The 112,543-nt window shown below is 37.7% G+C and overlaps 6 protein-coding genes across 7 annotated transcripts; all 6 read left to right on the plus strand.

Moving 5' to 3' along the window:
- The first annotated feature begins 25,338 nt into the window (after positions 1 to 25,338).
- Positions 25,339 to 31,881, plus strand: LOC133526249 (eukaryotic translation initiation factor 4E-binding protein). Its single transcript, XM_061862789.1, has 2 exons — positions 25,339 to 25,600; positions 30,456 to 31,881. The coding sequence occupies exons 1-2, from the start codon at positions 25,459 to 25,461 to the stop codon at positions 30,659 to 30,661; spliced, it is 348 nt and encodes a 115-aa protein (XP_061718773.1). The 5' UTR covers positions 25,339 to 25,458; the 3' UTR covers positions 30,662 to 31,881.
- A 3,254-nt stretch (positions 31,882 to 35,135) lies between these two features.
- Positions 35,136 to 37,820, plus strand: LOC133526595 (transcription factor Adf-1-like). The gene is made up of 2 exons (XM_061863285.1): positions 35,136 to 35,371; positions 36,017 to 37,820. Exons 1-2 carry the CDS (start codon positions 35,215 to 35,217, stop codon positions 36,598 to 36,600), a joined length of 741 nt encoding a protein of 246 aa, XP_061719269.1. The 5' UTR covers positions 35,136 to 35,214; the 3' UTR covers positions 36,601 to 37,820.
- A 12,633-nt stretch (positions 37,821 to 50,453) lies between these two features.
- LOC133526323 (cyclin-dependent kinase 5 activator 1-like) lies at positions 50,454 to 69,276 on the plus strand. Its single transcript, XM_061862881.1, has 2 exons — positions 50,454 to 51,211; positions 65,561 to 69,276. Exons 1-2 carry the CDS (start codon positions 50,513 to 50,515, stop codon positions 65,939 to 65,941), a joined length of 1,080 nt encoding a protein of 359 aa, XP_061718865.1. The 5' UTR covers positions 50,454 to 50,512; the 3' UTR covers positions 65,942 to 69,276.
- Positions 69,277 to 69,392: 116 nt separating this feature from the next.
- On the plus strand, positions 69,393 to 106,449 carry LOC133526322 (chromosome transmission fidelity protein 18 homolog). Of its 2 annotated transcripts, XM_061862880.1 has the most exons (16): positions 69,393 to 71,069; positions 71,570 to 71,975; positions 72,578 to 72,731; positions 76,665 to 76,841; positions 77,609 to 77,758; positions 78,241 to 78,310; positions 79,420 to 79,548; positions 80,602 to 80,764; positions 82,849 to 83,032; positions 83,633 to 83,778; positions 96,927 to 97,094; positions 98,221 to 98,284; positions 99,609 to 99,764; positions 101,144 to 101,288; positions 101,838 to 101,860; positions 101,933 to 106,449. In XM_061862880.1, exons 1-16 carry the CDS (start codon positions 70,982 to 70,984, stop codon positions 101,996 to 101,998), a joined length of 2,289 nt encoding a protein of 762 aa, XP_061718864.1. In that variant the 5' UTR covers positions 69,393 to 70,981; the 3' UTR covers positions 101,999 to 106,449. The 2 variants fall into 2 exon arrangements, with proteins under 2 accessions (XP_061718864.1, XP_061718863.1); XM_061862879.1 differs by lacking the exon at positions 101,838 to 101,860.
- LOC133526636 (cyclin-dependent kinase 5 activator 2-like) lies at positions 102,604 to 103,115 on the plus strand. The gene is made up of 2 exons (XM_061863327.1): positions 102,604 to 102,609; positions 102,735 to 103,115. The coding sequence occupies exons 1-2, from the start codon at positions 102,604 to 102,606 to the stop codon at positions 103,113 to 103,115; spliced, it is 387 nt and encodes a 128-aa protein (XP_061719311.1).
- Positions 106,450 to 107,667: 1,218 nt separating the features above from the next.
- LOC133526324 (uncharacterized) lies at positions 107,668 to 109,624 on the plus strand. Its single transcript, XM_061862882.1, has 3 exons — positions 107,668 to 107,950; positions 108,247 to 108,652; positions 109,255 to 109,624. The coding sequence occupies exons 1-3, from the start codon at positions 107,863 to 107,865 to the stop codon at positions 109,448 to 109,450; spliced, it is 690 nt and encodes a 229-aa protein (XP_061718866.1). The 5' UTR covers positions 107,668 to 107,862; the 3' UTR covers positions 109,451 to 109,624.
- The last annotated feature ends 2,919 nt before the right edge of the window (positions 109,625 to 112,543 follow it).

A 112,543-nucleotide genomic window follows, 5' to 3' on the forward strand; every position in this document is an offset into this window, starting at 1 on the left:
GTGTTACCATTACCTAACCACGGTATCGAGACCTTGGCAGTGACCGTTCCGCATTGCAGATGTGGCATGCTGAAATCGGTAACAATATTACTAATTGCGTGTAGCAATAGCTGAAACACACATTACTCAGGAACACACAATCGTACTATCGTATAACCAACCAACTATGACCGAAAAGTTTCCAAGTATGGTCCGAATAAAACTCGGATATCTTCATTCAGGTGTGACTATTAAGAGGAAACGTTCGTGGTAATTTTTACATACAAACGTTCTCGACATTCTCCTCTCTGGGTTTTGGTCCTAGATTTTTTATATGAGTTCAATATTACCAGTGGGTACTTGTGTCTGTTTACCTAGGTACGTTTTGCTTTTTTTGATATTATTGTTTTTATAAGAACTAGGTTACTTGGAAAGCGCTAAAGACGGCCATATAAATGCGCCGTAAACAGACGCTTCGCATACAAAATCGGCAACAATAAAGGCAAAATGAAAACAGTCAAACACGGATAGTTTATTTCTCATTACGTTCCCAAAATTTCGTTACGATTGGTTCAGTTTTGGATGAGGAAAATGTAGAGAACGAAAGTAACGAAAGGTTGATTTTTGAGATTTTTACGCAGGATTTTTCGCCTAAGCTGCAGTTGACTTTATCGCACTAATTTTAGAGGAGCCGCCCCTTCAGCGCGATGGCGATATATAAAAAAAATTAGCCTTTAAATCTACCTAATATTAACAGTGCTTCAAAAACAATTATAAATTACAAACTTAACTATTAATTATATAACTTAATTGCTATCTGCTTTGATGGTCGGTGGACCTCTTTGCGAGTAAAGGGCTCCCCCAGCCTCCGCCATTCTGAGCGGCATCTCGCCATTTATGTCGAATCGTGTTGGTGACGTCATCGACCCATCTTGTTGTTGGCCTGCCAGATTTTCTTTTTCTTTGTGGCCCTTTCCAAAGTGTGACACGTTTGGTCCGATGGAGATAATTGCCTAAAATTCTCAAATCTAAGAAGAGGCTCAGTTGGTATTTCCTCTTAATTGAATGTCGTATTTCTATATGGAACAAAATTGGAAAAAGATGAGCAAATTCGAAAAATACACTGAAATTAATGCTTTTTCCTACTCCTCTATATATTATTGTATATATTATTGTCTATTCCTCATAAAAGCTCTTGTGCTTTTATAAGCTATAACGTTACTGCGATTAATGGCTACCAACCTAACAAAACCAAAACGAATACAGTTTTAAACTAAGTGCATTGCTGCCAACTTACAAAATATTCATTTGGTTGCATAGTAAAAATAATTACTTCATAAGTCAGAAACACGCATGTGACACCCGTAATATAGCAACACCCATAGACTACGAAGACCGCTTAGCGTTGCTTGTTAGTCTCCGTAGGCTACGGTGGCCAAAATTGAGAAAAAACTGTCCATAAAATTAATTTAGCAAGTAGCAAGTACCAGGGCCTCATGAGTTACGAGGAGGTGTCGCCGACCGGCCGGCCGCGGCCCGGGGCGGGCCGGGCGCGTAACAAGGTATGCTCGCGCGTCTTGGCTATATACTTTTGCTGTAATTTGTTTACCTAAATTAAGATTTATTTTTGTTGACTCGTAGGAAAAATATTGTATGCAACGTTGTATAAGTAGGTCAAAAAATTCTCGTGGCGTATTCCTTTACAATGTTCGCCTACGCCTTCGGCTCCGGCTCACATTGTAACTCACGCCACTCGCCTTTTTTGACCCTTCTTATACAACTGTTGCATAAAATACTATAATAGGTGCGGCATTGAACTCGTGGACTATAAATAGTTGTGGTACTGGATTCTGCCCTATAAAGCAGATATGCTTTCCACATTCATTTTCGTACATTGACCCGCCTGTTGCTGCCTCTATTGCACTCGCATAATTATATTGCTGTCTCGCCCACGATGCCGGTTGTCAATGTCACTGTGCGAGTTTGACATATAATTATGCGCGTACAATAGAGATACCAACAGGCGGGTCAATGTTTGAAAATCTATGTGGAAAGCGTGTTTTCTTTATTTATGTAGTTTTGCGATATATATTTGGGGTCCATTTTAAGAAAACTTGCAAATTGTACCGTAAAAATACCCAATTATATCTTAAGAAATGAAATGATGAAACAAAGTCTAAAACTTACAAAGACTGTTCGTTTTAGTAGCCAATTTAACGCATTACAATTATATTTATTGATGCGTTAAACGTTATGTTTAACTACCTATTAAATAACTGCGTAAAACTCCTGTATGACTGCATGATTTAAACAGACACGTATACTTTTGGTACTTAAAACTAATATTGCAATGTAATTGGGTTGCATCAGAGGAAATAAATAGTCAAATTGAAAGACAATGATAACAATTTAGTAACGGACCGTGACCAAATTGTTAAAATTGTTGAGCAGTTTTATGGCACACTATATTCATCGCAATCAGACGCACCACAATTATCGACAATTGATCCGAAAACAGCCCCAATTCCTTGCAAAGATAACGAGAGCATACCACCAATAATAGCAAGTGAAGTCAAAAAGGCATTGCACCAAATGAAAGCCGATAAATCTCCTGGCGAAGATGGCACTACATCTGATCTCCTTCGCGCTGGAGGTGACCCAGTCATCAATGTCCTCGTAAAACTTTTTAATCAGGTTTTGCGAGGTACTCGCACACCAGAATCCTGGAAAACTGCCACAGTCACCATCTTACATAAAAAAGGAGATATATCGAAGCTGAGTAATTATCGCCCCATAAGCCTCCTTTCCCATACGTACAAACTCTTCGCAAAAGTTTTATGTAACCGCTTAACTTGTATACTCGATGAATGCCAACCTCCCGAGCAGGCTGGTTTCCGGAGCGGATTTTCTACGATCGACCACATCCATGCGGTAAAGCAGTTAATGGAGAAAAGTCACGAGTACAACCGGACCCTGTGCATGGCTTTCGTAGATTACGAAAAAGCCTTCGACAGTGTCGCATTGGGCCGTGTTTGACTCTCTCCATCGCTGCTCAATCGACAATCGCTACGTGGATGTGCTCCGGGAGCTATATAGCTCGGCAACAATGCAAGTCCGGCTTCACAAACTCAGCAACCCAATATCCATCAAAAGGGGAGTGCGTCAAGGGGATACCATTTCACCCAAGCTTTTTACGGCGGTACTAGAAGACGTGATAAAAACGCTTGCATGGGACAGAACTGGTATCAATATCCATGGTGTCTTCTTGTCGCATCTCAGATTTGCCGATGACATTGTATTGTTTGCCGAGACCCTGGAAGAGCTTCAAGTCATGGTTGAAAGCCTTTACCATGCTTCTTTGAAGATTGGTCTTAAGATGAATATGTCCAAGACTAAAGTTATGACGAATATCTCTAGTGAATCGATTCCAACTATTATGGTTGGGAACGAAGTACTGGAGGTGGTCGAGCAATACGTGCATCTTGGACATATTCTATCTTTTGACAAAACACACCAACGGAAGGAGATCTCCAGGAGAATCCAGCTGGGTTGGGCGGCATTCAATAAACTGGCGGACATCCTCAAACCCGTTCACATTCCACAATGCCTGAAAACTTGCCTCTTTAACCAATGTGTCCTGCCCACCATGACCTACGGTGCCGAGACATGGACGCTCACTAAGGAGACTGCATAAAATTCAAGTGGCACAGAGAGCCATGGAGCGCGCCATGCTCTGCATCAAACTTCAAGACCGAGTGAGGAATATCGAGATCCGACGTCGCACCAAGGTGCAAGACGTCGGACACGTCATTACCAAATTAAAATGGAGCTGGGCGGGACATGTTGCCAGGCAGAGTGATGGCAGGTGGGCCAAAATGCTAACGGAATGGTGGCCGCTTTCAGACGAAAGGAGTGCCTGGCGTCCGTTGGCTCGTTGGGTGGACGACATTCGGAAGACTGCGGGTCACTTCTGGATGAGACTGGCTCGGGACTGGGATAAGTGGCGTACTAGAAGAGAGGCCTATGCTCAGCAGTGGGCGATAAAAGGCTGATATGATGATGATCAGAAGAAATTATAAATTAAATAATCAAGGGTTAATAAAATCAATAAGAACTGATGAGGCACATTCTAGTGCCTTAGGATTATCTACTGTGATGTTTTGTAGACATCCGAATATGTAATACCTACTTATAGTAGGCATTTGCTTAGGTATGTATACGATAAATATGTTGGTGCGAGCGGTCAAAAATGTAACGTAGTGTTTTCTGTTATTTTATTGTCCTGAAGAGTCTTTAAAGAATCGAGATCCTTAAAACACCTAATCATATCATATATAAATATTATATACATGTATATATTAGTTGCTGTTCAAATAGCACCGCCCTGCTTTGCCTTAAGGTTCACTGGTAGAGAATGCCTTATGGCATTAATAAGTCCACCTTATTAGTTTTTCTTATCATTGCAATAAAGGTTAAATAAATTTATAAAACTGACCGTATTTTATTTAAACGTATTGTTTTATTATCGTAAGTTACTACCGTACAGGAAACATCCGAGACCACTGACCTACGGGAATTAATAGAACGAGCTTAAGCCCAGTAGGTAGATTTATATAAATACGAGTTTAATTTTAGCCCGTATTTTTATATCATGACGTCCGCTCCCTAACAGCAATATAATCTTTGGTGAACCTTATGTCTTTGCAGTAAAGTTTACGAATTGACAGTTCATAGTATGGTCGGCTACGCAGCGACAAGGAACTAAACTAATGTTACAATCTTGGCAAAACATGCGATTAGTCCATTCAGTCTAATTCCGAGCAGATTCGTCTCTTGACATTCCTGTTAGCATAGGTCCACTCAGTTTTGTTAATGACTTCCTGTTATAAAATGGGAAAACGTATGCTATTTTTCACATCAGCGGGATATCTCTGGTTCTAAGTTTTATTTATTGTTTTTACTTCTGTTTTTTTAGCCAGCCTAGCCTAGCCTAGCCTCTAGGTATTTGAGTTTGACTTTGATGTTTAGAATTATCTAGGGATACCGACAAAACACTTGCTTTTTGCAAGCATTATTTAACTTGAAATCTATGTATGTAAATTGTACCTATGTTACTATGTTTGTACGGGTTGACTCTTGCAAGTTAAATTTGACTCACTTGCCAGTTTTCAAAGAAGCTGAAAATTTGCACACGTATGTAAGTTGGGTGGCAATGCAATGTTATAGTACCATCGACCTGATCTGATAATGGAGACGGTAGGTAGTAGAATTGGAACTCTGTGATAAATCAACGCAACCTAATTGTGTTCGGGCTTGTTAGAATTGTTTCGATGCATGGGCGCCGCCAGGATTACTTTCAGGGAGGTGCATAATAAATGGAATAGAAGAATCGATGTAGTCATTTATTTTTCTTGTGTTATATAGTTCCGAGTTATGCTATCTAAGTCGTTGCAGACTTATATTGGTCCAACTCTAATGCTGGTGAAGATGCGTAAAAACATAATCATTTTATATAATTTCTTTCCTGTCAGGGGGGTGCAAGTGCACCCCCTTGCACCCCGCTGCCGGCACCCAATAAGATAAGTAATACCTATAAGTTATCTGTGGAAAGAAAAGTATCAAAAATTAAATTTCTGGAAGAAACTAATCCGTCTTTCACTAAGTACCCACTATATATCGTCACCCACGACTATTATAGATTATTTAGATACCATTGAGCGCTATAAAATACCCTTGAATGAATTTAAATAACAAATCCAATGCGTAGTCATCAACAGATCAATGCCGTAAATCACTAATGAAGTGGTAGTTGACCCTCAACGAGCCTAACGATGTCTAAGCTCTTATCTTACTCAATACCACAGAAGAAAACTCAACCTTATTATTATAAAATAATACAAGATTTTGTAAAAGCGTCTTACGAGCTTGCCAAAACTAAGAGTTGTTTTCATCTTCATTCCCAAGAACTTCACTTCCGCATGTTTTGATATTTATACGTTGAGGCGAGTTGAAGTGTTTTCTCGCACTACGTAAATATTTATATTATTTTAAATAGATTTCAGGATTTGCTCTGAGTTGCAGTTTTTTTCATATTAAGTGACGCAAAAGGTCAAACACATACCTTAACGGTAATATGATAATATGGGCTGTTTAATTTATATATAATTCTTCAAGGCAGCAAGTTGAATTTCAGTTGAGCTGAACATGACTATAATATAATAACAATGCGAATTAAGCATTATTTATTTGCCGGTTGACAATCAGCATTACTACTCCTACCATAAAGATGCAATTAGAAACCGTCCCTGTTGTAGGTGATGATCGATTAAAGGGTGTGATCAAAAACGTCACATATATTAACTAACTATTAGCCACATCATGAAAATAACTACTTATCATTCGTATCCAACGTAGTCGTTTAGTCGTGTTATTTGGCAATTAGTGGTAATTTAAGTGTGTTTTTATTCGTACAATGACCCTCAATAATTTGAGAGGACATTGACTCTAGGTTTGATTCCGTATTTCCACCTAAGTATACGTGGTACGAACACGACTTAAGTCATCTTCCTCTTGACCTGTGGGTACTCGAATTCACGTGTAATTACCTCAACGAGGGAGGGAGGGGTTTAGCGCCGGCAACGCGCACGTAACTTTTGAAAAATATATGCCCGTGCGAATTTTTTATATTAAATAATCATGTAAGATTGAAAAAATTACCGCTCATTTGAAGATCGGAAGTCTGCCAACTTGGAAGGTAAAATGCACACTTAGCGCCAGCACCACCCGGGGCCCATTTATCGAACGTATTAGACTAATATTATTAGTCTACAAACTGTCAAATCGTATGGGCTACCATGGCGAAACGCTAATAATATTAGACTAATACTCAGAAGAAGGACAAGCAAGACTAATACCGTTTGAGTAATGGGCCTCTGTTCTGCCATAACTCTTCAAGTGCCATAAATAATTTTTGAGTTGTTGGAATTTTGATTTTATTTCAATTAATCAAATTTCAAAGTTAAATGATGTAATCGGCCGGGAGCCGACGGCCTACTACTCCAAGGGTTCTGTATTTAGCATACACGGGACATTAAGCCACGATTTACAGTCTGCATTATGTACTATAACGGCTGCACTCCTAAATGACACCATTAGCGAACCTTATGTCTTGGTTATAAGGTTTAGGAATTGTCAGTGAACTATATGGACGATGGTACAGTCGTGAGTAATATAATAGCTATATATTTATAATATAGTAAATTGAATGAATAGTTTCATAAAAATTGGTTATTACTACTAGATTGTTAAGGTTCTCACTCTAGACCGGGCCGGGCCGGAGCTTCTGGCGCTTCGTTTTCTAATAGGGAAAGCACGACTTGTTCACCGATCAGACGTTATAGAAAATGACGTGTCGGGCGCCTCGGCCCGAGCCCGGGCCGGACTAGCGTGAGTTTATGGTTTGATGTGGGTGGCACTATCACCAGAGCATCAAGCAAGCATATATAAACCAAGTAATTGGTCAAAAATCTACAACAAATTCCGAATGATGGACTATTAGTACACTCTGTGAGAACATATTTCTTATGGAAATATTTCATATTTTTCTGGAAGCTTCGACCACCGTACGCCTATGTGACGGAAGCGAAACGGTCAAGCCACGTATTTTGAATAAGGTGTAAAGTTTGAGAAGGTAAGGCTTGTAAAGTTACGGCGTGTAAAGTTAGAAGCTTCATGAGATCTGATAACTTTTTAACAGTGAGAGCCATATGGTCTCGTCTTGGCAAAATTTAACTTGGCAACGAAAATGTTTTTGGTGGTCACTTTTTCTCTTCTTCGTTGTATCCTACGACCAGCCGATCTTATTTTTTCTCATGTAGGCAAGTAGTTGCACACTGCTCTACATCCCATCCTTTTTTTGTGAAATAATGAAAATGTAGCTCGTCGTTCGCAGAAAAAATATCGGCACAAAATCGTATTTGAAAAATAGCTAATGCTGCACAATAGAATATTCGTCTCGAACATTGTTAAACTACTAGTATTTTAAGCAGACGAAAGCAAACCGGTGTGTCTACATTCAAAGTCCGCATTCATATTAAAATTACCAGTTTTGCAACACCATTATTCTGCAAATTCTGTATTTTGCTTCGTTAACAATGTTCGCATTATAAACAGATTTGTTATACTTTCCAGTGGCCAGAATTAGTTAGGTTTGTTCATAATCTCAAACAGGAAAATTGGTCTCACCGCGATTACCGACTGATTTTATTGATATTAATATTAGGAATATTATTGAACCCGTGGAAGTATTTTGGAATTACTCATACTAATTTACTAATCTTTTAGCGTTGTTGTATTGGTTTAGTCTGTTAGAGCCTACCTAGCATCGGCTTCTAATCAACTGTATGGCTACTGCTCGACGCAACGTTGGCGCAACTGCGCAGTGACGCCATTTTATATAGCGCTGACTAGACGCCCACGCTCAAAAGACGCAAGTGCGGCTCAGAAAGAACACCAAAAGGGAACAGTTACAGAAAATAAGTGAGCTGGATGTAGCTATAAGGGCGTAAATGCAGTAATACGATATTCATTGGGCGATGTTATGTCCAAAAGTGGTTACTTTACTACATATGTAACCTCCAGCGGCCTACCATCCAAGGATAAGCGGGCAATATTTGAATCAATATTATAAAAAGAACTAAACTAGTTTTACAATCGAACGAAACAAAACAAAAGCAACTCTGGACCATTTAGTAATTAATTAAATTTCGGTGGAGGTAATTAGGACTCGTATTAGGACCGTGGGACACCAGACGTAATATTTATAGTAATTAATTGGTGACTGTGAAAACTATTTCTCCCAAGAATTACCTAAACTTAGCTCAATTTGGCTGTATACATTTTATAGAAAAATAACCATTTTCTAGAACAGATTTAAAAACAAAAGCTATTTAAAAAATTTTATGCTTAATATGCGAGTAAGTATTAACATACAATTATATGCTGCAGTGTCATGATTCAATAACAAATCACTCACTTATGGTTATTTTAAAGATGTTATTGTAAAGTTTGTAAACAAGGGGGGCGTGTCACACTTAGTCACGGTTATGTAAGTGCAGCGTAGTTCAACCACGATCAACGGTAAACATGCTCAAGGCCACGGTATAAAAACACGGGTGCCTCTCGGGTTCCGTCAGTTCCGTGCCTAAACGGATAGGGTAACTCACGGTTTTATGTTAGTGCAGCGTAGTTTAAACACGATCAACGTAAACATGCTCAAGGCCACGGTATAAAAACACGGGTGCCTCTCGGGTTTCGTCAGTTTCGTGCCTAAACGGATAGGGTAACTCACGGTTTTATGTTAGTGCAGCGTAGTTTAAACACGATCAACGTAAACATTCTCAAGGCCACGGTATAAAAACACGGGTGCCTCTCGGGTTCCGTCAGTTCCGTGCCTAAACGGAAAGGGTAACTCACGGTTTTATACTGTGCAAGATAACAGGAGCCCGATTCTGATTATCCATCTTGTTATGGTTTTGGGCTGGTTTCTTTACGACCTTGACGCTTGTCTTGGTGATTGATGGAGCGCATCTACCGCACGACTGTCTCTTTATTTAGCATGCGATGTGAGTGATCTTCGAGGTCGTATCAAAATAAGACCAAAACCGTTACAAGTCATTAAATCTCGCACACATTTTCATCCTCACCACTTAGATGGTTGGCAGTCCTTAACTGTGCGTTTCTCCAGAAACTTCCTGCCTCACACAGCTAAACTGTGGAATGAACTATTGCCTGCGGTATTTCCGGACCGATACCTCCAAACCCTCAAGAAAAGAGCGTACTCCCATCTTAAAGGCCGGCAATGCACTTACGGTTGTAAGTGCCCCTCTGGTGTTTCGTTGCTCGTTTACCTCCTGTATCATAAAAAAAATAGCAAAAAATTTAATTGGCCTCCGTATCATTTGGTTTAGGTTCAGTACCTAATTTATGAAAACTTAATTGCCCTGAGATCTTGTTTTTAGGGTTCCGTACCAAAAAAGGAACCTTTGTAGGATCACTGGTTTGCCTGTCTGTTCGACTCTCACTGTTTTTTTAAATTTGGTAAATATATATACATGTAACTCGGTGACCAAACGACGGACAAGTAACGTTATTAAATGATGTTTAAACTTGGCGGCCATTTTAGGGAAATTTAATTCCCTACTTTGTTTCTTAAAGTTTTGCAGACTACGAGTATATCATGTGATATACCTAGTCGCAAAATGGTAAATAGGAAGCTACAAGAGTTTCTGCTGCAGTCGCCATCCAAATTTCAAATTTAAGGATGATTCATGTTAGACCGGCACGGGGCCGGGCCGGGGCGTCCGTCGCGCGTGAAGTAGTCTGAATCGAATCGCGTGATTACTGACCGAAGTGTCGGCCCCGGCCGGTCCAACGTCATTTATTCTTTACTTTTCGACTGTCATTTATCGATATACGATTTTCAATACAAGGACAAATTTTTCGGCCATATTATGGATATGCACTTATAAATCTACAACGTTCCGTAAAACTATTGTTTTTGCATTTTTAGCGAGGAGCTAAGATTATGGCCATTGCACGATGCAATTGGTCATGTTTGTGATTGCGACTAACGTAGTTTAAACCGTAAACGGAACCGAGGTCACCCTTCAACAATACCTAATCGTGTTGTTATTAAGAGTCGCAGTAACTGCTAGAAGAGAACACGAGAAACATAAATCAATAAGTGTAATCTGGTACTGATGAATAATTCAATGGAGGTAATTATAATGGTAGGTACGTGAAAGCATTAAGCTTAGGTAGGTACCTATATTACTTAAGGAGATTACCAGTTCGCCGGACGATCGCAAAAGCTGATAATCGCAAATAACTGACAGGCCGTCGTCCGGCGAACTGGTAATCAGTGGGCATCTTTATAGAAATACGAGTATGTAATACCCGTGATTCGTATCTTAGATTCCTATCTGATTTAACCTCCTTACATAAACAATTCATTGCCAATTTACAAGTAAACAGAAAAGTAGGTAAAATTAAAAGGGATGAGGACCTATTTTTGCCTCCCCGAAGAAGTGAATCCGCTTCCAACGTAGACACCTATCAATGAAGAAATACTAATAGGGTATACGAGAAAGTATTTAATAATCATAATAAACAATTGACTACAAAGTACTAAATAGAAACGAATAGCTGGATGCTCTAATAAACTTACAAATAGTTGAATATAAGAACTTCGCTTATTCGACAAGTACGTAGGTACATTTAGAGACGTACCAAAAAAGACGTGCATAAAGACTGAAAGTAATTCCAATGAAGTAAAATTACTAGATTCCGAGAAATAAGTTACTAAAAAATATAGTTCTTAATTTTTTTTTTAATTTAATTATAAGTATACTAAACTAAACTACAAAACTTAAAAACCTAGATCTAAAAATAAATAAAACTAGACTTAAAATAAAATAAAACTATCCCCCTGCGGCATGGTGCCGTAGATGCTAGCAGCATTTCCTCGCTGTATCGCAAGACTAATTCTTTGAGCGAGGAAGCTGCCAGCTCTGCGGTCACCAGTGACCTCTCTAATCCTTTTAGAAACTTCCTTAAAAAGATTAAAGGCGCTCGGACCCCACGGACCAAGGGTCTCGACGCCAAATGGTACGAAATTATATTCGGTGCCGAGACCCCTATATTTAGTCTTTTTTAATTTTTCGGCCGCCTCTGCCGCCGCGCCAGCCTTAGCAGAAGTGCCGTGGAGATGAGACGGGGCTAGGGTGTCTACACAGGTGGCGTCCCACACCAGCACCCGTCCCAACTTCCACGGAATTAGTGTCATTCCATCCGGTCTCTTACCATCATCTCTTATAATGCCGGGGGGCTCGAGTAGAGCTGGCACATTGACGCTGGCAAGAGACCGGCGGAGAATGTCGTTGAGCGCGGCGTGTCTAGAGAAGCGGCCGGCGCTCCTTTGGCAGGAGAGTCCGTGGTGTCCGAGGACGTCGACGTCAGTGCCGCAGGGGCACCTATGTGGAGCGCAAACCCGGACGCCGAGACGCAGACAGGCAGCAACGCGCAGAGTGTGCGGTTCCAGGAAGGTTCCGGTAAGATACAAATTAGACTTTTCTTTTGGTAAAAGATGAAAGGAAGCACAAGTACGTTAAATGAAGGCGGCAATGGAGAGAGTATTTTGGAAAAATATGGCGCAGGTCCAGCAGTGTACATTTTGAGGATGGAATGATGATAATGACAGCGATATTGAAATGCACTTAGTCTACCATGAATTGTATTGGCTATAGATAAAAATCAATTTACATGCCTTCGCTCAATTGAACCATATATAGAAATAATGCTAGGTTATAAAACCGATAAAGTAAATTATTAATGCGCTTAAGCGTTCTCTGGGAATGGGAAAACAATATAATTCCTCGGCGGAGCCAATTGTATGCTTGGTTGTTTTCGCGGGCACGGTCAAGGTTAAGCTTCGATGAATAATAGAATAACGCGGCGCCGAAGATTGGTAGGTACTCTCTAGCATAGAAATGTAGACATGTTAGGAATTGGCTATGCACCTAGGCTCCGATATTGATGCTGCTTGGTGACTATGTCAGCGTAAGTACATACAGTTACCTGTATCTACAATATTTAATGTTTAACGTTACAGCTATCGGATCTCTAAATATATGTATGTATAAAATAAAATAAAAATACAATGGTTACATTTGTTTTGTCACATACTAAGAAAAATTTGGGCTCTAGAAAGCCTAAATTTTAGCGATGGCCTGTCTTTGAAAATCAGGTGTGGTATGATGGCTGGCGGTGGCGTTTGGCGGGTTGGTTTTGGTGTCGATATTGTTGTTCTTGTTTGTAGTCATTCCAGCGCGGACCCTGCACATCAATAGCTTAATAATTAACTAACTTACGTAAATTATATGTTATTACCCTTGATTTTCGATGTCGCTTTTCATAACACCGCACTCCTAGCATAACTTACCGCGACAGGCGCGAGAAGAGACAGATCGGCGCATCTTGACGGCTTGTCGCGTGTTGGCAGCACAACTCACGCTCACGCGTGAGAGCCGCGACAATTTGGCGCAAAACTAAACTCAGTAGCATAACTGCTAATTTCGAGACAAATCAGACAAAATATTGTCTCTTGTTCATGTCAAACCGCGAGTCGAAGTCTACGCGACTCTCTCTCGCGCGTGGTTTGCTTGTACTTTTTTTGCGAAATTCATGAAATACGTAATTCAAAAACAAGTTCACACATAATGATATAGTTTGTATAATAACTAGAGGTGGGCCGAATATGGACCTTGCCAAATACGAGTATTCGGCCGAGTGTTCGGTTCTGATCTTACCGAATCAAAATATTCGGCCGAATTATTGGTTCATTTATATCACTCTGATAATAATAAACCCATTAAAAAGGCATCTGTTGCTAAAATGCATTGCTTCAGGTAGATAATACCCTAGAAACAAACTGATCAAATGGTAAGGGACTTGCAAAAAAAAAAAAAAAATTGACAACGCTCTCCAAATAATAAAACATACTATGTTCATGTTCAACATAACATGTTCCGACATATTTTGTTTTAATGACGATGGGAAAAAGTAACTTTATTGAAGAGAGTAGGTACATGAAAATGTCTGGAGAAGCTTATTTATATATTTTAATCTATTATTTTAAGACAAACATAATAAAAAAAATTGCCCAATATACCCAATATATCTCTAATTTACTTATTTCTACTAAGGTATATAAAAGTATGTAACAATCGATCTTCTATTACGAGTATGACATTCATAGTGTGATAGGAAGGCCCACGGTTCTTGAATACTCGAGAATGTCATTTTTATATATTTAGTTACTAGCTTATTGTTATTAGATTTCCCTGAAATGGAATTTGTAAATGTTTAATCAATTAGCCCCGTGAACTGTTGAGTTACTCTGTTTACAGTACCATTATAAAATACTACCAGAACTAAAACAAAAACCGGCCAAGAGCATGTCGGGCCACGCTCAGTGTAGGGTTCCGTAGTTACTCTTCCGTCACAATAAGCTAAACTGGAGCTTAAAGTACCTATAGTAAATTATTAACCAAGGGATGAAACGTGTAGGGGAGGTACCCTAAAAAAAATTAATTTTTTAGATTTTATTGTACGACTTTGTCGGCTTTATTGATATATATATTCATGCCAAATTTCAGCTTTCTAGCACTAACGACCACGGAGCAAAGCCTCGGACAGACAGACAGACAGACAGACAGACGGACATGGCGAAACTATAAGGGTTCCTAGTTGACTACGGAACCCTAAAAAGATTACTTTGCATATTCGCGAAAAGATAACGTGCTAGTTAAATAGTGCTAACCCGTTATACTTACTTGCGTATTTTTACATGCAATTAATGTTCTAATTAATGTAAATATACGCACGTAAGTATTACGGGTTATCATTATCACTGATTGACTAACACGTTTTTCCTTTTCGCGGATTAGCAAAGTAATATTTCTTGTTTTAATTATAATGGATTTCCGGAAAGTAACGTCTGGACTATAACCGCGAAAATCGAAGTTCGTCAATTGCGGGCATTTTTCTCTGTCACTCTAATTACGTCTTAGTGAGAGTAAAAGAGAAAAATCCCCGCAATTTGCAAATTTCGGTTTTCGTGGAAGGGATTCTATTCAAAGGAGAAAGTTGACAGTCGGATATCGTGAGGCGCCCAAATTTCTACACCCATGATGACGTACATATGGCCGGAGACAGGAGCCAAACGGAGGAATATGACTTGTATTATACAAGAATATGACTTGTACTGATCCCCAGTATCAGCGAACGACTGATGACGAAAAGAGGAAGTGATTTTGTACTGCGCATGCTGCAAAAAGTATATATAATTTATTTAATAGGATTGGGTGGGATACTATCTGTCGTATGCTTTGGATAGATCTAACAGGAGGTTTATAGAAATATAAAGTATAAACTATAATTACAAACTGAACTAAGATTCAAATAAGACTAAATAGATCTAAAATAAAACTATAATCGATTCTTAAAAAGGCCCCTGCGGCATAGTACCAAAAACGCTGGCAGCATTTCCTCGCTGGATTGTTAAACTAATACGCTGAGCGAAGAAGCTGCCAGCTGCAAAATACATGCAAACATGGCATTAAAAAATATTACCTGGAGCACTATCGACTCGACATTGATGTTTTTCCGAAGCGAATTGAAGTTTTTCCAATAATTGATTGCTTAAGAAACTACGTTTCTACTTTTTAGAAACGCAGTTTCTTAACAAATCTGTTTATTTTAACCTGTGATTTGAATAATATAAGAGCTTATCTACAATGCAGGCACTTCTTACAAGAACAACGTAAAAAACACGCCATAAAATGTTATGAACCTAAGAGCGTGTTCATATTGTCCAATCCAATATTTCGGATAGAAGTAAAATGTGTGACATGGGTTTTTTGTTGTTTATTTATTTATTAATTTAATAAATCTGTGTGTCATAAAAAATAATGTCAGGTAACCCAAAAAAAGGCAGACTTTATGCACACGGCACATGCTACTCTCTATTAAATAATGCAGTGGTTCCCGTTTCAGTCCTGTCACCCCTCAGACTAAATAGGGATCCTGATTTTACCCCTCCTGCCAATAATCATCAACAGTCTTGCTTATCGGTCTAATCTTTGTTATCTTTAATTAAACTTATTACCCCCGTGAAATACCAGTTTTACCCCTACGGGGGTAATTACCCCCAGGTTAGGAACCACTGAACTAATGTCTATATGGTTATAATTATCTTAAGATATTTATACTTAAAAATAATAATGTAGTAGATACCAAAATGTTATTGTATTTACCTCAAGTTACCAAAGGAAGAGCGGTGTCTCCCAACACAAGCATTTATTTTGATTACAAGGAGGCTCCATCCCTTTGATCATACTTTACGTGTTTTTGTAGAATAAAGAAATATTGATTTTTTTTAATTTTGTTTTTTGAATAACTGTCTTAACCATCCGACATCCGATATCGGCCGATAAGTTGGATCCCCCGTCAGCTATCGGACCGATATTTTTTCGTTTGTGTGCGTAAGTATATGTATTTATGTGGGGGCGGCATGCGGACGGCGCACCCCGATCCATCTCGTGGCCCAATATTACGGATGTAGGATCCTACATCCGATATCGGATCGGACATGTGAAAACGCTCTAAGGTTCTTGTTGTTAATGTTACATTACATGAAACCCAACTCAAAGATGAAAATGTTAAAAGATGTAATCAAAGTGCGAAACTAAGGCTCCCATCCCCTTGTGCTTCGGAATCTATTAACAAAGAGTCTATTAACTAAGTACTCTCCACTCCACTTGAAAAGGATACGACAAAAGTTTTAGCATTTAAAATCCTTGGCTCTCATACTTAGTTACTCAGAAGTGTAGGATTAAAGCTTTAGTTTTCCGTTTTTTTATGCATTTAGTACCTACTTTAGTTTAGTTTTATTTATTTAATTATAGCATTACATTATAAACTGCTAGAGTTAAACCAAGCTAAGTTGGCAGCGATTTTGATAGCCCAGACAAAGCAAGTGTTATTTAAACGTCATTATTTCATAGAATATTGATGTTTGAAATAACACTTGCACAGTCTGGACTATCAAAATCGCGGCCCATTCAGCTTGGTCAAACTATAAGCTATGGCAATTTACATGAATATATATTATGATCGTCGAAGAGAAATAAACAATAGAACATAAAATAAAAAGATGAATCAATACAAATCAAATAAGAATGAGATGAAAGAACATAAGGTAAACGTTAACAACGGTATACAAGAAAGTAACCAATAATGTGGGGGATATTCTTCAACTTCTATAGTTTTTAAATTATATCTGGTATTTAAGGTATATATTATAATACCTACTTTCTAGCTCGGATGGGCTGGAAGTATACTTACACGTGGGCCACCGGCGCCGCGGCGTCGCATGGCGCGTGACATCATCCAAGGACACCGAATCAAGGTCTGTTTGGATACCACTGACCGAACTATTGTTTTATTTTCGACTTGCTCCGGTAGCTTCGTGCCTTTTGAAGTTTTTAAGAGGTTGCGAGGTTGTTTGAGAGTTTTTGAGGTTGGTATTAAACAATAAACAGGCACACGCCTGCGATAATTATCCGATTTGGTGGTATACTGATTCGGGGATCAATAAGGTGCTATCAAATTAGCTACCGATATTTTAAGAGATGGCACTTTACATTAAATCAATTAATTTTAAATAGATATTAAGAAAACTATTAATATATTTTTTTTGTTTTCAGTTATAAAAATATATTAATTTATGTAAAAATAATCATCATGTGCATTTATATAACAAGTTAAACACTTTTTGTCATGTCAACAATTGTTCGTCTTAAATGTCATACCTACTCAACTTTTCATTTGATTTATCAACGCGAAGTAGCCAGTTAAGAGTTAGGTAAAAGAGGATCTAGAATCTGTTACGTAGCAAAGTTTCCCAATTTTCTCCAATAAAACACCATGAAACCCATAATGTTTCATACTTAAATATAATCCAGGAGCCGATTACTATTAGTTTGTAAAAATATTGGTTATTAATTTGTTAATATAAGGTATATATTATATGCCTAAGTATAAGCAAGTGATGTCAAAATAACATAAAGTAAAGATCGAATATACTTCTTGTTCTTCATATCTACCCAATGTCCAGAGCCCTATAACAGCCCGAGCTTGTGTGGAAGTCGAATAAGTACCAAACTTTACTTTGCAACCCAATCGGAAAGATGTATTCGACATGGTGTACTTATTTACAAATTATATTGACCTTGACCACTAGATTTATATTGATTTGTAACACCATTTATGTATTCTTAATGTACTGTACTTCAATATTACAATAACATGCCTATTAATCACCACGCTTATATTTTAATGTTATCTGTCTTCGTAAACTACTTTTATCTTTCCAGCATTTATGTAACTATTATAGAAATAAATGTCGTCTGCCAAAGATAAGAATTAAATCATAATTAATACGCGTCTTTTTACTATGTGTATAATAAAATTCTTGTTCGTATTGGTTTTCCGTAAATGATATTATTTGCACTATAACTACACGTCCCACTGCTTTACCCTTTTGTACGCCAAGAACACCTAAAGTTGTCGTTACTAGTCGTGCCCACAGCGCCAGGGACAACTATAGTGCTATGGCGGAAGCTGTCAAAGTAACCTTCATACTTTCGAGTAAGGTTTACATTAGCTCCCTTGCGCCCGGCAGCTTGGCGTTTGAGTGGTGTTTGTTTATTACATAAAGTGTTCCAAGGGTTCAATGTGCTATACTCGTAGAGGCTATATATACCTTGAAACACAGGATTCCCATCATTCCCATAAAATATTTTCGCAATGATTATTTAAAAAAAAAGTTTTAAAAAAGTCTTAGGTCTGACAACCCAATACATACATTACAATAAATTACAAAGAAACCAACTATACACGATGTAATATTAAATGATAGTGTTGTCGAAATGACCCAGGTCTTAAGTAAAGCTTACACAAAGACAGCCGCAGTGGTCGGCCTTAAAAATTAAAACACACGCATTGCAATTTATTGTGTAAAAAAAAATACTCAAATAACAACGAAATACAATATCGTTTTTATACCTCCAAGCAGCTAGAAGATTAGTGTTCTGTATAATAACTGCAAGTTAAATAAAGAGTTCAAAAGTGTAGAGTAAAAACAACACGGGCAAAGTTGAGGGTTTTCACTAATTTCATACAAACATGAAACTATCTAGACTCAACGCAACTTATACTGGGTAACAAGATTAGTGATAATGATAAGATTCCCCTGGAGGGTTTTTTTTTGTTACTTTAAGCTTGAATGTATAAATAATACGTTGATAACAATCAATGTCAACATTTATTAACAATGAACTGTTATCTTCGCGACCTGATTTAGTTTTTTATATGGTTTTTATGATAGCTAACTATTTAGTTCGTAATATATCTACCATCTTGTGATTTGAATCGAAAGCGAAAACACTTCACATCACGCTAGCTCAAATCTAAATATGGAAACTTAACAAATTGATCGTGTTAATGAATAGGGGGCTTTTATTCTGGCCTCTACAGTTCATGTACCTACGCTCCCTATGCAGTATTACATGTGACACGTAATAGTTTCAACTTATTCTCAAGTTCATAACCCTGTTATTTGAATAGATCATCTAGATTATAGATAAGGATTCGCTAAGTACAGCTCGCGACATGTTTGGTCCGCAAGTTCATACAGCCCGCGCGGAAGAAGCGAGCTGCAAGATGGCATAAAACACAACTTTTTAAATCCATCTAAGTAAGCGAACTTTGAGAACCGGCTTGAATAGAACAAAGTGTGGGATAGTGTTATTATGTTTTATAAAGTTTCATAGAAATTTGATATTGCCACACTATGTCATTGGCAATGACCATAATGACTCATTGCGAATGGTCCGACTCTAGTTAGGTCAGAAATAACAGAACCTATAAAATAAAAGTCCAATAAGGTGACTTTTTTGGTATTTATTAATTAAGATTTATTAATTTCCTTTTGATAACAATTTTTTTTGAACTTTTATTTGAAATTTGTATTTCTTGAAATGTTTTAATTGTTATTAGAATCCAAATATGTTAAATGGAATGCATGAAAAAATTAATTACATAATATTAAATTATTTATAACGAATAGAAAAAGAGATTATTTAAAATAATGACCTTGAAATTTATTAATGGAACTTAAATGGAAAATATTGTAAAACCAAAATTATGGTAGAATAAAAGGCTTTTTTATTTTATTTATTTCCATTCGCGTCTTCTTATGTTTTCAACGTTTATTCGTTAAACATTACGCATTAAATTGCCGCCTAACTTAAGTACCTAGTATGAGTTTATTCTCTCTCACTAACTAGCACTAACATGAGTTTATTCTTTTCATACTCGTATCAAGATTAGCAGAAGTTTGTGCTACTTTCTATAATATTTTTCAAACTCAATGGGTAGGTGACAGGTGTCATCTCCATATAATTTATAACCTAAAAATGCCAAATCTCGCAAAGTTGTACTGCCTGCGTAACCAACGTGCCAATCGTTAACACTCCGTAGCGAACTAAACGCAACTAATATGAAAGTGTGATAAAGAGAGATGACTACGTTACGTTATGGAGCGATAACGATTGGCACATTGGCTACGAGAGCTGAAATGTCAGCGTACCCATCGAGTTTGAAAAGTACTACAAATGAATTTATTTCAAATCGTACAAAAAATTGTTACAAAAAAAGGTGATCGAAAGTAAGAGGTTGGCTCTAAAATGCATTTAGGTTACGACTAAAACAGTCACAAAAGATACTAATACTAAATATATAGATAAATCCTTAGGTATTAACACAGAGCTATTAAAATTTATGGCGTCGTTATGGTGTCCACTATGTTGTGTAATATTGTGAATGTCACTGCGCAGTTTCCTGACGAAGCGAAAATAAAGCAAACTCGCAAAGCGCGGCGCTAAATTAATTAACGGACGATTAGCGGGGCCCGAACAGCGAAATATTCAACTTCAGAAATAATTACTAAAATCGGACCACGTATATCGGAGTAATCGGTGAACGTACATAAAAAATAGCCACAACCGAATGCAGAACCTTCTCCTTCTATGAAATTGAAGTCGGTTAAAAACAATATCAGCTTTTAAATATAAATAGATAATCATGTTTGATTAAGCTGTCGGTAAACGTGGAAATCAGACAACAAGAATTGCTGCATGTGAGTTAAGGGTACATTCGGATGGATACTGCAGCAGCATTGACGCGGGTTATATGACTGTCAATCGCCTGATAAAATAGTGATTACCTAATGGAGTCTTAAGCCTAACGTCCGGCCACGATAATAGTCTTAGCGGTGGTGGGACGGGCGACGTGACGAAGTAGAGCGAAGCTAGAGTCAGACCAAGCTAAGTTGGCAGCGATTTTGATTGCACAGACTGTGAAGGTGTTAAGTAAACGTCATAAAATCATAGAAGTTTGACGGTTAAAATAACACAGCTTGGTCTGACTCTAAAGCCTGACCAGTAATATATGATCACGCGCCATATTGCGGAATTTCATTGGAACTAAATTTTTCGTACTAAACAGAACTGTCACCCTATACATGAGAATAACAGCGCCCTCTTGACAATGATCATTTATTTCTGGTCAGGCTTTAATTACCATTAGGTACTTCATAACAAAAACCAGCTATGTTAGGGTTTAAAGACTATACCTATGCATATCATTCCAAGCCGACGACGAGGTGTTGTCTTCGATAATGTACGCGATAAATTAGGCGCTTACTCGTACTCGTGCTTCCTTTAATGCAGCGATAATTTTTTTCAAATAGTTTCCTCGTACGCGGATCCGCGTTCCGCATTATATAATATGGACATTATGATCAGACTAGACTTGGCATTTTCATTTCAAATAGAAAAATATTCGACAAACCTACTCATATATATTCACTAGATATATATTCTATTGCAGTGGTATTGGTATCGAATAAGCCTAGCGGTGAGAGCGTGCGACTTGCAATCCGGAGGTCGCGGGTTCAAATCCCGGCTCGAACCAATGAGTTTTTCGGAACTTATGTACGAAATATCATTTGATATTTACCAGTCGCTTTTCGTTGAAGGAAAACATCGTGAGGAAACTGGACTAATCTCAATAAGGCCTATTAGTTTACCCTCTGGGTTGGAAGGTCAGATGGCAGTTGATTTCGTAAAAACTAGTGCCTACGCCAATTCTCGGGATTAGTTGCCAAGTGGACTCCAGGCTCCCATGAGCCGTGGCAAAATGCTGGGACAACGCGAGGAAGAAGAAGAAAAAGTGGTATTGGTATCGATGTTGGCCATCTGGCAAAGGAAAATTGCTAATACGTACTTATCGTATTATCTACTTACAGGCCTACTCGCACTCAGGAAAATGTCCAGTCGCCCCATTTCGCATTACGTCAGGTACCTATTACGAGTAGGCACATGTACAAAAACATGCGTTAATAATTACTGCTACGCCTCCAGTATTGTTTTTCACAAATCCTTCGCAATTCGCATGTGTATATAGATTATCCTGTTTACATTTAGGGCCATGTGCTTATTAATGATAATGGTTTCCGGTTAGCCCATTGACTTATTGTTTTTTTTCCTGTGTTTTAGGTATGTTTATAAACAGAAATTAGTTTAAAATAACTTCTCAGTTGGAACTTATATAAGTACATGAATAAACATATTTCAAGAGGCCGCTCAGAAAAGGGGGGATTGGAAAAGCTTTTGTCCAGCAGGTAGGTGTCCCCCCAGTAGTACCTACGTCGCATGTCCGATCACTGAGCAAAAGAGCTTAAGCAGAGATATCGAGATAGAGAGCGTGTCTATTATCTTATTCTATAAAAGAAAAAAAAAATTAATTAATTAATTTTATTTTTGAATGTCTTTAATTTCTATCTGACTTTGACATCTAATTCTAATTTGTAATAATATTAAATTTCACATGTATCCGACGATCACTATACGATAAGTAATTGCTTATGTATCCTTTTACATTAACTTTGAACATTGTATTGAGAGATAAATAAACTAAACTAATGACACCTACAGATGACCTACAGCCTACAGTTTGTTAATGTTGATATGCCGCATATCATATGCGGATTACAAAGTAGGTAGATTATCTACTGTTTTTTTTTGTTTGTGAATAAAACGAGTGTTTCTCGAATAACAAAGGTTGCGTCAGAATAGTTTGTCTTTCGAATTATGTAGTTATTGATACTAGAATAAATTATACATTGCAAAAAATACTTCCACGTGATGTGACACTAACACAAACAGAGGCACTGACGCATATCCGATCATGTCCAATATGTCCATATCTGCTTTACAATATTACGTAGATATATATGTAGATAAATGGTCGTTATTTTCAAGATTTAACTTCTCTTTCTTCTTCTTATCGTCCAGTTAAACTTTGTGATGAATATAAACGCATACTTTAGTATACCAGTAGGGGTAAGATGGTCGGCTCTTTACTATTTGTCACCATGCACACTATTTGACACATTGGATACCCATACCAAAAGGGCTGTGTGCTGTGTAAGACCGAAATCTATAGCTGGTAGGTTATGTGAGTGACAAGTGAGTAATAAGAATAAGTACCTATTCATATGTAATGCTACGTAAGCACCACGTGTCCATGTTATTGTTTACGAGGTTTCGTAACTAACTCATCTCTCGGCACCTAGAATACTTCAGCAGATGTACACAATCGATTTGGGTCAACATTCTATTTCTAAGATCATACTACAAGAGTAATCTGAACAACCTTGCAGTTGTAGTCTTTAAATACTGAGATATACCCCCACTAGCTTCTGCCCGCAATTTTGTCTGAGTGGTATGATGATTGATACAAACTAGGTCTTAAACTTTATCTAAATCGGTTCAGTGGTTTAAGCGTAAGAGATAGACAGACAGTGTTACTCTCGCATTTAATTATTGTATTTATGTTTTAACTCTTTATTGTAAAAACACAAATATGGCACAGGATAGGCGAGTACGAAGGCGAACTTATCCCTTTAAGAGATTTCTTGCAGTTAACCTTTGAGTAGATGAGAATTGATGAACGGTAGACAAGTTAATACAGCACTGACTAGAGGAGAGTTAATAAAATTGTAAAAGAGGGCGAAAAAAAAAATTAGAAGTAACAGTCTAACAAATATATTTACCTACGTAATAATATATAGTAATAGTAATATTAGTTAGTGATTGGTGTCTCGCAGTTTCGTTATTAATTTTTTTAAGTTTTTATGGTATAAGAGTATAGGGTTCAAGTATTGTTGGATGAAATGAAACGGAAATGTTCAATCTAGAGCCAGTTTCGGAAAGTGTCACACATAACTCCTTACTACACTTCAAAGCAGTGAAAACGGGTGAAATTGTATGGAAATTTCTTCACAGTGATCCCTAAAGCAAATCGCGCTACCTATCAGCGCTACGTCAGTTTTATGAGAAAGTAGCTGTATCTACAGGTAGAAAACCGGTTTTGCACGTTTTAATATAAGAAGCTGGTCTATTTAGTCCATCCTTGAAGACCCGCGATAACAATTCACGAATATAAATTAATCAACACATGACTTACACTGTTTTAAACTTTGCAAAAACTACGCATATAGCAGATTCAGCGTGGGTGTGTGCGTAATCGTAAGATTGGGGGCGCGAGTGTGCGTGAACACAGATTGTGTATGCCACGTGTTCGTAGACGCGAGAGTCGACTGACCGATGTAAACAAATATATCTCATATATCTGTTAGAATACTACATTTATTTATTTAGTCATATGGCACAAGTAGATTAAAAAAAGTAAATAAATTAGAATACCAAAGATACCAAAGTAAAGTTCCATCGAACATCAAAGGGATGACTCTATAACTACGCACATATATGAAAACGTAATTATAATGTTATTACTTGTAACTACTCGGCCAGGACTCCAATTTCTTTTACTATCCGCCGTTTTTCTCTCTAAGATAGTCCTGTCTGTCAATTGAAGGAATGGGGTTGGTCGGTCGAAATATTTTAAAGATGGCGCCAGCATAGGTTTTACCTGTCAATTCTACGAATTGTGTCAAATTCTTGTTTTTTGTTTGTAATTTATAGCCTGGATGGTAGGATCGAACGAACGCTTTAACATGTTCACTTTCCCTATACACAATGATATGACAAATTCACACGTCCAAGTGTGCTTCCATTTTGAAGTTGTGAACCTATAGTTAGTTAGATAGGATATCTAACTAACTATAGGTTCACAAGTTCAAAAAAAAAAAAAAAAAAAATAAAAAAAAAATCATCATCATCTCATATAAAAAATATAAAATTCCTCATATAAGTTAGCTACATAATTTTGTCGCTTATCTGCGCGATTTACCTCGCGCTGAATATTTTTATATCTATGTGATAAGTTAGATAGGAATCAAGGAATCCTGAAAGAAAAGCTTCATGGCACATTGGGGGCACCTCCACAGGGAACGTGTTAAGCCAAATCTCAAAGAACAAAACTAGCGATAGGCAAAACCTATGTTGGAGCCTTCTATGAAAACCTTTGATAGTTGTCAACCCCATTATCTCGCAAGATGAATAGGTCACACTTTGAAGTGAATCATATATAAGTTATATTCGCCTCACAGAGGTTTACTTCGCGCAATCACTGTAACATCTATCGAATAATCTCAAAGTGTTTTGATGCGAGTCGCGAGTGTGCGACACGTTGCCTATACGTGCGCGTTGTTCGCCGACAAACGTATTTATTTTAGGCCCCGCCAGCGCCCGGCTCAGTCGCTCATTCCTCCTCCGACAGTGTGCCAGTGTTTGTGAATTTTGAACTTTACCAGAAAATAAATAAGACACAATGTCCGCGTCCCCTATTGCGAGGCAAGCGACGCATAGCCAGTCGATCCCGACGAGGCGGGTGCTGATCTCGGACCCGGCGCAGATGCCTGATGTTTATTCCAGCACGCCTGGAGGCACCATATATTCCACTACCCCTGGAGGTAATTTGTAATTGCGACCTTATTTCATATTATTAAAACACAAAATGCCGTAAAAAATATAAAATTCCTCATATAAGTTAGCTACATAATTTTGTCGCTTATCTGCGCGATTTACCTCGCGCTGAATATTTTTATCTCTATGTGATAAACTTGTCTAGATTGCTGACACGGTTATACCTATATGTTGCTAGGTGTATGTAGTTCATGTTGCTAAATTGATTAGGTCAGTGACCTCAGGATGCAGTTGACCATTAGCCGTATTAACCTCGAGAGGGCTGAATTGCAACGAGCGTAAATTTAGATGCGAGATCGAACTTTTGTCGCCTGAACTTGCTCAATGTGCCGAACGAATTTCCTCAATACACTTTATAGTTATGAACTTATGACTTACTAAGAATTTTTAAGTAGCTACTTAACTTTAAATCCTGCTTGGAATCTTCAATTAGGTACACGACGTGAAACGAATTGTAAAACGATTTATTCCGATTTGAAGTGAATTCAAGTTTAACGTCCGAGAATAATAAATTATGTCCAAATTTGAAACACAAATTCGTTTGGGGCCGCAAAAACGCGTATTTTTGTCAAGGTCACGTAGTTTTATCTTTAACTGTCTGTTTAGTTGTTTACACATGTGGTTATGTAATGCCACATGGCTTGATTAGTCACCTCCAGTTTGATGGTAGGTTAAATTGGTTTATTTATGGTGGTCACGTGGACTTTGACATGAGGTGTTAACGAGGTAGGAAATGTCACGGTTGTATGTCACGAATTAAGAAACGGTGTGACCTACTTTTGAGTTGTGAGCTACATTGTACGTATATGGGTCAAAACAGTTATTTATTTAGGTGTAGTTCCTTATGACTTTGGGAGTGAGAAATTTCTGGCTACTTTAAAACTCCAATTGTGTGACCTTAATTTTTGGGCATCGGTGACATTGATTCTTCCGTGTCAGTACATATGATCCTCATACGCAGATAAATGTCGCATAAAAGTAACCTATCCCAAATTGACCACAATGTGTGAAATACATAGTCAGTTTCACACCACAGAAGTTAATGTTAAGGCATAATTCGGTACACGGCGGGAAGAGGTTGATAACTCGAGATATAAATATGAAGAAATTTTAACTTAAAATGGAATTACATAAAGTTATCAACTTCTTCCCGCCGTATAGGGAATTTATATTTTCCATAAACCAAAATATGCTCTAACAGAACGTTTTCGTCAATAAAATAGCTAAGTAAACTTCGTTTTCTATTGTAAACATTATAAGTAAAGGGATGAATGGTATAAAAAGCCAGGTAGTAAGCCAGCGTTGCGTTTTATAATTAAAAGGCATGTAACCTTTACTATTCTCTGTGTAACATATCACTTTCTGTGGGGTTGTTATGGATAGACAGACATTAGAGATTACTGGTTACTTGCCTTTATAAATGTGATCCAAGTAAGCATGGGCTAAAATCACTCAAATAATGTGCTCCGTGAACAAAGTTTTGTATGGAGTACTAAGAAGAAAGAGAGAGAGAGAGAGAGATAGAGAGAGAGAGACAGAGAAAAAGAGAGAGTTTCATTGTATTGTAACTGTGTGTGTGATATTTGGCGATATTGAGGCTTTGTTTTTATTAGGTACCTAATTTATGTACCTACAGTCAAAATCATTAATGACATCGAACCGGGTACAACGAGGAAATATTGAGGTCCTGTCTTGGTGATACCTATAATATGCGTATATAATCTTGGTTATAGTTACTACCGTTTATAACGACCAAAATCCATATGTCCCTTTGAAGTCATTAATTAATAAGCGGTTTCTACTCTATATCCACAAAAAGTACAGATGTCTCAATAAGCTTAGCGTCTTCGTATTGTACCGATAGGCTAGCAACAGTGGGCGATATGCTGATGAGGTCACGAGTTTAATCGGGCCCCAAGGCTGCCCAAACTGCTCGCTTGATTACAAAGTAAATACCTTAAATGCATTATTTATGTTTAATAATAACTACTAACACTTACAAGAGTTACTTACATTATGCGTGTAAATTATTAAGTAGGCTTTGGTGTCCGTATATTTCCGTTATAGGCACTTAGGTTATTATAGATATAAGGTTTGGTGTAGATAATGGTTTTAGAACAATAGTTCATATGTTTTCGGTGTAAATAATACAATATTATAAAACAAAAGTAAGTACCTACACCCTTTCGAGCTTTACAAATTAGCATAATCATCTGAAAATTTTGTAATTGAATGTAAATTTTCAACTCGGAATGTATATGTGACGGGAACAGAAATAAATTAATTGAAACTCTAAAACATACCTAAACATAATTACCTAGTGTTGTTTATTTCAATTGTAACTTTAACTTAATTAACAGACTCAATGTAAAAATGTTGGCAAAGTAGCAGGATGGTTTCTTAAATTCTCGTCTGTTTCTTTAGGACCATGACCGCATTTTTCAATGATCTTTTTATATTTATTTAGGAACGGTTTTTTGCTTTATACGGCACGACCGACGTTTGAAGTTTGAACTCATAATTCCGTTCACGACGGGAAGAAGTTGATAACTCGTGAGATGAAAATGAAGAAATTTGAACTTAAAATAAAATTACATAAGTTTCAATTTCTTCAATTTTATATCTCGAGTTATCAACTTCTTCCCGCCGTGTACGGAATTATCGTAACCCACACACATACGAAAGGCTAAATCTAGTTCAAAAGCCTAGTCATCTTTAGTTTAAACAATTGTACTTAGGAGTTTGAAGAACATTGATTGTGATATGTGAAAGTACGGTAGGTAGGTACTAGAGACAAATGTATAAATTCATTTGAGTAAGACTCACAACAAAAACCAATATAGTTGTTATTAAACTTAACTACGAGTGTAGGTATTTTAAATTTACTTACATAACAATTATAGTTATTATTTTTCATCTAATCTTTGTTATAGGTACACACGTTTTGTGGTCAACAAACTCTTATTGAATCAAATGTTTATCCCGCTAAGCCATGCGGTTAAAATTGTATTATTTTCCTACTCATTGTTAACTGCGCAATATAAACGTATTATCGTAAAAAAAGCGCTCTAGGGTAATACAGCGTCAAATAAAACCACAATAACAATACTTACTACACAGTTCTTACTCCATTCGACATAAGAATTATTATGATTACATTCGCTTGTTTTTTTTCATGGTATTTGTACATACAACACGCATTCTGTAACCTTGACCGCGAGAATTTGAGTAAACAGAGATATTATACTTGAGGATTTATGGTTTAAAAACGTTAACAGAGTTATACACGTGTAACTTTACGTGTATTACATAGTTACTTAAAACAAACACGTAGAAATAATATGAGACTTGTTTTAAGAGCCATCCATACTTACGGGCTCGAAATCAGTCCCGATTTTGGGCCTGATAATCCTTTTCCGTTTCACGGAATATCAGCACATCGTTAACAATATTGGATATGTAAAAAATGCTTTGTCTCTAATTGCCAAAAATGTTCATTGTTTGATATTTTTCCATATGAACCATTTTTTTGTCCATGTGCTGACATTTGGTGAGACGGAAAAATATTCTTTCACGGGTCCGAAATCGGTTCTTATATCAGGTCTGATAAAGTGTGGATGTAATTGGCAGTTTATAGTCAAATAGCAAAACCCTGGAGGTCGATTCTACTTTAACAATTTATAATAGTTTTGAACTGGTTTTGATACGACCTTGGCGATTGTGTTGTTTCGAGTATCTAATATACGACTTTCACTTCATTTCGCATGTAACTATCAGCGTGAGCGATCTTCAAGGTCATGTCACAATAAGATTAAGGCCTTAACAAGTTGTTATATCCGAAGGGCTCCTGAAGGGTTTTTGTTACCCAGACTGTCATGAATATTTTATCTTGATTTCATGCCTAATCTAACCAATAGTGTACTTAGCAGTAAAAATATCTCTTTCTCGCTCTTTCTTTTAGCTGCGTCCTTAAGCACGTATGGCGACCACCTTACACACTATCGATACGTGCGCCACACCGCACCAAGGTCCCGGTCCGGTGCGGTAATCTGTATAGACACTTTAATGAAAACAATTCTAGGTGCTGTAGATAGTTAGATACTGAACGTCTCTGTATTGGCAGATAAACTTATTCGCTTACTGATAATGGCCTAAGTTTGTAGAGGTTGCTTGTAAATAGAGTAGCTTTATCAAGGGCGGACATTTAATGTCAGGTTCGCAACTGATAAAGATAACAAGAACGTATTAGATATGACTACATAGGGAAAGTTATGGTCAAACTATCTTACGAAGGTAGACAATATAAACTTTCAGTCCATACTAATACGGTTTACCTCACATTGCAAGCTGACGGAATGGCTAGGTATAATAAAATAAAGCACGTTGTGCCATCTACGTCAAGCGGTTTATATCTGCTTTGTTTATAGTAGTTAAAGATTGTTTAAATAGACATGAAATAGTTTGTTTTAATATGTGCAAGCGCATGCAAACATTGCGTCGGAAGGCTTGACCATCGTGTTCAATAACTACCTACATAAAATAGCGAAATTTTGCAATGTTACCAAAACTTACTTACGTATTTGTTCTTGGTGTTTCATGTCATCATGTTACTATGGAGGCCCGTCCAGACGGGATTAGCAAATAGACAATTTTAGCACCTAAACGTACATATACTATTTTACAGTAGACTTAACGGACAAATTTCTGGCGTCTACACAACCAAAGTGTATTGAACTGACAATTCAATCGAATGGTCCCGTCTGGTTTGGCCATTATGAAAACTAAACAATCAAGGACTGATACTGAACACTTATAATAACTGTGATATTCTGTTCTTTCCAGGCACCAAGATAGTCTACGAAAGGTCTTTCATGTTGTCTCTGCGGCAGTCTCCCATCTCACAGACGCCGCCGAAATGCTCGCTACCGGCTGCGATGTTGAAAAACCCCGGCGCGGGCAACGTCTCAGTGTTGCCAACACAAAAAAATGCCCGCTCCAATTCCATCTCGTTCGACGAGTCACAGGAAACGTTTAGCATGGATCTCTAGAAGCTTATATTAAGTTTCTAAACCTTTAAAAGCTATGGCTTTTAAACTCGATGTAATTTTATATGAGGCGGATGATGCAAACGTCGAGAAGTTTTTTTTTCGATCTTTGTATAATGTCGAAATTTCTATAAGATTGTGTCGTGTAGAACAGCGACAAGAGACCTCATATTCTAAGCAAGTAAAAACACAATCACTAAATTCTTAGGCACAGCTGAGGATATTATTTTTGCGCACAAATGGATAACACAACACGAATATATGTAACCAGAATTACATATTCAGTGAGTCTCGTTTTGCTAAGAATATGGAGTTAGGTATAGATAAGTAATTATTAGCAGTTTATGCCTTTGCAGCAGGCTTTCATTATTATCTTTGGCGATTGCAAATATTGAACGAGCCTTTGTGATTCCTGCAAATATTGCTTGCTGACAAATTTTAAAGGTTTCAATATTAATACATTAGTTTTAAGATTTTAAACATACCTAGTTTTTTAAGCGTGACTGAACTGTTGGTAGTGCGTTCAAAACGCAATCCAATGCCATTTTGATTACATTTTTTTAATGGCAAAGGAGTTTTGTAAATAGTATCAGATGGCGTAAGACGCATACATTATTAGTAATCGATTAGTTTATAGTAAAACAGCAAGTGCCATTGAATAGAAGTTAATTAGTTTATAATTTACTTCTGAAGTGGTGTTGCGAACATTTAGACTGCGTTCTCAATATACTTATAATGCGATTTGTATTTATTAATTCAACAATGATTTATTTAAAAATCTATGTCTTGTGACTTTACTACTCGTATTTTAGTAAATTGATAGGATAGGATTAATATTATTAGTCGATGATTTTGATACTTCATCAGAGGTTATCAAAACACGCGACCCCAAATTATTGCTCCCAGTTCACTATATGATGTGACGACAGCAAAGTATTGTTGATTTTGCTATCACTTGAAGAGCAATGAAAAGGGTTACTTTGTTTGAAAATACCATACAAAGTGACCTTTTAATTTGCTCGTGAGTTTAGATTAGTTAAAGCTTGAATATGACAAATCTTGTTAATTGTTGTTCCAAAGCATTTAATAACATATATTATAAATATAATATTCTGTTGATGAATTCGGCTGAAATTGATTACTCGGCTTCTACTGAGATAATTTGATATTACAATTTTCATTGACTGCCAATGTTTTATAATAAAGTTTATACTTATTATGAGTATACGTTTTGTTTCATTTAGTATACTCTAAGAATATATATTTGTTTTACAAGGGGGCAAAGTTGTTTTTTAACCTCTCGTGCTAATATTGATATCCGAGCAAGCGAAAGATACCAAAATTGAACCACGAGCGTTGCGAGTGGTTCGAAAATTGGAATCTTGACCGTTGCGAGGGTTTTAAGGCACGAGAGTTAAAGAAATTTTGCCACCGAGTGAAACACAACATTGTTCACCACACCAACGCAAGGAAAATTCTAACTGTAAAATATCAAACATAATCAAAGAAAATCAATTCAAAATGAATGTTAATAAATATTCATTTAAAAGTCAATTTTACCAGCCAACATAAGGGAAAACTCCAAATTTGCAAATTTAAAATGCACTTTCTCATCAGTTTTTTAATAATCAAGAGAGCCTTTACCTTGGCGTGGTGAACCTGCCAGATAAAACTACCTAAATAAGTATTTATCTACCAGTTAAGATTATTTGTAGATTGTGAAACGCCAACGATGACTTTATTCGTCAGATAAGTGGTAAATAGCATATTCAGGACTTTACTCGGACATTGTGAAACAGGCCCTTACTTAAACAAATCTTGTTTAACAATTGGCTACCTACTTGACTGTTTTTTGTAAATAAATGTCAAACGATCTTGATTTTCCTGAGGATCAAATGTCTATACAGGACTCATGGCATTTAAGCAACACAAAGGTCAGAAATGAGAGTTAAAGTCGGACGCTCGCACTCGACGATTGAAACGCCTCTAACAAAATGATAAGGTGATGTGACGTCACATCATATAAGTCTGTCCTAAAAGTATGGAAGATCAAGGAAATTGCCATTTTGACCCTGAAATATTGCGTTTATGTGTATAGTTGTCATACAATTTATTTTTCAATAAAATGTAAGGAAACGAATGGTACCATTTTCTTTTCTATTTTTGAAAGACAATTTTTTTTTTTGAGATTTTGGAGCCTTGTATTTTTTTATAATCTCAATATAATTTTTTAAATTCCACTTTTTTATAATGGATGGCTCATTTTCTATCCATTTAAATAAATTTTGTTATAATATTCAACATGTGTCAAGTACCCAATTAACACCTAAATTAGGTAGTGTCGACCTAAACTGACAAAGTAATTAACTAATTTGAGATAAAATCGCAACTTATCTTGGACCAAACTGGGAATACACTATACAGGGATTACAGGGTGACCTTAGCCATTGGACAAACCTTGAAATCCCACGTAGGATGACTTCTCAGGAATGCTTTGAAGTTAATATTTTTTTTAATAAAACAAAAGTTTAAAAATATATTTCTTGAAAAAAAGTTACTTGCAATAATCGACAACAAAAAGAAAATATACTGTATATATTTAATATACTGTGTTAACCTTTGGCAGTGTTTTTGACAATTTGTTCGAAATATTTGATAATGATGACATTTTTCAAAAGTCAGAAGCTTATTAGTGTCTTAAACAAAAAAGATAATCAAAAAGGTCGAAGAAGGTTCCATACTATTCTTTGAGGATATTACCTTAGGAGCTACTAACACATACAGGCTGCTCCAAAGTAAAAAATGGAAATTTGTTAATTTCTTCGAAACTGCTACACCGGTTGTTATGATACTTTGTACATTGGTTCTAAATACCCTAATGCATATGTACATTTCGGTTTTGTCCAATGGCTAGGGACACACTGTATTAAATAAGGTTTTTGTCGAACTGCCACCTGTGGTATTCTGTAAAATAAGTATTTAAGTAGGCGCTAACGCAGTTTCTAGGGTTCCGAACACAAAGGGTAAAACGGGATCCTATTACTAACTCTCCGCTGTCTATCCGTCCGTCCGTCAGTCCGTCTGACACTAGGCTGTATCTCATGAACCGTGATAGTAAGACAGTTGAAATTTTCACAGATGATGTATATCTATTGCCGTTATAACAAGAAATACTAAAAAGCACGGAGCCCTCCGTGGGAGAGTCCGACTCGCACTTGTCCTTTTACATTTAATTTTTAGACGTTGAATTCAAGGGTAAATTTTGAATTTGTAGCCTATAAAAAAGGGCTATGAAAAAATTCACGCTGAAACTAGAATATATTTGCGAGGGCAGACTAAGCAAAACCATAAAAAGTTAAAAGTTGGCTCTATAGAAAAAATCACATTACAATTTTGTTCCCATGCGTACTATGCGGCCTATGCGTACTATAGCTATTTAGTCTCGGATCGTTGCGACTAACCGCAATCAATCGGTATGCATGACCCGCGTCTACTGTGAGGTGAGACGCTAGACAGTGCATCGCGCTCGGTGCGGCAACTTCGGATGCGGCTGGGGTTGCCAATGTTGCCAGACAACAGAGATTTTGTGTCTTGTCATAAAATTTGGTATTTGGTTAGGAATGTAAACAAATTATTTTTGTTAAGTAAATGATAAGTAAACTCTGAACTTGCTAGACAAGCATAGAGTTATGTACGGAAAATAATTACTTTTTGTTTTTCACATGCTTCGTCTTGTACTCGTATTTAAAACCATAACAACCAGCATAGAAATTATTGCCTACCAACTCGTTTTTAGAATTTGTCGCTTATCTTGGTGCCAAAATTCTTTGCTTACAATTAAAAAATATACCTCTTAAAATGTAGGAGCAGAAGTTTGATAATTTACATAAATTTATGATTTCGCGCCCTTTTCAGTCAGTGACGAGAATCTTTGACCAGACTTTAAAATAATTTTAGAAATTTTGTATTTGGCTACAATACGCGGATGGTGTCCGTTCGTTACACTAATCTTAACACTTTCAAAAGTCATCGACCAGACATACATTCAACCTACCTAATAAAAATTATGGCCTCTCCAAACGTCACCGATAATTGCAAGAAATTCGGTTAAATTCGTAGCTCCTACTTAAGAAATCACAAAACAGCAGCCAAATAACACTAGACCCTACTCATAGCGTTGTGTTCCTGCCGGTGAGTAAGGTTGCCAGAGCTCAACGAGGGGGGGCGGGTAAAAAAAAGAGCTAGTTAAACCTTCCTTAAAAATAATTTGTAACTGACGGACTCTGCAATACTGGAGAAACGATATATATCTCTTATCGTATCACAAGTATTACGGCGTCTTGTCAGTTACTAAATTCAAAAAGTTCTAACAAGCTATTTAGCCAGCAATTTTCTATTATCGCATGCAAGGTATGAAGAAGCCTGTAAGGGGATATTACTGGAATTTTTAAACTTTAGTCCTGGCAACGGTCGGTATGTGCTCGGTATGCACTCGGCAGTCGTCGGCCTGTCGGCCACAAACCGCAACGGTTTTCACGTTTGTTGCCGTTTTAAAAATGGAACGAGAAGTACAAAACACTTATTCTTACATCAAACTTATTAAAGAAATAGAAAGGTTCCCTGTGCTGTATAATTATAGTTTACAAGATTATTCTAATAAAACAGTAACTGATAAATCATGGGCTGAAATCGCAAAGAAAACGAATAGCACAGGTGAGTATAGCAAATTGTTTATGCATTTCCAAAGTAATGCATACTTAGGTACTACTTATTACTGTAATGGTACTTGCCTCTGCAATAATGTCATGCTTAACCCTTTGAACGCCTTGCCTATCGTGCGCGACGTGTCACTGGCGTGAACTTTGTCGGAATGCACGAAGGCTGATATTTGATGTCTTTGGCAGTCAAAGAGTTAAGGCGGGGCGTATGCTTCGTTTAGGGTGCTGATAAGTGTGCTTTGTAATATTGGTCGTACGCAATGTGTATGACAGAGGCACCTAGCGGATACGAGATATACACATTACTTATTTGATATGGTGTCAAATAGTACCAAATTGGTGTCTGTTGTGTAATGATTTAGTAGTAGTAGTAGTAAAACACTTTATTGTACAAAAAGAAACATAAAACAGGAAAGAACACACATCATTTGTACTAAGGCGAACTTATCCCTTTCGGGGATCTCTTCCAGTTAACCTTTGAGCAATTGAGGAAGAATTGGAGAACGGTAGACATAAAAACTGTACTAAGCCGCATAAAAGAAAATATTTAGGGATTTAGGTCGAAAATAAAGATTGGATTTTGAATTTTATCAGGCCGATGTGTGTGACATATTTACAGTTATTTTTTTTTTTTTTTCAGTTGGTGAATGCAAAGAAAAATGGAGGAATATACGATCATCTTTTCTTAGAAGTAGGAAAGCCCCACAAAATGGTTCCCGACCAAAAAAGGTGTATTACCTGGCCGAGCACTTAGCATTCATATTGCCTTTCCTAAAATGTCGTGACACATCGCATAGAGAAGATGAAGAACAAGAAAGTATAGGAGAAAGTGATACCCAATCGCAAGATTGCAATTTTGAAGTCGAAAAATGTGAAGTAGACGATTTTGAGGGTATGAAAAAAGAGGTAGATGAGAGGACTTTCTTTACTGAACCTTCTATCATTAATGTTGTTAGTAGAAAACGACATATATCTGAAGATGAAACAATTGATTATGTAAAAAGAAAGTATAATCCAGAAGCAGCTAAATCTACACACCCGATGCATTATTTCTTTCTTAGTTTGTTCGATGAATTTGACACGATGGATGAGCGTCAAATAAGACAGTTTAAAATAAGAGTGTTACAAGTTATAGATGATATTAAAACAAGCAAGGTAACACAGCCTTTCGGGGTATCTGTATCTCCAGAACCGTCTCACGTTGCGTTCCAAATTCCAATCTAGGTCCGATTATGCTACTTCACAAATTCGACTTGTGCATGCTACAAAAAAATCGGAAGAAAAAGAAAATACGCAGACCGTTGGTTCTTTGTCATCATTAAAGCCCGCTGGATAAAAGATAAATGTGCCATATAAATAATGTTCAAAACGCGGAATTTGAAGGAGATGCAGTTATAAAGTTAGAGAATGATATGACTTTTGATTAAAAGCAATCATACAATAGTTAAGTCATTGTCACTAACAATAATACGTAAATCTCCGATGAATACATACATGTTATGAATCAGGGGGATAAGTTATATCCACTAGGAACCAGGCCGCGTAGCCAACGTGCTAATCGCTTACGCTCCGTAGCGATCGAATCGCAACTGTCACTGTCGCACTAATATGGAAGAGTGATAGAGAGACACCAAGCGATTCGTTGTCGAAGCGATAGCGATTGTCACCTTGGCTAGGCCGGCAGGAGAGAAAATATTTTGTCGCTATGAAGGCAAAGACTTTGCACCTAATGGAATGCGATATCAGACAATTGCTGCCTAAGTAGATCGATCGATACATCGAATTCAATCGCTCTATCAAATGGAGCAAAGTGTTGCAAATCGCATGCAATCGACGATTAGATAGATATATTAGAGATATATGCGACGGTTAGAGACACCAAATAGTACATTACGATACAAGTGCGAAAAATAGGAAATTCGAAACGAGTGGCGATAAATTAAAACTCGACCGAAGGGAGTGTTTTAAATCGACACGAGTTGCGAATTGCCTATTCGCACATGTATCGTACAACGTTTTACAGTACATATGGCCCTTTAAATGTTCGACACGGTAACGTAATATGCTAATTTTCGCACTAGTGCTATAAAGTAGCACCATATGTACTGTAAAGGATTTTTTTTCTCCGCGTAATGGTATAAAAATTGTGGTAAATATCGACAAGCTTGTTTCTAATGAATAGCAGTAGGGGTTAGTTGGTGCAGGAGTGAGGTAGATACTAATAAGCAGCGAGGGGTGCAAATAAAATGCCGTTGAGGGTGCTAAATGTTATATCTATTAAAAAGCCCGCAAAATAAAGATATGGAAATTCATCACTCTGGAACTCTTGGCGCAAAAAGTTAGGAAACCTTGGGCTAATTAATGGGAAAATGTGCTAATGACCTCGGAAGTTGACGGTTTTATAAATTATTCTAAAATATATATTTTTTTTAGGACTCTTTTAAAATAAACATCTATATGACAACATTCATGATATTTATTCATTTTCATGATATTTTGTTTTATTTAATATGCTTAAATATGCAAACTACGAGTAAGCGCTGGTGGCCTAGCGGGAAAAGCGTGCCGTGCGACTAAACGTACCAATGAATTTTTCGGAACTTATTTACGAAATATCATTTGATATTTACAAGTCACTTTTCAGTGAAGGAAAACATCATGAGGCAACGGGATTAATCGCAATAAGGTCCAGATTACCCTCAGGGTTCGAAGGTCAGATAGCACTCGCTTTTGTAAAAATGTAATGCAGACGCCAATTCTTGGGATTAGTTGCCAGGCGGACCCCAGGCTCTCATGAGCCGTGGCAAAATGCCAGGACAACGCGAGGAAGATGATGATGATGCAAACTACGACTAAGTATATTGATGGGTTTGACCACATTCGTCCCAGTGCCCGAAAATGCTTAATACTATTTGTTTTACAAGGGGGCAAAGTTGTTTAACCTATCGTGCTTATATTGATACCCGAGCAAACGGAAGATTCCAAAATTACCAAAAAGTGGAGTCTTGAGCGTTGCGAGGGTTTCAAGGAACTCGTGCAACAAATGCCACCGAGTGAAACAAACATTTTCACCACACCGACGCAAGGAAAAGTACTAACTGTAAAATATCAAACAAAATCAAGGTAACAACAGGCGGTCTTATCGATATAAAGGTATCTCTTGCAGACAACCTTAATAGTTGATTTTTAATGTTTATTTATTTAAAAATACCTTTTTTATTAATTAAAATGTTATAAAAAAAAACTTACACGTACAAAAAGGACCGGTCTGGCCTAGTAGGTAGTGACCCTACCTATGAAGCCGATGGTCCTGGGTTCGAATTCCGGTAAGGGTATTTATTTGTGTGAAGAACATAGATATTTGTTCCTGAGTCATGGGTGCTTTCTATGTATCTACGTAAGTATTTATATATACAAGTATATGTATATCATCGCATAGTACCCATAGTACAAGCTTTGCTTAGTTTGGATCTAGGTTGATGACCTTTCATTTGTTTATTTATTTCGGTCGTGCTCTCCTCAAATATCAGCATTAATTAATAGGGAAGTCATTTTACATTTATTCAGATTCGCAAAGGTCAACGAACTTGCATTTCGATACCCCATGACATGAGAAATAACCCCGTGTTAACATGAACTTTACTTTCAAAGACTTAAGGTCGAATTTTGCTTGTTGCTTGATACGCAGACCGTTTCACCCTCTCCCCATGATGTTGGGTATAATCTGTCTGGAACTAATACTTTATGACTGCTGTGATGTGTATCGTTATTGAGATGAGAAAGTATGTTGACTTTTTGATCTAAGGATGGAATTAAATGCTGTTTTACCCGACTTTAAAAAAGGGGAGGTTTTCAACTCAGCTAAATATTACAAAAATTACTTTTGGATATATTGATTAAAAACATCTTGATAGGTATTGTTTTCACAAGGTTTTATGATGGAGACAAGAGGTGGACATAGGACTCTGTGATAAAACAACGCAACTTAATTGTGTTTGGGGTTTTTAGAATTGGCTCGATGAGTATTAGTTGCCTGTGGAAAGAAAAGTACAGTCAGCGATAAAAGCTTGTACCAAAAATGAAATTTTTGCCAAAAACTTATTTAGTTATTCTTCACTAGGGATGTCACGAATGTAGCATTCTTCACATTCGCGAATGCAAATGTAAATCCGAATGTCCAGGTGCAATGTCCGAACGCGAATACTAATGTTAGGAAATATTTAGTAGTTACTCTCATTCCTAATTAGGAAAAATCTGTTAGTACATAAAACATATATGTAGATAACCGTAGAACGAAATGTTATAAAGTGTTGAGAAATGCTGTCTACTGGTCAAAATGCATTAGGTACTTGAAAATGTTTGCGCGCACTGCCCATAGGTACGCGAGTCGACGAGACAGGACTGATCTGCGCACATTCGCATTCGCAAAATGCGAAAGTCAATGTGTCAAGTCAAAGTTTGTGTAATAATGTCTTATAATATTTATTTATTTTAAAGTGCAATGCAATGTATAATTTTAGAGTTAGAAGCTTGGGTCTACAAGAGATATAATAAATAACTTTTTGATTGGCGAGCATCATGGATTCGTCTTGGCAACATTTTACATGAAAATGTTTTTCATGGAAATTCACTTCTTTTTTGTAAGTTGCTTATGACAATCTTCCATCCCCTAATTTAAAGAGTTGGGGGTGATCTATCTTTTACACAATCTGCTTTTTTACTGATTTCCCATACAAACTTCCACCTCATTTTCCCCCTAACGCCCTTTTCCATATAATCCAAACCCATGTTATGAGGGTTTAAAAAAACGACGAAGCGCTTCGAGAAAAGGTAGGTAGTGCCCTTGCGCTTCGCTTTGCTCGTCTTGGCGGGAGCACTGCCGTGCCCCCAGATACATAATTATGCGTGTGCAATAGAGAGGCAATGTATAAAAATCGATCTGGAAAGCGTTTCTGCTTTAAATTAAATCATGAATTTCACTGATTTCCAAGAAACGGGAAAGCCGACAAATTATAGGTAATTAAGTATTATAAATAAAAATAAATCTGACGCCCTCTACGCACACCAAAATAGCATTAATTCATAATCCTTATTATTGGTGATTCATGAAGAGAATGCCTCACGTTTTCTATTACACGGCACTTGGCCGGCCTCATCAGTAGGTATTCAATTAACCACGTGGTTCCAAAATATATCTACACTTTAGACCTGGGTGCGTTAGAATCGTTAACGCTCCGTAGCGCATCGTAGTCATCTCTCTCTATCACTCTTCTTCATTAGTGCGACTGTGACAGTTGCGTTTCGTTCGCCACGGAGCATGAACGATAGGCACGTTGGCTACGCGGGCTGGTCGGCCCAGAATCGTTCTGTGGAATCTAAAAACGGGATGCATATTCTCTGCTCAGCAACTTAGAAAAAACCGGTCAAGTGCGAGTTCGTTTTACTCGTGCGCCGAGGGTTCCGTATAAACTTCGAATTATCTCGTTTAACTATAAAGGCAAAAGACTTTTGATCAGAAGTACCTATACTAAGTTTATTGAGTACAGCGCCATCTATCGGCAAATCGTTTAACTAATTTGCGCGATGTAATGCACGTATGTTGGTTTTTGGAGGATAATTCTCTAGCATGTTAAAAATCGATTTCAAAAATTGATCTTTTATTTGTAAAAAAAGGTGTCTTTAATGTAATCTCATAGCAATTTCCAGTGTTATAAACATACTTATAGTTGGTTAAATTGCAAACTGAATTTGGAAATGTTTTTTGTTAATTAAAAAAAGTTACCAAGATAAAGGTCTGATTATATTTTTCCTGTAAAATTTATAGTAATGTTAATATTATGTAAAAAATATTCTAAATTTTGCTTCGGTAAAATTCGGAGATAAGGGGGGGGGGGGGGGGATGTTAAATTTTTACATTTTCCTCCCTAAATATTTTTTTTTCCACCACTAAAAAATAACAAAAAAATGTTTTGGAATGGTCAATTTAAGCTCTTTCAAATGATATCCCACTTGAACTAGTCTCTAGAATTTGAAATTTGGCCTCCTCTTCATATTGGGCATTTCCCTTTAGTTATTAAAAAAAATAATAAAAAAAAATACTTTCAACTTGTCTGGGTTAGCGTTGTTCATACTTACTTACTCCTCTGGCGCAGCGACCCAAAGTGTGTCTAATTGGCCTCCAACACGACTGCTCACCACTGATCCCGGTCCTGTGCAGTTTCTCGCACATCAACAGCAACTTGGAGCACGCGCAAATCCGTGTCCACCACATCCGCCCAACGATACCTAGGTCGACCGGCCGGGCAGCAGGCTGTCGGTTTTCCCTCAAACGCTCTTTTCACCGTCCGATCGGCTCCCATTCGCTCTAGATGACCGAGCCACCGCAACCTTTGCGCCTTTGTGACACCCATGATATTTGGCTCAGCTACTATTTGTTCGACTTCGACATTTTTGCGGATTCTCCAGCTGCCATCTGGTCGCTGCGTTGGGCCGAGAATTTTGCGAAGAATCTTCCTTTCAGCCACCAGAAGCTTGCTTTCCTCCTTCAAAGTTAGTGTCCAGGCGTCACATCCGTATGTTAAGATGGGTCGTATTACGGTCTTGTAAATTCGGATCTTAGTTTTTCTGCTGAGAAGCCTGGACACCAAGACTTTGTGCAGAGCTGCACCGCACGTATTGTTGTCGTTGATCGTACAGCCTATTTAAATTTGGTCACCTCTTTAAACATAGTATTTCCGACATATAGATCTGCAGGTTTGTCTCGACCGGTTTTGTAACGTCGCATGTATGTATATATGTATTTATGTGTTTGTAGCGTTGTTCATAACTGTTCCAAATTTCAAATCGATATCTTAAGTGGTTCTCGTGGTGACAGACGGACGGACAGAGTCGCACCATAAGTGTTCCTTTTGTACCTTTTTGGTACGGAACCCTAAAGACCAGAGCAATCGGTTGGTAGAAATTTTCAAGGACTAAAGCACTCGAAAGCTCTAATCAAAGGATTCAACAGCAACATTGCTACGGAGTTTTTAGGGCTGAAAAGAGACAAAACCTGCGCGGTGACTAGAATACTGACAGGACTCTGTAAGTTGAACAACGCATAGGTATTTTTAATTGGAAAGAAACAAGACGGGACACGATGCTTCTTCCAGGAGTCAGAGGAGACTGCAATGCATATTCTCGGACCACTAATGTCAAAAAGAAGTACCTACTTAGTTTGGCACGTATTGCAACCATATTTGATCACTGCTTGGTCGACGTGGTACTAAAAAAGGCCCGCAACACCACAATAATAAAATAAAAGCTAGTCTTGGCTGGTATAGGCGAAACGACAATGTGTCGTAATTTTGCGCTGAGTGTGAGGCCTACATATGTAACTTGCTGTCGTTTACTTCTGGAAGTTCTGGATATGATCTGTGAGATGTCACCAGCAACATTTCTTCCACAAGTGATTACTATCTGAATATGTATAAGGTCTACATGTTTACTTAGACAGGTAGTAACATTTCTTTTTATCAATTTGGAAGGGATATGGTCTTGAAAGATCATATCAATTAAAAACATTATCATAGGCATTAAAACGTTAAAAGTAGTAACAAGAAATGAATAAATGGACTACTATAGGCCTCTGAAATCTCATCTCCGAGTGCTACGGCGTAGACATTGCCACTACGGCGAGTGGAGCGTAGCAGACACTACAGATTCAAAATCAGTACCTGACGACCCGATTCGAATTTTAAGTCTTAGTGGACACTCTAAGCGAAGCGTTCTGCGCGGCGTGCAGCGTGGCGCAGGGCTCACAAGTGATTAGAGCAGCGTGCACTAAGGCCGCTCATATACGTTTGCCTTTTTAGGGTCCGTGAATGGTACGGAACCCTTCATGGGCGAGTCCGACTCGCACTTGGCCGCTTTTTTTTTAAATATGCACGCCGCACGCCCCGCCCCGCTGCACGCCCAACTCGGCCTTACACTAAGATACGTCATAGTTTTTGTTTGGAGAAATGCCACTTTTGACGTATACATATCCAATTTAATCCATATTTGACGTATCTTAAAATTCAAATCGGGCCATGATAGAAAGAAAATGAGCCCGATTCAAATTAAACAATTCGTTACAGTTTTGATCTCATTTTGATAAGACCTTGAAGATCGCTCACGCCGATTACACGTAAAATAAAATTAAAGTCCTGCGTGACATGAGCGCCACCGCCAATCATCAAGAGGATCATCATGTTCGTGTCAAAACCAGTTCAAACCCATAACATTAATAAAAGTATTTATTATTCGAATAAGATACATATAGGTATACTAAAATATATCTAAACATAAAACTAATTAAAAACTAAACCTAAATAAATCAGAACTTAAATATAAATATAAACTAAATATGTATAAAAAAAACTACCAACCTAATGTATACTAATGTATTCTGATATAAAGTATCTTTTTCATATTCAAATTTAATGTATCTATGGTATATTGTAGTAATTATTTATTTTGAGATTATTATAATGTAATGTTTACCTAGGCGTAAGTCATGCTATGTACGTATTTTTCATGTGACTGTAAATGTTGTAATTGACTTGTAAGAGAGCCCTTAGAAAAAATCGCGTCAAGTGTAAATGTTTTTGATGTCTGCATAATTTATTATATGTACTATTTTCTAACTGTACATATATAATAATGTTTCATTGTAATATTAAGAGCCGGTTGCGCCTTCTGTTTGGTTACAGTCTGGCTGCAGTCTACGCTTTACGTTCATCTCATTATTCTGAGTCGTCTTAAATGTGTTTCACTGCATATGATTTCATGGTCACCGACCGTCGCACGCACTGACTAGACAAAATTATTTTTGTGCAAAGTCTTAGTCTAGCTTTAACTTTCTAGAATTCTAATTTAAGTCTAAGTGACGGATCAATTTGAAGAGCCTTTGAAGTTGATTGTTAACAAGTGTCTAATTTTAAAGTTTAAAATAAAGATATTTACAAGTCATTACGTAGTAAGTAATTTAAGGATCTGAGGGTATTCCATCATTGGTAGGCAAAATTCGTAAAACAGTCAGCATCAATAGTAGTGGATAAAACAGTGCGTCAACACTTTTACAAATAGAGATAAATCTTTGCAGTTCACATTCAAACGTAATATACTATAGTTTAATTGTTCTACCTACACATTAGAGACTTATATATTATGGAACTTCAATTGCTTTATTTTCACAATAGATATATACAGAGGTATTACTATTAATACTAAGTACTAGTAATACTAGTTTAAATCTAAAATAGGCCCGTTGTACTCAATCGCTGGTTGTACTGCAATGTTGATACGTTCTGCGAGGAAGCCGCCAGCTCTTCGATCACCAGTTATGTCAACCAGGCGCTTCGCGATTTCTGCAAAAATCTTGTGCGCTCTGGGACCCCATAATCTATTTATGTTCAAGTGTTAGAGGATGGTGAATACTTTTGGCGCGTAGCCTAATCAGCTACTTTTGATGCTGACTGTACGCGTCAAAAACATAACCAGGTATTTGCTATCGTTCGTTCTATTGAAATAAATGAGGTTTCTGCCGAATTCGAAGACGAAGGCAAGTGTTACGCCAGTTGTACTTATGTGCGCGAACTTTCGTTAATAAAGTGGTCTAAATGCGTCATCAGCGATCAATAGCCTCTACGCCTAAGCATGTTCTTGTGATTCCGGATTAAGGGCATTTACTAATAAATATGGGTTAGTTATCCCGGTCTAATCTGACTAAACTTCTTGGCCGACTTAGTTTTGCCATGAATTAATGGATAAGGAGAATAAAATAGTATTATATATAATCATGATATAATAGAGAGCGTTTTAGTGGAGTACTGTGTTTAGGCAACGAAGCTTGCTGAGTTGCCTAAGTAAGGTACGAGATTGAAAAGCTTAATTAAGTCACTATTGTATACAATACTTTCTCTATGGCATCCAAAATAATCCTTTTTATACTATAAACCCTAAACGACTAATAAAAATTGGTAAGTATCTCAGTAGACAAATATGTATTACAAAATACATAAACGCGCGACTTCCGCCCCGCGCCCGTTTAGTCTTTCCTATAGGAGCGCAGTGGCACGTGATTGCTCATTTTTTTATCGTTGACTACAGCTTATCGGCGTATCCAAAAGAATATTATAGTTGAGTTGGGAGCCCATACATGAAAAGTACGCAATTATAGTTTGGTATACGAAATCTGAATTCAACGGTTACAGTCGGCGAGTAGAAAAACTGCTTAATAATCGCCAACGTACATATACTCGTAGTAGACGTAGGTATGACTTTGGCACGTGTCAAAACAGGCTACACATTGATTACAGAACCTCTCCTTGATAGCAACCCTTTGTCTAGTGCGTCTGGGGGCTTAGTGTAATGTGTAGCATACTAAGCAAGGGGGCGATCTGCTTTTACAAAATGGCGTATGACAGTTGGATGCTATTCCCAACGCTAGTTCAAGGCATCGCCTCGGGCCAAGAAGTTTAGGAACAGAATGGAGAATCACTGTGAAGGAAACTTTTGAAAGCGGTTTTTTTATTAATGTCGTTTTGTCTCTATGCATGACGAATTACTTGATTTGCTATCAAGTACCTACTTCAAGTTACATTGTGATTGTGACTGCATCAGCATCGCTGGGCAGCATTGCTGCCGACTGATTGCTTCAGGCAATCTATGCAGGAAATCGACGTTGATTTAGACGTGTCCTGTAGCAATGCATAATTGCTATATATAAGTAGGTAAATAATTATTTTCTAAAAGGCTAAGACTACTCAGTGGACACTTAAAAACCATGTTTTCAATTTTCGACACTTACACAAATCGCCCAGTATAGGTACTAATTATAATAAGGCGACACGCTCTTAGCATTTATAATAGCAGCCCTACAAATCGCAGGATTTACGACTTTATGATCGGATAGACATCCCACCACCCTTTGGATGCATGCTCTAATCAATACAACAATCACTGGCGTCCAACTGACTGCACTCGCCCAAGATAATACGACCCCTGATTAATTACTTGATCGATAAACATCAGGGGCCTAAGCCTATTGGTGACTATGGTGGTTAACTGCGCGCCAATGTTGCATGGCTTCCGCTAAGCGCATTAAGACGACCTTGGCCACGGGCGCTCGTGCGGATCATTCGCAGTCTGGGTGGTTTGTTCCATTGACTGTTGAAAACACGGGGTGTAATCTATTAGGAATAATGATGGTATACTACATACGTACTTACTCGTTTCAATTATACAGCATGTAATTTTGATACGACTAAATATTATAAGAATAGCTAGTATAGATCCTAATAAATAGAAAATATTCATATGTTTTACTAAAAATTTAGGTAATTCAGCACGCAATTGTAATAGTTAGGGAGGCGATATAGCTAAATGGCGTAATTCAACGGCGCCGTCGAGACCTATCAAAATCGAAAGATAAAATAATTTCGAAAAGAAAAGCTCGTATGGTAAAAACCATTTCAGCGGTGGGTTTGGCATGTACGGTTTTTCAAAAATGTTAAAAAAAACAGTTACTTGGGCATTCTCGAGCGCGTCAGATATTCATACTACGTATGCCCCAAGTGCCTCTGATAACAACGGTATACTAATCTGCCGGTTTGCGTGGTGGGGGTAGGAATATAAAGTAGTCAAAAATGCAAAAAAAAAAAATTACTCGAGCGCGTCAGATTTTCGGAAGGGGTGTTAAGTAGGCCCCAAGGAAGCTCCCTTTAAAAAAACTGACGATTTCGGCGTGACGATAAGTTACGATGAATTTTTGAAAATGCAAAAAAAAAAGTTTTTTTTAAATACTCGAGCGCGTCAGATTCTCATAGGGGAGGTTTATCTCGGTATAATGTAATTTAGTTATTTTTATAGGTAAGCATACTCCTTACAAATATTATGGTGTCGCGTTTATGTGGCGCTATGCCATCTTTAATGTAACATATAAGCACAAATGTTGTATCTCACATTATTTTTTATATACAGTTTGAACATGTCATGCTCGTTTAAAAGTCTTTGCTTAGGGTGGCGTCGTTGATCGGGTTGCCACTTTCCCGAATGAAGGTTGAGGGAGGCGATGGCTGAGATACATACGTCATACTCGTGAACGGGTGCTGTTTGTGGAGACCGGTCTGTTTAAGCTTACACGGGGCACAGGTTATGTTAAAGTATGTAACTTTACTTTTGAGTGGCATTAACGTGAGACACTTCATTCGGTTCTTGTCTGTTTGTCTGATTTAATTTCTTGTCCTATAGTTATTTATATAAGAATTCAAGTATTGGAGACACTTTACATCTCTAAGGATAAATTAATGTTTTTAGGGTTCCGTATCTAACGGGTCAAACGGGACCCTATTACTGAGACTTCTCTGTCCGTGCGTCCGTCCGTCCGTCCGTCTGTCACCAGGCTGTAGGTTCATGAACCGTGATAGCTAGACAGTTGAAATTTTCACAGATGATGTATTTCTGTTGCCGCTATAACAACAAATACTAAAAACAGAATAAAATAAATATCCCATACAACAAACATTTTTTTTTGCCGTTTTTATAAATAATGGTACGGAACCCTTCGTGCGCGAGTCCGACTCGCACTTGCCCGGTTTTTTTTATTATATCTCTAAAAAAGTAGTATGTGTTGGTTTTTTTATCATAGTTTTGTGTAATTAACATCTCCAATAAAGTATATATTATTTCATCGAATTCATATTTGTAGTTTGTATTATGTAATTTTTATTGTTTGTAAAAATTTGACATGTAAAAGTGCCCCTGTGGCTTTGCTGAATAAATGTTTGATATTTGATATTGATATGATATTTCATATTTGTTTATTTTTAAAACGCGCACATACTGACGCGATGATACAACTGTCACAAGTGATGATTATATACGCAATATATTGCCGCTCGAAAAAAATATAGCACTTGTAGAAACCGACGCCTTGTTTCAATTTGCGGTTGTATACATGTAGGTACTCTAACATTCGTCTGACATTTGAAACATAAATAAAAAAAAATGCTTCCACAATCTTTATTTTTTGCCTATGAAATCTGGAAAAAATATGTGTAGGTAGCAAATAGGTACCTAGTCAATCATAGTACATAGAAAGTTGCAAATAAAGTTGCTAATTAATACCCCGACATAATAAACGTGGGCAGTCATCCTGACGTCAGAATGGCTGCCCACTTTATTAAATATATTTCTTTTGAAAACTCAGGTAGCAAATATGTCAAAATAGGTAGTTAAATAGCAGCAAATTGGTAGTGAATGCTGATGGTACTCTAACATGGATCTGCCATTTTGGTCAGTCATTCTGATGCTCACGTTTCACTCGGGGGTAAAGTTTGTTTAACCCTCGTGCCTTGAAACCCTCGCAATGCTGAAGATTCCACTTCCTTTTCGCTTGCTCGGGTATCAATATTAGCACGAGCGGTTAAACCACAACTTTGCCCCCTTGTAAAACAAAGAACTATTTCTTTATTTTTTTCAAATACCTGAGTAGTTTTCGAGTGATTTGCAATTTGTGAAAGCCGGTTGAAATTCAATGTAAAACCTACAGTTTTGCGTTAACTCCCTCTCCTTTTAAAGTACCTACCCAACCCAAACTCCGTCCTCTTGCATTTTTACTTCCATCTTATCAGCAGCCTTCTCACAGATTAGAGCATTAAAAGTCACGAGAAAGCTATTAAGCTTCGTCCGTTGCAGCGTTTATGACGGGGAAAGCACTTTACAATGAAAATTGGATCCAGGTCAGTTCGTCCTATATCAACCTACATTTGTCATTGCCACGGAAAATTCTCTAGAGGAAAAAGCGAGGCAATTTTTTTTTGCTGGATAAATATCCCACTTCGGCAAGGACCCCTGCTCTTTCCCGCCATATGGTGCAATACGTATATGATATGACTAATCTACCTACACATGTCCCGCCATCTCTGTCTTGAAGTTCCTTTGGCTCGATCCTCCATCGATGGATATCCCGCCGTGGGATCTAGTCTGTGGATAGTATGATCCAGCTTTCCGGATACATTCAGCAGACGTGCTTTGTCCAGTCCCTCTTTAGCTTTCATACACGATGGTAGTTTTGGAATATCTACTTACGTTTCGGTGTCTGTCTGTTGTTGCCAGTTCTACGTACGCCCAGTGCTCTCTGGCAGACCTCGAGTTGACGGATTTTTAGATTCAATATGAGACTACATAAAAAAAAAACAATATTAAGAATAATATTTGTGCGCATTTAAATCCAGCTAAATACGAAATCAACCAAAAAATCTTTCAAAATCGGCATATCAATTTTGATGGTTCGATCTTCAAGCCGATATGTTTGCACATTTCTTAGTAAACATGAAAACACGTTCCCATTATTATTGAAACCGACTCCTCTGATCTGTTTTATTCGGGTCAGTTTTAAATCAATCTACATTTTCCACTGAAAATTCTCTAGAGGGAAAAAATGCTGACTCTAATTGAAGTCAGTTATTCCAGAGGCCGACTCAAATCGGGCTTGAATGTTTAAATGCCGCATTATTATATAATTTCTGAAAAGATGACTTACTTAACAAAATAATTAATGGCAAATTAGTCATATGTATTCACAAAATGATAGGAAAACGGCAATCTAATCAAACCACAAACAATTTAATTAGGGATAGGTATATTATAATGAAAGGTTTCCAAAACAAATTCTTGCAATGTGTCAATCATTCGTTTAATACGCCATTGTGTTATCGATCGTGAATTGGAATAAGAAGGTGGACTTCATTGAAATTAAATCTGAAGTTACTTATCTTATTCAGTGATAGTGACGGGGACTAAGAAACAAACATTCAATACAAATGAACTGTGCACCAGTGTGTCGCACTCGCTCATATATGGATGCGAGCTAAGAGCGAGCAAGTGCCCGGATGCAATACGTTGCCAATATCGTATAGGAACAAAATGTGCATTGGGGAATAAGGTTCCTCGGGTTTGTTTACCGGGCGCTGGCGACGTCGAGGGCGGCGGTCGGCGGTCGGCGGTCAGCTGGGTGCGCGCGCTCGCGGTCGATAGGGCGGCACGTGGCGCGCAGGCGTGGCCCTATCGAGCCCACACGGGCCGCCGCCGCCGCCGGCCGCGCACGTCATGCATGCGGGGTCCTAGCACGCGCGCCCGCCTCATGGGCACCGTGCTCAGCTTCAGCCCGCGCGAGCGGCGCCCGCCCGCCGGCGCGCCGCCGCCTGACCGCGCCGCGCTCGCCTACTCCTACGAAAGACTCAACAACGCCAAAAACAGAGAGAACAGGGAAGCTCCCCGCGACGAGCGCCGCGCCACCCTCGACGACGCCGCCAAAATCATCTCCGAGAAAACGGCGCTAGAGAAAAACTTGAAAAAGCACTCGTTGTTCATAAACGCCTTATCCTGGAAGAGGTTTTCAACGGCCAATAACAATAAGAAGAAGTTAGAATGCAAGACGAAGAGCGTGACGACGTTCCGAGCGCCTTTAACAGACAATGCACCCTTGGACAGGAACAAGAATGTGAGCGTTCAGGGGACGATATACGCGCGGCCCGCGCCCGTCGCGGCGCCGCTGCCGCCACCAGCCGAGGTCGCGCGGACTAACGCTCTAAACAACAATGTCTGCTACTCGGAGAAGCTGCCGACGACGGCAGTGGGGCCGGCGGTGGCCCCGCGCAAGACCGTCATCCAGGCTTCTACCTCCGAGCTGCTCAAGTGCCTGGGGATGTTCCTGCACACACGCTGTCACCGGCTACGGGACTTCCAAGCGGGTGATGCGGTGATGTGGCTCCGGACGGTGGACAGATCGCTGCTGTTGCAGGGATGGCAGGTAAACAACCCTCGCGCAGCCGCACTGCCGTTCATTCACCTAGCATCCCTTGCGTCATTCCTGTATTCCCCTAAATTCCGTATCCCTTTAAAACACTTGAAAGCTTTTGTTATATAACGCGACATTAGGGTGGAAATAGAACGTTTCCCAATTACCGTACAAATTTCGTCGGGTCGCAAAGTGTGGGTGGAAAATCCTTTTGTTTCCTTAAATAGGTAGGTAGAACTTAAAGGTCGTCTTAAAGTAACCTTTATATAATTCGTGAATATGTAGGTAAACTTTCAGCTCATTATACATTTATGGTATAAATCTTGTAGGTTCAAGACTATAGCTTTCGAGTGGCCTTTAAAAATACGTCCTCATTTAAATCTCATGTGCCTTAGATGACAAAATATCAACGTCGTAGATATCTGGGTCATAAGTACCTATAACAGTGATGAAAATACTCGCGCTTCTTTTCAACGCCTTAACAATTGTTTGTATCGGAACAGGACCACAATAGTCGCAGACATATCCTCCCATTCTCGCTGCCGCCAGTGAGTTGCATTGGTCAGTTGAAATTGCATTCGTCGCATTAGAGTAAATAGCCTTGTCCTCGTTGCACTTTTTACTGCTATTGTGTTTACCTTCGAGAGAAATTAAGTCGTCTATCTTATCAAGTTTGCTATTCTTACTGGTACAGTCTATGCTTTAACATAAATATCCGCTTTCCTATACAACTAGTAAGGTGACGTGGGTACTTAAGTTGGGGCACTTACTACTAGACTCTTGGTACTAAAACTCAATTTTATATTCCATTTTCCTCATTCCTATTAAGACATACGTGGCTACAGTACTGAAATGAAATGAAACTAATGCAGATTTGAGACCTAGCTTCGTTAAGATCAAAACCAACGAAGCTCATCTGTCTGTTGCCAGAATATAGTATAATAAATGAAATGACGGTGTAGGCTATATACGAAAATTTTCAACAAAACAAATTAACTAAAGTCAAAAACGAAGACTATGAAATGTTGTTATGGCACGTCCTGATGATTATAAAAAATGAGTTTGAAGTAGGAGAGCAATACATATTTTAGGAAAATTTACGATTATATCCGCCCGTGTGGATTGCGCGTTAGAGCCGAACAGCAACTTCTTTATTATATAAACAAGGTAGTGGTAAACTATTATTATTGTTGACGTAACTGGTGACCGAAGAGCTAGCGGCTTCCTCGCACAACGTATCAGTATTGCGATACAACGAGGAAATGCCGCCAGCATCCTTGGTACAATGCTTCAAGTTCCTATTTTAGATATAAGCTAGTTATAATAATCATCTGTATATATCCATTATGTATATTGTTATTGTCAATAAATACGATATTCAACTATTATATTTTTTGAAAAACAGGCTTACAGGGGTTTCTTTAATAGTAAGTAGTGATATCATTAAGAGTCTTATTCATTTCAAGTTCATATTCTTTTGTTGTGCTTGAACATCTTATTAAAGCACTACTGTCATCTACAAAAAGTACTACTTGATTGTTTGTGTGCTGTGGGAGATCGTTTATGTAAAACAGGAACAAGCGAGGGCCAAGAATACTGCCTTGAGGCACGCCTCTTGGATTAGGTCTGTATGAAGATCTTCTGGTTTCAACGGTATTGCTTTTGGAACAGTAGTAACTAATCTCAGTACATTGGAACCTATTTGAGGGATAACTTTTTACCCACTCGAGAAACTGCCCGAATACCGTAATAATGGTCGAGTTTGTTAAGCAATTTGGCATGGTTAACGCAGTAGAAAGCTTTAGGCATATCAGTGAAGATCGAGGATACATGTATTCGTTTGTCTATGCATTAATGAATAGTTGTCAGCAGTTGAAATATAGCAAGATTTTTAGACTTAGTAGCACTAGAAAAACACATTATTTGTTTTTTAGTAGATGGTATTTGTCAGAGTATTCGATTATTTTGCTATACATACGTCAGTCGGCGGAAATAAGGTTTAGTAGGTGACCTACATTTCTAAAGTCCAATTTCGCTACCTATAAATAGACTTCGTTATTCGAACTTCTTACCTTAATTTGAACATCGTACATGTTTTGGCTATTAAATCGTGTCCTTCGCCGTAGTGATACCAGATGTTTGTATTTTTCGTGACATGTCGGATATTATGGTTGGTCATTAGGAGCGACATCAAAACTCCGTAAGTCGATCGGATCTTGCTTGGATTGAAACCAGATATTTGAAGCTCGAATGCCGCTGCTGAATGTGTTATTTTCTATAATACAGTTTCATTTAACTATATGTCTTTAAAGATATACTTTATTTATGTTTGTAAACAAATCAACCCAAAATTCACACATTAAATACCTACGTTGTAGTACACAGTGAACCATCGATCGATTTAAATTAAACATACGAAATTGCAAAACAGTGGCTTAGTAAAAAAATGATTCTTACTGACTGAATGCTTCTTGATGATTTTAACATTACACATGTTTGAGGATTTATTGATTGTATGTTAAAAAATACTGACTTATTACAGATATGACATTCCATATTTTTGATGATTCATTGATGGCTAACTTCACCCTTTTACAAAAATCTATCTGGCAACCCTAAGTGCTAGTGATGTGCTAAATGATAAAGTAGTAATAAACGGCGGCCGTAAACCCAAACTGTCACTTCGAGTTCGCGTAAATTGGGGTAATGAATTCAGCCTACACCTGCCCCGGCTGCAGATGTTTAGACCAGATATTATTCAAGTAGGTATGTTAACGGCACCAGTCACGGGACATTTAAGAGAAAATTTGAGTATTTTGATATTTTTTCGGCACCTGTAAAATTTCTACCAATTTATGCGTTAAAATTTGAATGTCCTATTCGTTCTTTATGTTTCTGCAATTGGTTTTAATATTATTATCAAATAAAAACTTTGTTTTTTTTTGCTCCAGTCATGGGATGTATTGCGCCATTAAATTTAAAATAATAAAAAATCAATGAAACATCAAACTTAAGCAGCTCTATGGCTCGTTTATGGTAAAATGTTTCCAGTGTTTAAAAACTGATGACTACTGTAATCTTGAGTCTATGTCGATAAATAGGACGCAAATCAATTGGTATTAATTACCCAAGTTTGGCATTTTGCGGCAAAGGCATGAGTTATACGAAATAAAAGCCAAAGCCATAGTAGGTAGGGTTACTTTAAACCGGCTTTCACTAGATGTAGGTAGATTCATTTAAAACTTAGGCATTCGAGATTTTCTAGGTATCAACTTAGTTTCTAAAAAAGTTTTTAACTTGGCACTACTGTATACTAGTCAAGCACTGACTATAATGTAAGTAGGGATCTAGCAAAACAGTGTCCAAGAAAATGTGTTGGCAACCCTGGTAGCATTTTGTACTCATCCAATAAGCCAACTATTTTCCTTTGTTTCTTGTAGGATACAGCACTTTTTTAAATGTTTTTTTCTTATTTTCAATTTCGAATGAAAACTAGTACCTAACAACTAGATACCTAAGCAGATACTTAATGAGTTTAATGACTTGCCCCTTATTCATAAAATATAGCAAAACTCTGTTAAATTTTGTCCCTTTCTAACAAAAGCAAATGTCAAAATGTCATATAAGGACAAACTACTAACAAGGGCTTAGTAGACTTGACAGGCGCTTATGAAAAGCGTCATTAGTCTTTATTATAATCAGGCTTCGAGTATTATTAGCACGGTAAGACTATAGTGAGCTATGGAGTCGTTATTTACTTTAAAATTAAGTCTGTAACTTAAGTCATACTCATACTCATCCTCATTAATTTAATTCATAAAATAAACAATAATTAAAAAAATACACTACTCTTCATTGACGAATAACAAATAAAATAATATACTACAATAAATCAATAGAATAATCAATATCAATAGAACACGTAGCTATAGGATAGAGTTTGACTGACTATGTAGGTATAGTTCTATATCGCTACAATATAGTATGTACTCTAGGTACTTAAATAAAATATTGGAACGATGAGACTGCAATATAGGCAATATTGATAATATTTTTATAATGTACAATTTAATTACATATATGTAAACAGTATTACATAAAAGTAGACATAAAAGTAAATATTTTAAAACGATCCGGACGAAATTAATTAATGAGGACGTGTATGTGTATGACTTTCATTTTAATGTTTATAACGACTCCATAGCTCACTTTAGTCTTAACATGCTAAAAATACTCCGAAGCCTGATTATAATTATCGTATTTATGCAAAAATGGAAACTTAAAGAGCATAATACCCCACTGGCAAAATGCCCATTTGTTACTTATGCAAAACGTCCCTCCTTATCTTATCTTTATAAAAATTCTCTTTCACTGAATCTTTCTGTTTTGTCGCAAAATGTTCAATTCAATGGCCTAAAAATATAATATACCTAGTTACAACTTTCTTGTGCAACTTTAGCCCTAACCCTATCTTAGCACAAAATACATATACGAGTGACTTAAGAAAGTACAGAATTCCTATACTCGTATGTACCACGAACTCCAAAATTACATGTCTCCATGCTCTTTTACAGGTCTACACCCAACATTAGATCTCAATAAAATTTGTTTCTCTTTTTTACCTGACTACGGGAATGATGAGATTTTAGCAGCCTATGTATTGATGTTGTATACTTATATGTGTGAGTTATGTGTGTGTTGTACTATGTCGTGTGCTATGATTATGACTCGGGTGACAGGCCTTATGTTTAACCGACTTACGGGACGCAAGCGTTTTACGAACTTAACACGTAGAAAAAAAACATCGTTTAGAGTCGAACAAAGTTAACTCTTAATGGCATTTGCATTTAAAAAGTGTGGTAATGTCATAATGAATGTCAAATTTCAATGAAAATATGACGTTTATAATGACATACCGGACTTCAGTCTATTAAAGTACAAAGTCACGTAGTGATTATATGCTCTTTGTACAAAGTAAGCTAGACGGTCTCTGCTTGTTCATGTAAGTCAACAAACAAACGCCTCAATTCAAAACAAGCAGCGTCTTACAGCAACTGTATCGATCGGCCGCACGCACCGCACCGCGCCGCGTCCATATTGAATGAACTGCCCGTGAGCCCAACCCGAACGTATATTTTAATGATGTCATTTATCTACGTACTTGTCTGTCCATGATCGTACATGTATTGGCGTGAGCGAGGCCCACGAATAACATAATGTTACCATTTTGACATCAAAATATGAGTTCGAAAAGTTCGGAAGTTGGCCTCCTGGCGGCAAAAATGGCCAAGTACCTATGAGAAATGACAGCATTACACGAGGGCGTGCGGTGAATTATTTAAATCTCATGCAGTAATAGACGCCATATTTCTCGAGAAAGTGGGGTAAGATAAATTGGTACGGTACAATTCCGTACACGGCGGGAAGAATTTGATAACTCGTGAGATAAAATTGAAGAAATTTGAACTAGTATTTATTTACAATAACAATATACATAATGGATATATACAGATGATTACTATAACTAGCTTATATCTAAAATAGGCCCTTGAGGCATTGTACCAAGGATGCTGGCGGCATTTCCTCGTTGTATCGCAATACCAACTTCTTCGAAGATTCAAAGAATTTATTTGCATAGAACACAGTAATATAAAGGTCTTACAAGATAAAAGAAAATCCGTGCATTCAGTCTGCATGCAGGCGTGCAAATATTTTAAATAACAGAAAAATATAAAATAATTTAAAAATATCAAATTTACACAATGTCAATTTCCCGCTGTGTACCGAATTATGGGCAGAAAACAGTTATCTTCTGCGTAGAACTCTACGTATCGCTACAGTCGCAGTCGTAGCTCGTAGCAATGTCTACGATTGTCTCTAGAGACGTCTACATTTTTAAAACATGTCACTATAGATCGTGCCATTCACGAAGACGCGTGCCTTTACTCGTAAAGTCATGTTATTAAGGGTTCGATTTGACATATCCGCGCGTCATCGTGGAGGAAACGAACTATAACATAAAGTAACCCTACCTACTATAGCTTTTATTTCGTATAATTCATGCCTTTGGAGGTAGCTCAAAATGCCAGAAGCGTTAATGATTGGCACGTTAGCTAAGCACCCTGCACTTGTCATTGTAAATAAACACTTGTTTTAATAAAAAATAGATTTGTTTACGTTTACTCTCTTTATTACAAAGGAATAATGTGAAAAAGTAAGTGGGTCATTGTTGTTCTATGAAGTGTGCAGAAAGTGATACATTACATTTGCTGTAGCATTTTACATTCCAAGTAAAATTTAGTTTTAAATGAATTTGTTGGACGATTTCCATTCTGATATTTAACTCCTCATTTCATAAATAACGAAACTTTTAGCTATATAAATTGCTAATTGAAAGTACCCTCAAGAAGTACTAAGTTTATATTGCCATGTTTTTTTAATGCACATGTATTTTGCTTTCCTCATATTCGAAATGAAACGTAGAGTGTTCAACTCGGGTGAATGGCATCATTTCAGTCTCGGACTACCTTGACAGAAATGAGTGCCTTTCATCCATTGGTTAACAATCTACCTCGTATTTACGTTGATTGTAAGTACAGGAAACATCAATATATAGTAAACATATTTGCCACCCTGCCCGCATAGCCAACATGTCAATCGTTACGCTACGTAGCGTATTTTTATTCGTAAACACAAACAAGGCACATTGTATTACATAATATAACAAAAACAAAGAAAGTATAAAGTGCCACGAAATGGCCTCATCTCAGCATGTTGCTGGTGGCTTCCAACGCTGATCTTCCGATGAGACCATCAAGTGAGAAAAATCACGAAAGGCAACAGACAAGAAGGAAAAAGACAAAATAATATACAGTGAATAAATTGAAAAATAGATAAAAGATAACGACTAAATTAAGTAAAGATTATTTATATAAGATTATTTATAGCATCGTAAACATAGCACTGTATCGGTCCGGTCCAACCATACCTTGGCTGAACATTACAGCTGCATACGCAACAAGCGCCAACGGTAGCTATCTCACTCTTCCATATCAGTGCGACAGTGACAGTTGCGTTTCGTTGCTGCTGCGCACAGACCAACTGCTGCGGAATGCTGCGTTTATGCGTTTATCGCATTAAAAAAACCGCGCGATTTATTGTAGTCATGGTACCTTTGAAATAATGCTTTCTTTTCATTATTTTCGCTTCAAAGTAAGAGGAAAATTCTTTTCAAATAAGAACAGAAAAGTACTTTGGTGTTGGACACAAAAGAAATGGGAGCTATGAATCTAACAATAGAATATAAAGCGTGTCCCGATTTTGTTATATTGTTACGTACAAAATATTGTTATGTTGAGACAAATAAAAGAGTAAAATATCTGTTTATCACAGCTACTTATATTTAGTAGTAGTAGAAAATACTTTATTGCACAAAACAAGTAAGTACATAACAAATAGCTAATAAAATAAATGTGTACAAAGGCGAACCTATCCCTTTAAGGCATCTCTTCCAGCTAACCTTTAAGCAACTCGGAGAGATAAATTAGAAGGTGGTAGGTATTCAAACAAAGATTTGTACATGATGGCTAGATTTAAAAGAACCTTAAGAAACATAACTAAATACTATGCATTAAGTGCATCCGCATACCTAGATAAATATATAATATAAACAATTACATATCCACAAATACAACATATACTAAAATATATATGTACCTGTATAAAATAATGCCTACTATAAAAACGTATAAATATAAATACATACATACCATATATTAAGAGTACATTACGATACAAGTGCGAATTACCTATTCGCACATGTATCGTACAACGTTCTACAGTACATATGGCCCTTTAAATGTTCGACACAGTAACGTAATATGCAAATTTTCGCACTAGTGCTATAAAGTAGCATCATATGTACTGTAAAATATATAACAGCACACGCCCACCTATATTTCTTGCAATTGACATTACATATTTATCTAAAGAGCAAGTTTTGTGTTCCACAAAAATAAATTAAACTACAGTAGGTACAACGCGACATCTTTTACGAGTGGGTAAGTAGGTTTTCTTTATTCCTGCAAAGAATATCGGCTGTGAATATATAAATTTTAGCTTCAAAGAAAGGAATTCATTTTCACCACGAATAAAGTTAAATTAGTCACGAATATTTCATCGAAATAGCCATTTTCCTTCAAGGTCAAAAAATAAGAACTCACATCAAAGACTGTTATTACGGTTTATGTAATATTTCATTGACTGCTCGTGTTCTAACAATGTGCCATTCTATATTTCTAGATAATTGATTTTATTTTTTAGTACCTATCTGCGTGTTTATTTTTGTATTTAATAATATTTAGAGCTCATTAAATTTGTGCTGCCCGGCTTGGACCACACTGCTCCTCAATTTATTTGAATTCTGTTTGATTTGAAATAGTTTTCTCGTATATGCAGTGGACGGTAATTTAATCAGGGACCTAGGGTTGGGGTTTGAACACCTAGCTAGGTAAGTCTTAACGCAGACGGTTCCTGAGAATTCGTTATCGTCGTAGAAGGTTTAGCTGTGTGTATTACCGGCTTGTGTTAAGCTCAGCGAGTAAAAAATAAATAAATGTAGTCACAAAACTAAGTTACCTACCTTTTTGTAGAAAACTACGTAACATTCAGTCAGGCGTAACAGTAAAATAAGTTTTTGGCAAAACTTTCATTCTTGGTACAAGCTTTTATTACTAGTACTTAGTTTTAGTACTTTTCTCCACAGGCAACTAATACTCATCGAGACAATTCTTAAAACTCCAAACACAATTAGGTTGCGTTGTTTTATCATAGAGTTCCTATGGCCACCTCCTGTCTCCATCATCAGAACAGCTCGACAGTACCATGATATTGCATTGTCACTCACTTACATATGTATGCAAATTTTGAGCTTCATTAGAAGTCGGAATGTGGGTCAAATTTAACTTGCGAGATTTGACCCGTACATACATAGGTACATTGCAAGTTAATATAAAGCTTGTAATAATAAGAAATAAGCTAAAGTATCTCCGATATCTGTAGGTAGCCTAGCAACTCAACAAATATTAGTTTTATTTCGTTTCTTGAATGCTCATGGCAAGCCGATAAGTGAACACTAAAATGCATTTTACGACCTATAAACTCGAACCGCCCCGAGCGGAGTGCTTGTTCCGCCCAAACTATTTCGGGGAAAATCAATAAGAATTACTTATTTAATAAATGAAGTGGTGTGATATCATTTCGATACCTTTAGATTTCTTAAAATACGTGTCAGATGTAGGTACGGTATTTACAAAGTTAGCAGCTATATGGTTAGAGTTAGACCAAGCTAAGTTGGCAGTATAAGTGTTATTTTAAACATTAAACTTCTATGAAATTATGACGTTTAAAGTAACACTTGCACAGTATGTGATATCAAAATCGCTGCCAACTTAGCTTGGTCTAACTATACATGATTACATAATGATCACTCGATAGAAAATTTAATCGAAAATTGTAAATGAGGTAATTAATATTTTTATAGTGATTGTTTAGTTTTATATATACTAACTTTTGCCCGCAACGTCGCCTGCGTAGAATTAATACTTTCATAGTTCCATAGTAAATTCCACCAACTTTTCACCCCCTGAATGGATGATTTCCAAGATAAATACTAACCTTCGTCTTTCCTCTGGCCTCAAATTATCTGCATACCAAATTTGATCTACATCGGTTTAGCGGTTTAAGCGTAAAGAGGTAACAGACAGATAGACAGACAGAGCTACCTTCTCATTTATAATATTAAGCAGGGATTGATAGGGATCGTAATTTTCATTTTTTGGTAGTTAGATCCCACTAATTAAGAATTTGTATTACAGTATTCATCTTAGAGCCGTATACATATTCAATTTGTTCAGTCCAAGTAGCAGTGATGCATCTGAAGCAGCAAGGAAACAAACTATCAGGGTCGTATTTACACTATTTACAGTATTTACCCTGGGGAGACACTTAACTAGAGCATTCGCGTTCGGGCATTCTCGGCTCCATTCGGCTCAGCATTGCTCCGAGCTATTATTAGGATTAGCTCAACTTGACGTCTCTTTCCGTGCACAACCACAGATAAGATAGTGATTTGAATTTTGACAACCCTAAATAGCCGAAAGGAATATTGCCATACATTAGAAAGCGACAGCATGATTTGTCCCTGAATGTCAAACTTCGGTTTTGTACGAAGTGTCATTTCTGTACGGGAGTAATATTACCTACATATTCTGTACCCTGGGGTCTTAAGGGTCTATGGCCAGTAGGGTGTCCCGTGGAACATGAAATTTTGAATTCGGGACCCTAATAGATAGGATTCAAAAGTTGCGCATTTTTTTGTATATTACAGAAAACATAATATAATTATTTTAAACATATTTTGGTTTGGTGGTGGTGGTTTCAAGAATTAGTCAAATACGGGATACCCTAATGGCCAGGGGCAGTCAGTGGTTCAGTTAACGGTTATGGGGAGGCAGACTTCTACAGGTCTAGTGCACAACCTGTTCATAAAATACGCCTTTGCTTAGTTATGTGAAATAGCTAAACATTACTTCATAAAAGATTTTCAATCTACTTTTGGAGTCTGATTTTGCGACGAAAGACGCAATTATGACGTTGTGGCGTTAGACTGCACGATTGGCTCGAATTCGTGAGTGATACAACTGAACTAGCACCATTCTTAGTGCCCGTAAAGCCCATCCTTAGATATATGTTAATTAAAAAAATATATTAAAACTTCTTTAGTAAAGACAACATAAAGCAAATGCATAAAGCGATCCATTTTTATCCGAGGCAATTATTTAGTCCAAGCGCAGCGTTAACCAATATATACAGTCCAGGATAAAAATGGACATTTATGCATGAGTTTATACACTCTGAATATACGCTGTTTAAAAAAAATCCAATAGTTTAGGTAATTTTACCGTTTTTGTTCAAGACTAAACAAAATAGTACTCGGGCCGATCGTGGGCGCGGGGCGCGCCACTCGGGAGCGCGCCGGTCGGGGGCGCGCCGGCAGGCCTAGCAGTTTTTATGGCTGATTTTGAACTTTATTGCTAAGTAAATAAGGGTCGTAATAGATGATTTTACTTTGTGATCTAGAGCATAATAAGCAATTTTATGTCGCTTACACGCGACTTAACACATTCACTATCAACGTTTTCGTAGCGCTACACAAGTAGCCGATTCTAGCGTTTTCCCGCCTTGTAGAGGAAAGCGACTACGAACAGAGCGCCCGCCGAACGGGCTCCCGGCACTCAATGTGTTAAATGTCAATTTTACGAGCATGAGTAGTGAAAATGTAATTTAACAGATATCTGTCGGCGGCCGATCGTAATATCCAACAGATCATGAAATTCCTAGGCATATTGTGAAAACAATTGTCTCGTTCCCCGAGTCGACTGCTATTTCTGGACAGTCTGCCCTTAAGGCATCTGAAGCAACCTAACGAACCTATCCTACCTTTTGAATGGTTTAATGTGACTACCGTCAAAACATTACACAGGGGGACTTTACGATCGGCCGGACTTTACGATCGGGCGCCGACATATCTATATCGTTTTTAAAAATACTCATAAATAAGAGTAAGTAGAACTTTTACATACGAAACTTCTATTATTTTATTTCATGTTCAATTTTATTTCAGTGTCACTCTTAAACCCGTGACGCCATCTAGTGGGCGTATTACAAAAGTAGGATATTATACGGCATTAAATTATGTCTGAATCACGCAACGCTACAGAAGGATTCTTGTACTTATTCTAATGACCTGGCTACGATCGATAGGCCCTGAAATAAAACAAGCGAAACCCAGCTCTATTATAATTGTATTATACATGTTGTATGATGTCATTTACACCCACATTTGATCGTAAGAAAGAAGCATTTGCAAGTTTCGTTCGGTTTCATGTAAAGTGTGAACTGATGTTTCGTTATTGAATTTTACCTAAATGTCGAATGAAGGTTATGCAGTCGTTTTTATTTTACTGGACTTATTAACATTTGAGATCGCGCTATTTAAACTCTATCCTCCTTTTTCACGCATTAAAAAAAAGCCGCTGCGGTTCTACACTTCGATAGGTGACGCTAGTAGTTTCGTGTTTTTATTTCATCTCCTAATCCAAAGGCCATGGTAGTAGGTACATTCACCAACAGAAATATCAGAGCGGCCGAGGTACTCAAAAATATCTGAACACGCACTCTAACGCCTTGACAATAGAGGCGTGTTCAGATATTTATGAGCACCTTGGCCGTTCCGATATGTCGATGGCGACTGTACTGTACCTATCGAGTTCAAACATTTTCTAAGTTAGAGTGCCTCTCACTATGAACTGTATAGGTAAACTTATTATTTAATAGGCTCGTGATTAGATACATAGTTTCCCAACTGTCTTATTTGCAAATACCTAATATCATAACGTAGGTAGTTAGTACCTATATTTAAAATAAAATAAAATAAAACGAAAAAAAATCATTTCGGACCAACATAATCCATAGATGTGTTAAATAGGAAAATGCTTCTTAAAAGCCTAAAGGTGTACACAAATAAAATCAATGCCAAAATGTATGTAAAACTAAAATAAAAGAAAATAGAAACAAAACTATAAGCGGTACGCCCCTAAACGGGTGACACCCGACCGTGAACATCAGTAGTACCACGTATAAAAATTCGTAAACCTGTGGCAGATTGCACAACCGCCATTAAGGAAATAATATACAACATGCTCACGAGGAACCCGAGATATTTTGACAGTATCTTCCTGATCATATTCTGCTTAGCTAGTAAGATTAATAACAAATTGCCTGTCTATTCTAATGGTGGAATGTTACCCGTAAGGTAAATCAGTTTTAGCATAAACTAGTGACATTTTTAATTGATAATTGTTTTTACACTAGTTATTCCAAAATTTTTGCTGTATAATTTTTATGCTTCTGATTGGACATAACTTTTAATATTAATAATAAGTAGGTATTTGTATAAATATGTAAATTTATTATGCATATTCATTTCGTATGTAAGGAAATTATTCAAGCTCTTGTGCTCCATCAGGTAGGGTATAATGCTACACATAATTATTTACCACTGTAATCAGTTTGACATATGCTCACTAATTTTAGAAACACTTTGAACTTTGAAAAAAAAAAAAACTAAAAAAAACGGCAATATTGATCTGAACCCTTTTAACATGTCCTTTTTTTGGTCTGAGAAATGCGTGGTTTAAATCTCTCGGGTTCATCGTGGGCACCTGGAATGTAACAATAATATGTGCCTCGAAGGTTTTTTATTCAGGACCATTGTGGAGGTTTTTTTTAAAAGATGTGATTATTTCTGCAATTGAGAAACTATGTCGCTGTTTCTAATTGGGTGACTCTGGACTTTTTGAAATTCATTGTGAAATGGAATTTTACAGAATCTCTTTAAATCTCGCAAATGGTCGCACTAAAGTTATTTATAACAATATGCGTAATCAGTTGCTTCATGTGAGAGGAGTTTCAGTTAATTAAAATTAATTAGAAATTACTTACGGGCCACAATGACTAAATCCAGATTAAACAATATTGACATTTGAACAATGAAATATATCAACTATTTAAATTTTATAACGTAACACAAAATATAAATTATGATGATCTGCGGTTGCAAGTGTTAATGTGGAATATTAATATTTTACTAAATTTACGAGTATTTATTATAAACTTCATTCTTCATTGAGTAAAAAAAATGAAAAAAAAAATAGTTTTTTTTGTACCTATATATTTCCTGGGACATTGGTGACCCGCACATTTGGGAGGCGTGCGCAGAGCCGACGCCATCACGTAGATGCCCTTTTGACACTTACGAAATGTAAGGGTTACATCGAGCATGATCGCGCAGATGCTGTCCTTGCCCGTGTTATAGAACGCACGCAGACGCAGCACCCGACAGGGTGTAAGGACTAAAGTTCATGGAATTTAAAATGAGAGCGATGGGGTAAATTCTGAGTTATGGAATATCAAACATAAATTACTACTTATTACTTTTTTATATATTTTACAAGTTTTAATTGTATTTTGGGGTGACACCTACAATTTCCGCATCGGGTGCCACCCATGCTAGCTACGCCACTGAGTCCACTGACACTGAGTTTGTTGTTATACCTAGTTTATTTCGACAACTAAAGAATAAATCCTTATTCTTTATAGCTATTTGACTATGAAAGTATGACAGTTTTATCTCAAAGTCATTTTTGAGGTCAAGTCCGATCCAAGCAAAGTGAAAAGTGAGCTTGAGTCTGGCTTTAGTACTTTCGTCTATATATTAAATATGATATTATTGTTTTCCAGGACGTGGCATTCATCAACCCCGCGAACGTGGTGTTCGTGTACATGCTGGTCCGCGAGCTGGTGGACGGCGAGCGCATCGCGCGCCCGCAGGAGCTGCAGGCGGTCGTGCTCACCTGCCTCTACCTCTCCTACTCCTACATGGGCAACGAGATCTCCTACCCACTGAAACCTTTCCTCGTTGAGGACTCCAAGGACAAGTTCTGGGACCGCTGCCTTCTCATCGTCGACCGGCTCTCTTTCAACATGCTCCGCATCAACTCCGAGCCAGGCTTCTTCACTGAAGTGTTCACAGAACTGAAGGCTTGCGGGGCCGTCGAGAGCCCGCCCCCCGCGCCCGCGCACCCGGCCCCCGCTCCGCCGCACGCCATCTCGGCCGCCTGACACACCGAGGTCGCGGTGCTGAGGTTAGCCCTGACTGACCGCCCCAGTCGCGTTTGATGTCGGCTCTACATGACCGCTCTTGTTCAATCGTCTGACACCGAACGAGCACGGACGGCTTTAGATAAAGGTCTCCGGGTTTAGGATAGCTCCACACGAGCCAATTAATAACTTCTAAGTGGAGTGTTCTTGTAGTTACGTCTGAACTGTTTGGAGAATGTAGTGAAATTGAAAGATATTTATTTGTAGGTAAAGGTGAAGGATCCTGAAAGCTTTGGTAGAAAATACTCATTTTTGAATTTAAACTGATGTTAAATGAACAAGTTTATGTTGTTCGAAGTGCAGCATGATATCGACGTTGTTATTTGCTCAAGAATGTAATCCCGCCGTGACGATTGACCAAGAATTTATTTGAAATCGTATACATTCCATAGGACTGGTGAGCGCGAACGGGGGAAGAAACCGCGATGAGTGATTGATCTAAAAAGTTTGTAAAGCAACGAGCCGCTAATAATTAGAGCCTTTAAAAGTTAATAATTAGAGCGAAAGTTCCGTGTCATATCGATCGTGGAAATTCAGCTGCTACGACTGCAGACCACGTTCCGGAACCAACGACATACGCCATTAACACGACTCGCGTTTGTTCGTTCGTCCTATTTACAGGGCCAGATAACTTACACGTGCCGTATCGACTTTGACTGCTGCATTTTACATAATTAATGTCTGTAATGTTATTGTAGCTAATTGGTCTGGTAAAGACACTTTCTGGAGCCGCTGCGGAGTGGCGTTTAGTCCAATAGACAGCGCGGTTAGTTAGTAAGTTAAGAGTTTCGTAATGTAGTGAAATGCTCGCATGCCATATAACTAGTTAGTGTAGAAGCAGGCGGGAGGATGCAATAGCGGGGAACCGTCAGTAAAATAAAGGAATCCGGTGAATCCTTCTATGAAGTGTACGTAAATACGGCCGTCAGCTTAAAGCGGGGCGATCGAACCATTGGTTGAAGTATATTTAACAAATAGGTCAAATATTGCGAACGATTAAGCGTTTTGTACAGTAATATCGAATAAATTTATATGTTAAGTCATAAATAAGTAGTCTGGTGTGGTTAAATGGGGTTGGTTTGTTCGGTGTGGAAAGATGGGCGGAGACCTAGGGCACTCGGTGTGACTCGACCACAGGCCTGGATAACTAGTTAATGAATTTCGAATCGTTGGTCGTACATAACGAACGCAATAGCCTAAATATATACTCAAGAAAATGATTGATTTAGAAAGATGACGTACTTAAAGCTGGAATTACACTAGATATGGCAGTCGCCGCGTACATGCGCCCATGCGGTAAATTTTCAGTATACCGTATGCGTATGCGTCAGTCGCATGCGGCGACCGCAGTAATGTAATTGCGGTATTAAACTCAAGTTAATTATGTATTTCTAGTCAGCGTTTATTGTTTTCCTTAAGAATTAGTTTCTTGAAATGATTGTGACATAATATAGCTTAGAGGAATTAATCAAAGCGGATATTTAGATCGATTCAGGAAAGCTGGCGCGGATTTTAAGCGAGAATTTGGACATTTCAGTACGAATCGCGGACCAGCTGTTATGCTATACTTAATGGAATTAATGAGCGATAGTTAATGTACAGTGTCACCGAGTGCCGTAGATAAATTTACTTTAGTAAAGGTACGAAGTGGCAGTATTTAATGAAACTGGAATCTCATTAAAGAATAGGGGAAGTAGATGTCTGTGATGTTCATTGACTTAGATTTGTGTTTGTGATATGTTTCGTTTTGTTATTTATTTACTCCGGTGATTGTTGTACTTATTCTTAGATGTGGTTAGATATTGTAAGGCAATAATTTATTTGGTCAACATTACAAATTCCGATAAAATGGTTATTTAAAGTTTTACTGAGGAGAACATCGTGCATAGTAATAATGAGAATTGTGTGTGTCAAATATTTACCTTTTCGCCTTATTTGAAGGTAATAAAGCGAAAAAAAAAACTCAATTGATAAGTACAGGCCATGTCAAAAATATTAATTAAGCTTATAACTAACTCAAAACATTTTAACACGAACTCTATCTACTTATCATAAATCGTTAAAACAAATGTTATGGCCTCGCGAAACATCTAATACATAGTAAAATAATAAGATTTCGTTACTGCTGCACGATGTTGTTCCTAGTAAAGGTAGCATAAGAATATAAGGATGTTCGTTGGACTATTATATAAGACATGATCTTGATGCCGTCTGAATATCTAAAACTTCCTATTTACCTGAAATTCAAAAGTACCTTATAATACTCTGTTTGAAATAGCATAATGTTGAAACTAGTCAGTTTTGTTAGAGCTGTGTTCTATTTTATCTGGATAAATGCAGTTATTTTTGGACAAGATCCTACTAGAAAATTATTTTCTTATTCCGACGTTTACTTTCTTGGAAACAGTATCAGGCTATGTACATTCCAATTATTAGTGAATAAGTAATAAGTTCTGCTTGATGTCGAATTCCAGTGATCTCTGGTTTGTTCTCAAACTTTCTTTACAAACGTTTCAAACGCTGGCCACTCTGTAATAAAGTAACTACTTACCTAACTAGCGTAGAATTTTAAAACGACAGTCAAATATTTTAAAAATATCGAGTAATCGACCGTTAGGCAATGAGTGGCATAAAAACGAAGAGAAGCTAAGTAATACAGTCGCCATCTAATCGGAACGGCCAAGCTGATCACAAATATCTGAACACGCCTCTATTGTCAAGGCGTAAGCCGCGTTTTCACTTAGTGCTATGAGCAAACATTTTGTTTAGAGTAAATGTTTGCTCTTCCTATTTACTATTGGATCAACTGTTTCCATTTTCCGAACGAACGAACGAACGATTGTTTGCTCAGAACTGTTCAGAGCAAAAAGTGAAAACGTGGCTTTAGGAGTGCGTGTTCAGATATTTTTGAGTGCCTTCGCTGCTCCGATATATCTGATGGCGACAGTACATACTTCCCTACCTAGGTAGAAGATTAAAAGACTAGTTAGACCAAGTGGCTCCATTCTCTTTTTAAAATCTGTTTAATTGCAGCGCATCTCCCTCACACCTATAAGAAGTACTGCTGTTAAATTGAGACAAGAGAATTGATATTTCTGGAGTTTGAAACGCTGTAACCTGAGAATCACCCCTCTGATATTATAGCATAACTTTGATATTTGGAACGTGTGGTGTCATAATAATCGAAGGTATTACTGATCAGGTACCTCTTCTAATATTACCTACTCATGTAATTCACGTTTGTTAATTACTCAATTGTAAATATACCCAATTATTAAAAAAGACTTTCGTATACAGATTTTTATTTCATTTATGGCAAGTCATACCTACTACTTATATTAAAATCGGGGCTATAGCCGCGACAATCGAAGTTCGCAATTTGCAGGCATCTTTCTCTGTCACTCTTATTACGCCTTCATTGGAGAAAGATCCTCGCACTTTGGGAATTTCAATTTTAGCGGTAGGGTAGATAGAGTGTCGCTTTCTACACTCCTAGGGTAGATATTGAGTGTCGCTTTCTACATGCCAAAAGTTTATCAACGTTGGTTGAGTAGTTAGTCGTATTGCGATGAACAGACTCAGGGGGCCTACCGCGAAAACCGAAATTCGCAAATTGCGGGGATCTTTCTCTTTACTCTTAGTAAGACGCCATTAGAGTGACAGAGAAAAATGCCCGCAATTGACGAATTTCGATTGCGGGTATATTTCTCTGTCGCTCTAATTATGTATTAGTAAAGAGTAAAAGAGAATAATCCCCGCAATTTTCGATTTTCGGTTAAATTTGTTAAATATCAAAAAGTGGCGCCATCTTACGGGCCAGAACCTAAAGCTTGTGGCATCATCGCTCGAAACGACGCTGCCTTACCTTTGCCGTTTGATGTATTAGATGGCGCCAATTTTTGATATTTAACAAATTGAACACATATCTGTGAAAGAATAACGATCAAAGTCAAATGGCGTTCTAAAAGTTTCAATCACGTGTCTAAAGATGGCAATAAAATACGTGGCTACAAAATTTTCTTTGATAAAATAAATGGTATAATGTTTTGACCTGGGGGCCTACCACGAAAATCGAAGTTCGTCAATTGCGGGCATTTTTCTTTGTCACTCTAATGACGTCTTATAGAGAGTAAAAGACAAAAATCCCCGCAATTGGCGAATTTCGGTTTTTGCGGTAGGCCTCCAGGAGCGCCATCTTGTGATGAATAGATTTATATTCTACGGAAGGTGGAGGTAAGGAAATAAATCTTCATGTACCAAAAAATGTCATCAAAAAACCTGTTAGAGAGAGACTAAGCAGAGAGCAGTAGCATGAATGGAGCACAACGGATGAATCTTCAATGAATATATTTCATAAATTAGTTAAGTAATACAATTAATCTAAATATATTATAAGTAACATAATAACAACACAGACTGTTTTTTACTCAAGTGACAATTGATTGACTTAACAGTTCAAATCTATATTCTAAATTGAAATATAAATTGTGGCGTGTAGCTTACAACCTTATTTCAACAAAACCTTAAATAGGTGGCGCTACAATACCTAGAATACTAGAACAAAAAAATCAAATCATAGACAGCGCACTTCACTCCGTCAATAGCGCCTAGGTTCTTAGCTACTCTAGCGCTACTCTGGAGAGATTTGGAACTATTATTTATAGCTGACAGCTGGACACTTTTGCAACAGTTCTACCATAAGAGATGACACTCCTCTTAATTCCACACTCCATATTATATTCCTTCATGCAAGCTATTTGGGACCAAATATATAACGCTGTCATTTCAACTAATTTTATTCGTATTTTGACATTGACAGCTGTCACACAAGCAGGCGAGGCACGCACGACGCTTATGACAGTTACATATAATTTTGTTTTCATTTCGCGGCATGTATCGTTAAATTGTTTAAATACGAATATTTACGACTTTACAGCTTATTCCATTTGTAAATAGTTCGGTATAGCTTGTTTTACACGCGGTTTATTTAATTTATTCACAATGGGTGATTATCCGGACCCTGACGAAGAGTACGAGCTCATGTACGCTGATGAGCTGGAAATGCTTCGTGATGACGAAGATAGTTCAGGTAACTATCATTGAGGATCATTTGCTGACGCCTTGGGTTTCTGTTTTTGCTTTATGCTGCGTACAGCGTTTGGTACTATAGATATCTAGCCGTATTTTCATACAGTTTTATGCAGTACGTAGCGTAAGGCTCTAACAGGAGATCAATGCCCAAGTCCGATGTAAGATGTAAGCTGCAGACACTCTTTAAACGTCAATAAAATATGAATTGTTAGTTAAGGTCAGCTAGGGTAATTGCAACTATGGGACAATTCCAACTACTCTAAAAGTACAAGCGAGTCTAAAGCTAGAGCCACATTCATGGCACACTTTCGCCAGGCGTAAAAAAGAGTTCGCGCATGGTATCAATGGTTCTAACTAGACTCACTTCTTGTATTTTTAGAGTAATTGGAATTGCCCCACAGTTGCAATTAACCTGGCTGACCTTAAATAACAAATTATATATTATTGATGTTTAAGGAGTGTCTGGCAAGTTTTTCATATAATAGTATTTTTTTTCAGATCACAATGTAGTCAAGAAAAAACCATTACCAGCTAAAAGAAGTCTGGATTTCTCTAGTCCAACAGTAAAAAAGCATCTGCCTACTTTCGCTAGTCAAAATGTAGAATCAGAAAACATACATGGTATAAACTCACTGCCTTTAAGCCAGCCTACACAAATTACACCTGTGAGTTCAAGTAAACGGACAGTAGATGATTTATTTGGGGATATAGGGGATATAGAAGATGATATTTTATTACCTAGTAAGAAGCAGAAAACTGAAGAGGAAGAAGATGAGGAGCTAATTATAAAGATTCTAGAAGGTCGGAGACTGCGGCAGATGCTTCTGGAGCCTTCTAACAGGCTTCAGGGTGAGGCGAAGCCCAACTTTAATGTGAAAGATAATATTTCTTTGGATATACCAAGGTATGTAATTAAAGTACCGTAAAATGTGTTTATTTTGGTTCAAAATTAGAAATTTTATTTATATTTTAAAATGATTATGTTGTTGAACATACCTAGTCCATATATATGTTGATTAATTAGGTTGTGTTATAGTTTACATGTATAAAAATTGTTCCATTTGAGCACAATTGTTCATATAGTTCTGTAGAAAGCGAGCAACTTTTGTCAAAGTGACTTACACCATAATTCAGTGGATCTGGTTGCTTAATGCATTCTTAAAAAAATTGAGTTAGTTGTTTCTGCATAACTACCATCAATTACCCAGTGGGGAACAATATAGACACATTTTACGCTATTCAACAAAAATCTGGGTATGATAATCTTATAAGCCGTCTGATAAGAATATTTATTTATATTTTAATAACTGGATAAAATCTAACTATCTTGCCAAAGGTAGAGAGGTAAGAAAATTGCAGATTGAGCTATAAGAATCTTTGAAATTGAGTTACTATTTGAATTATTTGTGACATACCTGATGTATTTTCGAATTATTTATGAATTCTTTATGTTATATAAAATGAATGCTTGTATGAATTTATGTAATTTACTTATGATTTTTTCAGATGGGCTTTCATGCCCCTAACCAACTCTGACGGAGACAGGTTTTATGTAAGGTTAGAGTCTGAAGACTCATGGGAGCAGTCACTGGAGATGACGGAAGAGAGTGTCTCTCTGCATGTCAACTATGCAAACACATGGACCGAGGCTCGGAAACTTGTAAGTATGCATCTAATGTGCCAGCGCAAGAACCATTCCTAGTCACAATAACCTATATCATATGGAGTGTGGATTTAAAAGGAGTGAAATCTCTTATAGTAGAACTGGTGCAAAAGTGTCCAGCTGTCAGCTATAAATAATAGTTCCAAATCTCTCCATAGTAGCGCTAGGGTAACTAAGAACCTAGGCGTTATTGAAGGAGTAAAGTGCACTGTCTATGATTTGATTATTTTTTTCAAGTATTCTAGGTATTGTAGCGCCACCTATGTAAGGTTTTTTGATGACACTTTTTGGTACATGGAGATTTAATTCCTTAACTCCACCGTCCATACTGTATCATTCCACAGTTGGTTATTCTGTATCATTCAACATAACGCAAAAACATTGTCAAGTCTGAGTATAGTATTGGGGACACCACAATAAACAAGGTAAACCCATGTTTGACCTGGGAGTATTATATGATGATAAGCTGCATTTTAATGTTCATGTTGATAATATTGTCTCCAAAGCCATGCATATGTTAGGATTTGTATTACGTTCAACGAAACCTTTTAAGACTGCATCGTCTTATATATAGCTCTATAAGGCACTCGTAAGACCATACCTCGAGCACGTTTACGTAATATGGAACCCGAAATACAACAAATATTCCAATGCTATTGAAATGGTGCAAAAGCGGTTCCTGAAGTCAATGCACCATAGACTGACAGGTAAAAAAATTACCTACATTACTCTTCTTAAAAGATACAACCTCCCAACTCTTGAGGCTCGGCGTAAAATGGCTGACGTGACAACGCTATTTAAAATTTGTGCGGGTTGTTATAAAAATTCTGAACTTCTTGAGCAACTTCACGTTAGAGTCCCTGCTCGTAGTGCGCGCTCACTGCGATCCCTCGCCTCTTTTGCCGTCCCGCTATCCTCGAGCCACGCTGGCGCTCGCGCACCTTTGCACCGTATTTGTGACGAGTACAATAAGTTCTGGATTTCAGTTGACATCTTTAATAACAGTAAAATGCAATTTAAAAAAAAGTACTGAAATCGGCAATCGATAGTTAATAAGAGATCTCCCATCATACTTTAAATGCATAAACATAGGCATAGCACCTACCTACATAGTATTGTACAGTAGTGTTGTTAGTTGTTACTGTTTTTACCATGTCTCTTTCTCTCTCAGTATTCATCATTCAGATTGATTAACTTAGCATCTAGTGTTAGTAAATTTACAAGGGCTGCTATTTATATATCCGGAAACCGGGATTACAATCTTAATAAATATTATATTTGACCTCCATGGTAAAATTTGAATTTTTTTATGTACTGGCGGGTATATTTTTTCTTTCTTATTAACACTAGTGTTTTGTTTTTGACGGGTTTTAAATGTCATCTCGCTGCAAGAATGGAACTCACTCGTGAAAATATTCGTGCTATGATTTATTATGATTTTCGGCGTGGTTTAACGCAACAACAGTGCATAGATCAACTAACTTCAACTTTTGGTGATGAAGCTCCATCTAAAACTACTGTGTATCACTGGTTTAGTGAGTTCAATCGTGGACGTAGTATCCTTACGGACGAAGTTAAAGCGGGCCACTCACACACCTGCCGCAGGGGCGATATTGGAATTGTACCCTTAATTGCCTCCTTAATTGTGATGTGTGTAGAGAAGCAGGGCCAATTTTTAGATTGGGCCTGCAGCAGGGCGGCAGGTGCGCAAGACCTTCCTAGCTCCCTAGATTGTATCTACCGCCCTGCTAGGTTGTTACATGTGTAGTACGATTGGGGCAATTCCAGTCAGTTCATTGGCGACTACCGAACCAAACGGAGGTCACTTGTCACAATGAATAAAGAACGTGAAATTTGGACACGGATAATAGATGTATATAAAGCCAGGAGCTCTTCAAAAGAATCCATGTCCATTCGTAAAAAGTTTGTCAGATCCTCTACTTCCAATTCTTTCACTATGTTCATGTGGCACAATTTGCCTCTTTTCTGCAACCAGTTCTTCACCCAATATCTTCTCTTTTTTTTGTCGGTAGCACAGAAAGGTCAGAAAGTGCCAAGGCGATACCAATCCTTTGGTGCTTTGATAACACAGGAGCCATTCTCGTCGACGTGCGTTCAGCGGGACTACTTACACACTGAGTGGCAGGCTAGTGTGTAGAAAACAGCCTAAAATTGCTCCGACCGTCGTGCGACCGGTATTGCCCCTGCGGCAGGTATGTGAGTGGCCTGCTTAAGGCAGCTCGCCCGAAATCGGTCGTTGTACCACGAAATATTGAGGCTGTGCGAAAACTTATAATGGACGACCGACATGTTACGTACCGCGAGATAGAGGCGACTCTGAGTATTTCTATGATTAGCATTAATAGCATATTACATGATCATTTAGCTGTAAAAAAAATTTGTTCGCGTTGGATACCGCACAACTTAACTAAGGAGCAAAAAGATGCTCGCGTCGAATGGTGCAATAAAATGTTAAAAAAATATAACCGTGGTGACTCAAAGGCCGTTTATGGGTGTTTCAAAATGAGCCGAACCCTACGAAAGTTACTCGTGCAAAAAGTACATTGAAACAAATGGTGGCCTGCTTCTTCGGTATTAATGGCCGTACCGTAAAACGGTTAATTCAGATTGGTACAGGACCATTTGCTTACCGGAAGTATTTGAACAAATTCGTAAAACTAACCAGCGACGACAGCTGTCATACGTCACGCGAAACAACTCTATTTTTGGAAGGTCAAGATGTGGAATTAACGGGTCATCCGCCGTACAGCCCTGACTTGGCACCTAATGATTTTTATTTATTTCCCAATATAAAAAATAAATTACGCGGTCAACGATTTTCGACCGCTGAAGATGCTGTCGACGCATGCAAACAACACGTTATGGAGGTACCTCAGGCGGAGAGGCAGAAGTGCTTTAAAAATTGGTTCACACGAATGCAAAAGTGCATAGATCATCAAGGGGAATACTTTGAAAAACAATAAAACCATTTTCAGCCGTGTACGTTTGTTTGTTTTTTTGTTTCCGGATATATAAGTAGCAACCCTCGTAATAATTGTATTTAGTACCTTAAGAGTAGTTAAGTGTAGTAATATTTCTGTTATACATGTTTTAGTGAGAGCTGTTAAGGAATTAAGTGAATGTCATTTGTGTATTTTGAAACCTTATCTCCTGCTCACTTATTTCTGTTTGCTTTCCAAATAAAATAAAATAAAACACATGTCATACAACAATGAAACTTAAATCATTATTAAGCAGAGTTGCTATTGTTTTGTTTGATTAAAAATTATACGAATTCTATTCTAATTTCGAATACCATTGATTCAAATTTCACTGTCAATTTTTTTTTGTACTAACACCAAGACTTTACGTGAGAGTCAGAATGGCGGGTGTACCTAAATAAAATTAAATGAAAACCATACCATATTTTTGTACCTAATTTGTACTATTTAGTACCTCCTTTAAAAAAAATTGTAGCTCACGGTACGTAAAGTTATGATCAAAAAACAAGTCACCCGCCATCCCAGTGGTACACCCGCGATTCTGACTCTCACACACTTTACTGTCCATCGATGAACATGATCTACATAAACTAATTACAGGCATAGATATACAGGGTGGTCCAAAAGTCTTTTTACATTTGTATACAAAATTGTATACAAATCTAAAAAGACTTTTGGTCCACCCTGTATCTTATCCTATTGTAAGTAAAAAGTTTTAGATCAATCTAGCTACGTTTGTATGGAGAACCGAGCTTGACCAAGGTGGACTCTTAAGTCCTCCATTCAAAACTTACTTCACTGAGCTCTTATTTCATCGACATTGAGAATAATAAATCTCTTTATCAGAATTTTAAATTGGTGCTAGGGAATGATTTCTTATCAGTTAAAAAAAAACCTGTATTGAAAAATATCTTGGCTTTAATTTCAGTTGGAACAAAAACAAAAGCAAAAAGATGCCCAGCCTGAGGAGGTTCAGGTTGTAGAGAAAGATGAAAATGACAATCTCATGTGGGTGGACAAGTTTAAACCACAGTCATATGTGGATCTGCTGTCAGAAGAGCCAGTTAACAGAGCGCTGTTGCACTGGTTGCATTTGTGGGATAAGGTAGGTAAAACAAGTACTTGGCTCAAACCAGAAGCCTCGTCTTGGCTCTTTGCCAGAAGTGTCTTTTACATTACGTCTATGGAACTAGAGGACTTCTTGTAATCAGGATGTATTATCCTCATAACATTGTTTCGGCGTGGCCTAGGGGTCGCCGGTTCAAACCCTGGCTCGTACCAATGAGTTATTCGGAACTTATGTACGAAAATCATTTGATATTTACCAGTCGCTTTTCGGTGAAGGAAAACATCGTGAGGAAATCGGACTAATCCCAATAAGGCCTAGTTTAGCCTCTGGGTTGGAAGGTCAGATGGCAATCACTTTTGTAAAAACTAGTTGCCAAGCAGACCCCTGGCTCCCATGAGCCGTGGCAAAATGCCGGGACAACGCCAGGAGGAAAAAGAGAACATTGTTCTGGCGTTTGCCTCAGGTCATCTAATGAGGCTTTTCAAACTTTTTTCGTAATTTATCTAAATGTATGTCAATGTGAGTCAGTAAATTTATTGTAACATGGGTTTGTTATCATTGTAAGCATAGAACAATGCCTCGTGGAGTAAATATTTGATAATAAAGTAGTTGAGCTTTGAATCTACACCTTGTATATCATCTTAGTTTTACTTCAAATTCTTCCAGTTCAACATTCATTCCACTTGCAGTCACATATAAACTTTAGAACAAAAGATTTACAATTATATTCCACTTTTAAGTTTATTACTGTAATGCAAGGATTTAAAAATATTCATTTTAAAATCAATATGAATTAATTTCAGATAGTATTCAAAAAAGAAGTGAAGACCAAAGATCCGCAACAGAGGACTACGTTTAGCAAGCGCGCGGGCGAGTTCCAGCTCACCAACAAATGGAAAGGCAAGAAAGAAGCCGAGCCAGAGATGGATGAAGACGGCCGACCGCACCACAAGGTAGGATTTATTTTATAACGGAAGTCAAGATAAAAGACCCACAACACATAACCATATTAAAATTAGTATTTTATAGAATTTTTCTACGAGTCATCAGCAATACAATTTTTTTTACTAACCTAAATTATTAATGAAAATTGGTAAGAATCTAAATAGACAAAAATACATAATCGTGCGAGCGCCGCCCGCCCGTTACCTCTTTATAGGAGCGCGGCGGCACGTGATTGGTAATATTTTTTATAGTTGACTACAGCGTACCGATATAAATTTAATAGTTCAGTTGATAGCCCATACATGAAAAGTACGCAATTATAGTTTGGTATACGAAATCTTAATTCAACCATTACAGTCGACGAGTAGAAAAAAATAACAATGAATACTGCTTTATTGAATTGATTATAATTAAAACTACCTAACTTTTACGCGGTCATCATATTGATATCAAATGCAACGCAAATTAGGATTGTTTAATCTTTTTATAGGTGGCGCTGTTGTGTGGGCCGCCTGGCGTGGGCAAAACGACGCTGGCGCATTTGCTAGCTAAGCTCGCGGGTAAGCAAATACCTACCATTTTCAGATATATGCATTATGTACGTTTGTATATATGTTTTATTTATACCGAAGTTAGTGCAGGAAGATCAAGATCATATCACAATGCTTGTAACGCATGGTAATATGAACTAGATCTTCTTTGATTAAGTATAAAGTCAGCATATCCATCTTTTGCTTACCTAATAATAATATACACTATTTCTATATTTCTATTTGGTTTTTCCAATCGAGTCGAATATGTTTCACAAAGCAGTTTATAGAAGACTAGCCTGCCCGTGACTTCGTCAGCGTGGAATGATGATGGTTGATAAAAACTATCCTTTATCCTTTCCCGGGCCTCATAGTATTTCCGGACCAAAGGCCTCTGCATCAAAATGATCGAAAAACCAACAGAGTTGAGGTTGAGAATAAGGTCATTAGATAGGTATTTCATTTCGTTCAATGGGTACCAAGTGGAATTTCTGTGCAGAACTGAGATATTTGTATTCTAGTCAAAATGTCATCACTCTTATTACCTAAGAAAAAGAGTCCACCGCTGGGCGAGGGCGGGGAATGGCTTGCCGCGCTCGCAGCGGTGCGCGAACATCTGCCCTGCAGCAATTAATTTACTTACTTGGACTCTATTGCCTAGGTAATAAGGGTGATGACATTTTGACTAAAATGCAAATATCTCTGTTCTGCAATGGTATTTCCCTCGGTGCCCATAGAACGAAATAAAGGACATAGAACTACCTATCTAATGACCTAACTCTCATTTCTGTTGCTTTTTGGACCAGGTAGTATACAGAGTTACCCACGCTCCTTTGATCTAAATCAGTTCAGCGGCTTAAGCGTGAAGAGGTAACAGCCAGACAGATGTACTTTGATATGTATAACATTCGACGACCGGTTTGGGTATGGATATTTGTTCCTCAGTCATGGGTGTTTTCTATGTATTTAAGTATTTATAAATATTTATATATTATATATACCGTTGTCTAAGTACCCTCAACACAAGCCTTATTGAGCTTACTGTGGGACTTAGTCAATTTGTGTAATAATGTCCTATAATATTTATATTTATTAGTATTGTAACCTAATAAATAAGAACCAAGTATAAATGTTTGCAGGTTACAGACCAGTAGAGCTGAATGCTTCAGATGAGCGCAGTACGGACGCGTTCAGAACAGCGCTGCATAACGCTACCCTCATGCGGTCCGTGTTAGACCCCGACCGGAGACCCAACTGTCTTATACTAGGTAAATTAATTTTTAAATCTTTCTTTTTACCGTGATTTGGAATTGTCAATTTTATAAGCGTAAAAGTATTCTGTCACTTGCGACAACACATAATAAATTTGTGAACTTTGCCAATTAGAACCTAGGCCATTGTAGAATAATTTTAAATCGTCAAATAGAGAAATATTATCCTTTTGATTTTATTTATAACCTGACTGTCATAATTCTCATTAAATAAGCTTTTAAAAATTTCTTTGGTATCCCCTTTTTCATAATACTTAGCATTCTTAGCAAATGACGGATAGTAACAAACAATAGGGTTGATGACACATGTTGAACTTTATAACTAAATCTAGTTAAATATATTGAAAACGAGCAATTTATCACAATAAATGGGAAAGTTTCAAAGTGTAAGTTCTGTTAAAAACATATAAAAAGGATAAAAAAGTACCATTCAATTCCTTACACATTACTTAAATAAATATTGTATACCAACTATATACCTGAACGCAATATTTCACCTACAAAATCGCAATTTTCTTGTTTTCCGTACATCGAAACGTCTCCTCTAAGCCTCTTGAGCTTGACGTCTCCTCTAAGCCTCTTGAGCTTGACGTCTCCTTTAAGCCTCTTGAGCTTGACGTCTCCACTAAGCCTCTTGAGCTTGACGTCTGCTCTAAGCCTCTAGAGCTTGACGTCTCCTCTAAGCCTCTTGAGCTTGACGTCTCCTTTAAGCCTCTTGAGCTTAATGTCTCCTCTAAGCCTCTTGAGCTTGACGTCTCCTCTAAGCCTCTTGAGCTTGACGTCTCCTCTAAGCCTCTTGAGCTTGACGTCTCGACGTATTGCCATGGTGTTAGGAGCGTTTCGTCAGTAAAGTGCGATTGTCAGATTTTGATTGTCATTTGTGACTTGTATTGCTTTAACGCAATGGGTCCCATATAGACATTTGATCCTCAAAACAAACCTGATTGATAGATATTTCCCATTTATATAAATTTGTCAACGAGTCTATTATCAAATGAATTTTAGATTTGGCATTTTAAGATTATGAATAACGCCATTTCTATCTTTCAGATGAGATCGATGGTGCCCCATTACCAACCGTCGAATTGTTAGTGAAGTGGTGCACAGCGACTGCAGCGGTCGCTGGGAAGAAGAAGGCCAAAACACAGCCTTTACGGAGACCTGTCATAGCCATATGCAATAATTTGTACGCCACATCTTTAAGGCCGTTAAGGTAATACATATTAAAAATTAATTTATATATTGTTATTGTAATTTAACAAGCGGAAACGTCTGCGAACGATGCTATTAAGCTTAGGATAAATTTAATAGTGGAAAATTTACTGCCATGATTGAGACTTGAAGTCACGGCCTCTGGATACTTCAGGTATGTCCTATTAAATCATACTGGTTAATAATAAGGCTAAAGATGACATTCGGATGGCAACTGGAGTTGATTTGACGACCAGTCTGGCCTAGTGACCATGCCTATGAAGCCGATGGTTCTGGGTTCGAGTCCTGGTAAGGGCATTTAGTTCTGTGATGAACACAGTTATTTGTTCTTGAGTCAGGGGTGTTTTCTATGTATAAGTATGTATTTATCTATACGTATGCGTATCGTTGCCTAGTACCCATAATACAAGCTTTGCTTAGTTTGGGGATAGGTAGATCTGTGTAAGATTGTCCCCAAATATTTATTATTGATTTGTTACTTTAGCGGTATTATCATCACTGTCAATTTACTTGATAAAATGGGTCACGTTCGTAGCTGTATTACTGCCGCGATTAGAACGTTCAATCCGTCACTCATTTTATCAGGAAAGGACTATAGGAGTTGAGGTCATTAGATCGGTATTTCTATGTACTTAATTTTGTTCTATGAGCACCAAGTGGAATTCCATTGCAGATCTGAGATATTTGTATTTTAACAAATGTCACTATCCCTATTACCTACGCGAACGGTTTGCCGTGTTCGCAGCGGTGCGCGAACATCTTCCCTGTAGCAATTATTTTACTTGTACACTATTGCCTAGGTAAAAGCTATTGCTAGGTAGTGAAGTTCGATCGATATTATATGAGTCACTTCATTTGAAGATATAATATAAGGTCCCTCCCGCCCTAGAACCCTGATATAAGTTTTGGTTCCTGCCTTCTCTAAAAATAATGAAGAGCGAAGTGGCTTGCCGCACCGGTGTAAGCGGTAAGCGGAAGTAGGGGGAAGGTTGCTTTGACAGTTTTAATCAAAATAGTTACTCTTAAATGTGTGCGATGCTATCTGTACAATAGGGAAACTACATGGTTAATATAAAATTTTATCTTCAAATGAAGTGACTCATATAATATCGATCAAACTTCACTTCAAGAAGTTCGTTTGATCATCAATTATTTTATTTACTTGGACACTATTGCCTAGGTAATATTGGTGCCCATAGAACGAAATGAAGTACCATATAAATACCTATGTAATGACCTCACTGTAATTTTTGTTGATTTTTGGACCAGGCTCTATACAAAGTTGTCCATGCTGACAGCGTCCGCGTCGTGCGGACTAAGCAGTAATGTCGCATCAGTTGCAATCTGAACGTCACCTTTAAGGTGCCTGTTAAAGCAATATGCAATAATCTATATGCTACGTGGCTTGGAACATCTTAGGTTAGCCCTGTTAAAATATACTGATTAAGAAAAAGTCTAAAGGCCGACACGTGGCCCTGACAAAAGGCCCTACTATATGCAAATAACCTGTAGGTCACGTCTTTGAGGTAAGGGCTCTTTCCCACCGAATGTCCTGTTTTTTTGCGGGTACAGTTTCCTGCAGGATCCCGTTTTAGTAGTATCCCGCGATCAGAATGCCAGTGTGAACGTCACTATATGAGCACTTATACTACTAAAACGGGATCCTGCGAAAACCGTACCCGCAAAAACTTAGATCTTCAGTGGCAGAGTCCTAAGACTGACAGAAGACTGTTATTTTCGCACGGTTTAGGAGATACAGCCCTATAAAGGTTTTTTTTTTCAGTCATGCAGAAATTTATAGGGCTGTATCTCCTAAACCGTGCGTCGTACCGCAAAAATAATCAAATTTTCGTTCCCCTTTGAAACCCGACGCACTGAATAACCTATCACATTAGGACATGAAACAATCATCATCCTATTTTTAAAATTATTATTTCATTGCAAGTTTGAGAAAAGCACTATACAAATATCGGCAAGAAATGGGGTTGCCGGCCGCGTATCTATACGACCTCGCTACGCTCGGCCGTCTATATTTACTTGGGCTGCAACCCTTCGTCTCCCGTCTATAGTAATGTAGTATTCCAGGCCGGTATCTCTGATAGTCCGCGTGGCCACCGTGTCCCTGCCGCGGCTGGCGGCCCGCCTGGGGCTGGCGGCGGCGGGCGTGGCGCCGCGCGTGGCGGCGGCCGTGGCGGCGCGCGCGCACCCCGACGTCCGCGCCGCGCTGCATCTGCTCAGCTTCCTCCACAAGCTTAAAGGAGGCGCTCAGGTACGGCCAAAGTCTAGGCCAAGGTCAGATACGGACAAGGTCAACTGCGGTCAAGGTCAGGCACAGTTTATAAATACATAAATAAATATTAGACATTATTACACAACTTGACTGCGCCCCACAGTAAGCTCCGAGAAGCTTGTGTTGTGGGTACTCAGACAACGATATATATATATATATATACTTATATACATAGAAATCAGCCATGACTCTGGAACAAATATCTGTGTTCATCACACAAATATATATGCTCTTACCGAGATTCGAACCCAGGACCATCGGCTTCATAGGCAGGGACCCTACCCACTACCCCACTACTACTACCCACGACCAGACCGGTCGGCAAAATGTATCAAAGTTATTTATTTATTTAACCTTTATTGCACAGTACAAAAAAGTACAATGGCGGACTTAATGCCTTAAGGCATTCTCTACCAGTCAACCATTGGGCCAAACAGAAACTTACAATTGGCGCGGAAAAAAAAATCAGTACAGTACAGTTCTAATATTTTTCTATTACAGCATGTCTATTGCGTGTTTTGGTCCAAATGTTATGATGTAAAATTTTCTAAACATTAACATAACATTTTTCGATTGCAGGTGACAGTTGCGGACGTGGAGAAAGCCTCAATAGGCACCAAGGACTGCCACAAGAGCCTCATGCAAGGGCTGCAGGCCATTTTCACCATCAACGATAAGGACACGGATGTGCTGAAGACCGTACAAGCGGCCGGGGAATATGACAGGTACATTTTAGACAATAGGGGGTATTACTGCAACGTTCTGCCACTAGAGGGCAGCACTAGGACATATTGTAAACCATAGATTAATTTATAAAAAAAAAAAAAAAAAAAAAAAAAAAAAAAAAAAAAAAAAAAAAAAAAAAAAAAAAAAATTATACATCTTAAACAGTTTTTTGACAAATTTTCACTGTGACTTTGAAGCATCAAGGCGATTTGTTTATAGAGAGTACCGCGAAATGCGAGAATGGGAATTTCATTCTCTCCCTCTATCGCTCGAATATGAAAGAGTGATAGAGATAGTGTTTCGCGGTAGGCCCTCAGTATGTGCTAGTGGCGCCCCCTACACAGAGTTTAGCGTAATATCCCCATACTATAAGGATCATTCGCGTTGGACGGTCAAACCTGTGACCCCAAAACCCATATATTGGAATATTTAATTCCTATTTCCTCTGCATTGGCATTTATCATGACCCAAATAGTACTTAACTTTTAAGCGAATATCATATTAAGATCGAACGGAATATATGTAGTCAGTTGCGGAGATATTTGTCCCCCCACACAAAAATAAAGAGGGGGCTTCTTTGCTGCCCTCATAGTTTGCGTGCGCTCCTTATTGTAATTGGGACCGGGTGCGTTGAAGGCCAGCCACCTTTTGGCCTAAAAGGGGGCGTCCACAAATTAGGTAACGCAAATTGGAGGGTGGGGGGGGGTGGGTCAGGCCAAGCGTTATGGTCCTGTTACGTTGGGGAGGGGGGGGGGTCAAGGTTTGCGTTACGTCACGCACGATTTTATAATAATACATAAAAAAAAATTATTTTTGTTTTTTTATGTATTATTATAAAATATTAGCCACAGAAGATGGGATCGCCGCCGAAGCTGACACCGATTGTGAGAGCGATTCTGATTTACCTTTAATAGAATGTATTAAGAAATTGAACCAAAACCCGTTCATAGATGATTAAATTTCTTGATTCCTTGAAACCACAGTTTAATGATTTATTAAAACAGACAGATTTTTGATTAAAAAGTATCTATACTACCACCTGTCTTTCTTTTCTGAATATTAACCTAAAGATTTTTACAAAGCACTTGTTACGTAACGGAATTGAAGGGGGGGGGGGGGTCCCAGATAAGCGTGACGGTCCTGTTACATGAGGGGAGGGGGGGGGGGGTTAAAAAATTAGGAATTTTGCGTTACATAATTTGTGGACGCCCCCAAACGAAAAGTTAAACATGGCTGACACTTTTCGCGGATAAGCAGGTGCCCTTACAGTTCCTCTTACGTTGAAGTGACGCCATCTTGTGGCCTAAATCGGCAATTGAAACTTAACATGGAAATGATCTATGGCCGATAAACGGGGCGCCTGTTGTAGTTTAAGCATGGTCCGTGCAGGCTTAATTTTTAACTATATTGAATATATACCCTTCTCTGATGGAAAGCCACATTTGTACTTCTATCGTCTTAAGGCAAACCCACTCTAACACTAAGGTAAAAAATCAACTGTCTGCTTATTACGGTTCTTGCGAACGGTGTTCTATTTGTCACCCTTCGGAATGTAATCCTATAAGTGATTTTTTTCAAAACTTCTCTTAGTTTAGATATCTAAAACTGTAATCTGGAAGAGCGCGGTCTCCTGACACAGGTACTTCATACCTAATAGTAGGACTCGACCGCTGTGTATTTAGTTTTAGCTCTGCTGAATTCATTAATGAACTATTTAGAACATTACTTTCTATTTATCGTAATGATTATTAATGTTACATTGTACGTAGGAGTTTTATATGCGTTATATACAAGTGTATCGGACTCCTGTTTACGTGAACGAAGCTTTGGCACAAAAGCGACATTATCAACGTTTGCTTTCGTCTTTACTGGAACTGTACAAGTATTGCCAGGATTTATATTTTATTTATTTATTTATCGTATGGCATTTTTTTTTAGTTACTGGATTTAAGTCAAATATTAATCTAGAGATTAATGTTTGCACTCTTCAGATACTCGATGGCCCTTTCACTAAGGTTCGCGAGGTCTTCAACCCGTCCCTTGAATTTGGTGAGAGGGCATTCCAGAACAATGTCTTCGACCGTCTGCTCGACAGTTGCCAACACCTGTTCGTATGCGGTTCAGTTGACTCCATACCCGGCGCGGTTTGTCGAAGCCAGGTGGACGTTTATTTGGGTTGAGTGTGAAAAGTTGTTTTTCCTTCAATTGTTGGGCATTCCACTCAGTCGCGTATATCCCACTCGTTGTCAATATGCATCATACCAAGAGCTGGCAGGTTACGGGACTTGAGTCGTTTCTCTCCGAAATCACTGAGGTCTTTATGAATAGGTAGCGTGGGTTGGCGTTTGGTTTTTATTGCCTCTCGGAGATGACACTTTTTTCGCCGCAGGTGTGGTGGTTCTATGGCGCTTAGAGCTGGGAGCCAGAATGTTGGGGTGGGTTTGAGGCAACCAGTAATGAGCCGCATGGTTTCGTTCAGCTGGACATCCACGGAACCAGCATGTACGCTGTTCATCCATACTGGAGCACAGTACTCAGGATTTATATTCAATGTGAATGAAAACTCGTCCAAATATTTCACAATTGTTTTATTATTTTTTTGTTATGTGATAACGTTGGTGTCTATAAATGTGTTTTTGAAGTGAAAACTTCTTTAGCGGCGCTGTGCACTTTTTGTAATGAGGAAAAAATGTTAAACTCGCGACAGGTCACGTGACCGACAGATTCGTCAGATTGAAAATCCGTAAGACGGACACGTGACCTGATCGAAAAACTGTTACAATGTCATTGAAGCCAGAAGCCGCAATAAATGAATATTGTATTTTACCACATAAATTATAGTACTTTTATACTGATAATTAAAGCATTTCGTGCAAAATTATTCCCTAACCATTCCAAAATACCAAAAATGCACAACGTTCAAGCATTCAAGTTTTCACTTCTGCCGGCACTCCCGGAGTGCAACCCGTTGTTTTTTTTCTGATGTTCAAGACACACAGAGGACTGTGGGCCGAACGCCAGCAGCGGAGGAGGAAAGAAAATAAAAGACATTATTGTGACTCATTTCAATACAATTTCTGTGTACGTGACATCATCGTAAGAGGAAACAATGGTCACCAACACTTTCAACTCTACTAAACTAATACTAAAATAATAATAGACAGGAATCTTAAAATTAATGTATTTATTATCTATATAAGTTGTTTACATACATTACATTATTATTCTACTTACTGACAAAATTAGTTTTACTAACATATTTTTTTTCTTTCGGAGCGATTATTATCGAAAGTATCTATTCACTTCATCAAAAAATGGTTGGTGGAGATCCTTATTCGTTTTAAAACACCTATCTAACAATACCCTACAACCATTGGGATAAAGCGAAAAAAAAAAACCATTTTGTATGGGAGGTACCTTTTTAGGGTTCCGTAGCCAAATGGCAAAAAACGGAACCCTTATAGATTCGTCATGTCCGTCTGTCTGTCCGATTATGTCACAGCCACTTTTTTCCGAAACTATAAGAGCTATACTGTTCAAACTTGGTAAGTAGATGTATTCTATGAACCGCATTAAGATTTTTACATAAAAATAGAAAAAAAAAACAATAAATTTTGGGGGTTCCCCATACTTAGAACTGAAACTCAAAAAATATTTTTTCATCAAACCCGTACGTGTGGGGTATCTATGGATAGGTCTTCAAAAATGATATTGAGGTTCCTGGGACACACGCACTTTATCGATCGTCTTGGCGATTAGCGCGCATCTCACGCAAGTCACTCACGTCACGACTGACTTTTACTTCATTTCACATGCACTAATCATCGTCAGCGATCCTCAAGGTCGTATCGAAATAAGATCAAACCTGTAATTGTTAAATCTGTGTGTTAAATCAGAATCGAGTTCCATCACATTTTTCATAATTTCGATGTATTTACACGTTTTAGTCCAAGATCCCAGAGCCGCCAGACCTTATTTTCTCATGAATAAAATGTATGGGATTATACAGTGTTAATATGTACTTTTAATGTCTGCATACTTGATATATTGGCCCGACGGCCATTTGTCCGGTACAAGGTGCAAAGGTTGGTAAAGAATAATACTAACTTTTTTTAAATTCCTATGGCTGATTTTTATGTATGTTTTAGAAAATATTGTTAAAAATGGATAATCAACATTGCCAGACCATTTTCGCTGGCGTTAACTTTTACCAGAAGTTTTAAAGCTGTCATAAAATTGTTGCAACATAAATAATATTCTCACTCTTGATTTATGTACATGATACTCAAGGAAATATTACAAACCATTTTGTAAGTAGCCTGACCAATTGGAGGGGCCCAACCATTCCCCAGACCCACAAAAAGTTTATATGTGTGTCTGTGTGAACAAAAACGCACAATTAACAATTTTTGCACAAAAGTTAAAAACATTAAAATTGCTTTGAACTCATCGAACACATTTTTTTTTAAATTAACTATAAATAACAATTCAAAAACATGATACCCACGACTCCGGGCACGCGCAGCCGTCTCGCTCAAGCTCACACTCAGTAAGAGTTAGAGAAGAATCGAACTCACAAACGTAGTCCTCATTTTCCACTCTGGATATTTACATTATTGAAAATATTTCGACACAATTTGTTGTATATCAACCACAGCTACGCAGGGGGCGTTTGATTTTTTCGAATTTCTAATTATTATAAGAGTTAAGATCATTTAAAATTTGCATTAAATCTTTTTTTCGCTCCTAATTTTTACAATCATAAAAAATCGAAAAAAGTCAAACGTAGAGGCATAGCTATGGTTAATTTACATCAAATGATGTAAAAATATTTTCCATAATGTCACTATACAGAGAGGAAAATGGGGACTACATTTGTATGGAGAAGCGGCCGTCCCCTTTTGTCTTAAAAGGGAAGAATAGTTTTGCGATCCTTTATACTTATCGTTTGCGATTTTTATATGACATTATTTCTAACCCTCCGCCGACGTTCGGACCATAGCTCCCTGTGTGTTTTGAGCAATAGAAAGAACATGTTTATAAACACCATCGATAGTATATAGCATATCATCAGTACACTCACAACGACGGGAGAATCTATTAACATACTTGTATAACATATAAATAATGGAAAGATGTGTACAGCTCCGGTAATTATCAAAGCAAACGTAGATATAACCACCTTATTACATTTATTATTTCCTTGCATACGCAAATCCGAAGCACTTGCGAATAACGAATACAAAACACGTAAGTATAACAAAACATTAATGAATACTGTGATAAATAAAGTGTACATTCCTAAATCTTTCGATGCAAATCTCAGAAGAGTCAAAGTTACGGGAACCACCCAACCCCAGATATTTACTTTCAAGTAAATATGACTTATTGTTTCCAGGTCTTTATAAACATTCGCAAACTCGATGTAAAACATGACTGTCACCACTAGCAACCAGTTGTGAAAGGCATAATCAAAATATGCTGTTATTATAAATTCTGTTTCCATCCATTGTACATCTAAAAACAGCGCAAGCATTTCCATCGTCGGGTTAAGCAGCAAGCAGATGAACACGTAATGGCGGAACTGCCGCCATTTGGGCAACGCCATCCATGAAACTAGGCCGAAGATGACGCTTGTCGCACTCATGAAGGTCGAAACGCACGCCACAACAATAAACAATATAATGACGTAATCGGGTATGAATTCAGTTGAGACCACATCAGGGAGAGTATGATTAAATTCCTCTTTGAACTCCATTTTCTTTTCTTTTATACAGCGCTTGTATTATAGTGTTCTTCTCTTGGACTTACAGCAGATTTGTGCCTATTTGCTTTTTTACGTCTTTGAGTATCGTGACACACTTAACACAATGTTAAAACATGAAATTTTGCAACAAAAAGTACTTGTTTGTGTAGTCTGATAGTCGAATGCGTACTGACAGTTTTTAATAATTATCCTTATAGGCATTTTTTTGCTTTAAAAATTGAATGAGGATAAAAGTTAAAATTTGATATGCAAGATAATTATATTTCTGTGTTTGAGTTTTAGATTTAAATCAATTCATTTCTTGTTTAAGGAGTTAAAGAACAGAACAGAAGAATTATTTTATTTTTCCTTTCAAAATTCATCATTCAATAATTTAGTTTGTATTGTGAAGGTTGGAAACCTTCACAGTCTCTTGATAGATAATTGGCAACGATTTTTTGAATTCAGAACTATCGCCCTGCTGAAGGAATAAAAATCTGCAGGCGTTTTGATTCTGAAAGTTGCAAGCATCTGTGTTAGTCGACATTATTGTATTTAGTTTATGAAGAAAATATATATAATAATATTAGAATCTATCTGGAGCGTTTACATTCCCCACCTCAGCTAGCCCGTACCCTTTTACAGTATGTAGGCCTCAAGAGCTCTTTTACAAAGCATTGACATAAATGTACTACGTCCTAGACGCTATAGGGACCGTGCGCGTTGGAGGGTCTGCCATCTTGTGGCCTGAATCGGAACCATAAACATGTACATTTACACGTCTCGTGTTTTCTTGTGCATAGTAAGTGCTGCCATCTTGTGGGCTACATCGGAACAATAAACATCACATTTACGCCTCGCGCCAAAAATCTGACGGCTCCTGTGCTGCCTCCTACAGTTCATGCACGCTCCCTATCATAGAAATAGGATAGTATAGAACGACTGTCAAACTTCAAAAGTGTGACCAAAAATGAAATGCAAATGTGTGCGTAAATTGTCTATGTGCGAACAAAAATAGTGATGTCATGTTACAACATATTAATAATCTATCGATGTTTAACTGCTTTATTGACTACTTTTTCAAATGTGTTTGTTTATATAAAAAATGTAATAGGTATGAGTATTATTACTACTATTAGACCTTATTAGCGCCTTTAGTACCTTTAATTTTCTTTTACAGCGGACGCATAGTAAGTAATGAGCCGCATGGTTTCGTTCAGCTGGACATCCACGGAACCAGCATGTACGCTGTTCATCCATACTGGAGCACAGTACTCAGGATTTATATTCAATGTGAATCAAAACTCGTCCAAATATTTCACAATTGTTTAAATTTCTTTTTTGTTATGTGATAACGTTGGTGTCTATAAATGTGTTTTTGAAGTGAAAACTTCTTTAGCGGCGCTGTGCACTTTTTGTAATGAGGAAAAAATGTTAAACTCGCGACAGGTCACGTGACCGACAGATTCGTCAGATTGAGAATCCGTAAGACGGACACGTAACCTGATCGAAAAATTGTTACAATGTCATTGAAGCCAGAAGCCGCAATAAATGAATATTGTATTTTACCACATAAATTATAGTACTTTTATACTGATAATTAAAGCATTTCGTGCAAAATTATTCCCTAACCATTCCAAAATACCAAAAATGCACAACGTTCAAGCATTCAAGTTTTCACTTCTGCCGGCACTCCCGGAGTGCAACCCGTTGTTTTTTTTTCTGATGTTCAAGACACACAGAGGACTGTGGGCCGAACGCCAGCAGCGGAGGAGGAAAGAAAATAAAAGACATTATTGTGACTCATTTCAATACAATTTCTGTGTACGTGACATCATCGTAAGAGGAAACAATGGTCACCAACACTTTCAACTCTACTAAACTAATACTAAAATAATAATAGACAGGAATCTTAAAATTAATGTATTTATTATCTATATAAGTTGTTTACATACATTACATTATTATTCTACTTACTGACAAAATTAGTTTTACTAACATATTTTTTTTCTTTCGGAGCGATTATTATCGAAAGTATCTATTCACTTCATCAAAAAATGGTTGGTGGAGATCCTTATTCGTTTTAAAACACCTATCTAACAATACCCTACAACCATTGGGATAAAGCGAAAAAAAAAACCATTTTGTATGGGAGGTACCTTTTTAGGGTTCCGTAGCCAAATGGCAAAAAACGGAACCCTTATAGATTCGTCATGTCCGTCTGTCTGTCCGATTATGTCACAGCCACTTTTTTCCGAAACTATAAGAGCTATACTGTTCAAACTTGGTAAGTAGATGTATTCTATGAACCGCATTAAGATTTTTACATAAAAATAGAAAAAAAAAACAATAAATTTTGGGGGTTCCCCATACTTAGAACTGAAACTCAAAAAATATTTTTTCATCAAACCCGTACGTGTGGGGTATCTATGGATAGGTCTTCAAAAATGATATTGAGGTTCCTGGGACACACGCACTTTATCGATCGTCTTGGCGATTAGCGCGCATCTCACGCAAGTCACTCACGTCACGACTGACTTTTACTTCATTTCACATGCACTAATCATCGTCAGCGATCCTCAAGGTCGTATCGAAATAAGATCAAACCTGTAATTGTTAAATCTGTGTGTTAAATCAGAATCGAGTTCCATCACATTTTTCATAATTTCGATGTATTTACACGTTTTAGTCCAAGATCCCAGAGCCGCCAGACCTTATTTTCTCATGAATAAAATGTATGGGATTATACAGTGTTAATATGTACTTTTAATGTCTGCATACTTGATATATTGGCCCGACGGCCATTTGTCCGGTACAAGGTGCAAAGGTTGGTAAAGAATAATACTAACTTTTTTTAAATTCCTATGGCTGATTTTTATGTATGTTTTAGAAAATATTGTTAAAAATGGATAATCAACATTGCCAGACCATTTTCGCTGGCGTTAACTTTTACCAGAAGTTTTAAAGCTGTCATAAAATTGTTGCAACATAAATAATATTCTCACTCTTGATTTATGTACATGATACTCAAGGAAATATTACAAACCATTTTGTAAGTAGCCTGACCAATTGGAGGGGCCCAACCATTCCCCAGACCCACAAAAAGTTTATATGTGTGTCTGTGTGAACAAAAACGCACAATTAACAATTTTTGCACAAAAGTTAAAAACATTAAAATTGCTTTGAACTCATCGAACACATTTTTTTTTAAATTAACTATAAATAACAATTCAAAAACATGATACCCACGACTCCGGGCACGCGCAGCCGTCTCGCTCAAGCTCACACTCAGTAAGAGTTAGAGAAGAATCGAACTCACAAACGTAGTCCTCATTTTCCACTCTGGATATTTACATTATTGAAAATATTTCGACACAATTTGTTGTATATCAACCACAGCTACGCAGGGGGCGTTTGATTTTTTCGAATTTCTAATTATTATAAGAGTTAAGATCATTTAAAATTTGCATTAAATCTTTTTTTCGCTCCTAATTTTTACAATCATAAAAAATCGAAAAAAGTCAAACGTAGAGGCATAGCTATGGTTAATTTACATCAAATGATGTAAAAATATTTTCCATAATGTCACTATACAGAGAGGAAAATGGGGACTACATTTGTATGGAGAAGCGGCCGTCCCCTTTTGTCTTAAAAGGGAAGAATAGTTTTGCGATCCTTTATACTTATCGTTTGCGATTTTTATATGACATTATTTCTAACCCTCCGCCGACGTTCGGACCATAGCTCCCTGTGTGTTTTGAGCAATAGAAAGAACATGTTTATAAACACCATCGATAGTATATAGCATATCATCAGTACACTCACAACGACGGGAGAATCTATTAACATACTTGTATAACGTATAAATAATGGAAAGATGTGTACAGCTCCGGTAATTATCAAAGCAAACGTAGATATAACCACCTTATTACATTTATTATTTCCTTGCATACGCAAATCCGAAGCACTTGCGAATAACGAATACAAAACACGTAAGTATAACAAAACATTAATGAATACTGTGATAAATAAAGTGTACATTCCTAAATCTTTCGATGCAAATCTCAGAAGAGTCAAAGTTACGGGAACCACCCAACCCCAGATATTTACTTTCAAGTAAATATGACTTATTGTTTCCAGGTCTTTATAAACATTCGCAAACTCGATGTAAAACATGACTGTCACCACTAGCAACCAGTTGTGAAAGGCATAATCAAAATATGCTGTTATTATAAATTCTGTTTCCATCCATTGTACATCTAAAAACAGCGCAAGCATTTCCATCGTCGGGTTAAGCAGCAAGCAGATGAACACGTAATGGCGGAACTGCCGCCATTTGGGCAACGCCATCCATGAAACTAGGCCGAAGATGACGCTTGTCGCACTCATGAAGGTCGAAACGCACGCCACAACAATACCCAATATAATGACGTAATCGGGTATGAATTCAGTTGAGACCACATCAGGGAGAGTATGATTAAATTCCTCTTTAAACTCCATTTTTTTTTTCTTTTATACAGCGCTTGTATTTTAGTGTTCTTCTCTTGGACTTACAGCAGATTTGTGCCTATTTGCCTTTTTACGTTTTTGAGTATCGCGACACACTTAACACAATGTTAAAACATGAAATTTTGCAACAAAAAGTACTTGTTTGTCTAGTCTGATAGTCGAATGCGTACTGACAGTTTTTAATAATTATCCTTATAGGCATTTTTTTTTGCTTTAAAAATTGAATGAGGATAAAAGTTAAAATTTGATATGCAAGATATATTTCTGTGTTTGAGTTTTAGATTTAAATCAATACATTTCTTATTTAAGGAGTTAAAGAGCAGAACAGAAGAATTATTTTATTTTTCCTTTCAAAATTCATAATTCAATAATTTAGTTTGTATTGTGAAGGTTGGAAACCTTCACAGTCTCTTGATAGATAACTGGCAACGATTATTTGAATTCAGAACTATCGCCCTGCTGAAGGAATAAAAATCTGCAGGCGTTTTGATTCTGAAAGTTGCAAGCATCTGTGTTAGTCGACATTATTGTATTTAGTTTATGAAGAAAAAATATATAATAATATTAGAATCTATCTGGCGCGTTTACATTCCCCACCTCAGCTAGCCCGTACCCTTTTACAGTATGTAGGCCTCAAGAGCTCTTTTACAAAGCATTGACATAAATGTACTAGGTCCTAGACGCTATAGGGACCCTGCGCGTTGGAGGGTCTGCCATCTTGTGGCCTGAATCGGAACCATAAACATGTACATTTACACGTCTCGTGTTTTCTTGTGCATAGTAAGTGCTGCCATCTTGTGGGCTACATCGGAACAATAAACATCACATTTACGCCTCGCGCCAAAAATCTGACGGCTCCTGTGCTGCCTCCTACAGTTCATGCACGCTCCCTATCGAGAACAACTTGTGTCCGCCATTTTCAGCGTTTAACGTCTATCACTAAGCTTAAGAATAATAGCTAGTCAGAAGCGAAACTGTTATGACAACTGTTAATTTTCTGCCTAAATACGTACTGTAAAAAATCTAGATAAAATTTATTTTTTCCATTAAAGTGTAATGATTTTTGTTTCTTTTGTGACACTGCCGATATTAAAATTATAAATATAGTCTTAAAACCTTTTGTGTTTGACTCTCGTACTCGTAGCAATTTTAATCAAATGCTTATAACATAATATATTCTTTAAATATAATAAAAACACTTCAAAAAATTACAAGATAACAATTAATTTATCATTTTTGTGTATATATTCTACAAACAATAAGGTAGATTATCATTATTACCTCCTTGTTACATCTGCGAAATGTAATCTATGCGCCAAAGAAAATGGTGTACCACCCCGAGCGTTTAAAGTGACGTTTCAGAATAATCTAAATAAGCTTAAACAAAACATTTTTCGCAGTGGATTGTTATTATATTGCTTTTATTATGTTTCTAGATATTACAAGTTTTTTTTTTTTTTCAAGGCACATATACTTTTTGTTCTGAACTTATTGAGATTACATGCTCTCTCTCCTAGTTGTCAGTACTGAGTGATAGCCTCTCATTAAGAGGGAAGAATGGCTTTTCGAATCTAACGAAATAACGGTAATTTTTCTATAAAATTCCATTTCGGGAGAAAACGGTTTCCCCTAATCTTAAGAAATCACGCACAATTTGATTTTGATGTCGATCGCTTCGCCATAATACTTATATTCTAGGTTTATGGGTGTCGCTTTTTTTTGTTTTGCAAATTTTGAAAAATAAAGTAAAACCTAGTTTTTCATTGTGTCTATAACATACAAAAAAAAAAACAACAGGTTGCACTCCGGGAGTGCCGGCAGAAGTGAAAACTTGAATATGGACGTTGTGCATTTTTGATATTTTGGAATAGTTAGGGAATAATTTGAATAATTGCTTTAATTATCAGTATAAAAGTAATATTATTTATGTGGTAAAATACAATATTAACTTTCATCACACTTGCTCGAAAAAGGTCTTATTTCATGCAGGTGTGCTGAAGGACAAAGGCCTATTTTGTTCCCGCGGGAGTTATGGATTGTAATTTTTTTTTTTAAATTATGTCACTAATTCATACAAATTTTTATAATTTAATATTTTGGTTTATGTTCAAAATTATTTAATTAGATTAATTTAACAGCGGTTTAAAATATTTTTACATTATTTTCAATCGTGGCTGAATGCCGAATAGGTCTGTGCCTTCGATAATTCACCTGCCATGAAATTACAAAATGGCGGACGAATGTTTGATATGTCACCGTATTTAAGAATTATTTCGCTTATATTTAGTTTTTTCTTCCCAAGTATGATGAAAAACATTGTGTGTAACTCCGGGGGTAAGAATATTGCAAACTCGGGTCTTTAATTCCCTCCAGCCTCCGGCTGTCTGGAATTACCACCCTCGTATCCAAAATTTCACTTACCCCCCTCGGTTCACAATGTACTATTATTGCGCTATCATACACAAACATGACAATTTATATTACAATAAAAATCTAACACTTCAGAACTATTACAATTATTTAACATTAAAAAGTTTATCTCTCAGAAATATCAACTTCCATCCATAAATTCAACGACTCAGGTCACGTGTCCGTCTTACGAATTTTCAATCGGTCGAATCTGTCGATCACGTGACCTGTCGCGAGTTTCACATTTTTTCACCATCACAAAAAGTGCACAGCGCCGCTAAAGAAGTTTTCATTTCAAAAACATGGAGAATTGAAAATATTTAGATGTGGACAAACGTTTTCATTTTTTGTATGGGCGATTATGCGGTATAATCCCCTCTTAAATGGTAGTTATGCAACTCCATTATGTTACAAATAAAGTCCATTATGTTACAAATTTAACTAACTAAGCCATACGTTAATATAAAGATATAATTTTTCCAGGCTAGCAGATGGGATTTTCGAGAACTACCTTCAAGCTCGAGTGGACTCCCGGCTCCTCATAGCTTGTGAAACTCTCTCCTGGCTTCGGTTCTACGACACAATTTACTCGTGGACGCTGCGAACACAGAACTACTCCTTATACGGGGCGCTACCGCTGTGTATAGCCAGGTAAGATACAGTAAACCTTCTATAATAGCAGAATTAATATTCGACAACTATCTCCAAGCTCGCGTGGATGTTCAGTTCCACATAACTTGTGAAACTCTCTCCTAGCTTCGGATCTACGACATCATGTACTCCTGGACTTTGCGGACACAGAACTACTCGTTGTGCTATGCCTCTGTGTATAGCCAGGTAGGATACTCTCCAGAGCTGTGTATTACAGTGTGAAAACCTTCTATAATAGCCGATGGAATATTCGAGAACTCCCAACCCCTCACAGCTTGTGAAACTCTCCTGGCTTCGGTTCTATGACACAATTTAGTCATGGACCCTACGGACACATAACTACTCGTGGTACAGGGCCCTGCCTCTGTGTATAGCTAGGTAAGACACATTTCATAGCCGAGTAAACATTATATACTAGCAGAATATTCCATATATTAAAGAACTATATATAGCTTTGGAGATGCTGGTCTGGCTGCAGTTGTACCACACAATTTAAAATTGGTTCAGTAAGTTCTAAGTACTTAAAATTAAATACATTAATAATTTACGTTGGAACTTCAATGAGGCATCAGTGCCGTGATTGAGAACCGTGACTAAACAAAATACCACAAGGAAAACTAACTACTAAACAAGGTTATTTCTATTACATATGTATTGATATATTATGATTTATGATGGGTTTCAATGTCAATGATGTTAAAAATGAATATGTCAACATTGTCAACGCGTTGATATTGGAGATTTCGTTGTATTTTTGACAACAGTATTGTCTGTCTATGACCGTAATAAGATTCATATACTAGCCGTGTCTTATCCAACCTCGACATTGGCAGAATCATCACAACACCTACCACCAACACCACCAACACCTTGATGGAGCCATAACACGAAAAATTGATTGATTGATTGATTGTATATTTCAGAATTAGATTGATATACACTTGTACACTCAGCTATAAATGTTATTAATGAATTCCATTCGTAAACCTATTTTATTCATGAATCCCATTCATAAAGTGGGTATGAACTTTTGCAGTTCGCTGTACGTACTTAAATATATAATGTAACCAATGGTTGTCATACTTATCCTTATTCAAATAAAGATTTATTATGATTACCTTTGCAGGTGTCACACATTATTAGCGTCTAGAACTCCACAGAGAATCAAGTTCCCAACTCAAGCTCAAGAGGTCAGTATTTGCTTGTATCATTTATTTAATATAACGCGATAAAAGTAAACGAATAAAGTTTTAGTTTTGTGCCTGTAACAGAGGTCAAAGCCATTTTTACGGTTTGAAGCTTATAAATAGCAGTAAGATAACAAGTTTCATTAGCACAAAAGTGGAAATGCATATATAAAATAATAATTCAGCCTATATACGTCCCACTGCTGGGCACAGGCCTCCTCTCATATGCGAAAGGGCTCGGGCTATAGCATATATAAAAATTATGAAGAATATATAGCGTTGTATGAAGATTAAAACTCTTTATCCAACTATTGAAAACGCCTGGAGGAGCTATTGGTCCATGAAATACCTAATGAAAGGTAATCTTCCGATATCACTCAAACGGAAGCTCATGGACATGTGCATACTCCCAGTTCTAACCTACGGTGCACAGACTTGGTCTTTGACTAAAGCTCAGAAGTACAAACTAGGGGCTTGCCAACGAGCCATGGAGCGTAGCATATTGGTGGATCGAGTCCGGAACACCACGCTGCGCTCCAAGATCCAAATCGTCGATGTAGCTCGGAAAGCGGCCAAGCTAAGATGGGTCTGGGTTGGTCACGTCTGCCGAATGCCGAATGATTTGTGGGCCAAGTCACTACAGAGTGGGATCCCGAAAACTCGAATCGGAGATCTGGCAGACCTCACCGGGATGAATTGGACTCCTTCTTGAAAGAGTGGCCAGACAGCACTGGACAGAGATCAGTGGAGAAATTGGGGGAGGCCTTTGACCGGCAGTGGGATACGACAGGCTCCAAATAATATCCAAATATACATATGCTCTCTGAAGACTGCCAAACTAATACAAACAGTCAATCAATCAGTCTTTAGCGGCGCTGTGCACTTTCTGTGATGGGGAAAAAAATGTTAAACTTGCGACAGGTTACGTGACCGACAGATTCGGCAGATTGAAAATTCGTAAGACGGACACGTGACCTGATCGAAAAACTGTTACAATGTCATTGAAGCCAGTAGACCGCCGGCGCGGCGTAGGAGAGGAAGTATACCCCTCTCTTTCTACCGCGCGGCGAAAATGTATGCCTGCGGCTGCTGTTTCGTTTAGGCGGCGCAGGGCGCTTGCAATGAACATTGTATTTTACCACAGAAATGATAGTACTTTTATACTGATAATTAAAGCAATTCGTGTAAAATTATTCTCTAAGCATTCCAAAATATCAAAAATGCACAACGTTAATATTAAAATTTTCACTTCTGCCGGCAATCCCGGAGTGCAACCCGTTGTATTTTTTTCTCAAGTTTTTTTAAAATTGTTATATTATGTTCACAGATGTACCGTCGTCAAACTGAGTTGGATGCGACCATGTCGTCAGTGGCGCGAGGCTGCGCGGCCAGCGTGGCGCCGTCGCGGCCGGCGCTGCGCCTGAGCCTCGCGCCGCTCCTGCCGTACTTATTGTCGCCCGTGCTGCGGACGGCTAACGTACAGGTAATGCTTACATTCGGATCGAGACTGCAGCCGAGCAGCGTTAGTGCTGAAAAAAAGCAGTTCCGTACCCAAAGGGTTACGAAGTTACTAAGACTCCACTGTCCATCTGTCACCAGGCTGTATCTCATGAACCGTGATAGCTATACTATACTAAAAACAGAATAACATAAATATTTAAGCTGGGCAAACAAGATCCCATACAACAAACGTAATTTTTTAGCCGTTTTCTGCGTCACACTTGGCCGGTTTTTGATAAATTACGTCGCTGTAGTTATCGATGTCGTGATTAGAACGTTCCATGCGTCACTCATTTTTATTAGGATTCCGTACCCAAAGGGTCAAACGGTATCCTATTACTGAGACGTCGCTGTCCGTCCGTCCGTCTGTCACCAGGCTGTATCTCATGAACCGTAATAGTTAGGTAGTTGAAATTTCTACAGATTATGTATTTCTGTTGCCGCTATAACAACAAATACTAAAAACAGAATAAAATAAATATTTAAATAGGGCTCCCATACAACAAACATATTTTTTTTGCCGTTTTTTTTATAAATAATTTTAGGGAACCCTTCGTGCGCGAGGCCGACTCGCACTTGCCGATTTTTAAGAAGATTGACAGTGACATCGCTCGTTTCCCATTAGTGCAGAAGAAATATAAAAATAAAAATGTTTGGGGACAATCGGAACAAGTGGATCACGCACTATTTGATGACAATCACGATCTAAAATATTTTTTGTTAAAATATATGTGGTATATGTTAATTAATAATATTTCAGTGAAATCAACCTCCATATTTTTTATGTTAGATGTAAAATGCCAACAAAAACCGTCATATTTGTTTACATTATTAGCTTTTTTTATTGGACTTCGGTAAACATAGAACATCCGTAACTCAGAAACAAATAATAAATATTCGCGATAAACATAAATATATGCCCTTACTGGGTTTCGAACTCGGTTTCGGAGGCCGTTGACTTAAAGGATGCGACAATATCACCAGTGTCTCGTATCGTATCATCCCACTAGTCTTTAAATAATTGAGATAGCTAAATAGCTCTGTTTATTTTAAACCAATTTCTATTTTAAACCATTTTTTTAACAAGCAGATACGTCTGCGAGCGATACTCGTAATATAATTATTTTTATATTACTATTCAAATTAGTTACACAGCATTACAGTATTACTACCAAGGCACTGCGAACTACAAAACATATAAAAATATACGAGAAAACATGCAAAACACAAGTAATAACAAAATACAATTTATACATTGGATTTGGGCAATGACGTAACAGTTTGGCTCCGTAGAGTTGTCTGACTTGGCGTAGCATTCGGCATTTGAAGACATACGATTTCCTAACATTAAATTTGTTACAGCTATGCAGTGAAAATGAGCGGAAAGCTCTACGTACCTGCGCGGGTGCTATGTGTGACTACGGCCTGCAATACGTACAGCAAAGAACGCCGGAGGGGCTGTACGCGTTCGTGTTAGAACCAGACATACACAAGATCGCATTCTTTGGTGAGTTAATCAAATGATAGGGCTAAACACAAAAATGAACAAGATATTAGGCGTAATATCTCGTATCTCTTGGTGGCGACCATTTAACATCCTGCTCAAGCATAATGTGCATTACAATGTCAATTGGTGCCATGACCAGGATTTTGATCAATTGTAAGATGTGATCTCTTGTTATAACGTGCTGCAAAGAACTCCCGAAAGTGCATTAGTTTGCATTTAGTTACGCGTCTTACTAATAGCCTCGTGAGGCCCAGTGTCATAAATATATTACATAGAGTTTGGACTCTATACATATAATGCTAAAGTTAGACATATTTTGTCTAAAAAGATGTCGTCACCGGGCCTCAGGAGGATAGACCTTTGTAAATTATGTTAATTATTTTAACAAAGATTTGGTTCATAAGTTTTAAGAATGCCAAAAATCACTGATGTTTTAAGAAAATTCAAAGTTCCATTAAACTTTCGAGAAAAAACTCTTTCTGTCCTTTTTTAAATTTATAAGTTTTTCTGTATATAAAACATTTTCATAAACCATATTTTTATTCCTAGCTGCTAAGCTGAGGAACACGCAGGTATAACTCATACATAAGGCTTTTCATTCTGCATGTGATCACTTGGCATTAAAGTGGGTTTTCTTTTGTCAGGCAACGAGGACAGAGCGCGGCCGCCGCCGCCTGTGCGGCAGGCTATCGCTCGCGAACAACAGCTAGAAGTTATTCGCAGAAACGAAGAAATGGTAATAAATTTGCTGTAATTTTGTTTTTAGCACTAACTCGTAATCTTCTTAGTGTTCGTTCGAAAGTTGGGTTGTTCTTGCGGGAGCGACATAACGAAAATTAGGCCTTCTTAGGATCTGTTCGGATCCTAAAGACAATTTGCTTTACTGAAAAGCGACTGGACAACACCAAATGACTTCATTCTTAAAATGTTTGCCGGTTACATACTAAAGGAGCCCGGGGTCCTCTCTGCAACTAGTTTTTACGAAAGCGACTGTCACTTGAGATTCTCGAGGGGAAAGAAGGCCTTATTGGGATAAATATCAAATGATATGTCGTACTGAAGTTCCAAGAAACTCATGTTCAAGTTGGGGTTCGAACTGCGACTTTCGGTTTGAACACTTCGTCCTTAAATATGTATAACTTTATATATTTTACAAGTTTTAATTGTATTTTGGGGTGACACCTACAATTTCCGCATCGGGTGCCACCCATGCTAGCTACGCCACTGAGTCCACTGACACTGAGTTTGTTGTTATACCTAGTTTATTTCGACAACTAAAGAATAAATCCTTATTCTTTCTAGCTATTTGACTAAGATGAAAGTATGACAGTTTTATTTCAAAGTCATTTTTGAGGTCAAGTCCGATCCAAGCAAAGTGAAAAGTGAGCTTGAGTCTGGCTTTAGTACTTTCGTCTATATATTAAATATGATATTATTGTTTTCCAGGACGTGGCATTCATCAACCCCGCGAACGTGGTGTTCGTGTACATGCTGGTCCGCGAGCTGGTGGACGGCGAGCGCATCGCGCGCCCGCAGGAGCTGCAGGCGGTCGTGCTCACCTGCCTCTACCTCTCCTACTCCTACATGGGCAACGAGATCTCCTACCCACTGAAACCTTTCCTCGTTGAGGACTCCAAGGACAAGTTCTGGGACCGCTGCCTTCTCATCGTCGACCGGCTCTCTTTCAACATGCTCCGCATCAACTCCGAGCCAGGCTTCTTCACTGAAGTGTTCACAGAACTGAAGGCTTGCGGGGCCGTCGAGAGCCCGCCCCCCGCGCCCGCGCACCCGGCCCCCGCTCCGCCGCACGCCATCTCGGCCGCCTGACACACCGAGGTCGCGGTGCTGAGGTTAGCCCTGACTGACCGCCCCAGTCGCGTTTGATGTCGGCTCTACACGACCGCTCTTGTTCAATCGTCTGACACCGAACGAGCACGGACGGCTTTAGATAAAGGTCTCCGGGTTTAGGATAGCTCCACACGAGCCAATTAATAACTTCTAAGTGGAGTGTTCTTGTAGTTACGTCTGAACTGTTTGGAGAATGTAGTGAAATTGAAAGATATTTATTTGTAGGTAAAGGTGAAGGATCCTGAAAGCTTTGGTAGAAAATACTCATTTTTGAATTTAAACTGATGTTAAATGAACAAGTTTATGTTGTTCGAAGTGCAGCATGATATCGACGTTGTTATTTGCTCAAGAATGTAATCCCGCCGTGACGATTGACCAAGAATTTATTTGAAATCGTATACATTCCATAGGACTGGTGAGCGCGAACGGGGGAAGAAACCGCGATGAGTGATTGATCTAAAAAGTTTGTAAAGCAACGAGCCGCTAATAATTAGAGCCTTTAAAAGTTAATAATTAGAGCGAAAGTTCCGTGTCATATCGATCGTGGAAATTCAGCTGCTACGACTGCAGACCACGTTCCGGAACCAACGACATACGCCATTAACACGACTCGCGTTTGTTCGTTCGTCCTATTTACAGGGCCAGATAACTTACACGTGCCGTATCGACTTTGACTGCTGCATTTTACATAATTAATGTCTGTAATGTTATTGTAGCTAATTGGTCTGGTAAAGACACTTTCTGGAGCCGCTGCGGAGTGGCGTTTAGTCCAATAGACAGCGCGGTTAGTTAGTAAGTTAAGAGTTTCGTAATGTAGTGAAATGCTCGCATGCCATATAACTAGTTAGTGTAGAAGCAGGCGGGAGGATGCAATAGCGGGGAACCGTCAGTAAAATAAAGGAATCCGGTGAATCCTTCTATGAAGTGTACGTAAATACGGCCGTCAGCTTAAAGCGGGGCGATCGAACCATTGGTTGAAGTATATTTAACAAATAGGTCAAATATTGCGAACGATTAAGCGTTTTGTACAGTAATATCGAATAAATTTATATGTTAAGTCATAAATAAGTAGTCTGGTGTGGTTAAATGGGGTTGGTTTGTTCGGTGTGGAAAGATGGGCGGAGACCTAGGGCACTCGGTGTGACTCGACCACAGGCCTGGATAACTAGTTAATGAATTTCGAATCGTTGGTCGTACATAACGAACGCAATAGCCTAAATATATACTCAAGAAAATGATTGATTTAGAAAGACGACGTACTTAAAGCTGGAATTACACTAGATATGGCAGTCGCCGCGTACATGCGCCCATGCGGTAAATTTTCAGTATACCGTATGCGTTTAGTCAGTCGCATGCGGCGACCGCAGTAATGTAATTGCGGTATTAAACTCAAGTTAATTATGTATTTCTAGTCAGCGTTTATTGTTTTCCTTAAGAATTAGTTTCTTGAAATGATTGTGACGTAATATAGCTTAGAGGAATTAATCAAAGCGGATATTTAGATCGATTTAGGAAAGCTGGCGCGGATTTTAAGCGAGAATTTGGACATTTCAGTACGAATCGCGGACCAGCTGTTATGCTATACTTAATGGAATTAATGAGCGATAGTTAATGTACAGTGTCACCGAGTGCCGTAGATAAATTTACTTTAGTAAAGGTACGAAGTGGCAGTATTTAATGAAACTGGAATCTCATTAAAGAATAGGGGAAGTAGATGTCTGTGATGTTCATTGACTTAGATTTGTGTTTGTGATATGTTTCGTTTTGTTATTTATTTACTCCGGTGATTGTTGTACTTATTCTTAGATGTGGTTAGATATTGTAAGGCAATAATTTATTTGGTCAACATTACAAATTCCGATAAAATGGTTATTTAAAGTTTTACTGAGGAGAACATCGTGCATAGTAATAATGAGAATTGTGTGTGTCAAATATTTACCTTTTCGCCTAATTTGAAGGTAATAAAGCGAAAAAAAAAACTCAATTGATAAGTACAGGCCATGTCAAAAATATTAATTAAGCTTATAACTAACTCAAAACATTTTAACACGAACTCTATCTACTTATCATAAATCGTTAAAACAAATGTTATGGCCTCGCGAAACATCTAATACATAGTAAAATAATAAGATTTCGTTACTGCTGCACGATGTTGTTCCTAGTAAAGGTAGCATAAGAATATAAGGATGTTCGTTGGACTATTATATAAGACATGATCTTGATGCCGTCTGAATATCTAAAACTTCCTATTTACCTGAAATTCAAAAGTACCTTATAATACTCTGTTTGAAATAGCATAATGTTGAAACTAGTCAGTTTTGTTAGAGCTGTGTTCTATTTTATCTGGATAAATGCAGTTATTTTTGGACAAGATCCTACTAGAAAATTATTTTCTTATTCCGACGTTTACTTTCTTGGAAACAGTATCAGGCTATGTACATTCCAATTATTAGTGAATAAGTAATAAGTTCTGCTTGATGTCGAATTCCAGTGATCTCTGGTTTGTTCTCAAACTTTCTTTACAAACGTTTCAAACGCTGGCCACTCTGTAATAAAGTAACTACTTACCTAACTAGCGTAGAATTTTAAAACGACAGTCAAATATTTTAAAAATATCGAGTAATCGACCGTTAGGCAATGAGTGGCATAAAAACGAAGAGAAGCTAAGTAATACAGTCGCCATCTAATCGGAACGGCCAAGCTGATCACAAATATCTGAACACGCCTCTATTGTCAAGGCGTAAGCCGCGTTTTCACTTAGTGCTATGAGCAAACATTTTGTTTAGAGTAAATGTTTGCTCTTCCTATTTACTATTGGATCAACTGTTTCCATTTTCCGAACGAACGAACGAACGATTGTTTGCTCAGAACTGTTCAGAGCAAAAAGTAAAAACGTGGCTTTAGGAGTGCGTGTTCAGATATTTTTGAGTGCCTTCGCTGCTCCGATATATCTGATGGCGACAGTACATACTTCCCTACCTAGGTAGAAGATTAAAAGACTAGTTAGACCAAGTGGCTCCATTCTCTTTTTAAAATCTGTTTAATTGCAGCGCATCTCCCTCACACCTATAAGAAGTACTGCTGTTAAATTGAGACAAGAGAATTGATATTTCTGGAGTTTGAAACGCTGTAACCTGAGAATCACCCCTCTGATATTATAGCATAACTTTGATATTTGGAACGTGTGGTGTCATAATAATCGAAGGTATTACTGATCAGGTACCTCTTCTAATATTACCTACTCATGTAATTCACGTTTGTTAATTACTCAATTGTAAATATACCCAATTATTAAAAAAGACTTTCGTATACAGATTTTTATTTCATTTATGGCAAGTCATACCTACTACTTATATTAAAATCGGGGCTATAGCCGCGACAATCGAAGTTCGCAATTTGCAGGCATCTTTCTCTGTCACTCTTATTACGCCTTCATTGGAGAAAGATCCTCGCACTTTGGGAATTTCAATTTTAGCGGTAGGGTAGATAGAGTGTCGCTTTCTACACTCCTAGGGTAGATATTGAGTGTCGCTTTCTACATGCCAAAAGTTTATCAACGTTGGTTGAGTAGTTAGTCGTATTGCGATGAACAGACTCAGGGGGCCTACCGCGAAAACCGAAATTCGCAAATTGCGGGGATCTTTCTCTTTACTCTTAGTAAGACGCCATTAGAGTGACAGAGAAAAATGCCCGCAATTGACGAATTTCGATTGCGGGTATATTTCTCTGTCGCTCTAATTATGTATTAGTAAAGAGTAAAAGAGAATAATCCCCGCAATTTTCGATTTTCGGTTAAATTTGTTAAATATCAAAAAGTGGCGCCATCTTACGGGCCAGAACCTAAAGCTTGTGGCATCATCGCTCGAAACGACGCTGCCTTACCTTTGCCGTTTGATGTATTAGATGGCGCCAATTTTTGATATTTAACAAATTGAACACATATCTGTGAAAGAATAACGATCAAAGTCAAATGGCGTTCTAAAAGTTTCAATCACGTGTCTAAAGATGGCAATAAAATACGTGGCTACAAAATTTTCTTTGATAAAATAAATGGTATAATGTTTTGACCTGGGGGCCTACCACGAAAATCGAAGTTCGTCAATTGCGGGCATTTTTCTTTGTCACTCTAATGACGTCTTATAGAGAGTAAAAGACAAAAATCCCCGCAATTGGCGAATTTCGGTTTTTGCGGTAGGCCTCCAGGAGCGCCATCTTGTGATGAATAGATTTATATTCTACGGAAGGTGGAGGTAAGGAAATAAATCTTCATGTACCAAAAAATGTCATCAAAAAACCTGTTAGAGAGAGACTAAGCAGAGAGCAGTAGCATGAATGGAGCACAACGGATGAATCTTCAATGAATATATTTCATAAATTAGTTAAGTAATACAATTAATCTAAATATATTATAAGTAACATAATAACAACACAGACTGTTTTTTACTCAAGTGACAATTGATTGACTTAACAGTTCAAATCTATTTGGGACCAAATATATAACGCTGTCATTTCAACTAATTGTTCGTATTTTGACATTGACAGCTGTCACACAAGCAGGCGAGGCACTGCCACGACGCTTATGACAGTTACATATAATTTTGTTTTCATTTCGCGGCATGTATCGTTAAATTGTTTAAATACGAATATTTACGACTTTACAGCTTATTCCATTTGTAAATAGTTCGGTATAGCTTGTTTTACACGCGGTTTATTTAATTTATTCACAATGGGTGATTATCCGGACCCTGACGAAGAGTACGAGCTCATGTACGCTGATGAGCTGGAAATGCTTCGTGATGACGAAGATAGTTCAGGTAACTATCATTGAGGATCATTTGCTGACGCCTTGGGTTTCTGTTTTTGCTTTATGCTGCGTACAGCGTTTGGTACTATAGATATCTAGCCGTATTTTCATACAGTTTTATGCAGTACGTAGCGTAAGGCTCTAACAGGAGATCAATGCCCAAGTCCGATGTAAGATGTAAGCTGCAGAGAATTGGAATTGCCCCACAGTTGCAATTAACCTGGCTGACCTTAAATAACAAATTATATATTATTGATGTTTAAGGAGTGTCTGGCAAGTTTTTCATATAATAGTATTTTTTTTCAGATCACAATGTAGTCAAGAAAAAACCATTACCAGCTAAAAGAAGTCTGGATTTCTCTAGTCCAACAGTAAAAAAGCATCTGCCTACTTTCGCTAGTCAAAATGTAGAATCAGAAAACATACATGGTATAAACTCACTGCCTTTAAGCCAGCCTACACAAATTACACCTGTGAGTTCAAGTAAACGGACAGTAGAGGATTTATTTGGGGATATAGGGGATATAGAAGATGATATTTTATTACCTAGTAAGAAGCAGAAAACTGAAGAGGAAGAAGATGAGGAGCTAATTATAAAGATTCTAGAAGGTCGGAGACTGCGGCAGATGCTTCTGGAGCCTTCTAACAGGCTTCAGGGTGAGGCGAAGCCCAACTTTAATGTGAAAGATAATATTTCTTTGGATATACCAAGGTATGTAATTAAAGTACCGTAAAATGTGTTTATTTTGGTTCAAAATTAGAAATTTTATTTATATTTTAAAATGATTATGTTGTTGAACATACCTAGTCCATATATATGTTGATTAATTAGGTTGTGTTATAGTTTACATGTATAAAAATTGTTCCATTTGAGCACAATTGTTCATATAGTTCTGTAGAAAGCGAGCAACTTTTGTCAAAGTGACTTACACCATAATTCAGTGGATCTGGTTGCTTAATGCATTCTTAAAAAAATTGAGTTAGTTGTTTCTGCATAACTACCATCAATTACCCAGTGGGGAACAATATAGACACATTTTACGCTATTCAACAAAAATCTGGGTATGATAATCTTATAAGCCGTCTGATAAGAATATTTATTTATATTTTAATAACTGGATAAAATCTAACTATCTTGCCAAAGGTAGAGAGGTAAGAAAATTGCAGATTGAGCTATAAGAATCTTTGAAATTGAGTTACTATTTGAATTATTTGTGACATACCTGATGTATTTTCGAATTATTTATGAATTCTTTATGTTATATAAAATGAATGCTTGTATGAATTTATGTAATTTACTTATGATTTTTTCAGATGGGCTTTCATGCCCCTAACCAACTCTGACGGAGACATGTTTTATGTAAGGTTAGAGTCTGAAGACTCATGGGAGCAGTCACTGGAGATGACGGAAGAGAGTGTCTCTCTGCATGTCAACTATGCAAACACATGGACCGAGGCTCGGAAACTTGTAAGTATGCATCTAATGTGCCAGCGCAAGAACCATTCCTAGTCACAATAACCTATATCATATGGAGTGTGGATTTAAAAGGAGTGAAATCTCTTATAGTAGAACTGGTGCAAAAGTGTCCAGCTGTCAGCTATAAATAATAGTTCCAAATCTCTCCATAGTAGCGCTAGGGTAACTAAGAACCTAGGCGTTATTGAAGGAGTAAAGTGCACTGTCTATGATTTGATTATTTTTTCAAGTATTCTAGGTATTGTAGCGCCACCTATGTAAGGTTTTTTGATGACACTTTTTGTACATGGAGATTTAATTCCTTAACTCCACCGTCCATACTGTATCATTCCACAGTTGGTTATTCTGTATCATTCAACATAACGCAAAAACATTGTCAAGTCTGAGTATAGTATTGGGGACACCACAATAAACAAGGTAAACCCATGTTTGACCTGGGAGTATTATATGATGATAAGCTGCATTTTAATGTTCATGTTGATAATATTGTCTCCAAAGCCATGCATATGTTAGGATTTGTATTACGTTCAACGAAACCTTTTAAGACTGCATCGTCTTATATATAGCTCTATAAGGCACTCGTAAGACCATACCTCGAGCACGTTTACGTAATATGGAACCCGAAATACAACAAATATTCCAATGCTATTGAAATGGTGCAAAAGCGGTTCCTGAAGTCAATGCACCATAGACTGACAGGTAAAAAAATTACCTACATTACTCTTCTTAAAAGATACAACCTCCCAACTCTTGAGGCTCGGCGTAAAATGGCTGACGTGACAACGCTATTTAAAATTGTGCGGGTTGTTATAAAAATTCTGAACTTCTTGAGCAACTTCACGTTAGAGTCCCTGCTCGTAGTGCGCGCTCACTGCGATCCCTCGCCTCTTTTGCCGTCCCGCTATCCTCGAGCCACGCTGGCGCTCGCGCACCTTTGCACCGTATTTGTGACGAGTACAATAAGTTCTGGATTTCAGTTGACATCTTTAATAACAGTAAAATGCAATTTAAAAAAAAGTACTGAAATCGGCAATCGATAGTTAATAAGAGATCTCCCATCATACTTTAAATGCATAAACATAGGCATAGCACCTACCTACATAGTATTGTACAGTAGTGTTGTTAGTTGTTACTGTTTTTACCATGTCTCTTTCTCTCTCAGTATTCATCATTCAGATTGATTAACTTAGCATCTAGTGTTAGTAAATTTACAAGGGCTGCTATTTATATATCCGGAAACCGGGATTACAATCTTAATAAATATTATATTTGACCTCCATGGTAAAATTTGAATTTTTTTATGTACTGGCGGGTATATTTTTTCTTTCTTATTAACACTAGTGTTTTGTTTTTGACGGGTTTTAAATGTCATCTCGCTGCAAGAATGGAACTCACTCGTGAAAATATTCGTGCTATGATTTATTATGATTTTCGGCGTGGTTTAACGCAACAACAGTGCATAGATCAACTAACTTCAACTTTTGGTGATGAAGCTCCATCTAAAACTACTGTGTATCACTGGTTTAGTGAGTTCAATCGTGGACGTAGTATCCTTACGGACGAAGTTAAAGCGGGCCACTCACACACCTGCCGCAGGGGCGATATTGGAATTGTACCCTTAATTGCCTCCTTAATTGTGATGTGTGTAGAGAAGCAGGGCCAATTTTTAGATTGGGCCTGCAGCAGGGCGGCAGGTGCGCAAGACCTTCCTAGCTCCCTAGATTGTATCTACCGCCCTGCTAGGTTGTTACATGTGTAGTACGATTGGGGCAATTCCAGTCAGTTCATTGGCGACTACCGAACCAAACGGAGGTCACTTGTCACAATGAATAAAGAACGTGAAATTTGGACACGGATAATAGATGTATATAAAGCCAGGAGCTCTTCAAAAGAATCCATGTCCATTCGTAAAAAGTTTGTCAGATCCTCTACTTCCAATTCTTTCACTATGTTCATGTGGCACAATTTGCCTCTTTTCTGCAACCAGTTCTTCACCCAATATCTTCTCTTTTTTTTGTCGGTAGCACAGAAAGGTCAGAAAGTGCCAAGGCGATACCAATCCTTTGGTGCTTTGATAACACAGGAGCCATTCTCGTCGACGTGCGTTCAGCGGGACTACTTACACACTGAGTGGCAGGCTAGTGTGTAGAAAACAGCCTAAAATTGCTCCGACCGTCGTGCGACCGGTATTGCCCCTGCGGCAGGTATGTGAGTGGCCTGCTTAAGGCAGCTCGCCCGAAATCGGTCGTTGTACCACGAAATATTGAGGCTGTGCGAAAACTTATAATGGACGACCGACATGTTACGTACCGCGAGATAGAGGCGACTCTGAGTATTTCTATGATTAGCATTAATAGCATATTACATGATCATTTAGCTGTAAAAAAAATTTGTTCGCGTTGGATACCGCACAACTTAACTAAGGAGCAAAAGATGCTCGCGTCGAATGGTGCAATAAAATGTTAAAAAAATATAACCGTGGTGACTCAAAGGCCGTTTATGGGTGTTTCAAAATGAGCCGAACCCTACGAAAGTTACTCGTGCAAAAAGTACATTGAAACAAATGGTGGCCTGCTTCTTCGGTATTAATGGCCGTACCGTAAAACGGTTAATTCAGATTGGTACAGGACCATTTGCTTACCGGAAGTATTTGAACAAATTCGTAAAACTAACCAGCGACGACAGCTGTCATACGTCACGCGAAACAACTCTATTTTTGGAAGGTCAAGATGTGGAATTAACGGGTCATCCGCCGTACAGCCCTGACTTGGCACCTAATGATTTTTATTTATTTCCCAATATAAAAAATAAATTACGCGGTCAACGATTTTCGACCGCTGAAGATGCTGTCGACGCATGCAAACAACACGTTATGGAGGTACCTCAGGCGGAGAGGCAGAAGTGCTTTAAAAATTGGTTCACACGAATGCAAAAGTGCATAGATCATCAAGGGGAATACTTTGAAAAACAATAAAACCATTTTCAGCCGTGTACGTTTGTTTGTTTTTTTGTTTCCGGATATATAAGTAGCAACCCTCGTAATAATTGTATTTAGTACCTTAAGAGTAGTTAAGTGTAGTAATATTTCTGTTATACATGTTTTAGTGAGAGCTGGTTAAGGAATTA

The sequence above is a fragment of the Cydia pomonella genome, chromosome 16 (assembly GCF_033807575.1).
Source record: "Cydia pomonella isolate Wapato2018A chromosome 16, ilCydPomo1, whole genome shotgun sequence".
NCBI classification, from domain to species: Eukaryota; Metazoa; Arthropoda; class Insecta; order Lepidoptera; family Tortricidae; genus Cydia; species Cydia pomonella.

What these genes read in the sequence shown, in the direction of transcription:
- LOC133526249 (XM_061862789.1), top strand. Translation starts at nt 25,459, where the DNA reads ATGTCCGCGTCCCCTATTGCGAGGCAAGCGACGCATAGCCAGTCGATC. An exon ending in ATATTCCACTACCCCTGGAG is followed by an intron (nt 25,601 to 30,455) that starts GTAATTTGTAAT and finishes TGTTCTTTCCAG; the next exon opens with GCACCAAGATAGTCTACGAA.
- LOC133526595 (XM_061863285.1), top strand. Translation starts at nt 35,215, where the DNA reads ATGGAACGAGAAGTACAAAACACTTATTCTTACATCAAACTTATTAAA. An exon ending in AAAGAAAACGAATAGCACAG is followed by an intron (nt 35,372 to 36,016) that starts GTGAGTATAGCA and finishes TTTTTTTTTCAG; the next exon opens with TTGGTGAATGCAAAGAAAAA.
- LOC133526323 (XM_061862881.1), top strand. Translation starts at nt 50,513, where the DNA reads ATGCGGGGTCCTAGCACGCGCGCCCGCCTCATGGGCACCGTGCTCAGC. An exon ending in TGCTGTTGCAGGGATGGCAG is followed by an intron (nt 51,212 to 65,560) that starts GTAAACAACCCT and finishes ATTGTTTTCCAG; the next exon opens with GACGTGGCATTCATCAACCC.
- LOC133526322 (XM_061862879.1), top strand. Translation starts at nt 70,982, where the DNA reads ATGGGTGATTATCCGGACCCTGACGAAGAGTACGAGCTCATGTACGCT. An exon ending in ATTTCTTTGGATATACCAAG is followed by an intron (nt 71,976 to 72,577) that starts GTATGTAATTAA and finishes TGATTTTTTCAG; the next exon opens with ATGGGCTTTCATGCCCCTAA. An exon ending in ACACAAGATCGCATTCTTTG is followed by an intron (nt 101,289 to 101,932) that starts GTGAGTTAATCA and finishes TTCTTTTGTCAG; the next exon opens with GCAACGAGGACAGAGCGCGG.
- LOC133526324 (XM_061862882.1), top strand. Translation starts at nt 107,863, where the DNA reads ATGGGTGATTATCCGGACCCTGACGAAGAGTACGAGCTCATGTACGCT. An exon ending in TGATGACGAAGATAGTTCAG is followed by an intron (nt 107,951 to 108,246) that starts GTAACTATCATT and finishes ATTTTTTTTCAG; the next exon opens with ATCACAATGTAGTCAAGAAA. An exon ending in ATTTCTTTGGATATACCAAG is followed by an intron (nt 108,653 to 109,254) that starts GTATGTAATTAA and finishes TGATTTTTTCAG; the next exon opens with ATGGGCTTTCATGCCCCTAA.